General features: G+C 41.1%; 1 protein-coding gene, 2 long non-coding RNA genes and 1 pseudogene across 11 annotated transcripts; 3 read left to right on the top strand and 1 right to left on the bottom strand.

Moving 5' to 3' along the window:
- Positions 1-26,514: 26,514 nt before the first annotated feature.
- Positions 26,515-93,941, bottom strand: LONRF1 (LON peptidase N-terminal domain and ring finger 1). 9 transcript variants are annotated; one of them, XM_070253410.1, is made up of 13 exons: positions 93,116-93,941; positions 82,717-82,835; positions 81,324-81,446; positions 78,408-78,557; positions 77,377-77,617; positions 77,186-77,282; positions 75,567-75,681; positions 72,213-72,334; positions 69,555-69,713; positions 69,274-69,436; positions 66,185-66,337; positions 46,294-46,356; positions 26,515-26,697 (listed from the first exon to the last, which is right to left on the bottom strand). In XM_070253410.1, the coding sequence occupies exons 1-12, from the start codon at positions 93,837-93,839 to the stop codon at positions 46,339-46,341; spliced, it is 2,184 nt and encodes a 727-aa protein (XP_070109511.1). In that variant the 5' UTR covers positions 93,840-93,941; the 3' UTR covers positions 26,515-26,697; positions 46,294-46,338. The 9 variants fall into 9 exon arrangements, with proteins under 9 accessions (XP_070109511.1, XP_023486537.1, XP_070109510.1 ...); XM_023630769.2 differs by having other exon boundaries at positions 26,517-26,697; positions 77,186-77,285; XM_070253409.1 differs by lacking the exon at positions 26,515-26,697 and adding an exon at positions 39,678-40,201.
- Positions 64,419-77,153, top strand: LOC138921096 (uncharacterized). The gene is made up of 2 exons (XR_011433377.1): positions 64,419-64,865; positions 76,925-77,153. It is a non-coding gene; the product is annotated as an uncharacterized lncRNA (long non-coding RNA).
- On the top strand, positions 92,131-99,277 carry LOC138921095 (uncharacterized). The gene is made up of 2 exons (XR_011433376.1): positions 92,131-92,465; positions 98,511-99,277. It is a non-coding gene; the product is annotated as an uncharacterized lncRNA (long non-coding RNA).
- A 13,132-nt stretch (positions 99,278-112,409) lies between these two features.
- On the top strand, positions 112,410-115,080 carry LOC138921130 (WW domain-binding protein 11 pseudogene; annotated as a pseudogene).
- Positions 115,081-144,179: the final 29,099 nt, after the last annotated feature.

Raw genomic sequence — 144,179 nt, forward strand, 5'->3', positions numbered from 1 at the left:
TCAAGAATACAAAAAGAAAGTTCATGGCATTTAGGTCAAGATTTGCTATTCATCTCTTCCCCCGCCCCGATTTCGATTCGTTGTGGTCTTGGTGGCACGACCTTATCTGTTAATCTGAATGACATTCTGGTTTCTGAAAGGGCCATACTCTGAAGGGTAAATGATGAGACAAAAGTATTTCATCTCTTTAGTCCATCTGTATGCCTAGGTCACTTTATTGTAGAGGCTGTGCGTGTAGACAGTGTGCTCAGCTAACCCGATGATGTTTTACCTGGTTGTACCTAAGGCAAAAAATACTGTTCAACTTTAGCAAAATAAGAATTTCATACTGTCTGGCTTGTTCTTAATTCTTCCCTAAGGGCCTATTTGGTTTAGCATCAAATACAAGATTAAGAGACTCTAAACTTTAGCTGCACAGCCACTCAGGGGATTTAGAGATGATCTCTGTACACAAGAGAGAGTTAGCATAGACCTGACATCTTCCGCACAGAGAACACATGTTTACAGACCTTGCACACACCTCCACTTCCCGATGTTGATTGTTTATTCGAAAACAAAATGAAAAATAATATTACTATACTCCACCAAATCAACTTTAGCTGTGCAAAATTTGGGGCAACACAAATCTCTATGAATCTATACTGAAAAAAGCAAAAGAAGAAAATGAAGCTTGTAGTGACTATATGAGCACATAAAAATATGTATGTATATCTACATATGTGCATGTCTATGTGTCTACATTTGCATAATTCTTAAATTTGCATAACATGAATGAAATGGATAGGCATGGAAGGAATCCTCAGGAGGCTAAATGACTTGTCAAACCTAATAATACTCAACAGGAATTCAAACTTTGGTCCCTAGGACTGATTCTCTGGCTCCTTGCATTATCCTGTGCTGTAACTCAAATGGTGATAGAAACTTGCAGGGCAGAGGAGAAAAGACGAAGGGTAACATTTCTCACTCCCACCAGTTGGTTATTAATTAAATATTTTTGCATAAATAACAAACCATAATATGCACTTTGTCATGTATTTATGTAATAAAATTATTTTAACAGTGTTAAAGAGACAGCAAGGGGAGAGAAACGGAAGGAGAAAGAGATACATGGTAACAAAGATCAAAAGAATGAACGAAGAATATTTCTCTGTCTCTCTGTCTGTCTCTCTTTAGAGCAAATTTATCCAAAAAGATCATAGAACTATATAAAGAGTTGCAAGATTCCAAAATGGAACACTGTGAAGTTACAAACTAGAGAGGCAGGCTTAGAAACAGGACCCGGAATGGAGGAATGCAACAGGGAAGGTTTAGGAAGGCAGAGGAGCATCAAGCAACAGCTTGCCGCTTGGTCAGACCTGGCTCACTTGGAAAAGTTCTCATGTCACCATGCACAAGCAGAGCAGCCACTCTCCTAATTTACTTGCATATGAGAGGAAGTGTACATTTTAGTATTTGACTATATCGTTTTTGCAAGGTAAATACAAATATTTGTACACATACATTTAAGTGATGGCAATGTGAGTTACATTTTCTAGAATTAATTATTTCCATGTTCATCATGCTTGAGTGCATAGCAAATTGTTAGAAGGAGAGAGAGCATAGGGGCTCTACAGCCCCTTCACATACAGAGGAGGAAATGGATACGGATATCACATATGGTTTTCATATGCATAGCTTATGTAAAGTGATATTTTTAAATGTGAGGGTGTAACGAAGCATTCAAAAACTTTTTAGACTATCTTGGCTTTCTTTGATTCTCCAAAGTCCTAAGTTTTCGGCAAACACAATTATAATAGCAACCTTTGTTGAAACTTCACGTCCTCACAAATGTGTCAGCTTTTCCACTAGCCAACCTCTTGCCCTGGTAAGAAATGCGAACAGTATGGCAACAGCAACCAAATAAACAATTAGGCGCTGTTGAGGAAAGAGTATTACTCATAATTCGGTATACATCCTGTCAATTACCCTGCCTGATGAATCGTACGTGATGGAAAACCAGGAAGTGATAAAAGGCCTAACAACCCCCTCTCCTTGAAGGGGAAGGTGGAGTGCTGAGCGATTACATACCAGGCACCTTGCCACACGCACCTCAGCACAGGGGCTGGTTCATTCATCATCATGCTGCTGTAGGCAGCCTCGGCTCTGTTACAAAGTGCAGGTTTAAAAGGGTTTGAGATTCAGGTCTAAGGAGATCAGTCAGGAGGATAGAGTCCAAAATGAACATCTTGACCCAAACCAAAATATTAATTAAGAGTGAGGGGAGAAGAAGAATCATGTAAGGGAAAAGGGTAGCTTTGATTAGAAAATACATCTTTTATTCATTCTCTTTTTCCAGTTTATAAATCACATGATCTAATCAATGTACCATGATTGAAAAAATCTTTTTTTCACATCTCTGAGTATGAGAGTGGATAAGAAGTAACTTACGTTTAGAAAAGCAGACCCAGAATTGCAGGTATCTTGATGGCCTTGACATCAAAGTTCTCACTCAATGAAGGGACTCCTTCTATCATACCCAGGGGAATGAACCAGATCCTGCCACTCCTGGAATATGGCCAATATTAGGGGCAAATCATAATCTAAGCAGGCATGCCATTCAACTGTCAAACAGTTCTAATTATTAGGAAGTCCTTATGTGATATGATGGGGCTAGATTCCAGATACTTCTAGAAGTTTATATGTGCCTCACCAAGTATCTATGTGCATGAAGTGATATGATTGGGAACTTTGTTTAGAGCAAAAGAAGGAGGTTGAAATGGGAAACAAAGAGAACAGAGACTGCACAGAGTTTCCTATCAAGCCCTCTGGCCCGGTTGGGACCCCAATGGAAACAAGGATTACGGGCCAGAAAATGAAACACTCCGAGCTCAAGCATGCTACTGTGGGACCCAGGGACCAAGGGCGGCCATCCGAGAGCCCTTCCCTGCAGTTCTCCAGGAAGCGCTCCGCTGCAACCCCTTGAGGACCAGCAGCTTTGGGACACTGAGTGAGGGCACCTTTGCGCAGACATTGGGCTGTACTTGCAACTCAATCATCTGTAGCAAGAACGTGGCTCCTTCAAGTACATTTGTAGGCAGCTCATGTGGAAAAGGGAGAGACAGTAGGAAACGAAAATGTAGCAGATGTCTTGGGGTACTGATGTGGACAGTCTGGTTATTTGGAAAGTCCTAGAAATATTTTGGTTGAAAGGAAGGGGGGTAGGAGGTCTCAGTGCAGGGAACTGCCTGTGTGTGGCAGTGTGGGCAGAAGGGGTTCCCCGGGTTACGGATGTTAAAGTGTATCCAGGCTGGTGAGCATGGCAACATTTGGGCCACATTTATGTAGAGTCACTGTCGCTTCTTTTGCAACACAGCTAATTAAATTACTACTCATTTCCGGAGACTGTGAGGATCAAATGTGTCACTAATTCTCTGAACATTTTTTTTAAGTCCCAGATTGCTTTTGTCAATAGAAATAATGAATGACTTCTATTTTTTTCGTAATATAAAACATACTTTAATCGTCAGCAATACGAGCAGTGAGAAGCAGAGCAATGAACTTAGAAGCTGTCAGTCAAAGGAAGAGTGACCATATGATGTATCAGCCAAATGAGGACAGTTTTGAGAGTGCAAGAATGTGTTGTTACTTATCGTGCTGGGACAAGAGGCAATAATAAGGCCTGTTCTGGGTAAACTGGGCCATAAGGTTACCCTACCTAATGATGACTTGTAATTAGTAAGACCTCTGTGGGCACTGAAATCAAGTAACAATACTTGTATTTATCCACCTTCTCCACCAACAACAATAACAAAGGGGAAAAAAAGAAGACTGTTCCAGAAACTTCCAAGAGGAATATAGATATTTCTTACAGGTTTTCTTCAAAGGAGGGTTCAATGCTTTATATGAGTGCATCATGCACAGAGCCAAGCATGCTAAAATTCTTCCCCATCAACCTCCCCAAAATCTCCATGGCAGCAGCCTCCCCATCTCCTCGCACCATGTCCCTCCTCCATCCACACAATTCTCTCACAGCTGTTCTGCACTTTCTCCTTTTTGTCCTCCTCCCCTCAAACCTGTCTTCTTTCCTTCTGGCAGCCCCTCTCTGCCATTTAAAATGTGCAGTGGGGGAAAGAATGAGATTGTGAACATGCATGCATTAATTTATTGTGTGTGTCCATCACACCTTTTAGATTCTCATTACAATAAAAATAAAAATCTATGTTATAGAAATGGACAAGCCCAGCTGGAGACTCACTGAGGGACTGGAATTCAGGTGGAGGGAAGAGAAACACAGGAACTGATAATTATCGAGCACAGTCCCGGGACGGGTGCTTTATTCACACAATGGGAAAAGGGGCACTTTGTGTCTCGGTTTGTCTGAGGCATGAAGACAACAGACGCCATATTCCAGCTGAGTTGTGAGACCGACTCTTCAATGGAAATTTGAAAGGATGTCAGATGACTCACCTACAGTAAGGGTTAAAAGAGGTCGCATTGTTGGAAATCGAAGGGGATTTGTGAAGATTATTTACTTGTAGATTGTTGCTTACATGTTTCAAGTCCCACCCATGCCTGCTTCTTACCTCAAGGGGGTGGTTTCAAAGGACCGCTCAGAAAACTCCTGTCCCGGCATCTAGACGGATGGAGTAGACTTGGATTTGACTCATGGCTGAGGAATCTAAGGTCCAGAACTGCCTGGCTAGCTGTTTGGATGGCAGAGTCAAGTAGACTGACAGCTTGGGGCCTGGCTGCTCAGTTTTTTCGGGGAGCAAATAATTCATGAGTGTTTTTCATGCACCTGATCTGGTGCATCCACGACAAACAGAAGGAACGAAGACCTGCCTTAGAACCTATGCAAGAGGCTTCTAGAAAAGCACCGGCCTCAGGAGAGGAGAAGCTGGAGGTGCTCTGCTCTTTCCAAAGCCTGAGACTGGAGTGGGCAACCACAAAATAAATTCCATTTGCCCAGGCCGAGGGAACCATAAGTGAGAGCTGCCCAAGGTTGGAGAGATCAGGAATCAGCAAACTGTGGCCCGCAGGCTGGCTGCCTGTTTTTGTAACTACAGGTTTATTGGAGCACAGCCACACACATTCATTGACATACTTTCTATGGCATTATAATGGCAGAGCTGAGTAGTTGGCCAACAGAAACTGCATGGCCTGCAAAGCCTAAAATAGTTATTACCTGGCTTTTTATGGAAAACATTTTCTGATCCCTGGGAAAGATTCTCAGAAAAATCTCGGAAGTACCCCAGGAGAGAATGAGTTGGACTCAGAGAGAGTGAAACCATCTTAGGACAACCATTCAAGTGAAAACTTTCCACCACATTTTACTTCTTGCTGTCCCTGCATCAGCCCAATAGGGCCTAAACCATTCTGATCACCAGTTGCAATGGGGGGAGGGGAGTGTTCCATACCAACAAGCAATTCTCAGACACCAGCTGGGTGTCCCCCAGTTCAACTCAATTCTGGCAACGTCTACCTGGAGACAGCATCAGATTCCACAGGTTGAGGGCTCAGTCCCACAAGACTGCCCTGTCCTTTTCAAATGTCAATCACAAGTCCAGGTTGTTCTCTGTGCTTCTGACCAACTGGTTGTAGATTGGAGGTTCCAGCGCTCGCCCCCCACCACCCTGCTCCCCGCCTTGTGTTACCGAACCAAGTTTGTTTTTGCCCTCCACCCAGAAAGCCAAACACCAAGACAATGAGATTGCAGCATAGAGAGGGTTTACTCACCAGGCAGCCAGGTGAGGAAGCGAGAGCATGAGTTTCAAATCTACTTCTCTGAAAATAGGGACTCAGGGATATTTATGGGGTAGGGGGGCAAGGTGGTCTGAAATGTGGAGATAGGTGATTGGAGGTGAGGAGAGGAGAGGTGATTGATGATATGCGCAAGTGTAGTGACTTCAAGCCTCTTCATAGGAGGCATGGTCACAAAATGGTGGCATTAGCATGATTTGAGGGCAGAGTTTTTAGCCTCATGACATCAAAGTGTCACTTATCGGACATCTGTGCAGGCCCAGTTGATGGGTTGGTGGTCTCAACTGGGCTGAAGTGGACAAGGGGTTCTAATTCCTGAAAAACAGCTCACACACCCATTCCCATGGTGACCCAGGCTCCAGGGAGATGTTATCTATAGGACCCTAGTGGGAGCCGGATAACATATTGGCTAAACAGCACAGTTAACAATGGGTAAATTAAACAGCTAAAAGTTATAAGCAATAATTGTAAAAAGGAAAAAAACCTTTAGTTCCTTGCTACTTAATCACCAATGGCTAACTGTTTGCCCGTTTCACTTGTGTTTGATTAATTTGCTGGAGCAGCTCACAGAGCTCAGAGAACAATTTTGCTTGCTAGATTACCAGTTTATTATAGAAGGATATAACTCAGGCACAGCCAGATGGGAGCTATGCACAGAACAATGTGCAGGGCAAGGACACAGAACTTCCACGCCCTCTCCAGGTACACCTGTTCACCAACCTGGAAGCTCTCTGAACCCTGGCCTTTGGGGTTTTTATAGAGGCTTCATCACATCACATGATTGACTAAACCATTGGCCACTGGAAATTGAGTCAACTTCCAGCCCCTAGAAGTGAGGGGGTGGGAGTGAAAATTCCAACCCTCCAATCACATGGTTGGTTCTCCCCACAACCAGCCCTCATCCTTAAGTGCTTTCTGAAAGTCACCTTATTAACACAACAAAAGCCACATCACTTAGGAAATTCCAAGGGTTTTCAAGAGCTCTGCGCTAGAACCCCGGAAAGATCAGATCTATATTTCTTATTATAAACCACAACACCACAGTGTCATAAACTGCATGGGAGGAGGAGACAAAAGAGGAAATGACCACCTTGCCCGTTTCAAGGGGTCAGCCCTCAGCAGCCCCAGCCGGGTGTATGAGTGGGAGGAAGGACGAGGTGAGATTTTTACCCTAAGTCAAATTTGAACTTTTGCTTATTCGGCAGGCCTGGACACTATAAATTACTAACAGTAATAGAATCAATGTGAGCTGCAGGTATCTTTGCATCAAGAACTTCAAAACTTTTACAGAAGTTGGGCCAGTACAGTGCTGCTGTTCTATATAGGTATTTGTGGAGGACGTGTATTTATAAACCTAAATTCATATATATAAGAAATGCAACCATTTCTTTACTTTAACTTAAAGTAATTCTGATTTGGGATTCCCGTTCTGAGGGGACCAGCAGAAAATTCCATCTCTATCTTTACAAATGTCCCTCTCCCCTCTCTCAGACACCAAGAGCCCAGGAGGCCTGCATGGTACTCAGAAGGAAGGACACGCATGCTTTCCAGCCCCTACTGCTGCCCCTGATCACATAATCCTCTGAGCCTGTGGTCTCTGGAAGTGAGCTGCTCCTCACGCTGAGCCCAAGCAGAGCTTCCTTGTCCTTTTCTGAAGCCCAGGTGTCTAGTTATACCACAAGGATTTCCCCAGATGGGCTGCCGAAGATTAGGGGGAATTAGGATTATGCTTGGACCTCATGATCTCACTACAGAAAGAAAGAGAAAGGAGGAAGGAAGAGAGGGAGGAAAGGAAGGAAGGGAAGAAGGAAGAGAGGGAGGGAAGAAGAGAGGGAGGAAAGGAAGGAACGAAGGAGGACAGAAAGAACGATAGCAACAATAACAGCAGAGTCTCTTTCTTCCCTCTCTGGAACACAGAATATATTGTCTTCAGTGAACTCGAACTTTCATAAAAGTGAGGTAGAGATGTTGTCACCATTAGCTTCTGCTTTCCACCCTGCCCAGAGCACCTGAGACAAGGGGTCAGCATCCAGCCTCTATGAACACTGGGGGAAACAGAGTGAAAAAACATATTTTAGTGTTTAAGTGAATTATCCTGCCATGCATCAAGTACGTCAGATAAGAAACCAAGACCTACCCACAATAATTTCTTAACTTGATTTGAGGCAATTAAATTGCTAAAAATTCTTTCCTTAATGTCCTAGATTGAATATTAATTATAGCAGGCATGCGGTGGAATGACAACACAAACGAATCAACGGAGCGATACTGAATGACACTCGGAGAAAGATCGGCAAATTTCTTCTGAATAAAGTCATCCAAAGACAGGCACACTACAACATATGATTCAAGAAAGCGAGGAAAATGTAATAAATATTGCTTGGAAATGAAGACAGAGCTGTGCACATAGAATTATGTTTCTAAAAAGTAAGTGACATAATTAGCTTGATCAAAAGAAGACTCTGAGGTGGATTCTGAAGAAAGTGTGAAAATTAGAACAAACAGTAAGAAAATGAAGTAAGGAATGAAGAGTAAAGAATAAAGCTTTAATGTACCTCAAACAATTACTTCCTTAAAGAAACTATTGTTCTTATGCTTTAATTGCCATTGAATATGGGTCTCTGGGAGTTGAAGGATGTTTCCTTAATCAAGGGTGGGGCTCACTTAGGCAGAAGGTTCTTTCCATTATAAAAACTAGACATCAAATCACCTTACATTGAGTGTAACTTTAAAGTTATCTAATACTCATTATAAACAGTCATCAATGATCAATATCCTAGCGTCCTACAAGACCTAGGGATTTCTACTTTTTTAGGTTATTGACATATACTTGCCTTTTCTTTTCTTTTCCTGCCTTTATTTCTGTATTTGGCAGGCATTCATTGGTTGTATAATTATTAAATTTTTCAGCAGCCCAGAAATCCAGTGAAGCATGTGATTCTCATCTTATGTTTCCACTAGAAGATAGCTTCTGAATTCTTGCTACTAGATGTGACAAAAATGCAGTCAAATTCTTGCTACTGGATATGACAAAAATCCAGTCAAAGCAAAAATCTGTCTTAGAATGCTTTCAGGCTGTCAGGATAGAGTAGAAGAGGGGTACGCGGTCGAGGCAGCCCAGTTGGGACACTGAAATCATTCACGCAGCAAGGTAAGGCCCTGCGAAGGGTTAGACTTCCTTGAGCAAGGCAAAAAGTGTGCGCGCACACACACACAGACCAGTCCCATTTCTAGTAATAATGGCGGACAAGATATTCAGATAAACCTCTTTAAATATAACTCTCCTAAAAATGCTAGATGTGTATTCACATAAACCTATGTGTATGTATAGATAGATGATTGATTGCTAGATAGATGTATCTTACACTTGGCTTAGCTGGTGGAAAGTAAGGTAATATCCACAGTGTCCAGAAATGAAAAGAAATCTTGAATCCAAGGGGCAAGCACCGGCACTGAAGTTTGCCCTGGCGGTGTCTTGGTGGCCTGGTGACCTAGAACCTGGATTTAAGAGTCCACACACAGGAGCAGGAGACAAAGCCTAGAGCTTGAACATCCTGAGAGATCCCGTATGAGAGCTCCTTCATAAAGCTCCACGTCCATGAGTGACATGCTCAGTTTGAACCGAGAAAGAACTTGCCGGGGAGAGGAAGACAGTGAGCAGACCTGCCTGGATTGGTTTTGGTTGTCATTAGACTAAGAGAAGGCAGGAAAAAAACTCTCCTGTGAAAATGCCTAACCACAAGACCATACTAACAGATATTCAAGGCCAGAATTTCTACTATCTGTGTGGTCTGAAAAACCATAACTTTAAACTTAAAGTGATGCTGAACTGGTAGAGTGCCTAAGTGAGTAGTGTTCCCAGACCACTGTTAGAATGCTCACACTCTAAACCAGACCTTCCTCCCACAGATGAGACAGCAGGATGCAGGCTGTTATGAGCAGGATTCAGCAGAAACAAGAAACTATAGATTCAGATATGCAAACATGATAGATACGGGAATTGTCAAAGAGCATAAAATAAGTATGTTTAGTATGCTTAAAGGAAAAAAAGGCAAATTGAAAGAATGAAAATATCATGAGATTACGAAAATTGACCAGACTGAATTGAAAAAGAACCAAATGAATATGTTAAGATGAAAAACTGGAAATTAGTAACTCAATGATTGGATATATAATAGATAATGGGAAAATAGAGCTGGTGAAATTACCCAGATGATAGCACAAACAGGGAAATGGAAAATCTGAGCATTAAGAAATCTGGAGAGTAGAGTACAGTCAGTCAATGTTAAAATATGTTTAATGTTTCCTAAAGAACAGACTAGAGAGAAAGGAGGAAAGATAAGTATTTGGAAAGACAAGATTGAGAATTTTCTAGGACTGCTAGAAAAACCATGTCTTAGATTCTGGAAACCCAAGCAATCCTAAGTGGAGAAGGAAAAAAAAAGAAAGAAAGAAATTCAACACCATGATACGTAACAAAATTGCAGAGCACCACAGGTGAAAAAGGACATCTTAAAATTAGCCAGAAGGAAAGGCTAGATTGCCTGTTAGTTGGCTAACCATATAATTTATCATCCAAATCAGGAGTGACAGAGAGTGCTAACCAAAAATGAGACCAGTACAGCAAGCATAAACTGGGACTGTGCCAGGCAAATGAGAGCATTTGGTCACCAAATCTATACAAGAATAACAACTCGGTTGACAGCAAGCACAATGAGAGCCAGAAAGACGATGCATAATAGCTTCAAAGTGCTGAAAAAATTATTCAACTAGAATTGCATATCAGCAAAACTCTCTTTTGATAATAAGGAACAAAGACAGACATATTTAGATAAGCAAAAACTGAGGGGTCATGATGAACAGACCCTCTCTAAAGTAACTTCCTTATAAGAGAAGGAAAATGACTCCAGAAAGAGTCTAAGATACAAGAAATGAACAAAGAACATTTAAATTAACATTGACTGATAAAGTAATAGTAGTAATGCCTAAATTTCTCTACAAAAATTGCATACAAGTCAGGAGGGAAAGTAAATAAAAGAAAAGCTCTTATATTTTTTGGAAGAGGGTGAAGATATTGATTAACTTTACATTTTGTTAAATTAAATGTGCATGCTATATTTTCTAGGTCAAAACTAAAAATTGGAAACATTGTATCACTTAAAAATACTAGAAGGAAAATATTAAGGAATGGAACAAAAACTTAATCCAAAAGACAGCAAGAAAGGAGCAGGAGAGAGAGAAGCCTCGAGGGGGAGAAAAGGACAATTAGTACAAAATAACAAGCACATTATGTATAAATGGACTAATATCTCCAGTTCAAAGATAAAGATAGTCAGACCAGATCTTTTTAGAAATCCAGCTACATTCTGTTTATAAGAAAGAAGCTTAACACTTTAGAACACAGTAAGGTTGAACAAAAAAAGGTAGAAAAAGATATGCCAAGCAGATCCTACAAAGGCGAAAGGAGGATAGCTATTGTAGTAAGTGATAAAAGAGACTTTAAAGCTAAAAGCATTAATGACAATGAAGATATTGATAAAAGTCACAATTCACCAGGAAGATGTAGCAATTCTAAATTTGCATAGATTCAATAAAACAACTTCAAAATATATAAAACAAAATTTGGAAGAATTACATGAAGAAATTTACACATCAGTCATGATAGTAGAAGACTCCAATATATCTCTTTAGCAATTGACAGATCAAGCAGGCAAGAAAAAGTACGCTTGATCAAAAGGTCGTTACACCTAAAAATCATAGTTTGGGCAATAAAGCAAGTATCAACAAATACATATGTTTTTTATTTTATTGAGGTCATAATGGTTTATAACACTGAAATTTCAGTTATAAATTATTATTTGTCAGTCACCATACATATATACCCCTTTACCCCTTATGCCCTCTCCCCACCCCCTTCCCCTCTGGTAAACACTAACCTGTTCTCTTTGTCCATGTATTTGTTTATCGTCCACATGAGTGAAATCATATGGTGTTTGTCTTTTTCTGTCTGGCTTATTTCACTTAAGTTAATACCCTCAAGGTCCATCCATGTTGTTGCAAATGGCATGGTTTTGTCTTTATTTATGGCTGAGTAGTATTCCATTGTATATATACACCACATCTTCTTTATCCAGTCCTCAGTCAATGGGCCCTTGGGTTGCTTCCCTGTCTTGGCTATTGTGAATAATGTGGCAATGAACATAGGGGTGTGTAAGTCTCTTTGAATTGTTGATTTCAAGTTCTTTGGATATATACCCAGTAGCGGGATGGCTGGGTCATATGTTATTTCTAGTTTTAACTTTTTGAGAAATCTTTATACTGTTTTCCATAGTGGCTGCACCAGTTGGCATTCCCACCAGCAGTGTATGAGGGTTCCCTTTTCTCCACAACCTCTCCGACATCTGTTGGTTTTTGTCTTGGTAATTATAGCCATTCTAACAGGAGTAAGGTGAGATCTCATTGTAGTTTTGATTTGCATTTCCCTGATGATTAGTGATGTTGAAAATCTTTTCATGTGCCTATTGGCCATCTCATATCTTCTTTGGAAAAATGTCTGTTCATATCCTCTGCCCATTTTTTCATGGGGTTGTTTGGTTTTTTTTTGTTGTTGAGTTGTTCGTTATATATTTTGGAGATTAACTCTTTGTTGGTTATATGATTTTTAAATATTTTCTCTCAGTTGGTGGGTTTTTTTTTTTTTTTTTATCCTGGTTTCTTTCATCTTGCAGAGGCTCTTTAGTCTGATGAAGTCCCATTTGTTTATTTTTTCTTTTGTTTCCCTTGCCTGAGTAGACACAGTATTTGAAAAGATCCTTCTAGAACTGATGTCAAAGACCATACTGCCTATATATTCTTCCAGGTTTTTTATGGTTTCACATCTTCCCTTCAAGTCTTTAATCCATTTTGAGTTAATTTTTGTGTATGGTGAAAGATAATGGTCTACTTTCATTCTTTTGCCTGTGGCTATCCAGTTTTCCCAACACCATTTATTGAAGAGACTTTCCTTTCTCCATTGTATGTTCTTAGCTCCTTTGTTGAAGGTTAGCTTTCCACAGATGTGTGGTTTTATTTCTAGGCTTTCAATTCTGTTCCATTGATATGTGTGTCTGTTTTTGTACCAGTACCATGCTGTTTTGGTTACTGTAGCTTTGTAGTATGTTTTGAAGTCAGGGATTGTGATGCCTCCAGCTTTGTTCTTTTTTCTCAGGATTGCCTTAGCAATTCAGGGTCTTTTGTTGCCCCATATGAACTTTAGGATTCTTTGTTGTATTTCCATGAAGAATGTCATTGGGATTCTGATTGAGATTGCATTGAATCTGTAGGTTGCTTTAGGTAGTATGGATATTTTAACTATGTTTATTCTTCCAATCCATGTGCATGGAATGTCTTTCCATCTCTTTATGTCATCATTGTTTCTTTCAATAATGTCTTACAGTTTTCATTGTATAGATCTTTCACCTCCTTGGTTAAATTTATTCTTAATATTTTATTCTTTTTGTTGCAATTGTAAACGGGATTGTATTCCTTTTTTTTTTTTTTTTTAAGATTGGCACCTGAGCTAACAACATTGCCAATCTTTCTTTTTTCTGCTTTTTCTTCCAAAATCTCCCCAGTATATAGTTGTATATTTTATTTAGTTGTGAGTCCTTCTAGTTGTGGCATTTGGGATGTCTCTTCAACATGTCCCTATGAGCAGTGCCATGTCTGTGCCCAGGATCTGAACCAGTGAAACCCTGGGCTGCAGAAGCGGAGCGCATGAACTTAACCATTCAGCCATGGGGCCAGCCCCTGGATTATATTCCTGAGTTCCTTTTCTGTTAGTTTGCTATTAGAGTATAGGAATACAACTGATTTTTGTAAGTTGATTTTATATCCTGCAATTTTGCTGTAGTTGTTGATTATTTTAATAGCTTTCTGATGGATTCTTTAGGGTTTTCTATATATAAAATCAAGTCATCTGCAAACAAAGATAGTTTCACTTTTTCCTTTCCAATTTGGATACTTTTTATTTCTTTTTCTTGCCTAATTGCTCTGGCCAAAACTTTCAGTACTATGTTGAATAAGAGTGGCAAGAGTGGGCACCCTTGTCTTATTCCTGTTCTCAGAGGGATGGCTTTCAGTTTTCCCTTGTTGAGTATGATGTTGGCTGTGGGTCTGTCACATATGGCCTTTATTATGTTAAGGTGCTTTCCTTCTATACCTATTTTATTGAGAGTTTTTATCACAAATGGATGTTGGATCTTGTCAAATGCTTTCTCTGCATATATTGAGATGATCATATCATTTTTATTCCTCATTTTGTTAACATGATCTATCACATTGATTGATTTGTGGATGTTGAAGCATCCCTGCATCCCTGGTATAAATGCCACTTGATCATGGTGTATGATTCTTTTAATGTATTGCTGTATTCAGTTTGCCAATACTTTGTTGAGGATTTTTGCATCTATGTTCATCAGCCAATATTGGCCTTTAATTTTCCTTCTCTGTGCTGTCCTTGTTTAGCTTTGGATCAGGGTGATGTTGGCCTCTTAAAATGTGTTAGGAAGTGTTCCAACTTCTTCAATTTTTTGGAATAGTTTGAGAAGGATAGGTAGTAAATCTTCTTTTGAGTGTTTGGTAGAATTCTCCAGAGAAGCCATCTGGTCCTGGACTTTTATATTTTGGGAAGTTTTTGATTACTGTTTCAATGTCTTTACTGTTGTGATTGGTCTATTCAGATTCTCTATTTCTTCTCGATTCAGTTTTGGAAGGTTGTATGAGTCTAAGTATTTATCCATTTCTTATTGATAGTCCAATTTGTTGGTATATAGTTTTTCATAGTATTCTCTTATAATCCTTTGTATTTATCCATGGTATCCATTGTAATTTCTATTCTTTCATTTCTAATTTTATTTATTTGAGCCTTCTTTCTTTTTTTTCTCAGTGAGTCTGGCTAAGGGTTTGTCTATTTTATTTACCTTCTCAAAGAACCAGCTGTTAGTTTCATTGGTCCTTTCTACTGTTTTTTTGGTTTCAATTTCATTTATTTCTACTCTAACTTTTATTATTTCCCTCCTTCTGCTGACTTTGGCCTTTGTTTATTCTTCTTTTTCTAGTTCTGTTAGGTGTAGTTTAAGATGGTTTATTTAAGATTTTTCTTTTATATTATGGTGAGCTTGTATTGCTATTAATTTCCCTCTTAGGACTGCTTTTGCTGCATACCATATGATTTGGTATGGTGTATTTTCACTTGCATTTGTCTCCAGATATCTTTTGATTTCTTCTTTAATTTCTTCAACGATCCATTGGTTGTTTGGTAGCATGTTATTTAGTCACTACATCTTTGTGACTTTCCCAGCTGTTTTCTTGTAGTTTATTACTAGTTTCATAGCATTATGTTCAGAAAAGATGTTTGATATGAGCTCAACCTTCTTAAATTTATTTAGGCTTGCCTTGTTTCCCCTCATATGCTATATTTGAGAATGTTTCATGTGTACTTGAGAAGAATGTGTATTCTGCTGTTTTTGAATGGAGTGTTCTATATATATATATAATCCATATGTTCTAGTATTTCATTTAATTCCACTATTTCCTTGTTGACTTTCTGTCTGGATGATCTATCCATTGATGTAAGTGGGGTGGTATGGTCCCCTACTATTATTGTGTTACTATTAATATCTCCTTTTAGGTCTGTTAATAGTTGCCTTATGTAGTTTGGTGCTCCTGTGTTTGGTGCATATATATTTATAAGAGTTATGTCCTCTTGGTGGAATGTCACTTTTATCAATATACACTGCCCCTCTTTGTCTCTCTTTAACTGTTTTATCTTGAAGCCTACTTTGTCTCATATAAGTATGGCAACACTTGCTTTCTTTTGTTTGCCATTTGCTTGGAGTATCATCTTCTATCCCTTCACTCTGAGCCTGTGTTTGTCTTTAGAGCTGAGACGTGCTTCCTGGAGGCAGCATATTTTTTGGTCTTGTTTTTAATCCATCCTGCTACTCTCTGTCTTTGGATTTGAAAATTAAATCCATTTACATTTAGAGTGATTATTCATATATGAGGGCTTAATTCTGCCATTTTATCACTTGTTTTCTGGTTGTTCTGTATTTCCCTTGTTTCTCATCCTGTGTATTTTGGACCACCAATTCAGTTTGGTGATTCTCTATGATAGTTTTCTCAATTTTTTCTTTATTTATCATTTGTGTCTCTGTTCTGATTTTTTGTTTAGTGGTTACTGTGAGGTTTGTATAAAAGATCTCATAGATGAGATAGTCCAATTTCTGATAGCCTCTTATTTCCTTAGTCTAAGAAGTTTCCCTCCCTTTCCTCTTCTTCATCTAAGTTATTTTTGTCATGACTTATTCCATTTTGTGTTGTGAATTTGTGGCTAAAATGAAGTGATTTTAGCTATTCTTGATGTTTACCTTCCCTTTATCTTTAATATCATATTTTTTTAAAGTGTTTGCTAACCTATTCTGATAGAGAGATGCAATTTTCTGATTTTGTCTGCCTATCTCCTTGTTCCAGGCTTTGTAAACCCTTTCTTTCTTTTTTTTCTTTCAGGTATGAAGGCCTTCTTATTACTTCTTGTGTGTGTGTGTGTGGGGGGGCATCTTGTGGTGATGAACTCCCTCAGCTTTTGCTTATCTGAGAAAGTTTTTATTTCTCATCATATCTGAAGGATATTTTCATTGGATAGCCTATTCTTGGCTGAAAGTTTTCATCTTTCAGAACTTTGAATATATCATTCCACTCTCTCCCAGCCTGTAAGGTTTCTGCTGAAAAATCCACTGAAAGCCTGATAAGGGTTCCTTTGTAGGTTATTTTCCTCTCTCTTGCTGTTCTTAATATTTTTCCTTTGTCATTGACTTCTGCCAGTTTTAAGAATATATGCCTTGGAGAAGGTCTTTTTACATTGATGTAATTAGGAGTTCCATTAGCTTCTTTTACCATTCCAGCTTCTTCCCCAGGCTTGAGAAGTTCTCAGCTATTATTTGTATAAACAACCTCTCTGTTCCTTTCTCCCTCTCTTCTCTCCCTGGAATACCTATAATCCTTATGTTGCATTTCCTAATTGAGTTGGATATTTCTTGGAGAATTTATTCATTTCTTTTTAGTCGTAGTTCTCTCTCCTCCTTCATCTGAAGCATTTCTACATTTCTGTGCTCTAGATTGCTAATTCTGTCCTCCATAATATCAGCTCTGTTATTTAAGGACTCCAGATTTTTCTTTATCTTATTCATTCTGTTTTTCGTCTCCAAAATTTCTGATTGGTTTTTCTTTATAGTTTCAATCTCTTTTGTGAGGAATCCCCTCTGTTCATTAATTTATTCCTGATTCATTGAATTGCCTTTCTGAGTTTTCTTGTAACTCATTGAGTTTTTTATGACAGCTATTTTGAATTCTGGGTCATTAAGGTTGTAAATTTCTGTGCCTTCAGGATTTATTTTTGGGTGTTTGTCTTTTTCCTTCTTGTCTGGAGTATTAATATATTTTTTCATACTATTCAATGGGTTGGATTTGTGCCTTCACAGAGTGATAATATCTGGTTCCAGAGTCCACCTGTCACCACCGAGGGGTGGGGAGCAGGAGCTGTGTATTCTGAGCCCACTGCAATCCCTGGCATCTGTTCTTGTATGAGCCTGGGCCACTCCTTGGTACTGCGGCAGCACCGTGGGCTCTCCCACCAAATGGGAAAGTGATCACACAAGGGCTCAGGGCTGCCAGTGCCTACTCCCACTGTCCCACCAAGGTGTGCTCTCACCTTTGGAGCCACAGCAGTACTATGGGTGTTTGCAGCAGCTTGGAACTCGTTTTCTCGGGCACGCAGATCTGCCACCGCCTCTTCCTAGGTTACACCAGCCATTTTGCTTGGTGGCTGGGGCCTCCTCACTGGGTCCAAACCTGGGCCACTCCCTGGGACCATAGCAGCACTGTGGGCTCTCCCATCAGATGGGAAAGCAATCATGTGGGAGCTCAGGGCTGCCAGCACCTGTTCCCATGGTCACACTGAGGTGCATTCCCACCCTCAGGGCTGCAGTGGTAGTATGGGTGCTCTAGCCAGGAGAGCAGTCACACATGTGCACAGGGCTGCTGCGGGGCTGGAGAGTGCTCACCTATTTCCACCACCTCCCCAGAGATACTTCATCCACATTCAGATGTATAGCTTCACAGGTCTCTCAGAAGTCTTGTTGTACTGTGTGGGTATCCTCCATCTATCAATGAATGTCCATTTACTTGTAGTTTGAAAGGAGAGAGATAAAAGGAACAGCTCACTCTACCATGTTGCTGACATCACTCTCAACAAATATTGTTAAAATCTATTTCATATAGACAACAATCTCTGACTACAGCACAATTAAAATAGACACAAATACCAAAAAGTTAATCCCCCACCACACCTCTCAAAAAAAACATGGTTTTAGAAACTAAAAATAAATAATCCATGGGTCAAAAGAAGTCTCAACTTCTTAAAAAAATACTTAGAATTAAAAAGTAAGGAAAATTCTATACATCAATACTCGTGTATTGCAGCTGAAGCTATACTTAGCAAAAAACAAAAAAAAAAGCCTTAAATGCTTATATTTTTAAAAAGATGAAAATATATGAGCTAAAAATTAAATTTAAGAAGGTAAACAAAGAATGCTGTAATAAATCAAAATAATGCGGAAGAAAGGAAACACTAAATATTCCTTCACTGTTACCTTAGAGCTCTTACTTAACATGACAAACACGTACTTTTTCCTCTTTTTCCTTTCTTATTTTTGCTGGTGTGATGACGTTGCTATGCATTCCATTTTCATCTTGTTAATTTAGGAGTTCTACCATCATATGCCATTCAACTAATGACCTGGCTTTTTCATATTCTATAAATCAGACCAAATGCCTCTATTGCTCTATTATTTCAAAGCTGTTTCTCCCACTGAGACCCACTATTTCCTCCTTCTGATTTCTCCATGTTTTGCTTACGATCAACCAAATGGAATGGAATCTTTAGAATTCTTTCATTTTTACCCTTTCTTCCCTCCTCCAAAGCATCCCTCATTAAACTCTTGAATGATTTTACTTCCTCTTGCACTCTTAATTCAAGGTTTTGCTGAAATGGTTGAACACAGAATTTCACTTAATATTTGCTTCTTTGTTTATTTGTTTCTTTTCAGGGTCCACATGTGGGACTGACATCATATACTCTATCCTTATCCATTTATATATAATGACATATTTATAAGACCAATGCATTATTCAACTCTAATTCTTTCCTAACTTTACCTTTCCCCATCTTGAAGTCTCTGTTTCAGTTCACTTGGTCTTTGGAAAGGTCCTTTTCTCGAGTATTTACCTCAGATGGGGTACACAGTGATTTATTCTCTGAATTAATGTATGTCCTTGAATATCTTCCTTTTGCCTTAACAGCTAAACAATGGTAAATGCCTAGTATAGCATTCTTGGAGGTTTCTTTCAGTTGCCTAAAGATACAAGTCCACTGTCCTCTAGCTTCCTGTGTTGCAGATAAGAAGTCCAAAGACAGTCAAAAAGGGAAAAGCCTGGAAACTTGTTTTACCAGGATATGCTTAATTGTCTGTTTGTCTTATCAATCCAGCCAAGAATTCTGAGCTTTTTTACTCGGAAAACTCAGGTCTTTCTTTGGCTTAGGAAACTTTTCTCCTAAGTTATTTAAAATTGTTTCTTCTGCTTCATATGTTCCTTCTTCTTCTTTTAGAATGTCTGCTATTCCAGTGATAGGTATCCTGCATTCATTTTCCAAATCTCTCGTGATTTCTGTCTCTTTGTGTGTTTTCCTCTGTGATTTGTGATGCTGATCGTCATCAATCTTCCAGGCCACTAATACAAGTCTCATCAGTCACCATCCACCCTCTTGATTCATCTACTGAATTGCTAAGGTTTAAAAAAGCCCTACGAAGTCTTTTTATTTTATTTGTTCTTCTGCAGTTTTGTTCTTAAGCGCTCTTTTTAACATTTATTTAGGAACCCATTTGTCTGCTCCAGCAGGTCTGTTCCACTGGGTCTGATTATTGTATCTATTTGTACTCTCTTTGGGTCTGGACACCTTTAGATACATGATTATTTTTCTCTGTTGGCCAACTGGAGACCTATTTTCTTGTACCAATCTAAAAATCAGGAAACTCTCAGGCCAAGAGGTCTCCTCCCTGTAAGCTTGGTAGAGAGGCTGATCATAGCCCCACTGAGGCACCTAGAGGAAGCATCCCCGCTCTTATGTCACTCTGGGCTCTCCCAGTGCCCATGGCAAGGAAGACTTGTCCCTTTAGGAAATCTTGGCACTTTCAAGTAGGACGGAGTGGACACTCTACCTGCAGGCTTGTGCATGTGTTGATTGACAAGCCCTGCCCCTTTCTCTGAGCTCGCCCAGCTCAGCACCATTTTTTTCTTCAAAGAAAAAAGTGGGGAGGGAGGGTCCTTACCAAGAACCCAAGGCCTCGTTTATATCCACCATAGGTCCTGGTTCCTGAAAGGCAACTCTCTTGGATTTGGGAGTGGAGGGGAAGGGAGTCTCATTTAGATCATCATGTTCTGAAAATCCCCTGCCCAAGGGTTTCTTCTGTAAAATGAGAAGATTTAGGCTAGTGTTAGGTAATACTTAAGAACTTTTGGAGTTCCAAAAACCTATGTCAGAGATTAAATAAGGAAGATTCACAACTATAATTTATGGGATTAGAGTGTGTCCTGAAAGGAACACTGTAGGGCGAGTGCTTTTAAGGAGAGAATGGTTTTCAAGCTGTCATGCTTTTATGAAAAACCAACCAATCTCAAGACAGGAGATTGAGCTTCAAACTGGATGGCAAGATCCTCTGAGTTAAAATCTTTTAATTTTGATCATAAATAGAACATAAAATGTTTTCTCCCCATAACTTAGAACAGAGCTTCCAAAACTTTATTGTACCTACAACTCATCTGGGGATGTTGTAATGCAGGTTCTGATTCAATAGGTCTGAGGGAGGGCATATTTTCTACCAACAGGGACACTGATCCTCTGTGGCTCACATTTCAGTAGCGCGGCCTCGAATATTTGTAGTGGTGAGTAGACCTCTGGTGGCCGTTTAGAAATGTACAATCATTTTGTCATACAACTGTAAATTCGTTTTCTGAGAAAGTTAAAAACATATCCTCCAAACTGATATATCTCTGATATGTATAGGCAAAGCCAACACAGTTTATTAATTTGGACTCTACTAATCTGCAATTTGGTGTCATTCCAGATGGACCATATTGCCAGTGGTAATCAATGAAGGAACGTTTAGTCGCTGAGTGCTATGGCACATGCATTTTTTCCAAAAAAGGAAAAATTAGAAACCAATGTAGTAGTAGCTTTTATACAAATAACGAATGCCTTACAAATGTCTCTATTTTATTATATTTGATTTTGAAAAATTTTTAAATTTCATTCTCCTATCCTTGTCAAGGGCTGCCATAAATTACCTTTCTTATAAAGTGTTCTCTGACTCAGGCCCTTTTGTGAATCAGACTAGCCTACTCTTTAATTAGGAAAAAAGAGGGCAGTTTTATAGTTGTTTGTAATTTCTCAGTCTTTTGGCTCTTCTCAGTCTGTGCTTCTCAAACAGAAAATAAGAAGTGCTGTGCTGTTTGGCTAACTATTGTCAGTGGCTCAGATTAAACAAAGAATCTATAAACATTTGAAAGGTATTCAATTTCGGAAACTATTTTTTTCTATTGTTTTTTTTTTCTAGCTGCAAGTATGTTTCTTATTTTGAGTGTCAATAGACATATTTCCTGGTTTTGCCATGGTAAATAGATAAATGTTCCAGGAATCATCCATTTTTTTTTTTTTGAGACAACAAAATTAATATCACTCTAGGAAGGAAGATAAACATCCTATACCAACAATATGCTTATTCTCAAACTTAAAGCTCATCTAATTGAAACAAACTTGCAAATTGATATTAATATCAACTTGATATTGATATAAACCTCTGGCCTCATGTACAGCCCACTATCGCTAGTCCTGAGTAGTCACTGGAAAACAGTTCATTGGCTCATGGAAATTTTCTGGAGTTTGGTTATGTTCCAGTATCCTCGTATTTGGACACCAAATAGAACCCCAAAGCAGGCCTGTTTCCTTTGCAGGCTTCCATAGTATCATCATATCCTGAGTTATACAGGTCTTACATATTGCAGGAAGTTATATATGTTTATATATTCAAATCTTTTATTAATCAGTTTTATAAAAACATCTAGAGTTATTGTAACTAATGACTTGGTCTTGGCAGTGATTGAGAGAACTGTCTATTGTAGGGGAGGAAGACATTTCCTCTACCATCTCTGGGTTCTTCTGGCCAGAGAACGAATTAAATTCACATGAGACAGAATAACAGGGGAAAATTAAACAAAGCTTTATAACATGTATACATGGGAGAGGCTCAGGCAAGCTGAGCAACTGGCCAAAATGGCTGAAGCCCCCACCTTAAATATCATCTTCAGCTAAAGACAAAGGAGGATGTTGGGGATGGAGGGGGAGTGGATCATGGGAGATTACCACACAGGTACAGTAAACAAATGCAGATTTAAGTCCTTGCCTTTGGCATTGATTAAGAGTTTCTAGAGATAAGGTCATCCCCACTTCATCCTGGTACAGAGAGGGAAACACCTTTACAGATGGAGATTTCCTTTACAATGTAAATGTCTCTTAACAAAGGGTAAGTAAACTCTGCTTCTCAGAGTTACTTTCCTGTCTGCAGTTTATTAAAAGTAACCAGCCCCAAATAATCCTCAGGCCAAAGAGACATATCTTGGGGTGGCCAATTCCAGGCCCCCACACTATGTAGACATTTTAAAGGCTCCTGTTCTGGGATTTAGGGGTAAAAGAGGCTTTCTCAGTAAAGGTTTGGTGGTAAGTGCAAGTAAAGGGTTAATTACAGATATTTCTATATCCTTAGAGTCTCCAAAACCACACAAAATTTCATATGCATCTCTGACTCAGGGATCAACACGTGGTTCATACATATAACCGGACATCACTGGTAATGGCCCTGCTAACCTTTAGTTTACTAAATGAAAAGAAAAACTCTATTCCTCTACTCTCTACTCACAAAAGTCCTGACACCAGATTCATGTGTTTTTCCCACATCAGCCAATTCTCTGACAACAACTGAGTGTCCTGTAATTCAACTCAGTTCTCACACTGTCCACCTGGAGTTAGCATCAGATCCCACAGGTTAAGGGCTCAATCCCACAAGACTGACTCCACTTCAGAGGCTGATCTTAAGTATGGGTGCCCAGGTTATCCACACTTCTGTTCACCTTGAATACAAATTGGGGGTTCCAACGATCCCCTCCTCAGATTCAATAATTTGCTATAATATCTCACAGAACTCAGGGAAATGCTTACTTATTTTTATCAGTTTATAATATAATAAAGGATATGAAACAGGATAAAAATGAACAGGCAGATGAAGCAATATATAGAGCGAAGTCCAGAAGGGTCCCAGGCGCAGTGCTTCTGTTCCCATGGAATTGGGGTGTGCCACTCGTCCTACATGTGGATGTGTTCACTAAATCTGGAAGCTCTCCAACACTGTAGATGAGGAATTTTTACAGAGGCTTGATTGATTATTAACTCCATTTCTGGCTCCTCTCCCCTCCCTGGAGGATGGGGAGTGGAGCTGAAAGCTCTAAGCTTCTAATCGTGGCTTGGTCTTTCTGGTGACCAGCGCCAATCATGAAGCTATCCAGTAACCCACCAAGAGTTGCCTCATTAGAACAAAAGAGGCTCCTCTCATCCAGGAAATTCCAAGGGATTTAGGAGCTCTGTGTCGAGAACTGGGGTCAAAGGCCAAATAATAGGATGAAAGATGCTCTTAGTACCTTCCTCACTTAGGAAATTACAAAGCTTTTGGGAGCTCTGGCCAGGAGCTGAGAATGAAGACCAAAATATACATTTATTGTTATAACACAATAGCACACTAACCTTAACAGCGTCATTATATTTTAAAATATCTGCTACAGAAGTTAAGCAGGTGAAAGTTAATCACGCCAGCAGCAGGTCTTGCTTACCTGCAGTTCATAACATTCCATTACAACAAGGTAGAAGGAAGGAATAAAACCTCAATTGACGTCTACGAAAATTCAAGACATCGTTTATTTTACATTTTAAAACCTAGTTTATTTCTTTCTAAGTCTAATTTATTCTCCCTCTTGTCTTTCATTTCCCTTTTGTGGAGCTCTTCTATAGAGTGAGGCAGAAAACACAAAGTAATAATAATTGGAGTAAACGTTCAGGCAGAAATTGGACGCAGATAGTTCTGAACATCAGCCCTCTGCAATGAGCAAAGGAAAACAGTAAAGAATCAATATTGGGGGGCCGGCTCGGTGGCCCCTTCCAATTTGGCTGCTTGGGGTTTGCAGGTTTGGATCCTGGGCACAGACCTAGCCCCACTCATCAAGCCACACTGTGGCGGCATCCCACATAAAATAGAGGAAGACTGGCACAGATGTTAGCCCAGCGACCACCTTCCTCACACACACACACACACACACACACACACACACACACACACACACACAAAGTCAATATTGGCTAAAGCAAATGTGTTTTGCTACCAAAACAGCCGGATCCCACAAAAAAACTAAATATCTGTGTTCTCTCATACCTGTGATCCCCACTATGACAACCCCAGAAGTCATTTGAAAAATGGAAACTGTTATGGGACCTGTGAATTCAGGAGTAGGGTAACAAAAGAGGTGAAAAATAAGGTACAGCTGAGGGTAGACTTGGGGAGATCCCACCTCCCAGGACGGAGTGGCTTACACCACTGAGACTTCCTGGACTCCAAATATTCAATATTTCACTTTGTACTGTTACATTTATTTACCTCTAAAAACCAGAAACACATTTAAGATATAAGCTTAAGGCTTAAATGGGTATTATTAATTCACACATGAGATGGAATCAATTCAATCAGATCCCTTTCCTCCCACTTCTTCAGAACCTGGAAGGAATAGCATCCTTCGTAGGGCAGAGGGAAAGGAAGAATGAGATTCTCCACGATAGAATTCTCTTCTGCAACTGCCTTCCTGGGTCAGAGGGGTTGGGAAGGGGCAGAGGAATGGGGCTTCCAGTGCTGGAAATGGTGGTGCAGTGTACAGACAGGTGAACACTGAAAGGAGGTCCCCGAGGAATGCAAAGTCAGAGCCAAAACAAACATTCTAAACTGGGTCAGCAATCCCAGGGGCCAAGCAGTGAGTGGAAACTAAGGTAAGGTGCCAAACGGGCTAGAAAAACAAAATAAAAGAAGTGAACTGCCAAGTGAGAGTATCAGGCAGGAGCCAAGGAGGCAGCTTTTTGAGGTCAGGCTGACCGCATTTAGAAGAACTAAAACAGTTCAGAACTAACACCAACTCCACCACCATGGCTTTCTCCTGTAGAGTTTCCCTAGATTTGCCTGGTAGAAGGCTCTGAAGAAGTCCTGAGCTTGCATTTCTAAGATGAAGGGGCTTCCCCTTGTACAAGGATTCATTACTGGAGCTCTTGTTGGGATCCAATATTCGGGGTCAGTTGTTGGAGGATGGGGTGGTGTAGCAGGGATCTGTGGAGCATGGTGTGGATGTTTACAGAAGAGGGAAGCTGGAGACAGAAAGCCATGGTGATGATCGTCTCTGACAGCTTGAAGGGCCCAAGTGCACCTCCGGTGCGTGGTCTCTAAGATGCTGGAGGAGATCCAGGCATCTTCCATTGAGATGCCTGCCTTTAGGGATGAACACCTATCAGTTCATGACTTATTTTGACCTTAGCATACTACAGGGTTTTCTAGAGGTCTTTCCAGATGTCACAGCTCGTCCAGCTCCCAGGTACCTGTCAACTGCCAGCCCTGTTGTTATAGAACGGGATATAATATTTTGGGGGAAAGGAGTACAGTAGATTGTTATAGCAAATGCCACAGATTTGAGGTGAAGGCACCAGTTATTTTGGCTTCTGTAACACTGCAGAAACTTCCCCCATTGTCCTTTTGCCAAGTTAATGTTGATTAATTATTTATATTAGTAACAAGCAATTGACATGTGATTCTCACTGAATCCTTCCCGCACTCTATAGCGGGTCCTCCTCAGCATCCCTGATCCCTTTCTTCTATTCCACAGAACCCTAATTCTGTTCACTGATCCACCTCCCCAAGCCATGCGCTCCAGGAAACTCACCTCACGCTCAGGGTTAGGGTGGCCCCGATTTGTCTGAGGGTCCTCCCATTCCTTTCCCAGTTTCTATTTCAGGAATGTGCATATGACCAAATTTTGGCCAAAAAGACTTGGGAAGTGTGCCAGAGGTTCTGGGAAGTGTTTTCTCACTCCTAAGAGAGAGCCATGAGAAGAAGGAGTTTCTCTTCTTTCTCTATTCCACGTTGAACCTTAGTCTAATTCCTGGAATCTTGTTACTTGCCTGAGGTTGAAGCCTACATGGGGAGGAGGTGGGGGGTGATCAATAGACACAGAGAAATGCAACCAGAGTGCTGATATAGTGTCCCTGGGGCAGGCTGCCTTTTCTATGAGATAATAAATCTCCTTATTGTTTAAGCTGGTTTAAGTAGGGGTTTCTGCTTATTACAGTCAAATCATCCTACCGATACATAATACAAGACAGACATTCTTTCTCCCTGTTCTACAGATGAGGAAATTGAGGCTTAGGGAGGTTAAGATATGCTTCCAAAGTTACACAGCTCTTTAGGTAAGGTCAGGGTTTGAACCCAACGTGACCCAATGCCTAAGCCTGTTTTCTTGACACACACGACTCAGAGCCGCTGGTTCACATGGTCAATCTGACTCTTGAACAGAATGTCATAGGCTGTGGACATGGATGCAGAGGGCTTTGATTATCCTAGGGGCTCCCAATCCAGGGTAGCTGACACCCTGTCAGTGCACATGTCCTGGAGCTGGCCTGGGGAGGATGACGCTTTTGGAGACCCCGGGCAACAGGAAGCTGGAATTTACCTGAGAACAGAAGAGGAGTTGGAATAGAAGATTAGGAATCTCTCTACGTTACATAAAGACTCCTGTTCATCCTTCATGAGTCACCCTCACTGAGAGAGTGTTTCCTACATCCAAGGCTTGGCCGATCACTGTATTATATTCTCTCATCGCACCCTCAACTTCTTGTACTTATTTCAATTATACTTAAGTAATAGCTCACTGTCTGTCTTCCCTGCAGACTATGCATTCCTTACGTTTCCGAGCTTCCTTTCCTCTAAGCCCACCTCTGCCTCAGCCATTTATTTGGTTTTCACCCCAGGTGACATGAGTGCATCAGTCAAAACAGACAGGACATCTATGGGGAAGGGGACAGTCCTCAATGCAGTGCTGCATGTAGGCAGGGGAGTGGGTCCCAAGGTCACGCTGCTGGATGCCTGAGGGTCTAGAGAGAGCACACCACTATGAAAGAGAAAGAAAGTAAATGGAAGAATCAAAGATAAACCTCATCTATCTCAAAATTTGGGCTGAAAAATCCATATGTAGAAAAGAAGGAGAGGCACTATACAACCTCTTTCCATAATGACAGACAGACAGACACACGGAAAGGACTTGAGTCAGCTCTTTTGTTACTACCATCAAGTTACATATGATTTTCTGGACTGGTCTGAAAACTTAACTATCATTTATAATTTAGTTCTTACTGGAAAAGACTTTGAGAGTATCCGAAAATATGTACGACATATGGACTTTTAGTAAAACACAATTGTTACTTGTATTGAAGCGATTTTTCTTTTTGGGCGATTTTGGCTCCTTCTAAAGTCACGTGCATTGCATGGAAACTAGCAGGTGCTCAATAAATAATCATTGAATAAAGGAAAAAAATTGAACATTGCTTATACTTTATTTCTATGCAGAAAATAAATAGAAAAAAATTAGTTTATTTTAGTACAGAATGTATGTAACTAAGGCTATCGCTGCAGTGGAATTCCCTTCAACAAATATCAGTTGAAGAAGAAGAAAGAAAAGCTGAAGCTTTCCTTGAGCTTAAGGAACCTTGAAGTTGTTAGAAGCAAAAGGAGGGGATAAGAATGTAGCCTGCCCAAGGCCAGCTTAGGGCCTGCTTTTTCTCCCTTCCTTCATCATTAATAGGTATGTATTTAGCAAAGTACTTGAGTACTTTGCTAGGTATCACAAAGTATACCTAAAGAGGTATAATACACAGTTTCTGTAGGGAAGAAACACCAGAATCACACTGACTCTTAAAGTCAGAATACAATCACATTATTCTCCTGCTTAAAGACATCCCATTGGCCACGTGATAAAGAGAACAATCTTTAGCTTGCATGTCTACCGAACTCACTAGACTCTTCTCAAGTCGCTCTCCCCCCAACTTTCTGCCCTTCTGCCTGACTGGTCTTTCAGTCTTTGAATGCCTAATTTTCCTGTCAACACAGAGTGTTGTCCGCCTGAATTGACCTCCCTCTGTCCCTTTACTTTGCTAATGCACACTCATCCTTCAGAGTTCAGATCAAATCCGCTTATTCAGGAAGACCTTCCGGAATCCCACAGACTGGGTCCAGTTGCCCTGCCATGCCTCTCATGCAAGCTCTATGCCTTTTCCAAAGCACTTATCCAAAAAGTAATTGGGCAATTATATGTTTAATGTTTGTCTCCCCTCTAGAATTCAAACTTGAGGAAAGCAGCCATGATTTTCTTATCCCTGTTGAATTCCCACAGCCTAAAGTAGCGCTTTGTACATTTTTGTTGAATAGGTGAATGAATGAATGTTAAATACAGTTATCCACTCATCCTCTCCTATTTGTATCATCTTTCCTACTCAAATTTCCATTGTGGGTTTCTTATACTCCGTTTATCCCATAAAAGTCAGAGTTGTTTAGGGTTCTGCCCTGAGTCCTTACTTTTCTCTCTTTACATGGCCTTCCAGTGAGATCCCATGGCATCAATTACCATCCTTATGTTCATGACTCCAAAATATACATCTCCTGCCAAGATTTCTCTCTAGGATTCCCCATCCTCAGAACAAGTGTCTCCCAGACATCCTCCTGTTGACCTCATACAAGGACCTACACTTCCATCTTGATGCAAGCCGCTTTGTAAACACCTAGTCTAGTTACCTCCATAATTTTATTTCTTACTCTCTTCCCAGACTTTCCGAACAAATGGCAACTCCTGAATGCAGTCTCTTCTCCTTTGTCAATGGGCCTTTGCACAGCTGCATTCAAAAGCACGAAGAGGAGTTGTAGAAAAGATGGAATGCAGGCTTTTTCATAGGGAAGTAACATGAGGAAAGTACTTCAGGGAGATTTATTTCACTTTTCTGAAATCTCAAGTATTGTATTTCCACCGAAGACTTGGAGGATGAAGTAGAGTGCAATATTCATAAAGTTTGCAGAGACTATTCATAAGCTTTGAATTGAGGAGAAACAGTGAATCAGAAAAATAACAGAAGGCTAATTAAATTAAATAAGGGGAAAAGTAGAGTACTGCAAAAAGGGGAGAAACTTAAGATGAGAAAAAGAACACTGGCGATAAGTAAGCATGGCTATCAAACAACAAGAAAAAGAAAATGGAGTCCTAGTGGAAAATACCTTTAAATCAGCATTACAGAACAACACGTTCAAAGCGAATTTGCTTCTAATTGTTCAAACTCTGTAAAGGGAGCATGGAGGGGAAACTAATTGTTGTGGAAAGATCCCTGGAATAGGAGTTTGAAGACAGAGATTCGAGTCCCAGCGCTTCTGTATAAAACCTCAGTAGAATCGGAGACCTTTAGACTCGCGAGAAAGCTTAGAGATCATCCAACCCAAACTTCTCATCTAAGGACAAGGAATTTGAGCCCACAAATGATGGGACCTCCAAAGTCACACACCAGGATGTAGCAGAGAGAGCATCCTCCACACCTGGCTACCTCATAGACTTCTCAGACAAAATATGTGAGGTGCCATTTGTAAATAAACTTTCAAGAATGCCGTTTCAGTGGAAGTAGTCAAAGGAGCAGCTGCTGGTAATCCTCATTTAGGAAGCCACAATGATCAAGTTAGAAATAGCTATCATCATCAAAATAAACAATTTGATCTATTCTACTTGTAAAGAGCTGTTAGAGAGTTTAGACAGGGCCTAAAAGAGAGCCAGAAAACTGAGGAGTAAGTGGTGGAATATGAAACTCTGAGGAATAGCTAGGAACTCTTATTTCTTCAGTAGATATTTATTAGGCATTTATTAAGGCACTGAGGTAGGTGCTGCTAGGGATTCAAAAATGGCGGCCCTCAATGGCATGTCCAAGCTAGTAAGAGGAGGCAGACATGTAACAAATACATTCACTAATGCGGCATTCTGGTGTGACAGAAATATGTTGCAGGCCCAATGGGGACCCCAAGGAAGAAAGGGCAAAGTCTCCCAGGGGAGATGAGCTCACAGCAGTGATTGTTAAAGCAGAAATATGTGGTGCTGAGGAGAGGCTTTTTTAGAGTGAATACAGACCTAGTTACAATCAAAATGAGGAGAGAGAATGAGCTTACATTGTAGCATCAAAAGAGGTAGATAATAATTAGGGAAAAGGTCTTTACATTGAAATTTAATCTAGAAGTTATCTGCTGTAAATAATATGGAATCTTCTTTCTGCAAAAAAAAAAAAGGGGGAATGGATTATCATCTCACTGGGATGGTTTAACTATGTTAACTAAAGTTTTCAAGACTCATTCAACTCGTAAAATGCTGGTTTTACAAAAACACAATTACTTTAAAAATTGACTATAAGAGTGGCTACTTAAGCACTCTAAAAGTAGACATTTAGTGCTTATAAAACAGTGACTCATACTTCACGACGGCTCCTAGAACCTGACTCTTCTCCAGAGCTTTATGGTTATATATGGAAAGTCTTATACTGCCAAACTTGTAACTTACAAGCCGTCACAAATAGGAGCAAAACTATTTTCCAGAGCAAAAATGTATCAACTCTGCCTACGACCAACAGATGGCAGTAACAGTTATGCACCATCATTTTCATTTGAATATAGTTTTGCCCATGGTGTTAGTCATTTGTCTAGTGTGTATCTGCTATGTTTACATTTAGTAATGAGGTACTTTGACGAACATCATTTACTCCATTATCTTCAATAAACGCAAAAACAATAAGGCTGTTAAAAGTGCTTCTTTGAAGAAGCACACAATAACAATGGAAACAACAGTAGAAATAATAGAAAACTCACAAGAAAATTATTGATGCATAAGACATTGTTCTTTGGCTCATAGGAACAATTCTGTTTGACAAAACCACGTGTAAGAACTGCTCAAATCAGTCAATAATATTTAGCAAAAGATTAGGAAGAATACTGAATTAAAAAAAAAATTGAGCATGGCAAGTTTAAGACAAAGCCTAGGAGGTCACGCAAGGTTTCAGCATGGGAAAAGTAGCAAGCCACTATGGCTTGGTGACAAGCAATAGATGCCAGGCCTCTTCAGATCTGCACAATGTGAAAGTCAGTGGTGCCGTGTCCAATATGGGTGGAGCAGCTGTAGATTTCTACAGGGAGACTCTGTCCCACACAGGGGTACAAAGCTCCGTGAGAGGAGCAAAGGCTGGAATTCAGCTCCCTTTTGCCACCTCAGCTGAGTGACCAGCCTGCATAAACAAATCAATTGCTAGAAAACCCCCTATGACGTATGCGACAGTCATCCTGGAGAGGTTACCTGCCCAACAGATTTTCCTTATAGTTGAAACTGATCCTCTTTGGAAATAGGTACCGAGTAGAAGTTATACTAGTGAAGGGTGGCAGATATGCCACCCCAAAATATGCCACGAGCCATAAGGATTATTTTGAGCTAAAGATGCTTGAAAAACAGCAGGTGCAAGATAGATGCTCTGACCTCCCATTTCCTTCCTGAAAACAGGAGCTGGAACTCCTCTGTGAAAGATGTCCTCTCTATATCGGGGGAAAGAAATATTCTTATTACCAGAGGCAAGGAGTCGAGGCCGAAAGAATTCTGTAAAACAGATCTTGTGAAAATAATTCAAACCTGCCTTTAGCCTCCCCATATAAATATGTTTATATATACATGTAGTTACTTTTCCACAATTGCCTCTCTTTGTTCAACTTAGTATGAAAGCGTTTACCTTTTGCCACTTCTTTGCATTTTCATTTTCTTGTAGAGTCTTCCAAGTACATGTAAAAATAAAATTTGTATGCTTTTCTCCTGTTCATCTGTCTTATGTCTATTTAATTCTCGGTCCCAGGTGGAGACCCCCAAAGCATAAAGGTTTGCCCGATCCTATGTGATTTTAAAGCTCTTAGAAGAATAATTCCTTCTCCTGTTGGATGAAAATGCATTGAGGACCACAGGTATAAACCTCTCTTAGCCTTTAGAGCCTATGGGGGTCAATGTCTTATTAATAGCTTTTGGGGATGTGGTTGGTTATGCACAAATATGGCCCCCATCAGTTCCCTTCTTCACTGCTTGCACTTGCTGCTTCTTCCACTAAGAGGTGGAGTCTATTTCCTTTCCTCTCAAATCTGGCCTGGCCTTGTAACTTACTCCACTTGCTTTGACCTCTGTCCCTGTCAGCATGCAACAGGAGTGAGATTCTGAGATGTCTGAGCTTCTGCTTTCTCCCTCTTGGAAGCCAGCTGCCAAGTAAAAATTCCAGCTTCACTGAGATCAACATGCTGTGAAGCAGCCCAAGCCAGCAATGTGGAAAGACCATGTGGAGCGCACCAAGGCACCCTAGCTGATGCCCCCAGCCCATCAGCCAATTGAATGCGGTCACCCAGGTGAGACCATCAGGAAAACCACCCAGTCAACCCGCAGAATCATAAGATATAATCAATTTCTCTTGTTTTAAGCCTTTAAGTTTCAGGGTTGTTCATTTTGCAGAGCCTAACCAGATCAAAAAGAAGAGGAGCTTCTGTGATAAAAGGTATGTGAGACTAGAAACAGAACGAAAACAGATATCCCCATGAGATTCTGTGGAAATCAAAGTGAGTGGCAGGTCAACAAAAATCCAGATGTGAGGTAACAAAGGTGAACAGAAAAAATTTCTAGTAGAACTTCTGAAAATGGAACGGGCTGCATTGTCACTGGAGCGACGAGTCTGAGGACCACTGATATGTGCTGTGGGGAGGGGGTTCCTATACGCTGTAGGAGGTTAGCATAGATCAGGGGTTTCCAAACTACTTTAGCAATGAAACCCAATCTACAAAATTGATAAAATACTATTTTATTAGTAAATTACTTTAAAGTTTAAGGCATTATTTTCACTTGTTAAAAAGGCCATCCATGTGATCAATAAACGCATTTTAATGAAAACAAAGTGCAATGGTAGTTATGTTCCTATCCTCACTATCCACTTCATTTCTATATTTTGTTTTGAATGCACCATATCTAGAAAACTCCAATTAACCTGGAAGTAGACTAAGAGGAGCTCAAGTTCAAGACTTTGCTCCAGCACAAAGCAAAACCCCCAGGACATGGTAGGCACCCGATTAATACTTCCTGAACGTGTGAAAGAGGAGTAGGCTTCAGAAAAGGAGTTCCTGCTCAGGTGTTTTTTTTCCAGAAATAGCCACTTCCGTGGCAGCTAGCTGCGATGAAGACCCTGCCTGCTGGAACTGGCCCCAATCTGAGCATCTGCACTCAGTTGCTTAATTCTGGAGCCACTTACAGGAACATGTGTCTCCTTTATCTACTCAAGTATTAGGAGCTCTCAGCCTCTCTCTCCTGCTTCTTTTTTTTTTCACTAAGAAGGACGGCTTCTGTGGCCTCTTTAAATGTCTCCGGGATGCAGGCATTGGCACTTTATCTCCAGAATAGATCCAGCCTCCTCCCACTGTCCGTGCCAAATTAATCTATAACAACAGAAAGTAAATCAGCGATTGCCTGGTGTCTGGTTGGAGCGGAGGGAAGGCCTGAGAAAAAGTTTAGTGATGAATATGTTTGCTATCTTGATTACGCTGATAGTCTCGTGAGTGTATATATATGGCAACATTTATGAAATTCTACAATTTAAATATATGTAAGTTTTGTGCATCAATAAAAAGAGGTTTATTTGCACCTGCTCACATGGAAAGAGCTCCAACATATATTTCATGTGGAGAAATTGTAAGGCTTATAGAAGTATCTACAGTGTACTTTATTAGTGTGGGTTTATTTGTTTTGTTGAGATATACATATATAGTCTGGTCATGGAATGAAATTTCTGAGAGAATTCACAATATACTGCCAATAGCAGTTCCCTCTGGGTAAAGAGAACTGAGGGATTTTGAGGTGCAGAGGACAAAGACTTTTTCATTTTATACTGTTCTATAGATCATTTGAAAGTGTGCTGGCGTTGATATATTACCTTTATAAAAAAATTCTTTCTCACCAAAAAAGAGGTCTGGAGAGAATTGGGAAGAAAAAAAAAAAAAAAGAAAGATTTCAAGAGTGATTTCTGCCCAATGTAGGTGGCAGAGTGGTTAGCATTCGATATCTATATAGATATCTGTAAAGCCTGATGATCATGCGTCTTTTGGAATCTAACTTTGTATGTTGCTAAATCAAGAAAATTTGAACATTTATAAAAACTGCTACACTCCTACATACATACTGTGGTGAAGACGGCTATTTGTCCCCTAATACTTGTTCTCCTTTTTTGGTACAGCAATGGAATTCTTAATAGCTCAGGATAATTAAAAAGCTGCCTTTGCCAGTTTCTCTCTCCCTTGTCCCCTCCCACCCTCCTTCTTTCTCCCATCCCCGTCTCTATCTTCCTCTCTGCCCCTCTACTCTCCTTCCCCGCCTGGAGATTTCATGGTTGTCAGCCTTCTTACTGATGACTGAAGGCTCCCAGTGTGAATATCCCAAGAGAAATTGGCATAAATTTCATGTCTGTTTCTACCTACCTGAGAAATTACACAGCATCACGTTTGCCACTTTCTAAAGTTCTGGCCACATTTAAGGGGAGGGGACAATAAATATATGCCACCTCTTGATGGGAGTGTCATGGGATTTGTGGGTACGTTTTAGAACTATGACAAAGACCCTTTCTCTAAAGGCAGCGGAAGCACACACTCTTTTCCTCTTCCTCATCTTTCCCTCCATCCTGCTGCCTGGAATATGCTTTTACAGCCTGGACCACGAGGCCGAGGCCAGGTACTACAGAGCAACAAGATGCCGGGGCTCTGAGTTATGTGACCATCACACCAGCTCTTTACCACCTACTTGGACTCTTTCTTCCATCTTGTTTAAGAAAATGTTATTTCGAGTTTTCCATGGCTCACAGCCAAACCTAATCCATACCGATTAGTAAGGTCAGCAGGAGTAGGCAGTGAAAACCCTAAAAAGATTAAGTAGTTCCAATAATCCTATAAGAATGCAAGAAAAATAACATTCTACTTGCCTACAACTCTTGAAAATTTGAACTTATTTTTATGACTTTGTAGGGTGAAATCTTATAGTCTGCTTTCTACAGGTTGTCGTGGGGTCAGCCTTAAAGAACCGGGGTACACTTTTGGATTTGAATTGTACTGTGTCTGGGGTTTGGGGGGGGTGTGTACCATAAGGAAAGTGAAGCCGGGTGCCTGGTACACATGCTCATCTGGGTTATTTTATTAGATTCTTTGATCAAAACTCTCACAAATTCTCAAGTCAGAACACTTTCCTTCAAAGCCAAAAATCACCTCTTAACCCAAAGCAGTATTTAGCATCATAAATGAGATTTGGGACAGATTTTAAGGGCTGCTTAATATAAGAAATTATTCAACTGAGGGAATTACATGATAAGTAGTTATATAAATACATATATGAGTAACACACTGCAACCCACTCTCACTGGCATTAACATTTTCCTACGTAAAATATTCATGTAGTCACTTTTTTTGAGAAAAACTTTACAAAGTGCCTGTAAAATTATTTTGCAAATTGTCTGCCCTTTGACCATTTATCTATTGGGGTTTTCCTGTGTTTTACATCTTTTTGAATGAGTTCTTTCTAAATCAAGGATTCTGGCAGAATTAATGCTGTTGCATTTTAATGTCATTCTTCATTGCTAGTCATTTGCAGCAAATTATAAATATTCCATCTTGGATTGCCCAATGTTAGGCATCCTGGTTCCACATGAATAATCTTTTGCTGATAATTGCTAGTGAGGCTTATGGTCTACTGACTTGCTGGGGTTCACAGAGATTTTCTGACTTAGAGCTAATTAAATTGTTGTCTGCTGCTTTTGAAAGTCTGCCACAGACACACGCCTGTCAGTGGCGCAGCCTTTGTGCGGGAGGCCTGAGTTGGATGGAGACAGAAATTTTTCCTAAGTGCTTGCTGGGGGTGGGGGTAGGGAAGTGGGATGGCTTTACAGAGGTTAAGGTTGTGTACATGCAAAACTTAAACTTGAGCACTGATTTTTTTTTTTTTTTTTTTTTTGGTTTTCTGAGATTTTGAAACTACACATTTAAACTTGCTGCATTTCCCTTCCAGAATCTCTCTTTGAATACGGGTGCTATTTAATGATCATCCTGATTGCTTTTAACATATAACTTTGAGGGAAAATTTTAAAACCATATATTTTGCTGAAGGATGGTGAATACATCAATCATTTGGGATAATTTTACCAAAATAAAAAATAGGTTTTTCCATTTAGGATATGACTGAAGAAGCTTTAGAAGTAGAGCTAACTAACTATAATTTGTGTCACACTGAGTCTTTGGTGTCCCTTCACATCAAGCGTTTAGGATTAGAACCGATCAACAAGCCAAGCGGTGGTCTGCAGCCTAGCTGCCTTCTGCCACCAACCGTTTGCGTGGCTTCTTTGTCAGCGGCATGCCATTTAATGTCCTCTGCCTCAGTTTCCTCCTCTGGGAAATGCTGATAGTAATCGTACCATCCCATAGGGTTGTTGTGAAGATAAAGAGACCACATATTCACAGCCTTTACAAGAAAAAGTAAGTGGAAACTATAAGACATTACTGAAAGAAATTGATAACGATGTTAAGAGATGGAAAGAGATTCCATGCACATGGATTGGAAGAATAAACATAGTTCAAATGTCCAAACTACCCAAAGCAATCTACAGATTCAGTGCAATCCCAATCAGAATCCCAATGACATTCTTCATGGAAATAGAACAAAGAATCCTAAAATTCTTATGGGGCAACCAAAGACCCCGAATTGCTAAAGCAATCCTGAGAAAAAAGAACAAAGCTGGAGGCATCACAAGCCCTGACTTCAAAATGTACTGCAAAGCCATAGCGATCAAAATGGCATGGTACTGGTACCAAAACAGAGACACAGATCAACGGGACAGAACTGAAAGCCCAGAAATAAAACTGCACATCTACAGACAGCTAATCTTTGACAAAGGCGCCAAGAACATACAATGGAGAAAAGATAGTCTCTTCAATAAATGGTGCTAGGAAAACTGGACAGCCAGATGCAAAAGAATGAAGGTAGATCATTATCTCATGCCATACACAAAAGCAAACTCAAAATGGATCAAAGACTTGAAGATAAGTCCTGAAACCATAAAATTCCTGGAAGATAATATTGATAGTACACTCTTTGACATAAAACTTAAAAGGATCTTTTCGAATACCATGTCTTCTCAGACAAGGGAAACAAAAGAAAAAATAAACAAATGAGAGACCATCAGACTAAAGAGCTTCTACAAGGCAAAAGAAACGAGAATCAAAACAGAGACAACACACCAATTAGGAGAAAATATTAGCAAATCATTTTATCTGACAAGGGGTTAATCTCCATAATATATAAGGAACTCACACAACTGAAAAATAAAAAACCAAACAATCTGATCAAAAAATGGGCAGAGGATATGAACAGACATTTTTCCAAAGAAGATAGACAGATGGCCAATAAACAGATGAAAAGATGTTCAGCATCACTAATCATCAGGGAAATGCAAATCAAAACTGCACTAAGATACCACCTTATGCCTGTTAAAATGGCTATAATCACTAAGACTAAAAATAACAAATGTTGGAGAAGGTGTGGAGAAAAGGGAACCCTCATACACTGCTGGTGGGAATGCAAACTGCTGCAGCCACTGTGGAAAACAGTATGGAGATTCCTCAAAAAACTAAAAATAGAACTACCATATGACCCAGCTATCCCACTACTGGGTATCTACCCCAAAACTTGAAATCAACAATCCAAAATAACATACGCACCCCTATGTTCATTGTAGCACTATTCACAATAGCCATGGCATGGAAACAATCCAAGTGCCCATCTACCAATGATTGCATAAAGACGATGTGATATATATATACAATGGAATACTACTCAGCCAGAAAAAAAAATAAATTCATCCCATTTGCAATAACATGGAAAGACCTGGAGGGAATTATGCTTAGCAAAATAAGCCAGACTCAGAAAGACAAACACCAGATGATTTCACTCATATGTGGCATATAGACAAGCACATGGACAAAGACAACAGTTCAGTGGTTACCAGGGGAAGGGGGGTGGGGGGTGGGCACAAGGGGTGAAGGGGAGCACTTATGTGGTGACAGTCAAGAAATAATGTACAACACAAAATTTCACATTGATGTAAACCATTATGAACTCAATAAAACAAATGAACAAACAAACAAACAAACAAACCCCACAAGGTATTCCTTCACACTCAGAGGCTGGCTATCATCAAAAGTATGGAAAATAACTGTCATAAAAGACGTGGAGAAATTGCAACCCTTTATATTGCTGGTGGAAATGTAAAGTGGTTTAGTCACTGTAAAAAACAGTTTGGCGGTTTCTCAAAAAGTTCAACATAGAATTGCCCCATGACCCAGAAATTCCACTCCTAGGTATAGATGCACAAGAACTGAAAACAGGTCCTCAAATCCTTGTACATGAATGTTCATAGCAGCACTACTCATAACAGCTAAAAAGTGGAGACCCAAATGTGCGTCAATGGTTGAATAAACAAACTGTGATGCATATATATGCAATGGAATATTATTCAGCCATAAAAAGAGAGAAGGGAATGATGAATTGTTATTTAATGGGTACAAAGTTTCAGTTTTGCAAGATGAAAAGAGTTGTGGAGATCTGTTGCACAGCAATGTGATTGTACTTAACCGTACACTATAAACAGTTAAGATGGCAAATTTTATGCTGTGTATTTTGCCAAAATTAAGAAAAAAATTTTTTAAGGGAAAAAAAAAAGTAAGCGGAGCCAGCCCTGATGGCCTAGTGGTTAAAGTTCAGTGTGCTCTGCTTTGGTGGCCCAGGTTCAGTTCCCGGGCCCAGAACCACACCACCCATCTGTCAGTAGCCATGCTGTGGCGGCAGCTCTCACAGAAGAACCAGAAGGACTTATGACTAGAATGTACAACTATGTAATGGGAGTTTGGAGAGAAAAAAAAAAAAAGAGGAAGATTGGTAATGGATGTTAGCTCAGAGCAAATCTTTCCCAGAAAAAATAATAACAATAATAATAGTAAGTAAGTGTTGGTTGGTACTGTTCATTTTTACTCATCATCATAATTATAGTAATAAAACTCACCTTTATGCTGAGGTTTAGAGTTTGCGAAGTTTTTCACATCTGTTGTTTCATTTGACTTTAACCAATATAATTGTCTTGTATTATTTTTATGTTTTTGTTTTAAAGATGAGGAAACTGAGGTCAGAAAGGTTAAGAATTTTTCTCAAAGTCAAACAGCTATTAAGTGATGAAGCCAAAACTCATCTCGAGCTCTGCTGAATCCAATCTCCCATCTATTTACTACTTCACCCTGCTTTCCCTGTAGTCTCACTGAATGCAGAATTGGAGGAGATGTGAGAAAACATCTATTCCAAGCCCTTAATTATACAGATGGGAAAAATGAGGCCCCAAAAACGAAGACTTCCCCAAGACCACAGCCTTTGGAGAAGACCTATATTTCTTGATTACCACCTAAAATTCTTTTACCACTACCATTTATCAGATAATAGAAATTCCAGTAAGGCACTGAGGCAGTGCTGATAACATTCCAGCATGAAGAATAGGGTTTTCTTTTAGTACCTTGAGAATTTTAATATCATTACTCTTCTGCAAGCCAACTGTTGTGGAATTGCTATAAAAGGCAAATAACATTCTTGCCATCAATGAGTTATTGTCATACCCAGAGATCCCTTTAACTTCCCTTTTGTAGCAGACTTTGGTTTTGTCTCCTAGTCATTTCTCCCTTTCTCATGGGAAACAAGAGTCCCATGGTAGCTGTCCTGTCCCGCTGGCATTGTTTCCATGTTTAATGCTTTCATGAGCCGTGAGGTGTGGCTGAAGTACAATGAGGTCAGTTTTCACAGGTGGCTTCTGGAAGCAAAGAGGACCAAGGACGTGTTGCAGCTTGTAGCTTCCATGGAATTCCATTTCATCTTGTAGCTTCCATGGAATAAGCACATGTGGTTTAGTGGTGGCAATTTCCTTACACAGTCACAGCACAAACAAAGTGCAAAGAATGGGTCACAGCACCTACTCAGTACAAAGAACAGGTATTTCATTTCGTGTGAAATCAGCTCTTCAAGCGTGGCCCTGTGCATTAGGAAATTTAGAAAGGAAGTGGTTTAAAGACAGGAAATACATCTAGCACCTGAAAGCATGAGCTAATTGCTCATTGGAATGGACTCATTTCTGGAAAGGGCTTTTTTTTCCCAGCTCCTCACCAGACCACTCTCCTCTGACTCAGGGGAAGTGCATTTCTTCCGAAAGGCTCCTCCAGGCTCTCAAATATGGCGGCTCCTTGCCCACTCAGAGCCTTCACACACACACACACACACACACACACACACACACTGTCTTTTCACCTGTAACTCTCCTGCCACACCCGGCTGCTTCTCACGCTCATCAGAAGTGTTTTCCTTGACCACCGTGTCTAAAATAGGTCCCCTGGCCTTGTTCTTCATTCTATCCACATCCTATCTGATTCTTTCACAGAGGGTCACAATTGTAAATGGCTTATTTGTTGTGGTGGCAGGTGTTCTATTTCTCTAGTTAGACTTTAAGGTCCACGAATCTACGTAACATTCAGCTCTCAAATTCAGCGGCTAGAAGGTGCTCGATAAACACGTGCTGAATGAATATATTTGGTTTGGTTCATCAAAGGAATAACTGAGGATAACTAAGATCCTTACTAAAGAGTTCAATTGAAGAACATCTAGAAAAAAATTTAACCAGATGAAATTAAGGTGAGACATTAAAATAACGACTGATGGCTTTAAACCAGAAAGGTAATGTATGAACATTTGCCCTAGTCATGTAACTCCACTGTGAGAACCCACCTAACTTTTGAAATCAAAGAAATACTGATTTAAATCTACTCCACGTGCAGTGAGAGCTCCGAGTCCCTCCAGTTCTCTCCGGGTTTGGGGGAGGAGGTTGGTTTATAGTGATTTTTGGTCCCCTCTGGATCACCTTCTATTTCTGTAGAATGGTTTAGCTTGTGCATATCTGTCCTGCACATGCGAGCCCATCCTTTGCCCCCGGCTACCACAAACACTCACAGCCCTGCTCTTGCCACCCATTCCTTCTGCAGCAGTTCAGCTCTCTCCTGCCAAGTTAGGCCGTAGGAATTTTCCGTAAATTATAAGCTACTTGTCAAGGTATTTTTCTCAGCTCAAAATAATTCCATCCCTAAGAGAAGTTCTGGTGCCATTGAAATAATTTACTATTTCACTTTGTTGCATTAGTTAAGGTTCACTTGGTTCTGAGTCATAGAACCCAAATGAAGCTGAGGTAAGCAGGTTAAGGAATTTATCATAAGGATCCTGTGGATTCTAAGGGAACTCAAGGAAATGCTGAATAACCAGGCCTGGGGACAGTGTCTCACATAAAAACACAGTCTCCGAGGATCACAGATAATTCCCACAGAAGGAAAAGTCCACGAGAGCTGGCCAGACAACCCTAGGAATGTCTACGATGTGACGTCTGAGTGCACACGATGTGAGCCCATTTCCTCCAAGAGATAATAGTTCACATGGGTTGTTGACTCCAGAACACTTCAGAGCATACGAAAATCTTGTAAAAAGATAGCTGTTGCTTCAGTTCAAAAACAAATTCCTCTACCATTCAAGTGAGATATGGATGGCAGCGAGAAGAAATAATTCATTTCTAAGCCAATGATTCCAGGAATTATACTGGCCTTTAAAGTGATCACCTTAAAAGCCTAATGTTTCTCCTAACAATGTTGTTCTTTGCACTTTTTGTGCATCCACTATATGCCCCTGTGAGATATGTAATAAATATTTAACTCCTACAAAATTTGAGATAGTTATTATTTTCATTATTTTATAGACGAGAGAATTGAGGCTTGGAAAAGTTAATTTACTTGTCTAAGATTTCACATCTAGCAAATATTAAAATATTCATTCATCTTTCAGGCTTCAAAGACTATGGTTAAAAAGTGTTCTCTTTCTAATATGGAGGATATTTCTCTAAAATAGAAAAAAAACCTCTTGCAGAATCACTATGGCCTTATCCAAAAGCATATTTTTTTGTCTGAATGAGAGAAAAGTCTTTAAGACCGTGGAACCATCCAATTCCCTCTGTGGCTGAGGCGAGTGGCTCCTGTTTCATCTTCAGATGTGGCAGCACCATCTAGTGGCCAAAAAAGGCATAGACCTAGTGAGGGATTTTCTTTTTAAGGGTCACAGGGATTAATTTGGGGCTTCCAATTAATAATAAAATGACCAAATATATTTATCTCCAATCCTTGGAAAAATGTCTCAACAAATACTAAGAAGACAGAAAGAGGACAGAAGGTGGTGACTGACTTAGAACAGAAGAATTTCAGGCCACGCGCCTGCCTGAGGGGTTAGTGATGGAAGTCCTTCTGAAGACGGCCGGAGGGGCTCAGAACTCAGACGCACTCCGATCGTTGAACGGAGGCCTGAGGCGAAGGCCTGGAAACTGAAAAGTCTGTTCACCCTGCTACCCCATGGGAGTCAGGGGTTAAGGCTCGGGAAGATTTGATCCCAAGGTGGATCACGGAGACACCAGGCCCCGCATGGATCAGGTGGATAAAGAGAAGGGAAATGCAGGAAAATCCACACCCTGAATGAGGAGTCCTTAACCTCCTTCCCACTCGGCGCCCATGTTCCTTTCTGAAGAGCTGTGGAGGAAAACTCAGCCGTCCAGGAGCCCCTCAGGGAGAAGGCGGCTCTCTGTGGTCTTCTGCGAAGCCAGCCGTCAACAGACCCCGCCCTACGCGTTTCAGTGTCTCTCTATAATGTGAATGCATGGCCAAAGTCAGCACGCTTTCCAGGAAAACCACCGACAAGAAAACTGAAGACCAAAACCAGCAAAGGGGAAAAAAAAGACTTAGTGGAAACTCAAGATGCCAGGAGGGGGACAAATGCTATACTATTACGCTATACTTAATAGTATCAGTTAAAAAAAAGAAGAAAACAGAAAAAATAATTCTTTGATAAAAATGGTAACTGAAATAACAGTTCCTTCTTTTGAAGGCTAAAGTTGAGACAACTTCATGAACGTTGAACATTAAAAAAAAAGTGGATGGAAACTAGGAAACTAAAAAAATTAGAAGCTGAGAACAAATCAAAGTGGGGAAAATCTGTCTCATGGGATTTTCAGAAAGAGAGGAGAGAGAACAGCGGTTCTGTGTCATTTCACCATGATGTCCCTTGGTGGGGCCTTTCCCATTTATCACAGTGGGTATTTGGTGGGCCTTTCACTCAGGAAACGTGGGTTATCCCATTCTGAAAAATGTTCTTGCCGAGCTTTCCATGTCAGCAGAAACAAAGCTGATTCCTTTTGAATGCTTCATAATATTCTCTTGTCTACAAATAAATAGCAGATTCCACTACCCATTCTTCTACTCGTAAGCATTTGGCTGTTTCCTGCTTTTTGGCATTACCGATAATGCTGCAACAAACATCCTACAATCCTCCTTGCAGATGTTTGCGTATTTCTCTAAGAAATACACCTCATAATAAGATTTCTGGATCACGGAATCTGAACATTTTTAATTTAAAATTCAAAGGTTGCCCCTTCCTCATGACACATGAATTTATACTGCCACCAGCAGATCTTGAGGGAGCCATTTTCCTGCATCTTAGCCAACACTGGATGTTAATGCTCTTTGAAATTATTCTCCAACCTAATAGGTTAAAAAATGACATCTCATTATTATCTTAATTTGCATTTTCCTGACGATCACTGAGGTTGAACAATTTTCAGATGGTATTTGAGTTACTTCTCATCTAGGAGATTGGCAAAACCATCACAGGCTAACAGTTTTGTGCCCCAAAGGAAGAAGCATACCTGTCTTTCTTAGTAGTTACTGTCATTTATGGAAAAGAATTCTAGACTTTTGCCCATGCTGCTCCCTCTGTCAAGAGTTCATGCCCTCTCCTCTTCGCCCGATTAAACACTATTCATCCTTAAGCCCCAGCCTAGCGTCCATCGCTCCAGGAGTCCCACCTAACACTCCAGGGCCACCCAGCCCTCTCTCATGGATTAAGGGACCCTCTTTAGAGCCTACACAATACCCCATATGCCACCCACTGCACTTGGCTCTGGTTTTTAATCCCCTGTTTCTCCATCCATCTTCCCCACTATGAGAGCTCCCTGAGGGCAGGAACATGGTGTTATTGATTTTCGTTGCCAAGCATCTGGTGGGACACACAGCTGTTCATTGTGAGAATGAACACAAAGAAGTAACTGTGTCTGCAAAACTGACCTGGAAGGAACACTTACAGGTGGCTCAATAGCCAGAACTTTCCTGGGTTTGCGGTTTCTCAGATTGTGGCAGCCAGGACTGGCTTGAAGGTAAGATGTAACAGATGTCAGAGTGGGTCATAGGAATGACAGTGACATTCACTCACAATCGTTAAGAGACATAAAGACCAATAGCATGGTAAGAGATCGTTGAGGGAGCCTCCTCTGGTTATCTCCCTCAGCCTAAAACCAGGATCTAGGCCATAGGATCAACACAGTAAAAGGAGAGAAGTGTGTAGTTTGACTAGCTTACAGCGATGCATGTCTTTGGGACCAGACAACTGTTAAAAAGTTCCATTTGACCATCGACTCATTGTGACTTTTCATACTTTGACACCAGTGGCAATAAAGTCTCCACCAAGTGGGGAGAAAACTAGTAAAAGATTGTAGGGAGGGTGGAAATGTGCCACACGTAGTCTTAAGACGTCCCATTGTAATAGCATGAAGTTTGAGATTTCGCATTTATTCATATGTTAGTGTCAATTCTTACAAATTTTGGATCTTTGAAAGCTCGAGGGGGGAATTTTAGATTTATTAATTGAGACATTTCTACAGCTAAGGAAATGTGCCAGATGGTGCTTCCTACTACATTGTTTTTTCCAATTTTCTACCAATTCGGTGTGAAGAAACTTCCAGCAAGCCTCTTTTTGGTATCAAACCTGAAGTGAGTTTGCTCTCCCGTTGCACAACAGGCCAATCTCTGACACTGGGTGTAGTGGAGGAAAGTAGGAATTTTGTTATTGCACAGCGCTGAGCAAGGAGAGAGGGCAGCTAACGCTGAAATCCCAAACTCCCCGAAAAGCTGAAAAGAAGGGTTTGTATTTGGGGTTTTAAGTAGGGGAAGGGGAGCATATGGCCTTGCTGGTTGGAGCTTTCCCACCAGCTTGTCTTTGGCCTTGAGACACTTGCAGAGAGGAGGGAGCCTGTGACCTTGCTGGTCAGCAGCTTTCCCATCAGCCTGTTTCTCCTTGTGGGGAGAAGATGGTGAATCCAGGTGCTTGCCCTTGGCTGTGTCTGTCTCCATGCAGGATAGTGGATTCTGGAGCCAGGAAGCCAGGGAGTAAGCAGGGAATGAGTGCTTTGGTTTTAACCCCACATATGCTGGGTTCAATGTAGGGAAAGTGATATCAGGGCCAGTATCAATTTGTCTAAAAACATGTCCAAACAGTGAATGGAGCACTTACGAGGTTAGATAATCAGAAAGGTGGGGAGGAACCATGAGGAAATTTTGCTTTTTGATTTTCATATGTCTGTATTATTTAATTTTCTTTTAAAAATGTGCATTCTTTGTAAGTGTATTAAAACAAACCACTAAAGCAATCATCTTAATCAGTGTGTGGTGAACAGTCAGCCTAGCCCTCACTCTTTAGAGTTTGGGCAGTATTCTTCACTGCATTTGCAAGTCTTTCAATTACCAGTGGGAGGCAGGAAGGGAACAATGAGTGTAGATATTTACAAGCAATTCCCCCTATTTTCTCCAATTTTTTTCCAGGATTGTGTGCGAAAATAGGCTAGAATGAGACATTTCTAAAAGCTGGACCTTTCAGCCTGCAATTGATCTTTCTGGCCATCAGGTGACGCTGTGTGTCTCTACAGGGAAAAACAGATTTGCCTAACATTAATCTAGATTGAAATTTTGAGAAATTTGGGACATTTGAGAAATCACCAGATTAATCCATAGAGAAATGGAGCATAAGTGTTTCTGGACACATTTTTATGAGCAGATCAGAAAGTTTTATCTTGGTAGGAAATTCTATTCTCTCTTCAGTTAGGAAAAGATGACGTTCTGATTTCTGTCTGAAAATCCTCATATCTAAACTCTAAACTCATTTTTAAGACTATGGGCATTAAGTTAACAAGCAAATCATGCATCATGTATACATACTCACCTCACTCCAAATCTTAGGTTGACCGCCATGCAATAGTCAGACGTATCACGGTCTCACCCTTTCCTGCAGGGTAATTGAAAACATTGAATTCCTTCCTATCTTGGGTTACATTGAAAAACAATCTTTCCTTAATTTAACACACAAGGATGCCAACCTCGGGCCCTGTCAATTCCTGGATTTTGCCATTAGTTTAGAGTGATCCCACCACACTTAGATTGGAGGCCTTTTTTGACTTTCCTAATGTGTTTCTGTCCTCATTAAGACCCCCACACAAATGCATCACCCATAATAGCCAAAAAAAAGTGGAAGTAACCCACATACCTAGCAACAGTGGAAGAAATAAATAAACTTTGGTAGATTCATAAAATGGAATACTATACAGCCCGGAAAATGAACAAGCTATCATAATAACATTGACTGAAATAAGCTAGACACAAAAGAATATATATCATGCGGCTGCATTTTTATAAATTCAAAAACAAGCAGAATTAATCAATGGTTTTAGAAGTCAAGGTAGTACTTACATTTGGGAAGGTGAGGTTAGTAATTTGGTGTGGATACATGAGGGGCTGTTGGGCACTGGTTATGTTCTATTTCTTTACCTGGATATCTTCATTTCATGATAGTTCATTCAGCCGTACATTTGTGGTTTCTGCACTTTTCTACATGTATATTGTACTTTGAATTTTAAAGAATATTGGGGCTGGCCCTGTGGCCGAGTGGTTAAGTTCGCGTGCTCCACTGCAGGTGGCCCAGTGTTTCGTTGGTTCGAATCCTGGGCGCGGACATGGCACTGCTCATCAAACCACACTGAGGCAGCATCCCACATGCCACAACTAGAAGGACCCACAACGAAGAATATTCAACTATGTACCGGGGGGGTTTTGGGGAGAAAAAGGAAAAAAATGAAATCTTAAAAAAAAAAAAAGGTTAAAGAATATAAATAATTTGTATGCGTGTGTGTGAAGAAGATTGACCCTGAGCTAACATTCATTGCCAATCTTCCTCTTTTTGCTTGAGGAAGATTGTTGCTGAGCTAACATCTGTGCCAATCTTCCTCTATTTTATGTGGAATGATGCCAGAGTGTGGCTTGACGAGCAGTGCTAGGTCTGTACCCTGGATCCAAACCTGTGAACTCCAGGCTGTCAAAGCAGAGCAGGCAAACTTAACCACTATGCCAACAGGGTGGGCCCCAATAATTTTTTTCTTGACATCTGTGAAGAACTCAGAGATTTAAAATCACAGGCATGAGATTTGAGTGTCTATCTAAATGCTTTATACAGAGCAAAAGCTCAATATATAGTGGATTGGTTGATTGATTTCATCTACTAATTAAAGCTTTTGTGATATCAAACCAACTCTGAATTTTTTTTCTGGCTATGAATATTTTGTTATAAACTTTTGAATGCAGGAATGACATTGGTTAGGTGTAATATGAGGTAGCTTTTTGTGATCTGTCATGGATGTAAAAAATATGAGTGAAATGAATATTTGCTCAGGAATGACAAGGACATCCTATCCTGCAGAAAGGATGAAGTCCTAGCCCTTTCTATGGCCTTTGTAATTGCTCTAGGTCTGTGTCTTCCCTCGCCTGCTCTCCTTTTGCCCACACTGTGAGCAATACAAAACTCCCCGTGCTTCCCTGATACCCGGCTCATTCCTTTACATGGACCACTCCCCACCCGCCTCGTTTCACGTGTTCAACCCTAGTCATTTATCAATGCTCCATTTAGCTTCACTGCTTCGTCTACTTCACAGCTGCCACCTACTTCCCAGCTAGCACAGCCCATCCTGGAACATGGATCATGCCTTTAACACATTTGTGGACATACCTGTTCTCCCTAAGAGACTGTAAGTTTCTAAAGGACTGATACGAGTATCCCAAATACCTATCCAGGTGCTGGGCACATGGTAGATGCTAATAAATGTTTTTGGAACCAAAGATCTAACTGTGAAAATAGTAGTCCTTAAAGAGATCTAGATTTTCTCCATTTGGCACTCCTCACCTTCATATATTGTCAACAATATGGTGCCGAAGTAGCATGAGAATCTGTAAAATTAAGAATGAAAATAACTTAAGGACAGACAGCATTGTCCCAATAAATACAGAGACACCTTTGACTTCAGGAAATTTCTGTTTCCCTGTAGACCCCACTGACCTTTTAATTTTGAAAATCTTACCACGTTGGTGGTAACCTGAAATCATTTGCTCCTATTTATATCCAATAGGCAGTCATTCTATAGGTATTTATTGAGCAACTACTGCAGGTATGAGGTGCTAGAATCATCCAGATACCTCGGCTTGGGATGGAGGATGGGTTTTCTTGTCTACGTGTCTTGTATTTACCAGCTGGTCTGATGAATTTATGAAGAGATGTTTCTGGGGCCAAAGTCATGATTATTTTGAGTCTGATCTGTGGATTTGTCCCTAAGTCCCTTCCTTTCCTCATTCTTGGCAACTTCACATCTACCTACAACTTCTCCAACTCCAGTTACTAGAATCAATTATAATATGAAAAAAAAGTTTTCAACCAGCTTCAGCTCTGCTTCCACACGGCCTTTGCATCATAATCCTTGATGGTCAGCATCACTGACCTTATTTGCAAATAAGCTCATGTTCTGAGATTCTGGTGGTTAGGACTTCAACATATGTTTGCGGGGGACACGATGCAACCCATAAAAAATGTCATGGGAAGTTCTGAAAACAGAATTCTGGCCTCATTGCAGAGCCTCAATTTTCTGAGTGCTCCAGTTCTTATTATTTGGCTCTGCTTTTACTTCTGGTTTCTGAGTTTCTGCTCTGAGAGTTGCCTACTGCGTAGGCCTTACCTTGCTCTTAACAATCACCCTGCTGGTGGCTGAAACACACAAGATAGTAGGATTTGTGAAGCCACATGCGCAGCACTGTGCTAAGCTCTTTTTGCTTTTATTCTGTAGTCTTTTTAATCCTAATTTTACCAATTGACCCTAAAACAAAGTCATACATCTAATGAAAGTCAGGTTGGTAGATCCAAATCCAGGTCTGCCTGACTCTACAGATGAAGGTGTTTCCCCTCCGTTAGCTTCCTGACTATTCTAGGAGCTCCTAGGCCAAATTAGATGTTATAGACCTGATCTGTGCTGTCACTCACATCCATTTATTGAGATGATTCCCTCTCAGAAAGAAGATGAAATAACCCATTTTGACTTCTCCCTGCTACTCTAGATAAGCCACATCGAGATCTAAGCATAACTTTCGCAAAAGATAAATTTCCCACCATGGCAATGAATAGAACATGTGATGTTTGCAAAGATCCTTTGAAATCTTTATGAAAAAGTTGTGCCAAGAGGCTTCTAAAGCTTCTGCAGGAGAATGACAGCCACCTAAATCCAAGTTTCTCTGTACATTCTCCCAAAACCATACAGATCACAGAGAAAAGCAAATAAAGCCACGCATGATCCATGCCTCCAACATAACCTGAATACTACAAACTCTGATTTACATGAAAATGGGAAGACATATACTAAACCAGCTGAGCCAGCTTCAAACTTCATGCTGGAATGGAGAGTCTACAACCGAGGTAGGATGAAGATAAGAAAGAAACCCCATTATCTACCTGGCTAGCAAGCATTGAAGAATTATCAAGTGCTATGAGGCACAGGTAACAGGTAAAACATACTGAATATAGAACACCAATATGGAAAAAACCTCAGGCAAACTGTTGCGATTTTGTAAATTAACATTTGTTAAGTAGTGCGCCAGGTAAGGAATCAGATGGTGAGCCACGGTTTAACACAAACTGAAAGAGAAAGTGAAATAAAGAAGTTTATTGCTCACAGGTCCTAGAGGAGGTTCATGGTAGCCTTGAGGGGTCACACAGGGAGGTCAAGGCATGATGCTGGCAGAGTTTGAGCAGCAGGACCAGGGGCACAGGCTTTTATTGGGGTCTGCAGGTAGAATGTTCCTGGAGTTCCAGGCTAAGACTGGATTGGTCAATTCAAATCAAAAAGAGAGAGGGTTTTGGTAAGCTCCATGAGGGTCTTATCTAAGTGGCACACAGGGGAAGGATCCAGGAGGAAGAGGAGACTGTTTATCACCAGGGGCGTTGGGGAAGTCATATCAGGAACTTACACTTACTTGTGACTCTTCAGGCTGTTGTGAAGGGTGTGCACTCATGGGAGGGGCTAGTGTCAGTTCAAGGCTCTGGCAGCCCACTTAGCCACATAAAAGGGATGCTGTGGCAGCAATATTATGGAGTAGTTTAGCTAAACTCTCAACACAAACCAATCCCCAAACTTCAAGACAGATCAATGTAAACTACCCAAACTGAAACACAAAGAGGAAAAAAAGGGAAAACAATAGAACAGAGCGTCAAAGACCTGTGAGAGAATATCAAATGGGCTAAGAGACATGTAATCGTAAAGCAGAAGAGAAAAAGAAAATGGAAAATTTGAAGAATAATGGTCAAGAATTCTCCCCAAATAATAAATACATGAAACTATACATCCAAACAGCTCAGAAAATGCCAAGCAGGATAAATATCAAGAAGGATAAATTCCAAAACAATATAAAAAACATTTAGATATTTCATATTCGAACTGCTGAAAACAAAAGATAAAGAGGAAAGCTTGAAGTCACTCGTGGAAAAAACGATGCATTACAAACTGAAGAACAAAGATAAAAATTAAAGCAGACTTCTCATTGGAAACTATACAAGCCAGAAGATAATGGACTGGCATCTTTAATGTGCTTAAAGAAAGAAACTGTCAGCCCAGACTTCTATAGCTAACAAAATACCTTTTAAAAATGAAGGTGAAATTGGGGCTGGCCCCGTGGCCGAGTGGTTAAGTTTGCGCGCTCCGCTGCAGGCGGCCCAGTGTTTCGTCAGTTCGAATCCTGGGCGCGGACATGGCACTGCTCATCAGACCACGCTGAAGCAGCGTCCCACATGCCACAACTAGAAGAACCCACAACGAAGAATACACAACTATGTACCGGGGGGCTTTGGGGAGAAAAAGGAAAAAATAAAATCTTTAAAAAAAAAAAAATGAAGCTGAAATAAAGACATTTTAAGACAAACAATAGCAGAGAATTTTCTAACATCAGATCTGCACTTCAAGAAAGGCCAAAGAAGTTCTTCAGTCAGGGGGAATATGATACCTGAAAGAATGTTTGGTCTAAACAAAGAAATTAAGATCTCTGGAAATGGTCAAAATGAAGTTAAATATAAAAGACATTTATTTTTCTTATTTGAATTATTCTTAAGATAACTGAATTTTAAAGCAAAAATAGTAGCCATGTATTCTGGGTTTATATCATCCATAAGAGGAAAATATGTCAACAATAGCACAAAGGATGGGAGGAATGAATTACTATTGTGAGTTCTTACATAACATGTGGATCATTATAGTATTATATGAGTGGGATTGTGATTACTCAAGATGTATACTGTGAACATAAGGAAGCGACTTCAGTTTTTTAAAAGAACTATAAATAATAAGCCATCATCGCGATAAAATGGAATCATAAATACACTCAATTTAAAAGCAAGCAGAAAAAAGAACAGATGGGACAAATAGAAAGCCATTAGCAAGATGATTGATTTTAATCTAACCATATCAACAGTTACATCAAATATGAATGGTATAAACAAACCAATAAAAGTTGAAAATTGTGAATTTGGATTAGGAAAAGCAACACCCCACTATATGCTGTCTACTAGAAGTCTACTTTAAGTGTAAAGCTATAGATAGGTTAAAAGTATAGAAAAGGACACACTATGAAAACACTAATAAAAAAATGCTGGAATAGCTGTAGGAACATCAGAAAAGTAGTCTTCAGTATAAGGAATATTACCAGGGATAAAGAGGGATATAACAGAATTATAAAGGGGTCAATTAACCAAGAAGACATAACAATCCTAAATGTGTATATATTGAACAACAAAGCTTCAAAATATATGAAGAAAATACTGGTAGAAAGACTGGTAGACATGAAAGGAGACAAATTCTCAATTATAGGTGGAGACATCAACACTCTTGTCTAAATAATCAGTAGAGCAGGTAGACAGAAAATCAGTGTGTATACAGAAGACTTGAATAGCATTATCAACCAACTTGACCTAATGGAGCTTTATAAAACAGTCCACCCATATGAGGAGAATGCACATTCTGTTCAAGTGGACATGGAGCATTCACCAAGATAGACCATATTCTGTGCTATAAAACAAACCTTAATGAACTTAAAAGAATTGAAATTATACAAAATATGTTCTCTGATAAGAGATTTAAATGAGAAGTCAATAACAGAACGATATCTGGAAAATCCCAAATATTTGAAAAATTAAACAATACATTTATAAATAATCCATGACTTAACCAAAGAAAAAGGCACAAGTGAAATTAGAAAATAACTTTATCAACATCATTAACTATCAGGGAAATGCAAATCAAAACTACAATGAGATATGATCTCACTCCAATCAGAATGGCTATAATTAACAAGACAGGAAACAACAAGTGTTAGAGAGGATGTGGGGAGAAGGGAGCCCTCGTACACTGCTGGTGTGAGTGCAAACTGGTGCAGCCACTATGGAAAACAGTATGGAGTATCCTCAGAAAATCAAGAATAGAACTACATACAATCCAGCTATTCCACTGCTGGGTATTTATCCAAAGAACTTGAAAACAAAAATGCATAAAGATCCATGCATCCCTATGTTCATCGCAGCATTAGTCACAATAGCCAAGGCTTGGGAGCAACCTAGGCACTCATCAAGGGATGAATGGATAAAGAAGATGTGGTATATATACACAATGGAATACTACTCAGCCATAAGAAATGATGAAATCCAGCCATTTGTGACAACATGGATGGAACTTGAGGGTATTCTGCTAAGTGAAATAAGTCAGAGGGAGAGAGTAAAATACCATATGATCTCACTCATAAGTAGAAGATAAAAACAATGACAAACACATAGCAACAGAGACTGGATTGATGGTTACCAGAGGCGAAGGGGGAAGGGAGGAGGATGAAAGGGGTAATTAGGCACATGTGTGTGGTGATGGATTATAATTAGTCTTTGGGTGGTGAACATGATATAATAATCTACACAGAATTGAAAATATATTATGATGTACATCTGAAAGTTATATGTTATAACACAATGTTACTGCTATAAAAATTAAAATTAAAGAAAAAAAGAAAAAGAAACAATAAAATAAAATATTTGATGATGCAGCTCAACCAGTGCTTAGGTGAAAATTTACGTCATTGCAGCAAATGTTTATATTAGAAAGGAGGAAAGGCCTCAAACCAAAGATCTAAGTTTTCAGCTTAAGAAATTAGAAAAAGAAAAGCAAATTAAACCTGCAGCAAGCAGGAGTAAGAAAATGACAAAGGTAAGATCAAAAAGCAATGAAATTGGAAATTGAAAAACAGTACTAAAAATCAAAGTAAACACAATCTCATTCTTTGAAAAGAATGATAAAATTGATAAACTTATAGCCAGATTGCAAAAAAAGAAAAAAAGAGAGAATACACAAACTACCAATGTCAAGAATGGAAAAAAAAGGAGCATGACTACAGATCCTACAGACATTGGAAGAAGGGTAAAGAAATATTACAAACAACTCCATGCCCACAAATCAACAACTTAGATGAAATGAACAAATTCCTTGAAAGATGCAAACTGCCAAAGTTTACTCAAGTATAAATAAATAATCTGAGTAGTCCTATATTTATTAAAGAAATAGAACATGTAGTTAAAATCTTCCAGCAAAGAAAACTCCAGGTTCAGAGGGCATCTGTGGAAAATTCTACCAAACATTTAAGGCAGAAATAAAAAGTAAAATTAAAGGCTAAATAACCTTCAGTTGTGTGGATATGTCACATTTTGTTCATCCATTCATCAGTCGATGGCCATTTGGGTTGTTCCTATTCTTTAGCTTCAATACGAACAATGCTGCTATGAATATTTGTGTACAAGTTTTTGTGTAAACATAAGTTTTGAATTCTTTTAGGTATATAGCTAGGAGTGGAATTGGTGGATCATATAGCATCTCTATATTTAACCTTATGAGGAACTTCTAGACTCTTTTCCAAAGTAATTGCACCATTTTGCTTTCTCAGCAGCAGTGTATAAGAGTTCCAATTTCTCCACATTCTCATCAACAGTTGCTATTTTCTGATTTTTTAATTACAGCTATCCTAGTGGGTGTGAAGTGGTATCTCACTGTGGTTTTGATTTGCATTTTCCTGATAACTAAGGGTGTTGAGCATCTTTTTATATGCTTAGAGGCCAACTGTATATCTTCTTTGGAGAAATGACTATTCAAATCCTTTGCCCATTTTTAACTGAGTTATTTTCCTTTTTTATTGTTGAGTTGTAAGAATTCTCTGTATAGGGGCCGGCCTGGTGGCACAGCGGTTAAGTGTACACGTTCCGCTTCTCGGCAGCCCAGGGTTTGCCAGTTCGAATCCCAGGTGCAGACATGGCACCGCTTGGCACGCCATGCTGTGGTAGGCGTCCCACGTATAAAGTAGAGGAAGATGGGCATGGATGTTAGCTCAGGGCCAGTCTTCCTCAGCAAAAAAGAAGAGGACTGGCAGTAGTTAGCTCAGGGCTAATCTTCCTCAAAAAGAAAAAAAGAATTCTCTGTATATTCTGGACACTAGACCCTTGTCAGTTATATGATTTAAAAATATTTCCTCCCATTCTGTGGGTTTTCCTTTCACTTTCTCAATAGTGTTCTTTGACACACACCAGTTTTTAATTTTGATGAATTCCAACTTACCTATTTTTCCTTTGATTGCTTGTACTTCTAGTTTTACATCTAAGAAATGGTTACCTAGTTCAAGAGCATAAAGATTTACACCTGTGTTTTCTTCCAAGAGCTTTAGAATTTTTGCTCTTTCATTTGGACTTTTGATCCATTTGAGTTAGTTTTTGTATATAGTGTGAGCCCAAGTTTATTCTTTTGTATGTGGATATACAATTGTTTCATCACCATTTGCTGAAAAAGATTATTCTTTCCCATTGAACAGTCTTGAACCCTTGTTGAAAATCAATTGACCATAGGTGTTTGGGTTTAATTATGGACCCTCAGTTCTATTCTATTTATCTATATGCCTATTCTTATCTCAGGATCACCCAGTTTTACTTACTGTGCTTTGTAGTAAGTTTTGAAATCAGGAAGTGTGAGTCCTCCAACTTTGTCCCTTTTCTATGATTGTTTTAGCATTTCCATTAATTTTAGGCTCTCTTTGTCTAATTCTGCAGAAAAGGGGCATCTGTATTCATAAGCAATATTGGTCTTTAGTTTTCTTGGGTTATCTTTGTTCAGTTTTGGTATTAGGGAATAAAAGTTGATTTTTAAGAAACCTATGAAATAGAAGAAAATTGTGACAATATTCTGACATGAATTTAATATTATTAGAGCAGCATTTGAAGAGATTAAAAAACACTTCAAATCAAAACATTAAAAATCAGAATTAACCTTATTTATGATATAAAGGAAAATAAAATTGTTTTAGAAATGAAGACTTCATCACATGATGCTCAAAGAAGAATAGATTTAAGTTAACGTACAGTAAAGGACTTCGGGGCAGATAATGAAAACAGCCTGGAGAATGAAAAGAAAATCAAGAAAGAGGTAAAAAGGATGAGAGAAAGTGACAGTCATAGAAGATAGGGAAAGAAAAGCCAATAGAAGAGAATTAAAGAATTATTTTTAAAAATTATATTCAAGAGGGGGCTGGCCCCGTGGCCGAGTGGTTAAGTTCGCGTGCTCCGCTGCAGGCGGCCCAGTGTTTCGTTGGTTCGAATCCTGGGCGCGGACATGGCACTGCTCATCAAACCACGCTGAGGCAGCGTCCCACATACCACAACTAGAAGAATCCACAACGAAGAATATACAACTATGTACCGGGGGGCGTTGGGGAGAAAAAGGAAATAATAAAATCTTTAAAAAAAAAAAAATTATATTCAAGAGAATGTTTTCAGAAATAAAAGAAGGCCTGCATCTACACATTAAAAGGGTCCGCCATGTACCTAGGAAAACTGAACTATAATGTTCAACTCTGAGGCTTGGCCAAGCAAGCAATTAGACTTGAAAGATGTTTGGTTTTTTTCTGAGGTATGCTTTTTGGTGAGGAAGATTGGCCCTGAGCTAACATCTGTTGCCAATCTTCCTCTTTTCTTTCTCCCCGAAGCCCCAGTACATAGTTGTATATCCTAGTTGTAGGTCATTCTAGTTCTTCTGTGTGGGACGCCGCCACAACATGGCTTGATGAGCGGTGCTAGGTCTGTGTCCAGGATACGAACCAGTGAACCCTGGGCCGCCAAAATGGAGCATGCAAACTTAACTACTATGCCATGGGGCTGGCCCCTGAAAGATTTTTTTTTAACTGGGGCCTCCAAAAAGACAAGAAATTAGAAGGGTTGGTGAGGATGTGGAGAAAAGGGAACCTGTGTGTACTGTTAGTGGGAATGTAAAGTGATGCAACCATTATGGAAAACCATACGGAGGTTCCCCCCAAAACTAAAAATAACATACTATATGATCCAGCAATTTCACTTCTTGGTTTTCATCTGAAGAAAACAAAAACACTAATTCAAAGAGATATATGCACCCCTATGTTCACTGTAGCATTATTTACAATAGCCATAACATGGAAACAGCCTAATTGTCCACCAACAGATAAATGAATAAAGAAAATGTGCATATATATATACATTTATATATATATATATATAATGGAATATTATTCAGCCATAAAAACAAATGAAATCTTGCCATTTGCAACTACATGGATGGAACTCAAGGGGCATTATACTAAGTGAAATAAGTCAGACAGAGAAAGACAAATACTGTATCATCTCACTTATATATGGAATCTAAAAAAAAAACAAGCTCATAGATACGGGAAACAGACTGGTGGTTGCCAGAGGCAGGGATTGTGGGTGGAACAAATGGATGAAGGGTGTCAAAAGGTACAAATTCCCCATTATAAAATAAATAGGTCATGGGGATGTAACGTACAGCATGGTGACTACAGTTAATAATATTGCATTGTCGACTACAGTTAATAATATTGTGTTGTCTATTTGCAAGTTGCTAAAAGAGTACTTAGTTCTCATCACAAGCAAAAAACCCTGTAATTAAGTATGGTGACGCATGCTAACTAGACTTACTATGGTGATCATTTCACAAGATAGATACAGTCACATGCCACATAATGATGTTTGGGTCAACGATGAACCACATATATGATGGTGGTGCCATAGGATTAGTACCATATAGCCTAGGTGTGTAGTAGGCTAGACCATCTAGGTTTGTGTAGGTACCCTCTATGATGTTCACACAACGACAAAATTGCCTAATGATGCATTTCTCAGAACTTATACCCGTTGTTAAGCAACATATAACTATATACAAATATCATTATGTTGTACACCTGAAACTAATACAATGTTATAAGCCAATTATACCTTAATAAAAATTTTTTAAAAAAGAAATCTTTTATATCTATGAAGATATATGTATATATACCATTTAAAAAAAGAGGGGCCTCCAGATAAAAATCTAGGTCACAGAACAAAAGAACAAAAATCAGATTGGCATTAGACTCAGCAGCGACATAATATATATGCACCTAGTATGGTGTCTGGTACTCAGGAGGGGCTCAATTAATGGCAACTCTTGCATCCCGAGAGACCTGGTTTATTGCACGACTATTTTCACTTGCCACTTACCACCCTGTGTGGGGGTTGCGCATTTGAGTAGAAGAGGTAATTTATAGGTCTGTTCTAACTCCATATTCTTTGGAACCAAAGATATATTTTTCTTTCACTCCCTGGCTTGCATAAGGAATTCTTAAAACCTTTCACCTTGCCATTTTGTTTTCTTCTATTGTCCTCGCTTAGACGTGTTCTAGCACGTTACGCTGTTCAACCACGACTTGTTCTGTAGGTTGTTCCATCCCTATTTCTTCACCTTTGCATTCAATTTGTCGGTGGTGGTAAAATTCAATTCAGGAACCCCACACGGACACCCCTCGCTTCCTCCCTCCCACTCTCCTTTCCTCTGCCTTTTGGAAGTGTCTGATCTGTTTCACTTCCTTGGACTACCTTGACCAATTCCAGTGACATTGGTTTATAATTCAATCAAGTGGATTAATGTTTGGGAATCATTCATTAAGTACTCAGCAATAAAGGCATTTCAAATAATACAGAAGATAAATGTGGGGCACATAGGCATATGAGATTTTCCTGATTCAAATGTTATATATCATTGTTCTGCTACTTTTTGTTGTTGTTGTTTTTTGCTGCAGAAGATTCACCGGGAGCTAACATTTGTGCCAATCTTCCTCTCTTTTTTAGTATGTGGGCTGCCAGCACAGCATGGCTGCTAACAGAGCAGTGTAGATCCGCGCCCAGGAACTGAACCCAGGCCGCCGAAGCGGAGGAGCTGAACTTAATGGCTGGGCCACTCAAGTTGGCCCCGTTTTTATTTTGCTTTAATTTGGATCTCTGCTAGTTGAACCTACATGGAGGGATAAGAACATCCTACAGTAAGAGATTGGGTCAAGGAGTATGAACATTTTACTAATCCTTGACACATATACTGTAAGATTACTTTCTAAAAAGATGGTTAGCAATTTATACTGCTCCCAGAAATATAGGGCTGAGCAGAACTTGGCCATCTCACAATCTTGGCGAGGTGGTTGAGGACAAGTTCTAATTTCACAGCTGAAAACGCACCCCCCGCCCTTGTGTAGAGTCTGCTATGTCAGAGGCAAGCCAATCATTTCCATCCCCTTCACACATGGACCTCTTTGATCTTTCATAACTCGATGCGGCAGTAAGGTGGAGCCAGACTGTCTCGAATCAGTCAGTTCCACCACATTAGCTGTGTCATCTTTTGACAAATGACTTAACTACCGAGTGTCACAGTTTTCTCATCTGTACAAGAAGAATATCTACTTGACAGGATTTTTCTGAGGATTAAATGTGGCACTTACCACATTTGGAAATTCAGCCTATACCCTTTTCAATATCCTATTGTAACAACAACAACAAAAATCTTTCAGGATACATTGAATTTTGGTGAAGAGCCAAAAGCTATTTGGAGGCAGGTCTGCAAGAGAGCTCGTTTATTAAGCCAGGTCATAAATGTGTTCTCTATAAAAAATGTTTAACATTTTTAAATGTTGGCCTTTAAACATTGGCTTCGGAAGAAATATCCTATCATTGGGCCAGTTATCTCATTGCAGATCAATACCAGGCAACTGAGTTATTGCAATTTTGCTTGTCCTCAGTCCATCTGTGTAAGTTTGCCTGATTGTTTCCCTTTAAATGGATGAATTTGGTCCCTAAGAAAGCAAGTAGATTATTTTACTAGTCTTGAGCTCTGGGAAAATTACTTGCATTATTTGTTTCTTCTCTTCTACTCTCCTTAAGAAACTTCTATTAGATGGACATTACGACTTTAACCTCCATGTCCCCATTTTTCCCTCATACTCTATTGACCTCAGCATTGCATTCTGGAAAACGCCCCAACTCAACCCTCCACCTCACTCGTTCATTTTTTGTCTGCATCCATTCTTCTGTTTAGCTCATCTATTTAGTTTATTTTTATGATTCATTCCCCTACTCAGCAAACTTTTATTGAATGCTTCCATGGTCCCAGGGACCCTTTGAGGAACACTGTTTCCACTCCTGTATCTTTTTTGGAATGCACATCCTCAAACCTAAGGATATTGAGTTTGTTGTCTGAGTGTTTTTCCTCAAATTCTATGATTTGCTTGTTTACTCATCTCTGTCATTTGGGATCCCTGTTCCTTCCTGTGGGGTTGCTGACTCAGTCCCTGTTGGCGTGCCTCTGTTGACTGTGGAACTCTAGAACTCACTGCCACATGAGTAGCTTGACGTCTGTGGAGGAGAGCTCTCATCCCATTGGGGACGTGAAGCTGGCTAAGGTTTTGTGGGTCTTCTCTGGGCCAGTGCCCACGTTCAGTGCTTTGGTGTGAGAACAGCTGCTGTTGCTGCCTGCTGCCCGGCCCAAGTTGGGGAGAGGGCCAAATGATCCAGCTATGCAGCCTCAAGGAATCTTCTTGGGTCTTCCAAGGCTCTCCTAGTTTGGGGCTCCCCTGTAGTCCTCTACTTCTGTAAGGCTATGCTCTCCTCTGGTCTTCCATATTGGACCCCGTTTCCATATCTCAGAAATTCCTAAAAAGCATTGGTCAACTCATGGACTTTTGGTTTCACAAAGCCATTAGATTTCACTTTCTTTACTGTCATTTTTTTGGCTTGGGGGAGGAAGGGAAGGCAAAGGTATTTGCTCAGTCTAACCATCTTTATCCAATTTTCCTTCTTACTTGGCATTTATTTCAGTTCTGTTCAGTGATGAGCCTAGGTCTTGGAGATTAAATCTGTCTAAAGTGCTAGATACCACTCATAGTCCTCAGGAAAGGGATTATGTCTATAATTCAGCTATTATCTCCAAGAAGTGCTTAGGCAAAGTGCAAGTGTTATGGAGTTCAGAATCCCAGCTGAGTGGAGTCATCCAAGTGGGACCTTGAAGAACAGAAAGAATTGGACGTGTAGAGACAGGTGTGTAAGAGCAACAACTAGCTACTTTGGCTTGAAATGTTGAATTCATGACATAACTTAGTCACTTAAAGTGATGAGGGGAAAAAATCTGTCAGATTTGCTTTTTTTTCTTTTTATAAACCATAGAAAAGTGCAGTAGGAAAAGAATTTCCAGAGATTTTTAAAAAATCTACAGACAGAAAAACTATAAGAGATCATTTATAACAAAATTAGGGTCAAACCATAAAACCCCTGAATTATCCAGAATTCCTATTTCTGTGTGTAGATATATAGAGACCATTTAATGACCGTGTGTGTGTGTGTGTGTGTGTGTGTGCGTGTACACGTGTGCATGCACACATGTACACATACACATCACAGATGTGGATTCAGCACCAGTAACTTCTACGGCCATCTGATACATATTTTGACAACTATATAGGTAAATTCTTCATTTATACTACCCAGACACTATTTAACAGGCATTTAATAGTTTTTTATTACAAGAAAGTTTAATCTAACACTTCAGAAACTAGTGACAAGGTACCTAGGGGGAACGTTTTCTGCAGAACTGATTCTCAGATAGCATAATTACAGGGGCAAAGGGTGGTCCTCTAGGCAGTCTTTTCCGAATGCATTTAAAAACATTCAATATTAAAAGTGATTTATTTATATTTGGAAAATCCTCGCTGGGAAACTGGGGACTGAAATGGTCAAGGCTGCTTAACCAAGAGGAGTCCCAATTGGGGGTACCGTGTATGTAAGAGTTTTATCTTTATCCTAAAAGGACTTGGGGTTTTTTTAATATATATATATTTTTTTCCTTTTTCTCCCCAAAGCCCCCCAGTACATAGTTGTATATTCTTCGTTGTGGGTCCTTCTAGTTGTGGCATGTGGGACGCCGCCTCAGAGTGGTTTGATGAGCAGTGCCATGTCCGCGCCCAGGATTCGAACCAACGAAACACTGGGCCGCCTGCAGCGGAGGGCGCAAACTTAACCACTCGGCCACGGGGCCAGCCCCGGGACTTGGGGTTTTTAAAAGGATGAAAATAGTTCTTAGAGCACAGTTCTAGGGCCTAAAGCCTCCTTAAGACACTGCATTGTTTGGTCAAAAAAACGACCAAAAAATGTATTTTGAAAGCTATAGCTTGTCTCATGGCACAAAACAGATAAGCAAAACTCATCCGTTCTTACTGCATGTGGTTTGATTCCCCCACTGATCTTATTTTGACACTGACCTAAAATGTAAGAAAAAAATTCTTATGAATTTAGCTTTTATTCAAAATTAAATAAGCAAAAGCAAAATTTTTAAGAAACTTTTACAAATTACGTACATAAAAGAAAGTTACTAGGGACAGTCACAAGTTTGCAACAAATAATTACAAAAGTATCTAGGGCAGCATGAATATTAACCATGTCACAGCATGGCGATCTAACTGTGATATGAATAAGGCATAACTAACATCGGCACCGAGACCAGAATTAAAAAAGAAAACATACTTTAAAAGCTTAGTTCTACGTTAGGCTTCTTCTCTTCCCCCAGATCCTTAATGAGTTTATACTACGTAATTTGTTTAAACAAACACATCCTGTCAAACTATAAATTACATAGATGGGCAGTTAATGTGAAAAGCCCCCTAAGATATACAAACTAACTGGTACTGAATTGAGCGCTCCATTTACCTTTATGTACAATTAAATGTAAACCATTTTTTCACAGTTTTAAGTGTTTTATGAATAGATGCACAGTACCATGTCAGGTTTGCAATTGTTCCTGAAAACTGGCTCTAGGTTCTGCATCCAGTGCCTGTCGGCCACCAGGATGCAAATATTTACATAAATAAGAAACTGTGTCATAGTCAATGGTCAAGACAGTTCAGCAAGAGCAGTATTCCAACAGAGAGTGATACTCAACATCATAGTTTACATACTTGTGCAAATATAAGCATTAGGACAGATAAATCTGAGGCAAATTCAATTTGCAAAAACTTGTATCGCTACTGTTGTAAACGTGGGCAATAAATGACCCTCGGTAAGTTCTGCTCTCTATGGCTTTTTTTTTCTTTTAAAATTTTAAAGCCAGAGAAAATGCACACGCACAACCCACACGCACGCGCACGCGCACACACACGCCCCACACACATACACAGAGTTCTCATTTCATTATAGAATATGGTACATAGTGCAACTCCATCACAATGCAGAGGTTTAACACACAGTCAGTGCGTGTTTTTCTGTGCAAGTTCTTAGTGGTCTCAGTCCTAGTTGAAGGTATTCATTTGCAGAACCACGTGAATCAGGAGGTTGGAGGAAAAAAAACACAACAGAACAGTTTCATTACATTTCTCAAACCAGCACTGGGTGTGCAAAGGCAGCGGACAACCTGGCCGTCCACACAGCCAGGTTAGGGCAACTTCAAGGGAGGATCCAAGCAGTTAGTTATTTAGATTGGTCTCTAGAAAAATAGGTCAGTATATGCTGTATCTTTGTCAATCGTTCTTTCAAAGACTTCATCGACAAAACCGACAGCTGATAGCGGGGATCTACGGGGAGGACAGCAAGGAGCCACCAGCACCACGCAGGTCCGTTAGGGGTTGCCTAAAAATAATCAACATTTTATAGAATTAATAAGACAAAGATTGATGTCATAACAACAGTAACAAACCGCCAACAAGCCAGTCTCGATCGCGCACTTCACTGTGTCAGGTCCTATCTCAAATTCTTTTAACGATCATGGAACGAAGGCTATTATTATGCCCATATAAAATGGGGAAACTCAAGCTCAGAAATGTAATGCGAATTGTTTAAGATCTCTCAGCTCGTAAGTGGCAGGGCCAAGATTCGAATCCAGACATGACTCCACAGCCAACACTCTTTCCTTAAAGCAGGGTTTCTCAACCTAAGGATTTGGGGCCAGATAATTCTTTGTTGTGGGGACTGTTCTGTGTAGCACATTCAGCAGCATCTCTGACCTCTATCTACCAGCTGCCAGGAGCACCTCCCCAGCTGCGACAGTCAAAAATGTCTCCAGACATTGCCAAATGTCCCATGGGGGCAAAATTGTCCCTAGTTGAGAACTGTTTTCTTAAAATATATATTTAAAACATTATGCTAATTGATATTTTAAAATTTCTTCAAAGAACTGTGGGATCCTAGGAAATATAAAAAAAAATAAAGGTCTCAGCTTCTACTTTCATTTGAGAAATGTACGTATCTCCAGCAAAGAAGTCCCTCTGATGTTGTAAGCGCTGACTATTGGCCATTGAAAGAACCAGGAATTTATATAAAAGAATTTTTAAGCCACCTTTAGTACACATTGATTGCTTTTTATTGAACCCGAAACAAGAAGTTTCAGAAGGACAAAAGGAGCTATCATGACATCAGTGTTGATCTCCATAAGCTCCTTCTAGAATCCAACTAGAGTTCTCTATTTGCGTACTGTCTGTTCTCAATTCAGCATCACCACCACCTCCCTCAGCATTTCAGATGTCAGAAACTACATTTCCCAGAATCCCCTCCCCCATATGGTTCCAGGTTAGACTTGGCCAATCAGAGGCACTCCTGTGAGATGTGGAAGTTGGAAGAGAGGAAGCCACTCTTCTCTGGAGACTGTTGCTGAGTGTGGGCAGATGTGAGATTCGCAGAGACTTTCCAGAGAATTCTTGAAAACCACTCGCTGCCCTGCTGCAGACGGAGATACTGGTGGGGATTTCCCTGGGACTCCTAAGAATGAGAGCAGCTTCCCACAAGTTCTTGAGCAGCACCGTGCTTCCCTGTGCCTGGTGGAGGTTTGTGGCTGTGGGGCGATTCCCTGACCCCCACTGAGGATGACCCTGATCGTCAGTCCTCTGGCTCCCCCAATGGCTGGGTCAACTCTACATCCTATAGTAAACCCTTCGCTCCTGGAATATATGGAGTGGCTGCTTTTGTGTTCTGACCCAATCCTGACTTGCACAATATGACTAAGAAAGCAGTGGACCAGGCCTGTGTAATTAAAGGTGAGTGTGGCAAAGTTGATGGGAAAGTAGTGTTGAATTTTTCTATACGTTGGTTTGTTAAGATTTAAAATTTACTTGCTCAATTTTGCACTTATCAAAAGCTATTTCTATCAAGTTCAATGGGATTTAGTTACCCAAGATAAAACCAACATGTGGCAACTGGTAATATGTGAGACACAGAATGAGTACTCAATTTGGAGATGGTCTGATGTTGAAATTTCAAGTTCAGCTGAGGAATTCAATTGGGATTCAGGTAGACTTAGGCCAACCTTTGAAAACCAGAATGAGAGGCGGTGTGCATCCCAGTCGGATCTATTCTCTCTCCGTCTTCATGGATCTATTTACAGCCATTCCTTTATGAGATCTATTACCTTCTGACCACAAACATTTTATTCAATTCAAAATGCTTATGCCTAAAAGTAAGTGCTTTGCTGAGTCTAGAATCAGATTTTCCAGGATGGACACTCTTGTTCTTCTTCATTTTTTGGGGGGAGGGGTGAGGAAGATTGGCCTGAGCTAACATCTGTGCCAATCTTCCTCTATTTTACGTGGGACGCCACCACAATGTGGCTTGACGAGCAGTGCAAGGTCCATGCCAGGGATCCGAACCCACAAACCCTGGCCCACCAAAGCAGAGTGTGAGAACTTCACCACCACACCACCAGGCCGGCCTCTGGGACCCTTCTTTGAGGCCTCTTGCAGTGCCCACTGCACAGAGCTCCTTGCACAGAAGGTGCCGGCTGTACATTAACAGCTGTAACGTACATGTATGTTACACGTAAGCTTAAAGGTAAACCCTAAGTTCCTGAGCAAGACCGTAAGAGCATAAGAACAACAGTTTCAACAAGGAGTGATGTATTAAACATCACGAGACAAAAATGGATTTAAGTGGCAGGGTAAAAGTTGGAGATAAAAGGAGAAACGAGAAAAGATTTTTACAAGTATAGAAAATGATATATCTTTCCACTGTCAAAGAATAATAGCAAAGGCTGACGGGCTGGAAGGCATAGCTGTCTCCTGGATGGCACCACGTCCCATTTTTAATTCCTCACCCCTCCTTCTGGAAAACCCTCACTTAAGGGCTTTCTCCTTCTCTGGCACTCACTCCTACAGGCATCTCAGCTGACACCGATTTCCACGCCCTTCCTATATAAAATGTAGTGGACACCGCTGCTCTGGAGAATATGGTCATGAGGCTAAAGACAGAGGGACAAAGGAAATGCTGTACAAAAGGAAAATGAAAGAAGAAACTTAAAAATCTATTAATTTGGGTTTACAAACAAGTGAGACTTTTGGAAGCAACATCAAAGCCATCGTACCTGAAGGTTTTCCTCCCTCCCGGGCATCGATCCAAAGTGCTGAAGAATCTGGCTTCGAAATCTGTCTCTTAAATTCTGAAACCAGCTGCAGGCTTGAGAGTAGACCAAATCATGAAGCTGTCTGAGATTCTCTATCTCGTCTTCCTTCTCAACCTAGAAATACAACAGTCAGTAAGACTTCTGTGTCTAATCTCCCTCCACATCACCAACCCTACAGAGATGGGAAAAGACGTCAAAAAATGGGGAGTACATATTTCAGAGCTGGATCAGAGGCTATTATGCTTATGCAATATACAGCACACATTTCTGCCTCACATAGTGCCAATGGGCCAGACTAAGACAGCGAGGCCTGACCTCCACCTGGCCTTGCTGAGTTAGCAATGCAATACTGCAGAACCCTACTAACAGCCCCTAATTGGGAGTGGTAAGAGAGAGAGTCATTGGATAAAGGTCTATACGAATTTGGAATTCATTTTGTCTTTAAGGATCAATGGCTTTTGAAAGCAGTGGAACAAAAAAAGCTGAAGAATACAGTTGCTACAATGAAAGGAGACTGGGGGTGGTTTAAGGTACAGATGACATGGCAGAAAGCAGTAACGGGATGGAGGACAAGCATTAATTACATCTTTTACCAGAGAGCTGGGTCAAAAACAAAAACAAAAAAAACCGCAACAAGTAACTTAGCATATAAAGCCAATACATCAAAAGACAGAGAACAAATGATGCAATGATGAACTCCTCCTGCTGTATAGGCCCAAGGCTGTGGACACCTCCATCACCCCTCCATACACCTTTCAGACTACTGGATCATCAAATTGCAGATGTGAAATTAAATGCATTGGTCTTCCAGCCTAAGACCCAGAGGAAGAAGCTCACAGAGTGCAGGTGGGAAGATACCACGTTAACTCATCCATCTCAGTCTGATTTCTGAAATGCACTTATATCCCACTCACTACGTGCCAGGGAGCGTTCTGTTTCATATACATTAACCAGAACAAATATGAGACCTGACTCAGACTTTCATGCTTCGAGGATGACTCAACATGAAAACAACAAAGGGAGTCTCAAACATTCCGAAATAGAAAAGGCAAGACTATAGCACACAAGAGAGAAAAGAACACACTTTGTATTTGTGAAAGATTTGAAATGAAAAATAAAACTAAAGTTTAAAAAGCATCTGCTTTTTGCACAATAATGTGAATGTACTTAATGCCACTGAACTGTACATTTAAAAATGGTTAAAATGGTAAATTTTATGTTATATATATTTTACCACATTAAAAATAAATTTTAAAAAAAAGGTAGAGGAGCCATATGATTGAAGAATTCTAGTTTTGGAAAGACCATACAAGATTCAGCCCCCTGCTAACACACATTGGTCTTGATCTGAGCAAGAAATAAACTTGCGACTTGTTAAAACTATCAAAAAAGAAAAAAGCCTCTGCTTTGTACCCTTACAAAATTCAAGGAGACAAACCATGGGCTCTAATAAACAAGTAATGATAAACATAAGAGTCTGAGATGGAAAAAGGAGCTGGCTAAGAAGCAGGCAGAAGTTTTAAAAGCAAGCTTATAAAGTTAAGAAACTTTATTGCAATAATAGAATTTAAAATTTCAATAGAAATCACAGAAAACAGAATTGCTACACTAAGGGAAAAAAAGACTGATATCAAAACAACAAATGTGAGAAGCTTTTCCAGAAGGGACAAGAAATCATTACATAGATGAGGCACTGAGATGAGGAAAAATTATTAGACACTACTAAGACCACAAAGACCTAGAGAACTCAATTTTCTAAAGATCAAATCCATAACGCTTTCAATATGCTATTCTACTGTCATATGTTTATATTTATATATAGTCATGTGTTCAGCCACATACTCAAGGGGTTTTGGCATCAAATCCAATATATGAAGATAAAAGTTTACGTAAAACTAATAGAGTTCTTAGTTTTACGAAGAAGGTTGCCTTTAGCAAATGATTCTATTAACCAAGGATGCCTGAGGCACAGACTATACCAATCAACTCAAAATTTGAACTCCCACTATACTTTTGGCCTAGCGCACAAAGCACACTATCCCACAGCATCTTTATAATAAGACAGGAGAGGCAATATCAGCCTAACCAAGTTTATCAGCAGAGAGGCAATATGGTATCATGAGAAATCACAGCATCGGGAGCCAGAGGGCTGGCGTTAAGTCATTTTTATTACACTTCCTATAAGATTTTAAGCAAACTAATTAACACTTCTGAATCGTACTTTCCTCGTCTGCAACTACCATCAAGTTCTGAAAATTCAATGGGCTAATGTTCATAAAATGCCGACGCTCAATAAATGCTGTTTGAGACAAGGGCCCAAACAGATCAATGAACAAGTGATAGTAAAAGATCTACATTTTTATAATGCCTTTCCAAAGGAAACTGCCTTTAATTTGATATTTGTAGCATCACCAATCATTTTTCAGATCCCTAAACTAATCGCAGACGGTAAATTAGATACCAGAAGTGTCAGAAGGGTCACATTCACCCTCCCCAGATAAGATGTCACCAACAAGTATACAGACAGTGCTTTATCTGTGATGCCCTAGAGTTGAACACAGCACCCAACTGTGCCTGTTTTAGCATTAAGATTATCTTAGGCATATCTTCATATACAGAACAATTCTTAAAGGATTTTATGTGTTTACATCAAATTTCAATCTACTGATTACCTCAGCTTTGACTACTAATAAATTCAATAAAAAAGGGCAGGGATTAGCAGCTCTCATAACTTAGAAGGGTTGGAAGTCCAATTCAATCAACCACTATCGTTAAGCTCCCACCATGCAAATGTACACATACAGTCTGGGCATTGCGCTCATTGTTGAGCCTGTAGAAATGAAGAGGATCTGGGTTCTGGTCTCTCAAGTTCTCGTGGAACTCATAATGATTAAGAGCAAGATAAGAAAACGGTAACCTGGAGCTAGTTTGCATAAGGATTGAGGAGGTCTCTGATAAAAAGAACTGTTTTATGTGCCTAGAAGATATCAGCCTGTACAATGCAGGACAGAGTCTACCAAAGTGTGCTGAAAAAGAGTATTTTTTAATACCTTAACATCTTCCAAATATTCAATGTCCGCAGTGCAATATCCATCTTTCATTCCTCTTTTTAAAACCCTAAACCGCTTTCCTCCGACTGTATCAACTACAGACCGTCCATCAGGTAAGAAATGTACATTTCTAATTTGTAACATACAGCCATAATCTGCAAAACTAAAAGAAAAACTCTGATTAATATGAAAGTTCAAGCAACAAGCACGCAAGTTCTCAACAATGTTCAAAGGAAGTTCCAAGATAAAAATAAAAATATTTAAGTACATGAAAAGCATACCTATTTTGGGTATCACTCACACACATCCCAAACTGTTTCGTTCCAGTTTGTATACTTCTCCGAATCATCAGCCTGTATCTTGGCTCAAATACATGAAGAGGACAAGGCACAGTGGGGTAGGCCATAGTGCAGACGAATATCGGAACATTCTTGGTCAAGCTGAAGAAGGAAAGAGTTTCATTATTATGTAGCAGAACACATGACAAAAATGAGCGAAGCTTGCAAATTAATATAAAGCAAAAAGAAATCGGCTCTAAACAAGGTGAATAAGAATCAGCATCCCCTTGATTAAGTTCATGCTGATACAATATTAATCCTAAAAATCTGTTTGTGCTCTTCTTATGTATACAAGTAAATTTGATTTTGAGATACCGGGTTATCATATAGAGTTAAGTATTTTGATGAATCAAAAAGCAATTGATTATAACTACTATTTTATATTAAAAATCTGTTTAAAATATTTGTACCATGACAGGGTTACTATCTTTTATCCATAAAACACTCTAGGTTACTCTTAGAAAACAGTAAGGAAACATGAGCTCCCACAAAGACAAAAGGCAAATCATTAAAAATTCCTAGGCATTAAAATATTTTCAAACACACTACCAAAAGCAGATAATTCGATAACATTTTTTCCAGAAAATTAAAATGACACAACCTTTTTCACTGCTAGATTGGTAGGAAACAAGAGGGATGAAGGTGATGCCCAGCTGGACAAGAGATGGAAAAAACTAGTGGTGCAGGGGGCAGTCTGTAACAGTGCAACTTGGCTGAAAAAGAATCTCGCTGACGAATCAAAAACTTTAAAAATGTTCAGATCCTTTGAACCAACAGGCTCACTTTTTTTTCCTACAAGTACTCTAAGAGTGTTCAGTGTAGCACTGTGCATAGTAGCACAAACTTAGAAGCAAAGAGAGAGGATGAGTAAACTAAACTATGACATAACCACAAAACGGGATCCTATGTTTAAATGTTTATACTGATGAGAAAAAAAAGTTAGAGAATAATCTAAGTAAAATGATCCTTTGTTTAAAATGTATTTATAGATATTAAAATCTGGAAGGACATACACCAAAATGCCAGTGGGTAATTCCTTTTGGATTACAGATTATGTTGTTTTCTCCTGGGTCATTTATGTTTCCTAGTTTTTCTTCAAAAAGACGTGAAATTACTTATGTGAAAGTAATATTTAATAAAATCCTACTTAGTATATAAAAACATATTTAATACACAATTTCCTCTACTTTTAAAACTGTGTATTCTACCATCACTGAGTACTCTCTCGTTTCGAATGTAAGAACTGAAAAAAAAACCAGTAAACCTATTAATTAGCAAAACTTTTAAGTACTGGGGATGAGCTAGCTACCCCTTAAAAAAAGCCCCATTAGTAAGCAGCAGGATTCCCGCAAGGTTCTCTCCATCGCACTCAGCGCCCCTCACGTTACTATTCCATCTGTCATGCACGGATTCCACTCTTCTGAGGGGGGTCTGGTTGTGTCACTAGGTTTAAGATTTCAAAGGACTACCTGTGGCTTTCTTATATCCAGGTTTCTACAGTGTTGATCAAAAGCTTCATAATCCTCACATCAGAATATTTTCTATCATAAAACCACACAACAAAATATCAGTTCCTTGGGAAGATGAATCAGTAACAATTTCTATGAAGAAAAGACTAGAAATCTCTCTTCTACTGAAGGCCACTGCCCAGTGAAGACATGTGATGGATACATATGGAAAAAGAACACTCTGCAAGCACAATTAATTTATCCTTAGAAAATCAGAAATACAAAATGTTTGATTTATACTTTGAAAAATAATGAAACAGTATATAAAAATTACAATTTTACTCTTTATTGTGTCCACTTGAAGTAAAAGAAAAAGAGTTAAGAAATTAAAAACCTATGAAAGAAGTTTAAAGAGGCTCAAATGACTGGTGAAAGAGGGAAATACATGAAGGGAAAAGAAGGGGAGAATTAAAGTACAAGAAAGATACTATACAGAGCCACAAAACCAGGTCCAACCTATTCAACCCCAACTAGACACTGTGTTCTCTTAACAACGGTCTCTATCACTGAAGCCCAAGGTCACCTCCAGGTTTTTCACCCGCCTGATACTAACTCAATTCGGCTAGCAGTCAGTATCTTCACTAATTGAGAATTTGGCTTCTAAGTCACCTCTTTCAATTTCAGTCTCAGGCCTCTCAAGGTCCCAACCCCTTCCAAACCTCTAACTGGCTACACCCCCTGCCAATCCAGGCCACCTATCCTCACCCTTCCTCCTGCCCAGCCTGATACCTGAGGTCTGCTGTGCCCAGCAACCACTGTTCCCAGCTCCACCTCTCCATTCCCAATTCCACTTCCTAATGTCACTGCAGGAAATCCCCCCCCCCCCCCACCCCACCTAAGTACTGCTTCTATGCAAAGAACTGAGCCAGGCATTCCTCATAGAACATCTGGAAGTTACCAAATGAACTTTAAAATGATTCTGTCTGTTGAGGACAGGGGAAGCTGACCAATACTCGTTTAAAATATGCTTTTGACTAGACTGGGCTGAACTTAAAGACAGGATCCAGCTTGCTGTGAGAAGGTTCCTCCTGACCGTTTTCAAGGGTAGTAGCTCGTAATTTGATTACGTTAACTTTTATGAGAAGAAACTTACTGTGAGAGTTCAGCAGTTTCTTCATCATATATTTTTTTCCTCTCAGACAGCTCATCAGGCAGATACTTCACCATCAATTCTTCCAACAGCTGTGTGACACAGTACCTCCTATCTGCTAGATACTAAAAGACAATATTATTTTACATTCCAGTACTTTTTTTTCCTATAGTATACAACAGGCAAAACAGTTTAACTGATATATTAGAGCCTTTATTACATATTTATGCAGTCAATTCTGAATAAATTTAATTAGTGAGGGGGAACGTTACAAGGGATGATGTCAAACAGGTACACTGGTCTGTGGGTTTGCTCAAGAGCATTAAAGATACATGGCTGCAACTTGACCCAAGCACTGTGTATAAGACCCATGTCTTGCTATGAGCACAAATCCTTTATTAGTAGCAGCCAGCACTGCCCCTGCCATCTCCCACATCAATTTCCATCTGACACCTCATAGGTATGCAAAACTAGCATTTTAACTGAGAAACAAAAATAAGGTAAAGAATAAAGAAATTAATGAATTTGCCTTATTTAAGAAAAGCAAAACCACTGCCCTTTTTTTTGTTCCCAATTTCAGTGGCAGAGTTTCCAGATAATTTTTCTTTCAGATTCTCCTTCCATGGTCAACCCACGATCACTCAGACCCTTATCAAGAGGCTGTTTTTCCTACAGGATGCACCTGCCAACTCTGGCTCTATATGCAATGGTACATCTGGACTGCTCCCATAACACTCTGCAAAAGTTGCCACCCTTATGCATTTTTGTGTCATTCTCTTTTCCATCTGCTAAAAGTCATCTCTTTCATTCCTGCCTATGAAAAGCCAATCTATCCTTCAAGGTCTTGCTCCAATTTTACCTTTTTCATAAAGTCTGCCTTAATTATTTTTCTGTCTCCCAAGAACCCCATATTTTACTGCCTTTACCACATAAAAGGCAGTTACCATGTTACCATCTCCTGCATTGTATTACATGGACAGGAATTCATCATGTTTCCGTAACTCAAGGAAAAACTGCATAGGCCCGGTGACCAGGTCAGAGTACATGCACTGAATTTTGGACAAAGAAAATGCCCAATGCAAATTAATTTACTAAAAGCAGTGAGGAAAAACTCTTGGGAGACAATCACAAGACAAAATAAAGAGAAGCCATCCTTTAATCTGTAGATCCAGCAAAAACAAGGGTTTTGTCATTATCCAATGAAAAATAGAGTAGGAAAAATGAGAGGTCAGGAAATGGATTATAGCAATGGTTTTCGAACTTTAGCGTGAATCAGGGCTTGTTAAAATGCAGATTGCTGAGCCCCACCCCCGAGTTTCTGATTTAGTGGCTCTGGAGTGGAGTCTGGGAATTCATATTTTTAATAAGTTCCCAGGTGATACAGATGCGGCTGGTTAGAAGAACACACTGAGAATCACTCGTCTGGAGAGGGGTACTCTGGATCAGACGATAGAGAAGCAAACAACTGACGAGTTCATTATAAAATTAATCAAATTACAGACATTATAAAAGTAACTTTATCATTATTTTCTATTAAATTAATAAAGATGTTTTAAATTGTAAGATTCATGTAGCAAATTGGGGGAAATATAGCCTCTCTTACATTACTGATAGGAATCTAAATTTGTACAACATTTCTGTAGGCCTAGGCAATTTGGGAATTGGTTTTAAGAGTCCTATAAACATAGGGCCTTTGATCCAGTAATTCTCCTCCCAGGAAATTACCTTAAGGAAACAGTCAGAGACACAGAGCACGGTATTAAAAAAAGAAAGGACAAAACAAGTTACATACCCAACAATAGGGAAATGTTAAATCATTGGACTATTATACTGCTATAAAAAGCATGTCTTTAAAATATATTCAAATGAAAAGATGGGCAAAATAAAACTACAAGTAGGAAAAGCATAAAACTATAGAGTATATCAATTTTATTTTTTTAAATATCCATTTGGAGTTTATAAATTAAATTACACAGGATGTCTTCAAAGTCAGGACACAGGATAAAGTTATTTTTAAATAGTATCTTAGTTATATTTTTAAATAATATGCTTATTTTGTTTTCCTGCAAACTCCAGACATTTTTTAAGGTGAGATATCTCTAAATTTAAAGCAACGTATCTAACTGTTAATCTGAAAAAAGCATAATAAATACACTGGAGAGTATCTAAAAACTCTAGAAACACAGGAAAAATAGCATGTTAAGAGTATTTCACCTGAACACATTGAGCATATTAGTTGAAAATGTAAATGACAAACTCTTTAAGAATAAGTTTATCGTTTGTTTCCTGAGTTTGCGAATATTCTGTATTGGTTTTGTGTTTTACATATCAGCTCGTTATGTAAGACAGATATCAAATGTAACAATACGCACAAGCTATTATGACATCAGTACAGAGCTGTATTTTCTATATAGGAAATAACTATGTATATTCAATAGCAAAATAGTTTTATCAGTTTTTTCATTCATATTTGGAAGATCCTTCTTTTTCTTTAAACAATCCTGTCAGCCATCAGGGATAGAATCACTCTCCTGATCAATGCTACCATTGTACTGGGAGCTCGAATGAGAAGGCTGTGGCCTCACCTTAGGGGATCTCCAATCACTCAAGCACAACGGAGAGGATGCTGTCCTCCCATGGTCCCAGAAGACGCCACCTCAGATCTCGGTGCTTTCCTGATACAGGTTATTAGTGCTGATCACTGACTACGTAAGAGGGGGTGTGGAAAGCCATGCCTCCCTCTCTTCTTCCCAGTCTACCACTTTCTAGAGCTGCGCTGTCCAATGTGGTAGCCACTAGTCATATGCGCCTAGTTAAATGTAAATCAATTAAAATTAAACAAAGTGTAAGAAATAGTTCCTCAGTCACATTAGCCACATTTCAAGTGCTTAATCACCACAAGTAGCTAGTGGCTACCATGTTGGACAGCAAAGAAATTGAGCATTTCTATCAAAGCAGAAAGTTCTACTGGACAGAGTTGTTCCAGATGTTGAGGGGGCTAGGCTAGGCCTGAAATCTAGCCTATTACTGGGGGTGGGAGGCAGAGCAGTTGGGTTTCCCCAATACGGTCATCATTAAAATTGAACCTACTCCTGACAAGGTACCTGATCACACCCAAAAAAGTAAGCACCGGGGTCTTGGTCGCAAGGACCTCTCTGTTTTCCCCTACCCTCTCCTAACTCACTTTTCTCCAACACTAACATACGGGTAATGAAACATTACCCTTTTCGGTCACTCAGGATATATAATGTAATTCATTCTGAACATGATCATTACTTTTTCTATGGCTGAATAGAAATGAAACTATGTTACCAAACTTAAGACCAATAAACAGATAAATATACAAATGTTTATTACCTCTTTTAAGCTTTCTTTGCAAAGGGGACAATATGGTGTGTGATCTAAACAACGCTCAAGACAATTCTTACAGAATGAATGTCCACAAGGGGTTGTCACTGGCTCAAAAAACAACCTGAAATCAACCAAAATACACGTTAGTTTTCACATTAAACTATCCATTGGAAAAGCTGAACAAACTAATGACGGAACATGACACTAATCTCTATTTGGAGGAGAAAGAGGAGGGTTTGGTGGGCAGGAGAGGAGGGAAGGGGCAGTCAACGCAACTGTACCCTTCTGAACCTTTTAAAAGTTCAGCTTCAACAGAGGTACCCTGTGGGGGGCCCAGAGCCGTACTGACTAACAGAACAGCCACTCGCCACATGTCGCTACTAAGTGCTTGACATGTAGCTGGTCCAAACTGAGGTGTATGGTAAATGTAAAATACACACCAGATTCACAGGCTTAGTGCAAGATAAATAAGGTAAAATATATCATTAATAGCTATTAATTAGTTTTTAGACAGATTCTTATTTTATCATTTAAAAATTAATTTTCTTAATAAGCTTATAAAAGCCTTACTATATAAAATTCATTAAAAAGAATAAGTCAATAAATATTACATTTGAATCCTAAAGAAATATTATGCTTCACACCAGATATAATACTCAAACCCTATGGAGAAGCTAATTTTACTTACGAAAACATGATACTTCTGAAGTTGCTAGAAGCATCGTTAGATGCACAAGTGCTTCAGAAACTGGCTGGTCTGATGCCCTCTCCTCATAAAGAAGCCCAGGCTCAGAAAGGACAGTTAGTTAGTGCCAGCCTGTGTCACCAGCACTGGGTCTCCTGACTCTTCACGCACTGTTCCTTAGACTCTACCACAATTGACGTCAACGGAAACGTTCTTTCACAACGATCAATCTTTTAGAATTATAAGCACAATGGAAATCCCTACCCAATGCTACTTTAACAGGATTTTATAGTTAAGGTATATAAACAAGATAGAATCACGCACATACAAATACAATCAGAATTCTTACCCTAATCTAAAACTATGTATCTAAACTTCAATAGTAAACATCTAACTTTTACAATAGTTTACAACTTCCCAGATACTTTTTATACTCAAGCCATTTGGTTCTCACAACACTACGAGAGAGGCGAATACTGACCCCACTTTCTAAATAAGGAAAACCGAGCTTCAGAGATGAACTTATTTGCCCAAAGTGTGAAAGGTAGATTAAGACTAAAATTCATCTTTTGATTTTCAGTTCAGTGTTCTGTGACTTACATTGCCTCCCATTACAGAGTATATTACAGTTATCTACTCTGTATTTTATTTAGATTAATATAAAATATTCATCTTTTAGGGGCTGGCCCCGTGGCCGAGTGGTTAAGTTCGTGCTCTCCGCTGCAGGCGGCCCAGTGTTTCGTTGGTTCGAATCCTGGGCGCGGACATGACACTGCTCATCAGACCACGCTGAGGCTGCGTCCCACATGCCACAACTAGAAGGACCCACAGCGGAGAATATACAACTATGTACCGGGGGGGCTTTGGGGAGAAAAAGGAAAAAATAAAATCTTTAAAAAAAAAAAAAATATTCATCTTTTATAAAATTTTATATACTTACCTCATGCAGAGAGAACACTCAAAATCTGAGACATCGATTAATTCCTCTGGGATGTCACCATAAGTTAAGGAAAATGTACAGACTTCATTGGGAGTTTCTACTAAAACAGAGACAAGGTTATCTTCTTTAGGAAAAAGTTGAAAGGCCATTCTAAATAAAGATGTTTTATAGGAGTATAGCAAAATTTTTACCTCCTTGTTTTTTGAGCTTATTTCTTCCATCTTCATTTACAATCACATCCTGGTCTAAAAGAGACAACTTTCTTTTCAGCAGAGCACCTTTTTCTTGAACAGAGAGGAAAGGTTCTAAGGACACTCTTTTTAAACAATCTTCTCTGGCAGGCATTTCTGTGGAATTTACTGCCTGTGCCGAGCGAGCATGGTTTAAGCTTCCTTTGACAGGCTCTGAGGTGACCTGTGGTATTTCTTCACTCTAGAAAAATACAATAAACCAGGGGGACTGTATTTCTTTACTTTCTACTGCTCTCACCAAGAATTAAACCAAAGTGAAACTCCAGTGCCTTATAATGTTCATTTTACTGTTCATTCAACAGTACCAACTTCTAATTCCAAAACCCTCGGCAGTAAATGATTTTTGCCAGTACTTACATAGCCTCAAATGTCAAACTGATTTACATTATAATGAGGTTTAAGAAGTTATGTAAATATAGTCATTCCTACCCTCAGGAAATTAAAATAAATACAATGCTCTATGTTTTCCAAGAAACGGAGTTTTCTGGCATTCAGGTAACCTAAAATTGTGATTAATGAACAAATACATCACATAAAAGTTTCTAGTGTAGGGGCTGGCTCTGTGGCCAAGTGGTTAAGTTCACGCGCTCCGCTGGGGCGGCCCTGGGTTGGGGTCCTGGGCGTGGACGTGGCACTGCTCATCAGGCCACGTTGAGGCGGCGTCCCACATCCCACAACTAGAAGGACATGCAACTCAGATATATACAACTGTGTGCAGGGGAGATAAAGCAGAAAAAAAAAAAAAAAAAACAGATTGGCAAAAGTTGCTAGCCCAGGTGCCAATCTTTAAAAAAAAAAAAAGTTTCTAGTATAAAATAAAAGGCTACAGATGAAGTCCTATTAAGACAATGCTTAACAGGTTGAAAGTACTACCTAAAGAGATTCTAGTACTAGAAACTAAGAAAGTGAAGATCTTAACTTGTAAAGAAACAGATAGACCAAGCCCACGACAATCTTTTCCCAGCACTTACCTGCTCGGGGCTAAGCTCACTGGCAGAGAGAGGCTCTTCCATTACCGAAGGAAAACCAAAAGGTTTGTTTTTAATACACGGTAACGGACCCCAGGAAGAGTCCTTCAGGCCTTCTTTTAAGTTTTCTGGTGATAATAAATCACATAAAATCTGTAAGAGAAATATTATAAAAGTAACGGCAAATATAAAATACTTGGTTAAAATAACACAAATTCACCTAATATTTAAGAATTTTTAGAATATTTGTAGCAGACGTTATTTTTAATGAACAGGGAAGGAAGAGGTTAAGTAATGTAATAAACAGACTCGCCAAATCGACTAAGAAGTCTTACAAAACCAAAGCGTGCCTCCACGTGGTCAAATCACCTCCAAGAGATGATTCAAAAGGAAGCCATGGGACAGGTTAGACTGGTAGCCCTTAGAAGGTACCCAAGGATAAGGTGGCCTATAAAGATTTAATACAAGGAAGAGATCTTAACAGCAGTAGACAATAATTTACGTCCAGACATTAATGAGTCTTCTCCGGTGAACGGGTTCATGGTTCACCCCAATGTGTATTTTAAGGCTGGACTCAGAGTGTTTATCTGAACTAAAGAACTTGAACCTCTAACTATAAAACCCTACAATTCCATGTATTTACACCGAATTTAGCTTCTCACTGAACTACAGCCCAGCTCTTGGTTGGGAGCACCAAATCGCAGCAGTCCCATAACAGCCAGGAGTTAACCCGGGAGGCAGGCAGCTGCACTATCAGAATTTCTGGGTGCTTCTATCAGGAACACATCTAAAACTTGCAAAGAAACAGGGTAGGTTAAAGCAGGGGAAGAACCTGGCTAGAAGGAAATCAAATTTTGGGGGTTGTCAAATAAGCTATGTTTATATGTACAGCAGTGCATTTCTTAAAAGTCTAAATTTGGAGGTTTGGTCTTTCAGCTGTACTCTCTCTCAAATGCACAACAATCAGAGATATTCATGAATCACTGCAATGTAAATAAGAGGGAAATATACACAGTGTAAATAAAAGTGTGTATATCTGGTAGGTGCTCAAGCAATGCCCCATTTAATACAAAAATATTTAAAAATCTGTAGATGTTTCTACATTTCCCCTGATTTAAAAAAAAAATGTATTAACTACACACCTACCCTTGTACCCAGCAACTCCACTCCTAGGTATTTAGCCAGGAGCTATAAAAACCCAGGTCCACAAAATGACTTGTGCAAGAATGTGCACAGCAGCAACTGGAAACAACCCAAATGAAAATCACTACTAACTGTGAATACCACAAACTGTGCTACCTTCACACAATGGAACACTTAGTGAACAATAAAAAAGAAAAAACTTACTGGGTGTATCTCAAAACTATTATGTTGAACAAAAAAAGCCAGACACAAAAGAGTACATGCTGTATGATTCCATTATCCATTATCCATTCAACTTTAACAGAAGTTCTTGAATGGGCCAAACTGCTCTATGGTGGTAGAAATCTGAACAGTAGCTGCCTCTGGGAGCAGGTAGAGAGGGGACTTACCAGAAAGGGGATGAGGGAAATTTCCAGGGTGCTGGAAATTCTATTTTGATTGGGGTTCTGTTACAGGGGTGCATAATTTCTCAAAACTCATTGAACTGTAAAATCTATGCATTTTATTATACATGTAAATTATACCACAATATACAAAGCATATAGAGGAAAACCGAATATTTCAAAGCATCAGCTCTTTTGCGTTCATCTGACTTTTTTAACCAACAAATATTTACAGAAATATAAGGGCCTCCAACGGCATGGAAAACGCCATATTGTAAGTCCTTAAGAAGACTGCAATCTCACCGAGGCAACATGAACAAATATAGAACCATCAGAAAACACACAACAGTAAACAGTTTTTTGTTAAATCAGAGGCCTCGGATGTATATGCAAACAAACCTCATAGAGGATATTCCAGTGTTAGCTGGATTCATTAAGGCGTTTGGGATCTGAGAACAATTTCAGAGTTCTCACACTTCAGGGTCCTTCAGCATCTCCCAGGCTGCTAGTTACACGATGCCCCAGCTCTCAAGATTCTAATTCCAAAGGTCTGTGGTGGGGCCCAAGAATCTTTACGTTTACCATGCACTGAGGCGGTGCTGACAAAAAGCCACCCTTAAGAAACACCACAAAGGGGATAAACACTGGCATGTTTTGAGGACACTGAGGAGAGCATCAGGACTGGGCACCGAAATTGTATGAGGGTAGATTTTCCCAAAAAATGTTTCAAAGACTCTAGTCTTTCCAGATGTTCGATGAGTAAGTTTGACAAAAGCCGAATGCTGTTGTCATGCTGGCATAGCAAAAACTCTGAGAAGTTCTGAAGAAACCTGTTTAACTTGGTTTAACTCAATCTTTCAAGTCATTTGATCAGAGACCCCCCCCCCTTTTCTGTTTTAAATAACACCTCTTAACACACCACAGAATAAACTTTAAAAAGTGATATGGATTACTGAGAAAAAGAGGGCAAAAAAAAAAAAAGAAAGGAAAACATTGACTGGGGCAATACTATTGGTAACCATGGAAAGTAAGCAAAGTTGAGACATGAAATGAAAGGCAAAAGGCAGGCCAATAAAAATTCCTGAGCAGGAACATCATGACAACAATGTTTAATTAAGGATGATTAGTCTGGCTCAGATGGAACAAATTATTAGGGAATGTCTAAATTTAACTAAGCACAAATAACGCATTTAAATATCTGTGAATGAAATGTTCTGATTTCACTAACAACTCAATACACAAAAGTATAGGAACCTGAAAACCACCTGCCAAATTGCTACTAAATTGGACTTATGGACTCCTTATGTTGTTATCCCAACTTTCTAATCAGCATTTTTAGGAAGACCTGTGTGTCAGCCCTGCCTGGAACTATTATAGTTGGTAAACTAATTACCTTTTCTACTTCTAGCTTTGCAGGTGCAAAATCTTCATCCAGGGCTAAGCACTGAAGAAAGAGTTGTAAGGCATCACCGAAAAAACCAGCGTCGTGGAGTACTTTTCCTTTCCTGAAGTAGACCTGCAGTCAAAGCAGAAACGCAACTTTTACTGAGAGACTTGCTTTTAAAAAATCAGTATCAAGTAAAGAAAAAAAACAGTCAGCTCGGAAACGCTCATTCTGAATCTCTGAATGACTCTGAGGAGCCCAAGGCGTTTAAAGGTATATTTACATACTAGCTGGAGAAGCACTTAGGTAGGAGGGACGGAGGCCCAGAAAGTGGCTTCAAAACCACATTTCCAATTACCTCACTTCAGCGCTAAGTCCAGAGGAATCATTTTTTTTTTCCAACAGTTTTACAGTTGCCCATACAGATAATTTTCCCTTTTGTTCTTTTTGTCTGAGGAAGATTAGCCCCGAGCTAACATGCTGCCAATTCTCCTCCTTCTTTTGCTTGAGGAAGGTTAGCTCTGAGCTAACATCTGTGCCAATCTCCCCCCTCTCCACCCCGGCAACTTTATATGTGGGTCACCACCAAAGCATGGCTGATGAGCAGTGTAGGTCCACGCCAGAGATCTGAATCCGTGAACACAGGCCACCCAAGAGGAGTGCGCCAAACTTAACAACTATGCCACAGGGCCAGCCCCTTCCATCTTATTCTTAATCAATATTTGTCTTCTACTAATAGGTCACACCATCATGGCAGTTAGTAGAATTTTCCCTAATTTATAATTTTCACAGCTTTCTCACCATACTATCCTCAAAGGCAGTTTTGAATGGAGGAAAAAGTCACATAAAAGAGTAATTTCTAGCTTAAAGAACTTGGCAATTTGATAGAAAGGAGATTTAGTAAACTGATGATATATTTTATATTTACGCCTCAAGCCTTTTTTAAAACCACATAGGCAGGGCAACCTCCTTTGCCCCATCTACTGTATGAAATCACTGTCTAATCATCTAGTTCCCATTATAATGCCTCAATCGACTGTCCATGCTCAAAGACTTCTTCTCTTTCCAGTAATAAACCTCCTCCATCCATGTCCAGTTTGGATCTACTTTGACAATATGGCCAGTTGTATCTCTTTGAGGAAATTTTGTCTACTGAAATCTCTAATTTTTTCCATGCCTTGAATTCACGTTGTTCTTTAATAAGGAAATAAGTTTCTTATAATTTAAAAAACTGTCAGATAATATTTATTTACTCAAAATATTGACCTTAGATTTCTGGAACTCTATATATTTTATTTAGAGTCAACCAATCCATTCTGTTAAAACTTATAACTGTAATTGAATGCATGTTCCCTACAGCTGAAATTTTAAAATTCATGCAAATGTAAAACAGTAACTTTACCTCAGGCCAATTTGGCAGTTGACAGAGAATTGCATTTAAATCTTCTATGGCTGCTTTAAATTCTTGGAGACCAGCATATGATTCAGCTCTGTAAATTTTTAGAGTCAAGTCGCTGGGCTCTGAAACAAATATTTTATAAAGATTTGATTATTTTTAAAAGATTATTGCGTAATCCACAAAATACATCCTACTAGATTAAGAACTGACTTAGTGATTCCAGTCAATAACCAGCAAATAAAGGTAGTGAATGAGCACAGTATGGGTGCAACCCGCTTACATGTCGAATTTTGTCTAAAGTTCTATCAAATCATTATATGTAGATTAAGTTAATGGAGGAAACTACGGTTTTTAAGAATAGTGGAAATATTTTTAAAACATGAATAATCACCTCTAAAAAACGAATGTTTTCTTAAAACAGGGCATTCTATACAGATTTAAAAGACATCTTAGATGTCTAAAGATTTGCCTTTTTATGGTAAATCTTAATTTTTTGTACCCTAATTTCTAACTCTTCATTTATAAATGACCCTATGTGTAACTACTGCACATAGAATTTCCATAGTAACAAAGAGTGACCACGGCTCAATCTTGGGAGGGTATACAATGGTCCTGATTCTGGAGGAGAGGGGTTGATAAGAGTTAGGGTTTTTAAGAGGTTAAAACTTTAATTCCTGCCATTAGCCGGAATGGTATCAGACTGTTCCAAAACAGATTTAATTTCAAATATTAAGTTTTGTTGACAATTTCACTATCTTCTATGTCTCTACTTGCAAAACCAAATTAGTGTCCAATGGCATTCAGAATGTCAGACAGTTCACCTATGAGACTATAAGCGATTATTACAGGTACACAGATTCTAAAACTGAAGAGTAAGCAAGACACTCATTCCCAGTACATCTACAGACGAAATGAGCTTGACTCTTCTTTAAAAGCTATTCATCTCTGAAGCCTTCAATAATGTATGCTTATGAAATAAAGCCTTCAGTGCGAGATAGGCATAAAGACCCATAAAGCCTCATTTAAAAAGAAAAAAAAAAAACTATAATAAAACTTCTCAAGAGCTCCCCGGTTTACACTAGTTTTTAAATGATTGCTTTTCTACAGATAACTTTCGATTTAACAATTAAATGAGACACAACTTTTTCGGTTGCTGGTGAACTCTTGATTTAATGATTAAATTAGACAAAAATTTTTCAGTTGCTGGTGCTTGAGAATAGAAATTATATCATTCCCTCAAGCTTATACTAATGAAAATTTTTAAAGAAGAATGAAATTAATATTTCATGAAAATATTTCTTACTTCCCAAATAAAAAACGACACGTCTAGAATATTTTGTCTTTTGTTTCATAAAGCAATATAATTGGAAATCATTATCTCTGAACAAAAATGCGTAGCAATTGAAAGCTCAGTCTGATTAACCAATCAAGAATGAAGAGGCCCAGCACAAAGCTGGGAGCTGTAGGTGTTCAACAGATTTTAATTTACCCCTGTCTTCCAAGAGCTTACAATCTAACGAGGAAACTTTATTTTCTTCTGCAGCGGCTTCATGTAATCTGATTTGACAAGCACAAGTGGAGTTCAGAAAATGGAGAGCAGTGCAGGCCAAAACAGTCCAAGAATGAGTGGTCCACTGACCAGCATCAAAAAACTCTTAAGGGGGAAAGGACTGGGGCCCGGGATGTGCAGTTTTCCCCCCTCAGCTGGGCTGCTCCCAAGAGCATCCTTGAGACCCCGCCTCTACTCCAGCACCTCCAGACAGAGAGAGCTCACTGTCACAACAGGCAGCCCACCCCACGCCTGGAGCCATTACTGGGCTCTTTTGTAATTCCAATTTTTTCTTTTACAGCAAGTTCCTATTGCACCATCCTTGACGCAGTGCACACTCAGAATGATGGAATATAAGACCCTTTTCTCAAGGCCTTCGCTGCTCAGCAGTCACCTTTATGCAGCCTCCTTAGGTCAGCCCTGAAGGAAGGGACTGAGAAGATCTCTGTCTTTGAGAAAGCCCACTCAACACATCACACTTCTGCACTGTGACCAAAGTGATGAAAGACTGTGTCCCCTCCCTACTCCACACAAAACACTTCGACTACTGATACTCCCTTAGGGGGAGAGGGAGGGTCCTAAAAAGTTAGTGTATACTGTGATAAGAAGAGAAGTACACCCTAAGAAGAGATGACAAAGAGGGTCGGATTTTAAAACTCTTGCTCCCCAATTCCTCCTAGGTAATGTTTTTACTGAGAACTTCAAACGTTAATGGAATAATTCTTTTGAATGATTCTATCCAAGAAAAAAAAAACAAAAACACCTCATCAGGTGAGTTCAAACTCCCAATACAGAGATTAGGGCCACCCATAATTCCAAAAAGGGGCAAATGCACTAACTGAGGCCCTCCAAGAAGTCAAAGCATACAGAAGGTGTGCCCTCCATGCAAACTTCTGCAAAAGGCCAACTGTGAAAAAAAGCAATCGGCCCCAACTGTGTCATTAACTCAAGTTTGAAAGAGGCAACAAATATTTACTCTATGCTCTCGACATGGCCTGAGAACACCAGAGCAAACAGTCACCTCTCTGCACAGGCCAGCAGGGTGGGCCTGTCAGTCCACTCCTGCAGGAGCCACGGTACCCAGCCAGCACCTGGCACATTAGAGACTCAATTTTTCGGAGAAGTGAATATAAAGAAAGATGCAGTTGGGCTAATCGTACTGAGCATGATCTAACTCCCAAATCTTTATCTTCGGGCCTGATTTTTTCACCCTACTTTCAGATTCATCAAATTTCCAACTGCCTGCTTGCTGTACCTTTCCTCAAATTCAGTGTTTCCCACCAAAAAAAAAAAAGTGTCTTTTCACTGTATTCTTAGTAACACCACTGACTTCTCAAATCAAATTCTTAACTTTGTCAATTTTATCTCCCATAATATTTCTCAAATCTGTCCCTGGTCTTTTCCAACCCTACTACTAATAGCCTTGGCTTAGGCTCCCAAAATCTGTTTAAGACTACTGCAATAGCTTGCTGACAGCTCTCACTGCCTCCCAGTTTTACCCTACCTATATCCGCATCAGCCACAAGATGAAGCGGGTTGGTACGACATACAAGTTCCTTCATGCCTGGCTCCTGCCCACCTCTCCAGCCTTACTTCCTGTCACTATCAACCTCCCACTTCAAGTCCCAATGATACCGAACTGCTCGCTCTGCCCCGAGGATCCACTCTATTTCCTGCCTCCCTCGTTTGCTCACAGAGCTCTCTCCTAGTCCTATCACTCCTTGTCAGACCACTCTCCTCCCCCTGGTCTGGATAACTGTCTCGTCTAGCAGAACAGCTCACCAATCTCTTCTCAAGAAGCTTGCCCTTGAGTCCACTTCCACTCAGCCTCTCAGAAGGATCAAGAGCATGAGCCTTAAGGTCAGACTGCCTGGGGTCAATTCCGGGCTCCTCCACTTACCTGGAGAATATTACCAAACACCTCTGTACCTCAGCCTCCTCAGCTGTCAAATTGAGGGTGTTTCTAAAATTTATTTTTATTTAAGAACCACTACTTACTATGTACTGTTCTAAATGATTTACAACCTTCAGAACAATCTTACATGGGTCTAACATTGCGTTTTTACAGATAGGGAAACTGAGCACAGAGTTGAAGTGACTTGCTCAAGATCAAACAGCTAGTAAGTGGTGGATTCTAGATTCTACCTCCAGCAGTCTGGCTCCGGAGCTCTGGCTGTTCACCTGCATGCTAATAACAGTATCTGCTTCACAAGGTTACTCAAGAGCCGAGTTAATATATGTAAAGTACTGGGAACAGAGCTTGCTACATTGTAAGCACTACTTAGTGTTTGCTACTATGACTCCATTCCTTCACTCCATGTGCATAGTATTAATTTTCAAATCTATTTCTGAGCTCCCTCCATTATTTCCCGTCTTTGTATCCTCAAATCCTGGCTTTGCTACATGTTTGCTGAGCCAGGGGAAATTCATTAAAATCTGTCCCCTTAAGCTCCGCAGCTCATGCTCTCATTTTCTCTTCTCTCAGATCCAGGAATATGGTGACTCGTTAGACAAATAAAAAGACTGAAATAAAATTCTGCTACACATCTGAGGGAACCAGTCTTTGTCCAAGACCGTTCATGGGCTGACAGGGGAAAGTGCTCCAGACTCGTGATTCCTCATCTTTGTTCCAATGCTGAGGGACAGGGGATCAAGAATAGGAGTCTACCCATTGTTAATTTAATTCACCCTCAAGACACTTTTCTGGGGCCAGCCCGGTGGCCCAGAGGTTAAGTGCACACGTTCTGCTTCTCGGCTGCCCAGCGCTCGCCAGTTTGGATCCTGGGTGCAGACATGGCACCACTTGGCACGTCATGCTGTAGCAGGCGTCCCACATATAAAGTAGAGGAAGATGGGCACGGATGTTAGCTCAGGGCCAGTCTTCCTGAGCAAAAAGAGGAGGACTGGCAGCAGTTAGCTCAGGGCTAATCTTCCTCAAAAGAAAAAAAAAAAGACACTTTTCTTTGGAGTATGAAAGTGATGACATTTTTAATGTACAGTTTTAGGAAATATACCATATATATTGTTTTAACTTGCTTTTTTTGGTCCATGTAATTAACTACTAGTCCACATGATTTTTAATGGCTTCAAAGTTTTCTACTATATACACAATCTATTTTAAAATTCCCTCCTCTGCAATTATTACTCCCAATTTTTGCTAATATAAAAAATACTACATGAGCATCTATCTACATGCCCTTACATATCTGCTTATTTCCTTAGTCAACTATCAAGTTGAATGACTGTGTAGAAAGTTATAGAGACATACAAAGTTTTCAATACATTCTGCTAGCCCTTTTATAAAACTTTACTTATTTTATAGTCTCACAGCTGTTTATGTTGTTCACTAGAAAAATACAAGTGAAAAATAGCACCATTATTTTAACAGACCTCTCTTCTGTGAGTGTGACCTTTAAAACTATATATTTATAGGCTATTTGGGTTGTTTACATGTAAGTGTAAAACTTCCTGTTCACATCCTTTTTCTCATTCTGAGTATCTTTATCTTAGATTTACACGTTGAGCTAGTTCAAGAATGTCAATGGCCAACCAAAACACCAAATTTCTTTGCATCTATTACTTTATCAAGTCCAGTATGGTAGGACTGGGTTATAACATTTAAATTCAAAGCTGCCAAGTGACAAGTGATTAATGATTGATTAATAAAGCCCAGGAATAGTAATCTGGCACAGTAATTAAGATCACAACCACTGGATTCAGAAGATCTGGGTTCAGATTCACTTTGGGGAGTACCTCAGTCTGTCCCTTACACATTGCTGATGATACCTACATCTTAAGACTGTTGCGAGGACTAAATAAGATAATGCATGTTAATAGTTAACACACTGCCTGGCGCACAAGTGTTCAATAAATAACAGTTACTGTTAATATTACAAAACATTTCAAAACAAGTTGATAAAGAAATGAGATTAGCTTTTGATACAGGTATTAGAAGAGTATTTTCTATCTCTTCTTTTATGCAAATAAACCTTAGCCCAAATGAGAAATATCTTTAGGGAGTATAGTGCAGACTAGAGAATGGGACAACGGTGAGCTAAAGAAGGTGGGGAAGCAAAAAACTGATCCTATCCTACAAAAGAAAAAGGAAAAAATTGAACCAAGCTTCTGTCTTGCATTTTAGTTCTCTTAAGGCATTCACCCTCTATACAAAACATGACAATTTTGAAAAATACCTTTCCAACAAAGAGGCAGAATGCTATACAAATTCATTTAAAATTGTACTTGAATATATCCAAGCCTCTTAGAATTGTTCCAGGAAATAGAAAAACAGTTCTGAATAAACAGAAGGCTAATATACAAATAACTAGAAATCTAAGATCAGTGAGTTTTGGTAAATTTTGAATTATTTGTTTGATGAAGAAAAAACAGGTAAAAACGCAGAAATTATTTATACAAGACAGGACACTATTAAGTGTATATAAACCCTTTTGTTAATCTACTATATCAATAAGAATATGCCATTATAACATTTTTATAGTGAACCGGAGGCACTGAAAAACCCTTAAAGTGACTTCTGAATTAAAGACAAGATGAATCAGAGATATAGTGCATATAGGCTCAATTAATTAGAAGTCAATTAAGCAATAAGCACTTTTTCTAGTGATTTTTAATAAATATTTGCTTCCATTTTAAAAGAAACAAAAAAAACCAAACTCTATAACGACAGGGACTTAATTTTGTTCACTTCTGTATATCCAGCACCTAAAATGATGCTTGGTATACAGTAGGTACTCAATAAATACTTGTTGAATGAATAGGAAGAATATTTAAGATGTATGTTTTATATGCTCATTTTTTAATCACCTTTATATTTAGAAGCAATATCCTGCACACCCGGTTTCTGCTTTCAATTCTAACGTGGTCACTTCTTCCCTTAAAAAAGTCACTTAAAATTCTTGGAGCTCTTTTCTTCAATTGGTGAATTAGGAATATGAACACTTGCCTTCCTACCTCACACAATCTTCTGTAAGGATCGGTTAAGATAATGGAAGTGAAAATACTTTGTGAACTATGAAACACCACATAAATGTCAATGTTTATTGTTTCAGGTCCTTTGCAGAATAAGTTAGGGCACAAATAAGTTTATTGATTAATTAAATTCAAATCTCTTCACATTGACCCAGTTGAGTTGCATAAGATATTAAAAACCCTTTACATTTTCTTTAAACGTATTCATTATTCACCTATAATTTGACTAATCTCTTTTCAACTAAAGTGTTGGAGTATCTATATTTTATTGATGTACGCTAAAATGTTAACATGAATTAACATACATAGGATAGAATCAGGATTTAACCCTCACTCTGGTAATATTATTAATGTGGTAGAGAGAAAAAAATAGGACTTGATATCACATGGTTTAGATTTCAATTCTAGCTAAATCATCTTTTAGCTGTAGCACAACTCTTACATTTTTAAAATATTTTAATTAATATTTATTCTGTCAGGCACCATTCAAAAGCACTTTACATGTTTTGACTCAATTCTCGTAAGAGCCCTAGGCGGTTGTTATTACTGGTATCTCTCTATGAAGTGGATACTATTCGCACTTTTCAGATAAGGAAACCAAAACAGGGAGGTTAGACAACAGGCCCAAGGTCAGAATGCAAGTGGAGGGCTGCAGTGGGATTCAACCCAGGTAGTCAGCTCCCAGCATGTACAGCTTTAACCACTAGGCCACACTGCACCTCCATCTCCAGGGGCCTCAATTTCCTTCTGAGGATAAGAGCACTCCACAGGATTCTTTGTGAAGATCAAATGATATAAAGAATTTTAAAACACTTGGTAATAGTCAAGGACTATGTAATTAGTATTAAAGACAAAAATTTCCTTCCAAGTATTTCAAATAAAATGTTCTCCCTCTTCTGACCTTTATTTTTTTAAAAACCAGTTCAAACTATAAACCACACTCTCCTGTTGTTTTCTTTTGGGGGAGAGGGGTGTATATGGGGAGGAGGCAAGTGTAAAAATTCACTAAAAATAAAAGGAAGACAGCAAAGTGGGATCATTTCAATAGACTCTTAAGTGCAATGATTCAATGCAGAAAAGACTGTTACATAACATCCTTGAACTCTAAAAAGACAAAGTTATGAAACATCTGAGAGTTAATATCAAAAGATCAATGGATTAAATGTTACCTAAATATATTTCAATTCAACAGAAACTTATGTAATCTCAATGGGAAACTTCTGATTTTGGCAAAGGTTTTCAAGCTTTCCTTTCTTGTTGACAGGGATAAATTTGGATGTGTGTGGGCTAACTGTAGACTAGATTATTTTTTTCTAATTAATAGTATTTACTTGTTTCATTATAAGCATTATATGAAGAAATTACAGTGAAAGTCTTTTTTCACTGGCAACAAGAATGAATCATTAGTAACTACAACCGGACAGTTACATAAATACATTTCAAATGCCTAGCCAACTCTCAAAAAGTTAAAAGCTTAACTGTTCAAATAGATTTATGACTTGACCAGTTAACTTTTTTATTTATGCCGCTGAACTGTTGAATACATAATACGTGTACTTTACCAACTATAATTTGTTAGCTTTAAGATCCTTTTCTCCTGCTTCACACTAAAAATTCAGAGGATGAAAAAAGTTATCCCCGTTAGTACCATTCAGACACATTTTCGAGTATGGGAATTAATGATTTTCGAAAGATCTACAAATGGGGGGAAAATGGGCCAACGATGTGGAAGTCAGGAAACTTGGGTTCTAGTCCCGCAAAAGTAGGATTAAGCAGCTGAATGCGGAAATTGCCATATGCTGCCCATGCAAACTGAAAAAGGGAAAAAGTAGACCTTTCAGAGTCTTTTTCTGTTAAAAATAAAATCCTCAATCCACGGCCCAGAATCTTCATTAAAAGATTATTGGTCATAGAACATTAAGCTAGACCTTAATTACTAAATGTGCTCACTGTTCTCCCATGGATTAGGACCTGAATTCTTATGGAGGGCCTAATTGAAGAGATCAAACCACTAAATTAGCAACAGTTAAGACTGAATAGGCTGTCCTTAAATTTCAGCCTTTATTTGACACTAGCGACAAAATAACTTCCCTGGAAATTTACTTTAAACATTTTCGTTGGGTGAGCTACAAAGGCAGGATGAACCCTGGTCCAACATTTAGGAGCACTGGAGGATACCCTGTTGCCTCTACAACCAGCAAACAGTGAGACGGTGGACAAGTCATTGCACTGTCCTAGCTTCTGCTTCATTAATAAATTGAGGACCACGGCCCAGATGGTCTGTACTCCCTACTCCTACGCTATTGACCCAGAGGGACAGAGTCGCCTATATCAGAATTTTATATTTCAAATAGTTCTTTTTTGTACTGGGTCAACCTCTCTAATTTATTTTATAACCGCCTACACCCCATAACGATACCGAAAGAATATGAAAATATGCAGGGTTTGTGCTTTATGGTTTAAAGGTATTAAACAACAATCTATTGTCATTAGTTCAAAATGACTAAGCATCTACAGGAAAAGATCCACAAGATACTTTCAGTTACATAGTTTATAAATTTACCTCATACCTATCATCAGTTTATATTTTAGATGTTTGTTTTCTTGGGGATTATCCCCCGAGTATTATTTCATGCCAACATAGACACTAATCTTGAAATACGCTTACTGAACACAAGGCTTAAGTGACACCACTGACATTTTATAATTGTGTGGGAGGCCCTCCTGTGCACTGTAGGATGTTTAGCAGCATCCCTGGTCTCTACCCACTAGAGGGACCAGAACCACCACTCCCACGAGGGGTGGCAACCAAAAATATCTCCCGATATGTCCCCTGGGGGGGTGACACCCCTCTGGGGAGAAAAGCACCGATTTAAAGAACAACTCTTCATTTTACTTAGATAAGTCTGGCCACGTCCCCTGCCACAGCCTAAAACCACCTTAAGAAAAGTGCTAACCTAGGTCAGGAGGCCGAAGCTGCTGCTCAGAGGGAAAGAAATAGACAAAAGATCGACAGGGTCTTTCTGCACAGCTTGATCAAGAGTGAAGAGGCCAACAGAAGCCTGGCAAAGAACTCCATCAGACACTACCCCTTTATCTCTACCGTGAACGAGGTGTGTTCGAAACTAAGCACAGCGCTGTTTATGAAACAACCATGATTTGAAACAGGCAGGCTGAAACCATCAAGAAGAACCAACTCCGCCAGCCTTTTCAGGTAGGATCGAACGGCCCGGGCAGCTCCGAGCCCGCCCGCAGCCCGGCGGCCCGGGGGCCTCCCGGTGCTGGGTGCGGGCGCCGAGCTCCCGCCACGCCCACCGGACGTCACCCGTTACACAACGCTCCCACCCAGCTTATGCAATTCTGCCCTCCCGCGGCTTCCAATTGCCCCGGTGACTTTTGTGCGAGACGAAGGTAAACGTTGCACGCCTCGCCGCCGCCGGGGATCCTCTCCCGTCCGGGCTGTCCTGGCGCCGCGCTCCCCCGGCCCGGCCCGGCCCGGCCCGATCGGTCAATCACCGGAAAGCGCGCGGCAGGAAGCGAGCGGCCGCCGGGCTCGCCCAGCTCCCCGCCATCCCGCGCTCGGCTCGGGACGCGCCCGCCCGCCCGCCAGGCCGCGGCCGAGGGAACCCCGCGCCGGGCGCCCCTCCCGGCGCCGCGTCACAGGCGGCTCCGAGGGCGATCCCCATTGTGACCGAAGCACCCCGGGGCGCCGCCCCCTCCCACCCCCTCGAGGACCCGGAGCCCCGACACGCGGGGTCAGGCGGCCTCCGGGAGGCACAGCCGCCTCCCCGGGGCGCAGACGAGCAGCCCGTCGGGGAAGGAGGGTGGGGTCGGCCGGGCCGCGCCGCATCCCCGCGCGGTCACCTGCTCGCAGCGCCTCGCAGGCGGCGGCCAGGGCCTCCCGGTAGCGCCCCTGGCACAGCAGCTCCCCGAGCCGGCCGGCCGCCCGCGCTCGCTCCCGCTGGCCCGGGAACCACTTCTCGGCCAGGTGGTTGAGGACGACGCTGGTCCTGAAGTCCGAGGAGGCGATGGCGGCGGCCAGAGGCGGCGGCCGCGGGCCGGCGCCCGGAGCATCCGTGGCAGCGGCGGGGGCGGGCGGCAGCCGGTCCCGGCAGAGGCGGCAGCGGGCGCGGAGCTCTCTCCGCAGGCAGCGGCGGCAGTAGCTGTGGCCACAGGGCACGGTCACCGGCTCGCTCAGGAAGCCCCGGCAGCCCAGGCAGCTGAGCAGCCCGCCGGCGCCCGGCTCCGCGCCCGCCGCCGGGGTCGCGCTGCAGCGCAGCCCGTGGCGGAGCCGGTAGTTGAGCACCAGGCAGTCCACCAGCGTGCCGAGGCACTCGGGCCTGGCCGGGGCCCCGCGGCGCAGCGCCGCCGCGTACGCCTCCAGCGCTCCCTTCAGGTGGCCGCCCAGCGCCAGCAGCTCGCCGCGGCGGAGCAGCAGCTCCCAGCGCTCCGGCTCCGCGGCCGCGCGCTCCAGCCCGTCGCCGCCGCCGCCGCCGCCCACTTCCCAGAAGCGGCCCCGGCTCCGCGGCCCGGGGCCCGTCTCCCGGCTCCCTGCTGCCGAGCTCCTCGCCACCGCCGGAGAAGACATGGCCCGCGGAGGGCTGCGCCGCCGCCGCCGCCCGCCGCCACGGTCCCGGAGGCTCCGGGGCGCGCGGCTCCGCACGCGGCCCGCGAGCAGGGGGGCGTGGCGCGCGGACACGGCGGGGCGGCGCGCGCCCGGGAAGCCCCGGGGGCGGGGCCTGGCGGGCGCGGGGCGGGGCCGGGCTCGGCGGCGGCTGCGGCGCCCGGGACTCCCCCGCACCGCCCGCGGCCGGGTCCCGGAGGAGCCGCCCGGCCGACCCCGCCCCTGCCGAAGCCCCTCCTGGCGGGGACGCGAGGTCAGATGATGCCCCAGCGGGGATCTAATTGGCTTCTCCGGAAGAAGGGCCCGGCTGTTAACTAACAAAGCCCGTGGGTGACTCCGTCCCCCTCGCGTCGCCGCCGGCCGCCCCCCACCTGCCGTGGCCTCGCCCCTTCTCCCGCGGCTTGTGGGCGCTCTCTTGCCAGGCGGGCGGCCGGCCTCTCAGGACTGGGGCCCAAATCGCTAACCGTCTCCTGACACACCCGCCGCCAGAGTGGGGATCCGCCCCGTGTAGCCTGTCGGTTGTCAAGTGCACGTGTGCATGTTCATTAATTCATGCCCAAGTTACAGATGGGTATGTAGAGGCAGAGGGCCTAGGAATGCGCAAAGTCAGTCTGATGATTCTTCAAGGCTAGAGTCGCCAGCTTTAGAAACAAAAAAAGAGCCCTACCTGGGTTCCTGAGGCCACTCCTTCCAGAGGGGACCCCCCTGGTGCCAAGTTTCTGCTGCCTTTCCAGTTTAAAAGTCACCCTCCACCTCGAGGGAGGAAGCCCACAGGTTCCCAAGGTGTCAGCGGCACTCTTCACATCTCACTCCCTGCCCCACAGCTGCCTAAGGCCTATATTTGGCATTTTTAAAGAAAAAATCCCAGGGTGAATGCTTTTCACATGGCACTCACCCACTGCACCCCCAGCAAAAGCAGGGGCTCCTGTTCCAACAGGATGTGGAGGCAAGCAAGTTCATTTATCTTGCACATTGCGCCTGAAGCAAATTACAGCTAAGACCCAAGCAGCAACTCCTAATCACTCGGAGTGGGGAATCCTGGAATTAATTCACGAGCGTAACCTTGAATCTAATCCTACCCTCCTCAGTCACCACCTTCCCTCAATAAGCAGAATGACTTAAGTCAGATGCCCACATACTCATTTGAGACCTGAAACCTAAGTGGTCAAACAAAAATCCATCTACACATGGACATTTACTTTTGCGATGCATTCCTGTCCTGTCCTGCACAGCAGCTTGCAAAATGTGCAACAGTAAATACTGAATACGTGTGTACATGATTACACAAGAAGAATAAATTGATAAACATGTTTATATTCCTTATCAAATATGGTTCAAAGCAGGTTTTATTATGGAATTTCCCCTAAAAGTAACATGTATGGTTCAGAAAAATAATATGAGGGATCATTTGGCCTTTGGAGTTTCTTTCCCTAATAGATGTGACAAATAACCACATCTGATTCTGGTGTGAAATAAAATGGTACAATTATGATAATAGGAGAGGAAAAAAAATGGGACTGTAGGAGGAATCTTGCCGTGTTCTCTTTGGCATTTGTGAATGGTTATAATTCATGTTTGCTGGTTTATACATTTACATAACTGGTTCTCATTTATGTAACTTATTTATGTAAGAGGCTGTCCTGCCACTGTATCCTTTGTGTATGCACAATTTCCCTCTGAATCAGGAAGTCTGGGGCAGAACCACCACCGACTCTATGACAGGTCGCTCTGCTGTCATTCTGTGCCCCCAAAAGAAGATCTGCGCTTGGATGAGACTGCTTTTCAAATTCAGAGGAGAGATAAATTAGTCTGTCTCTTCATTCATTTTCTAAAATTCGGACTTTGGTCTCTGACTCACCCAGCAGGCTGCCATGGAGAAGAGAGAATCCTACGAACCAACCCCCGGCCAGGAGGGCTACCATGGGGTGAATCTCTCCTCTTTTCCTTCTAGCATTACTTGCTGGTGTCTTTGCTAACCAAGTAGTAAAATCATGAGATTTGTATTTCATTTCGGTTTTTTCGTGTTGTCTTCTAAAATAGATCGGTTATGTAAGAGAGTAAGAAGAAAAGCATATCTGTTTCCTAATTTGGAAAATGCTTATCACTATCATTCCCCACCACGCCAGAAGGAGCCTTTCCTGATATAGTTAGGTAAACTCCTATTTAAGAATCACGTAACGCAGTGCTTTTCTTGTACGGGAGTCAGCTGAAGATGTGTATTTGAACCTCCTTTTTGTGCCGTGGGTGAATTTACCATTTGTTTCTTCACATTGTTACCATTAAAAAAGAAAGACTGAGTTTAAGCTTTAAAGAGCCAAGCACAGTTATGTCCTCTTCCCGATTCATAGCAGTTGGTAACATTCTAGTCAATACATTGAAACAGTAAACTCTAAAGTGTGATTTAATTAGCACATACCCAATAGCATATCTAGGCACAATGCACAGAAGGAAGGGAATTTAGAGACGACCTCTCATAGCCCTCATTGTGCATACATGGGAATACTGAGAACTGAAAAGCTGCCAGTTTAATAGAAGTCATCCTGGAGAGGGAATCCAGAGACCCAGTGTTGACCCTATTTATGCCTCTGTACCTGCAAGGAAGTCACCTGGCCTCCCTGAGCCTCATTTGGCATCTGTACAATGAGGGAACTGGAACTCTCTCTCAGGTGCCTTCTGCCTCTGGAGTGGAGCCCTAGGGGTTTGTTTGAACACAATGAGAGGAGGCAGAGAGTCTCCCAGCCTCAGGAACACAGCAACATGACACCTGATGGAAATGAAACAGCTGAAGATGAAGGCTGAGGACAGAAGAGGAGGGTACTGGAAGCAGGCTTCGTTGGGGCACACCCAGCCCTCTCCAGAGCAGGGGACCCAATCTCCAGGGCATGAACGTTTTCGGTCACTGGACAGGGATCCCCCACCGCACACCTCCTCGCCTCTACTGTAAATCTGCGAGAGGCTGGAAGAGAGCCTGTGGGGGGGCTGGTTATATAACTTGGGCATTTGTGGGGAAGTTTATATAAGATGCTAAAAATACAGTATGTGATTGCTCTACTGGTGTTCTTGTGAAACGCCCTAATGAGGACAACCTGAGTAGGTTAGATAGAGATGATGCTCAGTAGGTGTCCAAAGCCAGTCGTGCGCAGTGAGTACTGTCTAACCAAGGACAGTTCACTACTTGTTGCTAAGTGTTCCCTGGTAGCTCAGTGGGGAGCACTGTCAGAATGCTCAAAGGACACTACCCTTACCAAGGGCACCATTCTTCATTCTTCTTTTCTAATACCCTGAAGAAATATGTCACCCATATTCTCTTTTATTGGTAGTCAAATTGATATTCCCAGTACCAAGCTGTTAAAAAGAAAGACATTGGAATAAACCTTATACATTATTTAACAAGTTCTAAGAATTAACTGCACATGAATTCCCCTGGTACTCTCCATCCTCTTTCCTTGGCCACCTTCCCCTGCCTTAGCACTTAGCATCATGTGACACGTAATGTACATCCACAATATTTGTCGCCTCCCTCTGGAATGTAAGCTCCTTGAGAGCCGGGATTTCTGATGTCTTGTTCTTGCACCCAGGGCACTGAGAAAACACTAAATCATCACTGTTGAATGAGTCACACACAAATTAATGATGTCACCTAATAGTCTTCATTCTTGTTAGTGACAAAAATACATTTACCATTAACACAGTAGGACAATCTATTTTCTTCATTTCTCCTCTGTTTCTCTCACAGTTCCCATCCGGTCTTCCAGAAAATCCTTTGGGTTCTGCCTTGAGCAGATATCCAGAATGTGACCCCTTCTCACTGTTCCTCCATCCCCCAACCCCATCTTCACCCCAGCCCAAGCCCCCAGCATCCCTCCTCCTACAACAACACAACCAGTTTTGGTATTCTTTAGGTAAGAGAAATAATCTTGCAAGTGGAAACAGATATAACAAAAGTTATATTCAGGGGCCAGCTCCATGGCCTAGTGGTTAAGTTTGGCATGCTCCACTTCCGCAGCCTGGGTTCATGGGTTCAGATCCCTGGTGAGGACCTGGTCAGCCATTCTGTGACAGCGACCCACATATAAAATAGAGGAAGATTGGCATAGACATTAGTTGAGGGCTAATCTTCCTCAAGCAAAAAAGGAGGAGGATTGGCAACAGATGTTAGCTCAGGGCCAATCTTCCTCAGCAAAAAAAAAAACAAAAAACAAGAAGAAATTTATGGGGGCCGGCTCCGTGGCTGAGTGGTTAATTTCGCATGCTCCACTTTGGCGGCCCAGGGTTTCACCTGTTTGGATCCTGGGCATGGACACAGCACTGCTTATCAGGCCACGCTGAGGTGGTCTCCCACATAGCACAGCCAGAGGCACTCACAACTGGAATATGCAACTATGTGCTGGGGGGCTTTGGGAAGAAAAAAGAAGAAGAAGAAGATTGGCAACAGTTCTTAGCTCAGGTGCCAATCTTTAGGAAAAAAAAAAGTTATGTTCAGCAAAAAATATATATATGTATATATAAATCAAGAAAACAAATCTACAAGAAAACAAAACAGTCTAACAGCAAATAATGCTTTAATAATTTGAAAATTATAAAGCACTAATAACGTGGATAGAATCTAACATTATTATTACTATTATTATTTAGAAATGCTTGCTAAACTCCTGGGAATATGAGACAGTCTTTGAAGATTTGAGAAGATTTGGTGGGATGCCTATATGGATCCAAAACATGTTGGCGTCATCCTCAACTCCTCTCTTTCCCACATCCTTCGCATCTGGTGGACCACCGAGTCCTCAGAACATATCCAGAATCTGACCCCATCTCACTCCTCCCCTGCCACCACCCTCATCCAAGCCACCAGCAGCATCTCTCACCTGGATTACTGCAACAGCCTTCTAACTGACCTCTGCTTTTGTCGTTACACCCTATCGTTCTGTTATCAGCACAGCAACCAAGTAATCACCTTAAAACATAAACAGTACACTCCTCGAAATACAGTATTTACTTCTCGTTTTAACTCAAGAGAATCCAGAGTCCTGACCGTGAGCCAGAAGTCAGTACTCCGTCTACCCCACCCTCCAGCCTTTCTGATCTGGTATCCTGCTGGTCTCCCCGCTGTCACTCCACTCCTGACACTCTGGCCTCATCAGGGCCTTGTTCTTTCCTGGTATCCTAGGCTGGGAAGCTTTTCTGATAGATGTCCTCAAGGCTGCCTTCCTCTCTTCCTTTAGACTTTTGTGCAAATGGCATCCTCTCTCTGATGACTTGCCTGGTCTCCCTGTCTCTCTCTTGTTTTTATCTTTAGCATTTATTCCTAATATACTGTATATTTTATTTATCTTATGTATTGTTTGTCACCCCAAAAGAATGTAAATTCTAGGGAAACTTTATATAATAAACTGCTTTATTCACTGTTGGATTTTCAGTGCCTAGAACACATAATAGGTCCTCAATAAAAAACTGTCGAATGAAGGAATGAGAAAGAGGCATTGGTGCTGCACACAGAAACGTACTAGCTCTAATGCTCAACTCCTGCTTGTGACAGCTATGGTCTGTTACACCCCAGCCAGGGGGAGAGGAAACCTATGGAATGAAAGATGTGGAATGAAGCTCTGCCATGGCTTTGCATGACAGGATCTAACAAAATAATAATTACATTTAAGAAAGACAAGTGGAAGTTGTAATATCAGCTTACTTGCAAAGGAATCTCTAGCCCGAGTGAACGATATTGAGTGAATTTACCCCTTTGGAAAGTTCACGTGTATGTTGGCAATCTGGTCAACTTCCCATGCCCAGCAAATATGGAGAAGACCCTACCACTGTCCCCTTACCACGTGGTTTTATTTTATTTGTACATTCCCAGGATTATACAACTTGGTTGGGCTGTCACCTGATTTAGAGGAAAAAGGCATATGATGCAATTTTGCCTGGTTCATTTTCAGCTCCTGTGTGACTTTTTTAGAATCTGAGTTATTAGATAAATCGTAAGGACTCAAGATTGCAATTCATAAAATGAGTGATGTCGATAAAGTGAATATTTGTATAATTTCATCTGAAAGACTGCAGTAGGCTAGTTGGGGGAGGAGGGCATCTGAGCCAGTGGAGGAGATCGAGCATGTCAGGTTTGAAGACACTTGTGACTAGGTTAGGTCAGATGATCTGTGTCCGAAAATGGTACACCAGTTCAGTGCCAAAAAAGGAGAGATGACGACTTCAGATGATGGAAGCATAACCAGGAGATGCAAATACATACATCAGAGAGTCAAGATAAGGACATATGGTAGAATAAACCACCGGGTTAGTGGCTGAGGAAGTTAAGAGAAACAAAAGGAGGAGGAAGAATTGGAAAACATCAGGCTGATATACATCACAGATCATCTTTATTCAGTGTCCACAACATGTGATAGGCCAGGCCGGTTTAGGGCCTTGGGCCAAAGAGACGGATCTCTTCTCCAATTCTGAAGAAGCCAATGAAGGGACACTCTCTCAAACTTGAGTGAAATAAATTAAGCAAATAACATGAAGGATTCTTTTATCCAGCATGGAACACTAATTATCACAAAAATTAACAATACGTATGTATATTAAAGAGTTTTGAACAAGTTTAAGAACGACAGCTATGTTAAAATACTACTAAGGGAAGTCAGACTCCACTGAACTTCTAGGTTAGTCAAGAAAGACAAGGATACTTTCCCACGATCCATCCTTTGATATTTCTGTCAATCAGAGAACACTAGGCTGGATGGCCGAGGGATCTAACCCAGTAGGATGGTTCCCATTTTCTTATGTCACTACTGAATTCATCCCATCAACTCCCTTAGGAAACCAAATCACAAACACATAACTTTGACTATAATGCCTTGCAATCAGAAATGTCTTGACCAGAGTTCCAACTAAAATGTGAAGCACAGGTAAATGTGCCAGTACATGTGTCGCTTCATAATGACCCTTCCCACTCCTAGCTGGCTAGCTCATACGAACCCCCAGCATTCTGGCCACTAATTTAATCTGATTCCGACCCTGGTCTTTGTGACGATTCAGGACCTAAGATCTCTGACTCTGATTTATTTCTTAGGTGACAACACTTCTTTCTAATCCAGCATGGAGGGAACTAAGGCTTCCCACAAGCACATTTATTACTGAGGTAACTTTGCTACAAGTACCTTTAGCCTTAGAGAATTTATTAATCCAGGTAACACTACCTCATTCTCCCCTATTACATCAATTCAGGCCTAAAAGAATTAAGGCCTGTCCCATAGAAAGTGCTTCTCCAGATTTAGATCAAACTTCTCTGAGCAGAAGTGGCATTTTGAGTAACAGTTCCATTCTTGTTTCCCCTAAATTTGATGTAGTTATCTGGTTCCAAATATAACTAGGCAGCTCGAATGCAGCCAGCTGAGTTTACTAAGCTTTCTTTTATCTCTATCTGTTTACACAAACATCTTGCTTCGGAGAACGTTTTGGAATTGTTTATATGATAAATCAAACCTGTTTTGAGTTCATCTGAAAAAAATAAAGCCACTTATAGGCATAGAAAGAATTGGCAACTCCCTAAGATGGTGTGAATTGAAGGACACGCTGTTGCATGCCACAATACTCAAAACCGTCTTACGCAGAGGGTAAGCCACCTTGACCTTCGATATCCATGGGCAAAGTTTCTCCAAATCTACCTATGACGATAAGGGGGTGGAAATAGATCATTTCTAAAGTCCCTTCCAGCACAGACAAGCTGTAATTTCTGAACAAATACATCCCTGCCTTTTGATAATATTGCAGTGGAAAACAAAGCAGTTTGGGCCCACATGTGACATCTTTAATTTTGTAATTAAAAAACCCCATCTGAGCACGGGCGGTGTTCACACATGCGCACCGCGCTTCCGGCGGGGCCTCGGCGGAGTCGCGGTGTTTGGGGGCCGTGGGGGGTGGACGGTGTCCCCACCTTAAGGGAACGGTGTTGCAGGACGAGCACAAAGGGCAGGGTGACGGCGCTAGGTCACCATGGGCAGGAGCGGGTTAAAGGCGGCCCCGCGGGATGGTTTAGGTGGCGGCCCCGGAGGAAGGCGGGCGGTGGCGGCTCGCGGCTCAGGCTGAGGGATGGAGGCGGAGGCGGCGGTGACGGGCGTGTCGCGATGGGGAGGCCGTTCCCCGAGCGCGTCGTCACGTCTCGCTGCCCTCGGATGGGCGCAGTCCTGATCCACACGCCAGGCCCGTCCCCAGCTGGCAGCCAGGAGCTGAGTGGTGGGTCCTCAGCGCCGCCATCCCTTCCTGGCTGTCCCCGCGGGGTCGTCTAGACCAGGAAGGGGGCTGCGCGGACCGCAGCTCAGCCACCTGCCAGCCAGGCCTGGGCAGCGCCGGCGGCCTGCGAGGTGTGGAGGGAGGTGCGGCGGGGCCACGGAGAGCTGTCTGGCTGAAGGAGAACCTTGAGCAGCGCATCCACACACCGCGGAAAGCAGCTTGCAGTGAGCGTGTTTAATCCTCCATGGGGAACTGCAGCCACAGCTGTACAAGGGACAGTGTACGCACAGATCTTTGAGCGCCTTTATCCAGATCAGCAACAGAGGAGAGCTGATCAAGGCACACATCGTGCGCAAATAGTGACCTTGAGCCTGGTATCCGCCAGCCCCAGCCTCGCAAAACCTGGTACTACGCTGCTGGCCCAACCCGCTGCATGCTGTGAGGAGCATCAGGGAGGTGGCGAGACACCAGCGAAGAGGCCATGGGCCTGCGAAGACCTTGGAGCTCACCAGGCAGCCTCCCTTGAAGTTTGTAAAGATAGCCATCCGCAGTCATGAGGAACAACAGCCCCACCTGAAGCTTGCCACTGGCCGCTCTGCTTACCTTAAGCTGTGTTCCCTTCAGATGCAAGAGATCTTTTTTGCTCACTGGAAAAACCTTGTTTGCCCCCAAGACCACCACTGGAGGCTTACAGCTGTGCCTAAGCCATTCCAGCTGAGGACACAATGGACGTACTTGTGTTTGAAGCAGAGCCGGGTGGCCACGGAGCTCCGTGGAGACGGGGATCACAGTCAGGCCAGCATCAGGAGCCTTCCCATGGTCTCTGAGGTGTTTGGGGCCACCTCCTCTCCTTATGCTGAGGGGGAAGGAATCCAACATGCCTTGTGCACATACTGTGTTCGTGGAAGCACACTCTTCCTCCTATCACAACACCAACAGTGCCCGATAAAGAGGCAGCCGTGGTAATGACAGGCACCATCACAGGTGCTGTGCACATGGAGGTAACCAGGTCTGCAGACCTGGCACACAAATACAGCACCGGCAGGAGCGCCTTCATGGATCCAGCAGGAAGTGGAACCGGCATGTCCACGGCAAGTGCCTCTGATGCATCCTCAGAGGTCTTACTTAGTTGGAGCAAGAGCTTTCTTCCAGTGCACACTTCTAGCACGTCAGCAGGAGCTGCTGGTCTCTCCCCAGAGCGCAGCACGTGTGTGGTGATTGCAAGACCAGAGACGACCGGCAAGCCTGTTGCAGAAACAGTTAAAGGTCCCGTGGCAGGACCCCTTGTCTCAGCCTTGCAGAGGGCCGGCTACACATTGGACAGGGCGGAAGGCAGAGAGTCTCCCAACCCAAGACTGAAGCCCAAAGGGAAAGAAAGGGAAGGACAGAATTCCCTCTAGAAGTCATTCCCAACACTGTAGGACTGGGGGTCACCCAAGATCATGCTTGCTCTGCTCCTTAGCCTGCCGCCCTCAGTGGTCCAGGGGGCCTTAGCCCCACCATAAAGGAGTCTAGGTGGTCTTAAAAAATGGGAGGAGCTGACCTACGACTAGTTCAAGGTCTTCAAGCAGAAATGGCTCTTCATGAGCTTCATTCAGAGCCTGCCTTACTGCACGTAGTGGAGAGGCAGGCATCAAATCCAAGACATTGGAGGAGAGCAGCCTGGAGGCCAGCAGGCAGTCAACAGAGTGTGGCAGGCCCTGCAGATGACTGGGTCCGTATCTGAGACCAGGGAGACAATAATTTTGAAGCCCACAAAAAAGGAGAGCGTAGAGACCCTAGGTGTTTCCAGTTCAGCTTGCCTTAGATGTAAGTAAATAACTAAAAATAAATGAATAAAATGCATTCTAAGAATGAAAAAAACCCGTAAGGCACAATCCAAAGGCACATCTCCTTTCGTCATGAAATTCATAAACATGTGTTGGTGAGAAGGGTGTGGTAGGTTAAGGGAGAAATGAGAACACACCTGCATTCCCACCTAGAGGGAGACGGTAACCTGGTGGGCCTATGCTGGGCAGAAGAGGAGTCCCTTACTTTCTTTCTTACTCTGTTTGGGCTTCCCTAACAAAAATACTATAAACTGAGTGGCTTATAAACAATACAGTTTTATTTCTCACAGTTCTGGAGGCTGCGAAACCCAAGATCATGGCTCCGGCGGATTCAGTGTCTGAGAGGTCACTTCCTCATTGATGGTCATCTTCTCACTGTAATCTCAAATGGCGAAAGGGACAAGGGAACTCTCTGGGCCTCTTTTACAAAGGGCACTAATCCCATTCCTGAGGGCTCCACCCTTATGACCTAATCACCTCTCAACGATCCTCCCTCCTAATACCATTCCTTTGGGGGGTTGGGATTTCAATGTATGAATTGTAGGGGGACACAAACATTCAATCTATAACATCTTCCTTTTCTTCAAACTGCACATATTTCATTATTTAGCCTAGTGATTCTCAAACTGCAGTGGACTTAAGAATCATCTCTTAAGTGCTCTCTGAAATGCTGATTCTTGGCCTTAGACTGAACCAACCTTTCTTTGGGTGAGGCCATGTTGAGTGATTCTGATGGAGGTGATCCAAGATCTGTGCTCGGAAGAATACTAGTCCATGGTCCACTTTAAGAATCAACCTTGACAGTCAGCAAGTAGGCCCTGTAGGTTTTTCACATAGATGTGCTCATCTTTTCGAACTCTGTGCTGGCTCATTTTAATCATACCTACTGTAGAGATTCACTTCTTAAAAATGGTGGAATGAGAGCTTACTATATGCTAGGCGCTCCTTTGTGTGTTCTACCAGTTAAACCTTTTCATTTCTTGAAGACCTGTCTTTTATGATGCTATGCACAGTCTGCCTTATTTTTTCGACTGCTGCCTAGTATGCTGCCGTACAGCGGAGTGATATGTAATCATTCCTCGAAGAGAGGGGATGGGATGGAGAAGAGAGACAATGGCCATCCTTATTCTGATAATTACTTTTGCAATGTATAGGGCGTGCACTGACCTTCCAAGGCTTTATAATGTTGCCAAAAATATAAATATAAATATGCCAGAAAACAAAATCATTTTTCAATGGGTTGAGGGGTGGAGAGGTTGTGAAGCAATGGCTGCATAATACAAAAAGGAATCTTTCTGTTGTTTTGAGAAGGTATCAAAATTGGGAAACCATAAACTTATCTTCCACTCCTCTTAATCAATGACTGGAAACTAGATTGAAGGCAAAGTAGAATAGCATGTATATTTTAGGAAAGGAAATAAAATGCCTTATTCCCTCAAGATACCAAATAATTGCTTCTTTCTCACAATATTACCTTGTCCCAGCCTTGTGTCATATGTAGGAAAAAATAGTCTTTTAGCAAATTATAGTCACTGTTAGAAAATTCATTTACTTTGGTTTTCTATATCAAGAGAATGAGAGGTTTACAACGTTGACATGTCTGGTGTCAGACCTAGAATTAAGGCCCCATATTATGTATGGCTGTGACATCTGGTGAAATTGGAAGGGCCTTAGAGGAAACCATGAACAAAGAAAAAAGACAACCCACCAACTGGGAGAAAATATTTGCAGATCATATTTATCTGACAAGGGTTTAATTTCCAAAACATATAAAGAACTTATACAACTCAACAACAAAAAACAAACAGCCCGATCACAAAACAGAACAGACATTTTTCCAAAGAAGATAGACAGATGGCCAACGGGCACATTAAAAGGTATTTAACTTCACTAATTACTGGGCAAATGCAAATCAAAACTACAATGAGATATCACCTTACACCGATTAGAATGGCTTTAATTACAAGACAGAAAGCAACAAGTGTCAAGAGGATGTGGAGAAAAGGGAACCCTCATGCACTGCTGGTAGGAATGCAAACTGGTGCAGCCACTATGGAAAACAGTATAGAGATTCCTCAAAAAATTGAAAATAGAAATATCATACGATCCAGCTGTCCGACTACTGGATATTTATCCAAAGAATGTGAAACCAATGATTCAAAGAGACTTAACGCACCCCTATGTTCACTGCAGCATTATTCACAGTAGCCAAGAAGTGGAAGCAACCCTAGTGCCCCTCAACTGATGAATGGATAAAGCAGGTGTGATATATATATTCCAAGGAATACTACTCAGCCATAAAAAAGACAAAATCATGCCATTGGCAACAACATGGATGGACCTTGAGGGCATTATGTTAAGCGAAATAAGCCAGACGAAGAAAGAAAAACACTGTACAATTTCACTCATATGTGGAAGATGAACAAACACATAGATAAGGAGAACAGATTAGGGATTACCAGAGGGGAAGCAGGTAAGAGAGGAGGAGAAGGGGGTAAAGGGGCACATACGTATGGTGATGGATTAAAAAGACAGACTATTGGGGGTGAACATGATGCAGTCTCTATAGAAAGTGATATATAATATTGTACATCTGAAATTACGCAATGTTATAAACCAATGTGGCCTCAATAAAATAATTTAAAAAAAGGAATTGGGAGGATCTTGAATGTCCTAACAGCAGCTTCCCCTCCTCATGGATAAGGTCCCTAGCCACATGACCCTCCTTATCAAGGAAACCACGGGCAGTTCCTAACTATCGTGGAGTAGTCAGTTTCAGTTCCCTGCCAGCAAGCAGAATTACTCAAACAAGCCCGTCATGTCCTCCTAGAGAACCAGATGTCACCTCTCTCTCTTGATACAACAAAGTCTGCCTCCCACAGGCCCTGGTTGTTCACTCTCTTCCTGTGTGGCCCTGGGAGACATGCAGTGTCCCCTGGGCTGTGAGTAGCGTGTGACTAATAACCTGCTGTGGATCTCATCTGTCCAGTGTCACAGGTCTTGTGTTCAGCCATCTCTGTAACCCTACAGCAGGAATCCCTCCATCACCAATGAGATGAATAGGAGGTGATTATAACATATTTTATCCACCAAAATAGGATCTTTGTTAAAATAAACTTTTTTTTTTAAAGATTGGCACCTGAGCTAACACCTGTTGCCAATCTTCTTTTTCTTCTTTTCTTTTTCTTCTTCTCCGCAAAGCTCCCCAGTACATCGTTGTGGCACTAGGGGTCTTTCTAGTTCTGCTATATGGGATGCTGCCTCAGCATCACTTGATGAGTGGTGCTAGGTCCTCTCCCAGGATCCGAACCGGTGAAACCCTGGGCCCCTGAAGTGGAGCACACAGGCTTAACCACTTGGCCATGGGGCTGGCCCCTAAAATAAACTTCTATGTGTTTAAGTAAAATAAACTTCTGTGTGCTTTTAGAAGGCATTAGAAATCAAGCATCTTTTCACCAACAACAAGACAGTCAGAAAAAGCCATCTACTTGGGTATTTTCTTTCTAGCAAAGCCTGTCTTTGTGATGAACCAGTGGTAGAAATATAAATGGTTGGCCAGCAGCACAGTGTCTGCATCATGGCCAATGCAAGTCCAGAAATTAGTCAATACTGGGTGAGAGAGGGAGTCATCATTTCTCAGGAAGAAAACTAGACAAATCCAAGAAACAAGGGCTCCCATAAATTTATTTATGTGTGGGTCAGGAGTGTGATTAACACCTATTGTTTACTTGACCAAAAATAAGAGCTAAGCTCCCAAGGGTCATGCAGGCCAGTAGACTCAGGGCCCCAGAAGAAAGGTGTGAATGGGAAAGACGGGCAGAGAGGGGAGCTCTTAGCATCATCCAGTCAGTGTTCTGACCCAACTGCACATGCCAAACAGGGGCACAGGGACCCTTCACGATTTCTACCCAGGGGTTATTTCCACCCACTCGTGTCAGATGGCAAGGCAATGAAGGCCCACGCAAGCTGTGCAAAGACTGTGTTTTGTAAAGGGTGACCTGGGGGGTGAGGATCAGCAAGTAACAGGGAAGAGGCCTTTGGCAGCAGTGTGGTAGGGTGGCTGCCTCTGCTCGTGTTTGTGATGGTACCTTCAGAGGGCTCCCCGAACTGGACTGTAAAGCATTCTCTGCCCATCATCAAATGCAACTGGGTGCTCTATTCTCAAAGCAGCTTCCATTTATTAGCTACCATGTGCCACTCACTGGTACATTACCTCTTTTAATCTGCGTAACGATTTTTTGAGATAGGTACTATGATCCACATTTTGCTAGTGAGGAAATTGCATTAAGTAACTTATTCAAAGTTGCACAGTTAATAAAAAGTGAAGCCTAAATTCTAAAGCAGAGCCAAGCTTCTTAATAGCAACCAGAATGTGTCTGGGCATTTCGGGAGAGAAGGGACTAAAGAAGAGGCTGCTTAGGACAATCAACTCCAAGTGCAATGCTAATAAAGAGATAGGTCATGGCTTTCATACAAACATAGACAATTTTTCTTTAGAGAAAAAAATCTACTAGGTGTCCCATTAAGTATGTACCTAGTGGGAATACAGATGGATCCAAGTCACAAGACATGATAATTCAGTGAAAGAAGATGAAATAGATGTATATCCACCTTATGTATTTTGGTGCCACCTTCCAAATAGCTTGCAACTTATTGTACAAACTTATTGAAGTAGCATTTTGTGCTGTATGTAAAGCAGAATCCAAGACATGAGTACTCTGAAGGGCATTGCTCAGCAGCCTGCACTACATTGGCTGTGTGTTTATTTCTCCTTTCCTTACGTAAGCATGTTTACACAACGTCAATACCCAGAGCAGTAGTCAAATGATGTTATGGTACCAGATGGGAACAGAGCAGTCCTGAGCACTGCAGGACAGCGTGGCCTTCTGCTGGCTCCAGCAATAAGAAACTGCTCACCTTGAGAACACCCCACCTGGAGAGCTGTAGTCAGTTCATTTACTTTTACTGCTTCTTTTGGGTTGACTGTAGCCTTTCTATAATTTCCATTTATTAGCTAATTTGATTTAAGGAAATATATTATAAAATCCTTCAAAGCTTAAAAAACTGACCTTGCTGAATACCTGGTCACCTTCACAAAGGTCTCTTGTAAGAATTCATTGTTATCAGCTATTTTAGACATAATGATTTATAATGGAATTTACAGACCTTAATGTCAGGTCTGACCTTACAGCCAACTGTGCTGGGGCTCCCCATGCCTGATAAAGTGACTGAAGGGACCATAGCAGCTGCACAGAGCTGAGCATTACAACCAGCCAGCCAGGGGGACAGCCTAGCCTCCCTGGACACCTGTAGCAAGAGTAACCCTGCCACAACAGGAGGGCACATGTAGCCCACGCAGGGGACACCCTGGAACATTTGGAACTGGTGATGAAAGGGAAGCACACTGCTGGGCCTCATTAGGCATCTCTTACATAAGGCCACCTCTCCAAGCTTGAGAGACATAGCTGACCCACCTAACACCTAGGTATAAGCACAGAGAAAGAGGCAAAATGAGGAGACAAAGGAATACGTTCCAAATAAGGGAACAGGACAAAATCACAGAAAAAATAACCCTAAAGGAAACAGAGATAAACCATCTATCTGACAAAGAGTTCAAACAAAATTCATAAGGATGCTCACTGGTCTTGGGAAAAGAATAGATCAAACTCAGCAAGAACTTCAACAAAGAATTGGAAAATATAAAAAAGAACCAATTGGAAATGATGACTATTGGGGCCAGCCCCGTGGCCGAGTGGTTAAGCTTGCATGCTCTGCTTCGGCCGCCCAGGGTTTGGATCCTGGGCGCGGACATGGCACCACTCATTAGGCCATGTTGAGGCAGTGTCCCACATGCCACAATTAGAAGGACCCACAACTAAAATATACAACTATGTACTGGGGGAATTTGGGGAGAAAAAAAAAAAAAAGAAGATCGGCAACAGTTGTTAGCTCAGGTGCCAATCTTTAAAAAATAAAAAATAAAAAGAGATGATGAATACAATAAGGGAAATAAGAAACTCACTAGAGGCACTCAATGGCGGGATAGATGATACAGAAGAAAGGATCAGTGAGCTGGATGAAGGACCAGAGGAAATCACCCAAGCTGAACAGATAAAAGAAAAGACAACCAAAAAGAACGAGGACAGTCTAAGGGACCTCTGGGACAACATCAAGTGCACTAACATCCGCATTATAGATGTCCCAGAAGGAGAAGAAAGACAGGGGGCAGAGAATCTATCTGAAGAATTAACAGCTGAAAACTTTCCTAACCTAAGGAAGGAAACAGACATGCAGGTTCAGGAAGCACAGAGAGCACCAGACAAGATGAACCCAAAGAGGCCCACACCAGGACACATTATAATTAAAATGTCAAGAGCTAAAGATAAAGAGAGAATCCTAAAAGCTGCAAGAGAGAGGCAACAAGTTACATACAAAGGAAACCCCATAAGGCTATCAGCTGACTTCCCAGCGTAAACATTACAGGCTAGAAGGGAGTGCTACAGTATATTTAAAGTGCTGAAAGGAAAAAACCTACAGCCAAGAATACTCTACTCAGCAAAGTTATCATTCACAATGGAAGGAGAGATAGTTTTCCAGACAAGCAAAAGCTAAAGTTTATTACCAATAAAGCAGTCTTACAAGAAATGCTAAAGGGATTTTTTTTCCCCCTGAGGAAGATTAGCCCTGAGCTAACATCTGCCAATCCTCTTTTTTCTGAGGAAGGCTGGCCCTGAGCTAACATCCATGCCCATCTTCCTCTACTTTATATGTGGGATGCCTACCACAGCATGGCTTGCCAAGCAGTGCCACGTTTGCACCCGGGATCCGGGTGGCAAACCCTGGGCCGCCGAAGCGGAACGTGCGCACTTAACCACTGTGCCACTGGGCGGTCCCCACTAAAGGGATTTTTAAGTGGAAAAGAAAAGACCACAAGTGGGAAAAGAAAATTATCGAAAAAAAAAAAAAGCAAACACGAATGTTGGGTCTGAAAGTTTCACTTGTAAATTATATAGATTCGAGTTACATTCGTGCTAATTGTGTTAGTTCAGAAAAGTGTTTATATCGACATTAAATCATTGTGTTTTGGAGACACTGTCTTCCATTAACCTGCCCATAGTTAGATCAGATCACTTTAGTCTCCCCCACCACTTCAGCCCTTATTTTAATTGGTATTTATATATTCTATAAATATATAATTATCTGTATGTATCTGCTAAACAGCCTCTAATCTGCTTTGACTCCTTTTCATTACATTGAAAGGTTTTTCTTAGGATGGATTTATGTCTTCTTCTTCTCCAAGCCTCAAAACTCCTAGCAGAATACTCTGAACATTGTGAACACACACACACAAACTAGGATTTTGTCTGGCAGTAAGAGTTTCAAGTCAATTAACAATCTTGCAGCTTTGGAAGTATCTCGTAGGAATTAAACTCAAGTGACTCCTCCCAGATACAAGTCATCTCTTAGGGAGTCTCTTGTTTTGAGTAAAACACTTCGATTACTTGCGTATGTGATCAAATGGCCAGGCACTCCTCTGAGAGCCCATGTTAGAAGGAAATTCAACATCTAAATAAGCATTCATTTGTAAAAGATCTTACTGTATCTAGAGGCTAAAGATAGTTTAAATGTATATCCCATTTCTAGGTTATTTACCCACTAATTTACTTACTTTCTTATTTACTTTTTTTGGTAGCTTTTTCACTCAGATCTATCAGTAACACTTCATTGTCCCAGCCCGTGTCTACACGTATTTCTAGAGCTCTTCTGCATCTGTCAGAAGATAGGTGTTTCTTATTTAAGAAAATCATGTGTATTAAAATCTGAACTTCTCTAATGGTTAAATTGGGATGGATATTGTCTTACCCTGGATTCTTCCGTTTGCAAAAGGAACCAGGGACCTCTTATCTCTTCTTTCTAGAAATATTATTGAGTGCATTTGCAAGATGAAAAGAGTTCTGTGGATGGATGATGATGATGATAATATAACAATATGGAAGTAGTTATGCCGCTGAATGCTACTCTGAAAAATGGTTAAAGTGGTCAATTTTTTGTTAGGTGTATTTAACCACAATTTAGAATATATATATTACTGAGCGTCTACTGTGAGCCTGCACTGTGCAGTGAGTGAGACACATACTGTCACTGCCCACACGGCATTTCCAGTCTACTGGGACAGTCTAGTCTACTGACCAAATGATGCTGCAGATGTGGCATGGTGCCATGAAAGATACATCGAAAATGGAAAATCTGGCAGTGGGGACCTAATTTACATAGAGGGGCTCAGAGAAAGCCCAACATCAGGAGGTAACGTTAACGTGAGATGGGTTTAGCCGCTTGAAGAATGCAGGGAAGAGCTTCAGGGTCGAGGAATCAGCATGGGTGAAGTATAAGAGGTGGGAAAAGAATTCAGTGTGTTTGAGGAACTGAAGGAAGGCCTGGTGTGGCTGAGGAAGTCTTGGGGGTGGGCAAAAATGTGGAATAAAAAGAAGTTGGAGGTAGGGATGGCGGAGGAGCGCGAGGTTTCAAGATGGCGGTGGCTCAATGGCTGACCAGGAGGCAGAGGTGAAGGCCCCTACGAAGTCACAGAGGCCGAGAATCGTCCCCTCCCCGCTTCTCGCAGTCCCAGGAGTCCAGCAGAAGTGTTTTTATTTTTAACGAACAAGTAAACCATACAGATTGTCAACATGGGACGGAGATCTACATCATCCACCAAGAGTGGAAAATTTATGAACCCCACAGACCAAGCCCGAAAAGAAGCCCGGAAGAGAGAATTAAAGAAGAACAAAAAACAGCGCATGATGGTACGAGCTGCGGTTTTAAAGATGAAGGATCCCAAACAGATTATCCGGGACATGGAGAAATTGGATGAAATGGAGTTTAACCCAGTTCAACAGCCACAGTTAAATGAGAAGGTGCTAAAAGACAAGCGTAAAAAGCTACGTGAAACCTTTGAACGTATTCTACGGCTCTATGAAAAAGAGAATCCAGATATTTACAAAGAATTGAGAAAGCTAGAAGTAGAATATGAACAGAAAAGGGCTCAACTTAGCCAATATTTTGATGCTGTAAAGAATGCTCAGCACGTGGAAGTGGAGAGCATCCCTTTACTAGATATGCCGCATGCTCCTTCCAACATCTTAATCCAGGACATTCCACTTCCTGGTGCCCAGCCACCCTCCATCCTTAAGAAGACCTCAGCCTATGGACCTCCAACTCGGGCAGTTTCTATACTTCCTCTTCTTGGACATGGTGTTCCACGTTTGCCCCCTGGCAGAAAACCTCCTGGTCCTCCCCCTGGTCCGCCTCCTCCTCAGGTCTTGCAAATGTATGGCCGTAAAGTGGGCTTTGCCCTAGATCTTCCTGCTCGTAGGCGAGATGAAGACATGTTGTACAGTCCTGAACTTGCTCAACGGGGTCACCATGATGATGTTTCCAGCACCAGTGAAGATGACGGCTATCCTGAGGACATGGATCAAGATAAGCATGGTGACAGTACCGATGACAGCGACACTGACAGATCAGATGGAGAGAGTGAAGGGGATGACTTTGTGCACCGTGATGATAATGAGAGAGACACCACTGAAGAAAAAAAGTCAGGTCTGAGCGTACGATTTGCAGATATGCCTGGGAAATCAAGGAAGAAGAAGAAGAATATGAAGGAGCTAACTCCTCTTCAAGCCATGATGCTTCGGATGGCAGGTCAGGAAATCCCTGAGGAGGGCCGCGAAGTAGAGGAATTTTCAGAGGACGATGATGAAGATGATTCCGATGATTCTGAAGCAGAAAAGCAATCACAAAAACAGCATAAAGAGGAATCTCTCTCTGATGGCACATCTACTGCTTCTTCACAGCAGCAAGCTCCCCGCAGTCTGTTCCCCCATCTCAGATACAAGCACCTCCCATGCCAGGACCACCTCCTCTCGGACCACCACCTGCTCCACCTTTACGGCCACCTGGCCCACCCACAGGCCTTCCTCCTGGACCACCTCCAGGAGCTCCTCCATTCCTGAGACCACCTGGAATGCCAGGACTCCGAGGGCCTTTACCCCGACTTTTACCTCCAGGTCCACCACGAGGCCGACCCCCTGGCCCTCCCCCAGGTCCACCTCCGGGTCTGCCTCCTGGCCCTCCTCCTCGGGGACCCCCACCAAGGCTACCTCCCCCTGCACCTCCAGGTATCCCTCCACCTCGTCCTGGCATGATGCGCCCACCTTTGGTGCCTCCACTTGGACCTGCCCCACCTGGGCTTTTCCCGCCAGCTCCCTTGCCGAACCCCGGGGTTTTAAGTGCTCCACCCAATTTGATTCAGCGACCCAAGGCGGATGATACAAGCGCGGCCACCATTGAGAAGAAAGCCACAGCAACCATCAGTGCCAAGCCACAGATCACTAATCCCAAGGCAGAGATTACTCGATTCGTGCCCACTGCACTGAGGGTACGTCAGGAGAATAAAGGGGCGACTGCTACTCCCCAAAGAAAGTCAGAGGATGATTCTGCTGTACCTCTTGCCAAAGCAGCCCCCAAGTCTGGTCCATCTGTTCCCGTCTCAGTACAAACTAAGGATGATGTTTATGAAGCTTTCATGAAAGAGATGGAAGGGCTACTGTGACAGCCTTCGATGGCAGAACGGGCTTCTGTTCACATCAGCGGTTCATGGAGAAAGAGGCTCTTGTTATACTTAGGTGAAAGAGCTGCTTTCGCTGTCAGGGTATTTTATAATTTCTGTTTAAGGAATATCCTAAAGTTTAGCCTTGTTCAGCATTTACTGCATATGAGAGAGGGTATTTCATTCAGAATAGATTGGTCATTGAAGCAGTGCTGCTAACATCCGGTCCCTTTCACACCGCCATTCTCATCCCGTTCCTTCCTCTTCTCCCGCTCTTTGGAAACTTGCGATCAGGGGCTTCTTTGTTACTTATTTGTTTTGATTCTCTTCTTGTGTGCTGTGGGCACTAGAGTAGAGATTTCTGAAAACCAGTTTATTTCACCCCATCTTGCCTTTCGTGTTTGAGTTATTTTTAATATTTTCTTGTAAATATTTTGTAATATTGTAGTGAAATGAATCTCAATGTCATTTCCTATTACAAAGCAAGATACGTGGGAAGAAAATGTACAATTCTTTGATTAAAATTATTTCCCACTGACCTAAACTTTGAGTGTTTCATGGAATAAATAAATAAATGTTCTACACCAAAAAAAAAAAAAAAAAAAAAGAAGTTGGAGAGGAGTCAGAATCCAGACCATTCAGGTCAGCGGGATTTGAATTTTACTCCAAGTAAAAGGAAAGACACTGAAAGGTTTTAAACAGAGGATTGACATGATCTTATTTATATTTTAAAAGACCACTCTGACTGCAACACAGAGGATGGGATGATGGGGGAAGAGCAGAAGCAGAGAGAATAAATAAGAAGCTCTATAAGCACTTTCCCCGACTGCATCTAAAAAGATAATTTGACTTAAAAACATGATGAACATTATATTTTTAAGGAGACTATTTAAGGTGAAATAAATGCAAAATATATCTATTGGCACTTGTTTGTTTTGTTATATAAATCTAAATTTTTCCTTTGACTTTTTTCTAGGCCACTACACTTTAATTTGCTTTCCTTTGTATTTTCCCTGAATATACAGTGGTTGTTTTTTGACCAATGAGATAATTTATGGTAAAGCTATTGTAACCTGTTCAACATTACTCGTACGTTAGATATTATTATTGCTGTTATTTAAATATCAGATGACAAAAATACTCTAAACTATATTTCAGTGTCTGAAAAGACGTTCCTAAATTATTGACTGTTATATTACCACGAAAGGTTGATATTGTCCTTACCCTTCTCCTTCTTATTTGAAACATCCACTTCTTCCCTGGCTGATGAGTGTGACTCCTGGAGATCAAAGAGGAGGTTCCTAAAAAAGGGGCCTCGTACTATGGAATAGGCCACATACTCTGAGACGTGTCTGTTCTGCCATCAAAAAAATTAAAACACTTGAATCACCAAAAAACCAAGGACTGGCAGGGAACAGACACAGAATGAGCTCAGAATTCCCATTACCAACAGTGAAGATAAAGTTGCATTGATAAAATGTACCAAGGCATTCTTTGCCTCATTGCACCCTCAATCTTCACTTCAAGAATCAGAAACTGTCTAAAGTCAAAAACATACTTCATAATGGTGCATAACTCAAAACACCCAGGGGCTGTACAAACTAGAAGATGGGACTTTGTGTCCTTACTCTCGGGTTAGTGATTTGGGATGCAGCCTACACACTGTCATCCTACCTACAAACTTCCCACCTTCTCCCTCATGTCTGTCTATGTCTATCCAGATCCAGCAACTCTTGGAAAGTAACTGAGAAGGAAGGATGTAGAAGAAGAAAGTGTATAGTGGGCTAAGTATGTTCACTGCTGAAACAAATAAACCTGGACATTCAGTTGACACAGTAAGTGTGTTTTCCTCCCTCACACAATGGTGCAAATTGAGTCAGAAGATGGCGATGAGGAGGTGGGGCAGGGTCTGCTCCCCACAGTCGATCAGGGATCCAAGTTCCCAGAGGCTCCACCCTCTCAAACATGCGACTTCTTAGAGAGGGAAGTAAAAGAAATGGAGAATAGTTGTTCAATGGGAATAAAGTTATAGTCATACAAGATGAATAAGTTCTAGAGATCTGCTGGACAACACGGTGCCCTAGTTAACAATCTGGTACTGAGCACTTCGAAATGTATCAAGAAGGGAGATCCCGAGTCAACTGTTCTTATGACAAAGAAAAGAGCAAAGAAATACAAGGAAACTTTTGGAGGTGATGGATATGTTTATTGCCTTGATTGTGGTGATGCTATCACAAGTATATACATATGTCCAAGGTCATCAAATTGTATACATGAAATATGCATAGTTTTTTGTATACCTCAGTGAAGCTGTACAAAAGAAACAGAAATCAAACGTGTGGCTTCTGAAGTTGCCCTGAGCATCAACATCCAGCAAACGAATGTGGGAAAAGAGATAGTCTGCTCATGGCAACTTTTGCTTGGTCAGATGTAGAAGTGGTGTACATCACCTCCACTTATGTTCCTCTCACTAGAATCCTAACTGGGAGAGAACTGAGATATGTAGTCTGGCCCTGTGACCAGGAAGAAGAAACAGGTTTGATGATCCACCTCAGTCACTTTAAGGTTGCTGTGGTTCTCATACGTAAAGAGCTATAAGAGTAGAAGTGGAGAGCAGACTGCTGGAAATTGTGTTTTATTTACTGCTTTGCTTACAATTACATAGAATCGGCAATGGGGAGTGAAAAAATAATAATTTATTGTTCTGCTGTAGATGAATATGTGTTAGAAATTTGGAATAAAGTCAACTTACTTCAACTAAGGATCTGAGGAGGGAATTCAGTCACCACCTACATTCAGGGAGGCAAGCAACAGTGACTCATGCACAGTCTGTGCTGGCAAACAGTGAATGAGTTTCCACTTATTACAATACAAGTACAGACAAAAAAGAAATTGGACTCATAAAAATTTTCTTAGAAAAAATGAAAGGAAATATCACATGAAGACAAATTAAAAACACATCACTGAATGTGATTTATTACAGAAACCAGAAGAAAAACACTTTGAGTAGAATGGAAGACAGCAAAGCTTCCAGGAAATGGAAGCTGGAAGCATAAGGAATGAACAGTCTAAGATGAGAGAACGGTACAATAGGGAAGAAGGGGGAGAGGGTTATCGGTGACATAGGGAAGCACTGAAAGGACACTAAAAATGCAATAGGACAATTAAAATCATCATTGGAAGCATGTAGGCCACCATTGGAGTGGAGGAAAATGAATTAGGAAGGAAACAAACCAGAAGTCTCACAGAATGAAAATAAAGTGGGTAGATGTAAAAGGATGAAAGAAAAGAAGACAGCTATGAAGAGAGAGCTGAGATCATCATCCAGGTAAACTGGGTTTTGGAGAAAAGGCCGGAAAATGACTTTGTCAAGGTGGTTAATTACCTGGATATGGAGATGGAGAGGCGTTTAATTCCAGGTCAAAATCAACTAGAGGAGATACAAAGAGACAGATCCTTGCACATATTTTGAATTGTAAGGATGAAAAATTTAAATCCTCTCCAGATCAAAGACCCAAACTACTTACAAACGAAAGAAAAACAGGGAGATTCACCTGCCTCTGCAGCTCTTGAGCTCAGGAGACGAGGAGAAACTTCTGTATAATATTAAGGCAAAATCAGTTGAAATCTGGCTCTTCGTAGGCAGCCAGATTGTCTTTCAGGCAAAATAAAGATACGTCCAGAAATGCAATAATTTAGAAAAATGTGTCATTAATGTACTTTTTTGGAAAAAATATTACTTGACAATATAATCAAACTGACAAAGAATGAAGCAAAATTCAGAGCTCAGGAATGGAAAGTGGTGGCCACAAGAGCACTGGGGGTGAGCACCAAAAGCAGTTGGAGGTAGCATGAAATCTCAGTAACCCTCCTAAATCCAGCTGCAAGTGAAATAATATCAAAATATTTCTTTGAAGACAAACTATCTAACGTAAAATAATAATTTAAAACTAACATTAATCTATATTCTCAGTTTATATTAATAAAAAGCCAAAGGGATTGTGAGTGTGTTAAATTCCTTATCTTAGCTAGGAAAAGACTCAAAAATATATTTGGATTCAAATAATTAGGAAAATAAAAATTAAAGGCTATCAAATCTTAAAGCAAGTCATAAATAGCTTAACATAGGTTTATTTTAAGATTGGCCCTAAGCTAATATCTGTTGCCAATCTTCTCTTTTTCTTTTTCTTCTTCTCCCCAAAGCCCCCCAGTACATAGTTGTATATTCTAGTTGTAGGTCCTTCTGGTTGTGCTATGGGGGATGCCACCTCAGCATGGCCTGATGAACCATGCTAGATCCACTCCCTGGATCTGAACCAGGGAAACCCGGGGCCACTGAAGCAGAGGGTGTGAACTTAGCCACTCAGCCAAAGCCCAGCCCCTTACATAGATTTATACCTTCAAAAATCAATAGAGAAGATAAAAATAAAAAAATACATATTTATATGTATTTTTAACAGCAGGAAACAAAAAAAAAAATCACTGTGAAAAAGCATAAAACGAGATGACAGAAGCAACACCATATAATAAGGCATAAGAAAAGATGTCAGAAGTTAGGCCAATCTTATAAATTATAGCAATAAATGGAAATATATAAAGACAAAAATAACAAAAGCAAAGACCTTCAATTAGGTCCAACTCTGCAATGTAACATATTTATGAGAGGTGCTCCTTAAACAAAGTGATAAAAACAAAAAAGAGTGAAAAAAAAAAAAAACGAAGAACAGAGACATATCAGACAATGTTAAAAAATAAGAGGTAAATGTTACAATAACAGTATAAGATAGTGTAGAATTACAAGATAATGAGCAAAATGCACTAAATGAGACACACACAAAGAAGATGCAGAACTGGTGAATCTTCTTAAACTGAATTATATCACACTTTGTATAACACTTCAAAGATGTTTTTTAAAAAATTGGTAAATACGAGAAAGAAGCAGAAACATCATAGCAGTGAGTGGCAATATTCTTCTTTAGTTTTTGTTACATCAAGTAGAAAAAAATGAGAGACTAGGTAATCTAATTAATAAGATTTAATATATGTGTCACATATATTTGTGTATTTGTATGTGTATGTATAACTTTGTACGCTATATAGAGAGACGATAACTCCTTGTTCAGCATTAGAAAATTTATGAAAATTGAGCCTGTATTAGAACATTAAGAAATTCTATTATCTATTGATCAATCAGTTAATTGATCTACTATCTTTCCAATGCAAATAACACAGAACACAGTCTGTAATCCCAAACAATAGAACTAGAAATTAGAAAGAACAGATTAAATGTTAATACATATGTGTGTGTGGTATGTCTGTGCATAATTTATACATGTACACATTTAATTTTTAATTGCCCATAGAAACTCTTGGGCTAAAAAGGAAATCAAAACTGTAGTTATATTTTTATGTTAAAAATAGTGACAATGCATGGGGCTGGCCCCGTGGCGGAGTGGTTAAGTTCGCGCGCTCCGCTGCAGGCGGCCCAGTGTTTCGTTGGTTCGAATCCTGGGCGCGGACATGGCACTGCTCATCAGACCACGCTGAGGCAGCGTCCCACATGCCACAACTAGAAGGATCCACAACGAAGAATATACAACTATGTACTGGGGGGCTTTGGGGAGAAAAAGGAAAAAAATAAAATCTTTAAAAAAAAAAAAATAGTGACAATGCAGATACTGCTCATTAAATGTTACAGCATGTGGCCAAACTGAACTTAGAGAGCTCTAACTTCTTAGACTTATTTAACAATAAATAAACATAGATGAGTGAAGGAAATATTCAAATAAAGGAATGTAAAAGAGATGAAGAATAAAACTAGGAAACTAAGGCAAACACAAGAAGAAATTCATAAATTAGATAGAAATACATCGTGTCTTAAACTTTTTTCATAACCCTTGTGTTAAGACAAGTAGTCCCTAGACACAAGGTCTCAGAAACTAGGAAATATTTATCTAAATCCATATCAACCAATGTTACATTCACTTGTAGTGTTAAGATTTGCTAACAATAATGCATTACAGCATCCATTTGTTGTTGAAATGGCTTACCATCATCTCCTGTGCAAGCCCAAACTGGCTCTTAGCATTCAGAAATTCATTACTGCAGACATGTGAGGAGATTTGCCTAGGAGGATGTCCCTCATAACATTGTTATTTATTGTGAAAAATTGGAAACAACCTAAATTTCCAAAAAGAAAGAGAGTTATAATTTAATAAATACTCCATCCTTATGGCGTAATACTATTTAGTCAATAAACTGGTACTATAGAAGAATATCAAATAACATGGGGAAATGTTTCCAATACATTAAGATCCCAAAAGTGCAACTCACAAAATGGGCTGTAATCTCATTCATTTAAATACAGAGAGACAGAGAGAGGGAAGGAGGGAGAGGTGAAGTGGGGGAGAGAAGGAAACACTGGAAATTATAGGTGAAAATGTATAGTGAGATTTCTAATGATCTTGACTTTTTTCTTTGTGCTTCCTCAAATTTTTTCAGTTTTAACAGGAACTGATTACTTTTATATTCAGTAATATACTTATCACTTTTATATTCATAAATGTCACATTTTTTAAAATAATGCTTTCACCAATATTTCATAGGATGAACAAGCCAGGTAAAGCAACACCACAATTAATCATTCTTTTACTTAAGAAATATGTACAGGGTGTGTACTAAGTGCCAGGTGCTCTTCTAGGCACAAGATAGAACGGTATCAAAGCAAAACAAGTTTTAGAGATTGCCCTTTAAAGAGCAAGAGAGAGAATAAGCAAATATAACTATATATGAGATCATGTGATAATAGAGTCCTGAGGAAAATTGAAGCAGGTAAGGGACAAGGAGAGATGGAAGGAGGAGGTGCTGTATAATAGGATGGCATTGTTTCATTTTTTTTGTTTTTAATTCTACATCCTTGCTTTTTTTTTGGTGAGGAAGATTGGCCCTGAGCTCACATCTGTTGCCAATCTTCCTCTTTTTTTTTTTTTTTTTTCTCCCCAAAGCTGCAGTACATAGTTGTATATCCTGGTTGTAAGTCATTCTGGTTCTATGTGGGATGCCACCACAGCATGGCCTGATGACCCGGCCGCTGAAGCAGAGTGTGTGAACTTAACCACTTGGCCCCAGGGCGGCCCCCTGCTTTGCTTTTTATATTTTTGCAGAGAAGTGCATCTAAATATATATAAAACAGAACATTTGCAGCTCAATTACTCTCCCATACTCCTTTGACTCAACAGGAATTGGTGATAATCTAAGATCTACAAACTCAAAATAGACTTTTAGTCCTTGATGCTTATCTGACACCTGTATTTTAATTTTAATACCATGACTAAAATGAGGGTGAACAGGAGGAATCCCCCGATGGAGCAGACGAAACTTGAGTGTTTGGGAAAAAAAAAAAAAAGCTCTGATTCTTTTGGGTTCTTTCATAATGATTTTAAATCACTTTTATTTGTGCTGCTGTCAAGTTCCCCTGCCTAGAGCCGGGAGCCCCACCCAGGCCTACTGAATTAGAAATCTTGTTTCAACAAGCCATGCAGGTGATTTTGACGAATGCCAAGACTGAAGACCGCTGCCAAAGAGACCGGCTGAGTGAGTGTCCTCGGAGGCCAGTGATGTGGATCGAGGCTGCCCCAGGGAGAGAAGCCCAGGGCGTCCTGGCCTACATGCCGATCTATATGACCTGTTTCATATCTAAAGTTATACGACCACACAGCAACCAGACCCCATCTGCACTGAAACCATTTTAATGACTTTTTATGTCATCCTTCCTTTGTCTGGTAAAAATAAGTCACATACCCATGCCTTATAAATGTAGCCCTAACCCTCAACACATTGCAGCTCTTCAGTGTCCTTGGGTCTTGTCCCCATGCTTTTCTCTGAATAAAGGAGCACTGCTGCCAGACCTTGAAAGTCCAGGAAATCTTTCTTTCAGCTCTTTGGCTTGCCGAGCCCGCATCATTTCTTCTGGTGGCACGTATGGGGATCTTGCTTCACCGGCTCGTGAGCTTAAGTTCTGGTAAGTGCCCTTTCCTTCCTTGTGCCTGCCTCTTTTTCAAGGGTGGATATAAGTTCACTTATTCATCGCGAACCTTCTCTGACAGCTGTATGAATCCATGTTTGCTGCCCATGGCTACTCTATGGGGCAAACCGTGGCATTCAGCCAGAAGAGAATCAGTACCTTGCGCCTGTAGGTGATGAAGAAACAATTAATCCATTCCTTCCTAATTCTAACTCTAATATATACATTTTACACGGGCGCGGGTCAACCACTTAAGTGGTTAGGATGGTCGCCAATCTCCAAGACTCTCGTGGCAGCTTTCTTTTCCCAAGGCTGGATTGGGATCCCTCCCTATGGCTCCTGACCACGCTCCAAACTATGGAAAAGTCCTCATTGAGACTCTAGTTCAAGGAAAGTACCAAACTCTAACCTTTGGTTGAGTATGGGAACCCCTTTTTTGGAGAATGGCTCCAGGATGCAATTGGGTAGAATGTCCCCCAGACCGGCAGAAAATTCTTCACTGTTTTTCTCTATTCTTCTTTTATCTCTGGGACCATTCATCGGGCTCCTATTATTGCCTGGCATAATAGGGAAGCTATACAAGGGATGCAATGTGGGGGGACGCCCCCATCACCCCTTGCTATAGGAACCCCATAGGAGGAAAAATGGGTAGGACAGCTGCCCTAGGTTCAGGAGGGATATCAAGGTAATGGACCCTTTTCTTTCATCTCTCTTAAAGTTACAGTGACCATTTTTGGCTCCTCTTGAGTTTTGCAACCGAGAAACAGAGAAATCTTTAAAGAGTCAAAGGCTCCCCCTCTGGAAGCCCCCACTCTGGTGTCTGGGCCTGACCTCCCCGCCCCCACCCCCGCCGGCGACCACAAGTGGGATGCCCTCTCTTGGTGGTTGACTCTTTGAGTGTTTTAGGCACCTGCTGAGTCAGTTGTAAGCACAGGAGATCTGTGATTTATTCTGTGAACTGTCCTGCTGAGGTTGTGTGCCTGGCACAGGAACTGTTGCGTGACACTTATTTTGACAACCTTTGGGAAGAGGCTGTGTGAGTGTGAGGCCCGATCTCTTCTTTTCTGTTCTTTGTCTGTTTCGTTCATCTCCTCCTCTGTTGTCACCAAGTCGAGGTTAAATTTCGGCTGGACCTGAGCAGAACCTGGACCTTCTGTAAAATCGAAAACTTGAAAACTTTTTGCCAGGAACTTAACTCTCAACCCCGGCACTGGGAGCCCTGGCCCCAGCCCGCTCCAGGCCTTTGCCTCTTGCCTCTCTGGCTTGCCTTGTGCTGGCTCAGGGACTAGATGCCCAGGCTGAGTGGGACTTGACTAAATCTTATAACTATATTCACACCCGCAGTTGATTTCTGCACCTTTCTCCAGCCCACTGTCAGTCAGACGCTGGTGGTCTTTACCGCCACGAGGAACTGATGAGTAAGACGCTGATGGTCTTAACGGCCATGGGGAATGCCCCAAGCATCCCCAGAGACTCACCCCTCGGGTGCATTTTAACTAATTGGAAACACTTTCAGTTGGATGAGTTTTTCTCCAGAAACTCCAGTTTGGAGAAAACTTGAGGGGTTTCTCTGTGCCTTTATGATGCAGTTGGACAGGTCGATCAACGTATAATGTCATTTGAGTTACGACAGCATTTCTGGAAAATCAAGAGTGACTGGGCTTAGAAAATCCTTGTGAGACTGGGAAAGCAGCTCTAGAGGCAGTTCAGATTCCACTCTGTTCCTTTATCTCAAAAAGGGTTATCATCTCCCCTCTCCAGGAACTGTGATCCAGCCTATCACTAATTCCTAAAACTGAAAAAAAAAAAAAAGGAAAAAAGGGCCATCAGCATACCCTTGCCCAAAAAGCTAGAATCTTAAATGTCTTCTCCATAAATATTAGTAAAGAGGCTCAAAAGAAAATTTGGATTCATAACTGGTGAGCTTTGTCTTACTGTACCTGATTCATAGTGGTAATTTTTAAAACAATAGCTGTGGAGACTCTGTGCTTGTGTGCCTATACAAAGCCAGTCAATTTTGACAAACTCCAGGAAATAACTCAGGGAACAGATGAAAAATCTGCCCTTTTTCAAGGGAGATAAGCTGAAGCCATTCGAAAATACACTAGTCTAGCCCCTACTTCTCCGGAAGGGATGACTATTCTAAACATGCACTTCATTAGTCAATCTGCCCCAGACATATGCCAAAAATTGGCTAAATTGGCCTTGGGTCCTCAAACACCTGTACCTGTACACCAAAAGTCTCTACTTTTGGAGATTGCTACTCAGGTATTTAATGATCGAGAATTGACTCTTAAACAGGATAAGGACAGAAGGACAAAATTACAGGGTAAGGTACAGGCTCACATTTTAGCAGCTGCCACTGCAGATATGTCACAGAAACAGGCTAACCAGGGGCCCAAGTCTCACACTACCAATGCCGGAGGCCTGGGTAAGTCCCCTTATTACCGTTGCGGTCAATCTGGACACTGGAGCAAGCAGTGCCCAAGAAGGAGCTTCCTCCTGGGTCTTGTCCTCTGCAAGCTAGAGGGACATTGGAAGCGTGATTGTCCTTGCCTCCAGAGTGAGGAGGGGCCAAGAACACACTTCCCTGCCCGGAGATGCAATCCTGAAGACTCAGTTGAAGGGGCCCAGAGGCCAGTCCGGTTCCCATCACCATCGAACAGACTGAGCCCTGGGTGACTCTGGATGTGGAAGGGAAACAAATCAATTTTCTTATTGATGTGGGAGCCATTTACTCTGTACCTATTTGCCACTCTGGCCCAACTCATAAGTTCCATCAAAAAATTGTCGGAATAGAGGGCGACTCCAAGTTTTGTTATCAAACTCTTCCTTTATCTTGCCAATATTGGACTCAGGTGATTTCCCATACTCTCCTAGTCCTACCTACTTATCCTATTCCATTATTTGGGCGAGACTTAATGAGAAAATTAGGAAGCCAATTTATTCTAACACGTGAGGAGGACGGCTTGTTTGTTGCTCTCTCTCCAAGCGCTGTTGTTTCCCAGATACCGTCTAATATTCCACCCCATATATGGGAAGCAGTTGATCCCCAGGTTTGGGACTGCTCCCTTCCAGGAAGAGCTATAACAGCACAGCCAGTCTCTATTAACCTGCAAGACTCTTCTCTTGTCACCATAAGAAGCAATACCCTTTAAAACCAGAGGCAATTGAAGGATTACAATGCCTCATATTAAAATTCCTCAGTCACAGCCTCCTTAAACGATGTCAATCTCCCTATAAGACTCTTATCTTGCCCGTAAAGAAGCCAAATGGACATTATCATTTGGCCCAGGACCTTGACATAATTAATCAGGCATTCCTATTCACCCATGTGCCTAACCCATATACTATTCTTCCCCAAATCCCAGAGAACTCTAATTGGTTTACAGTCCTGGACTTAAAGGATGCTTTCTTTTGTATTCCTCTGGATGAAACTTCCCAGCTTTTATTCTCCTTCGAATGGAAGTTTCCTAATGGAGCTCTTCCTACTCAGTTGACGTGGACAGCCCTTCAAGGTTTTTGGGATTGTCCTCGTTTGTTTGGAAGTGCCCTAGGAAAGGATCTACGGGATGTCAAACTTCCTGTTGGTGGTTTAATACAATATGTTGAGGATATTCTTATTTATAGTCCCACAAAGGAGGATTCTGATCACAATACTGTCCTTGTCCTTAATTTCTTAGACCAATGGGGATATCGAGTGTCCCCACAAAAGGCACAAATTTCACAACAACAGGTGTCCTATTTGGGCTATGATTTAACAGGACACCGGGCACTTTCTATAAATAGGAAAAAGGCTATCCCCTAACTCGGACCACCAAAGACAAAAAGACAGCTTGGCACTTTTCTGGATATGGCAGGATTCTGTCATTTACGGCTTCCTCCGGTCTGGGTAATAGCAAAGCCTTTATATGAAGCAACCAGAGGCCCTGATTCGGAACCTCTGGAATGGACACAAAAGGAGGAAAAGGGCTTTTAATCGATTCAACAGCAATTGTCTTCTGCCCCAACCCTGCCTCTGCCTAATGTCAACAAGCCTTTTACTCTTCATGTTGCTGAAAAGCAGGGCCAGGCCCTCGGTACCCTCATGCAAAGACTAGGCCCAGAGACCCGGAATTGTTGGATATTTCTCAACAACTCTAGACTTGGTGGCTTTGGGATGGCCAGCCTGCTTACAGGCTGTAGCAGTTGTAGTTCTATTAGTCGAGGAGGCCTCTAAATTAACTGTAGGACAACCTTTAACAGTCATGGCTCCCCATCAGGTACAAGCCATGTTACAAACTAAGGGACATCAATGGGTGACTGGAGGACGTCTAACTAAATATCGGGCCATCCTCCTAGACACCCCTGAGGTCGTCCTTAACGTTTGTCAAACAATTAATCCAGCAGACCTTATGCCTGGTCCTGACTACCGAGTCCAGGATCTGGAGCATACGTGTTCTGAAATCACAGAATAAGTGTACTCAACAGGCCTGACCTGCTGGATTCCTGCATAGATAATATGGATGACACCTGGTTTATAGATGGCAGTAGCTTCATGGAACAGGGGATATGCAAGGCAGGCTATGCCATAGTAAACGCCTCCCACGTCATCAAGGCACAAGCCCTTCCAGCCACCACGTCCACCCAAAAGGCTGAACTCGGCGCTCTTACCCAAGCTCTTCACCTGGCGAAGGATACGGTTATTAATATTTACACTGACTCAAAATATGCCTTCTTGGTCCTACATGCACATGGGGCCATATGGAAAGACAGGGAATTACTCAATACAAAGAACTCCCCTATCAAACACGGAACAGAGGTTTTTTTAAACTCTGTGCTTCTTCCAAAGCAAGTGGCTGTGGTCCATTGCCAGGGACATCAGGAAGATTTATCCCTTGAGAGCAAGGGCAATAATTTTGCTGACTGGGAAGCTAAACAGGCAGCTCAACAAAGTCATACTTTTAAGCTTACTCCCCACTCCCCCTGCTTTAGGCCTTATTAGTCCTATTTATTTGAATCAAGAAATAACCCTGGCTATACCACATTTGGGACGAATATATTTGCCTCGCTCCTACTAGTGGTCAGCTCAGTCAAAAAGCCTCTCTATGTTGGGAACAAAACAATCATACTTGTGATTTGTGGCCCGATAGCACCCAACCTGTGGGACAAATTCCCCCTTATATGTGATCTCATATCATAGCCTTGAAAAATACTGATTGGATTGGGACTGACTGGGATAGATGGCCCAGCACATGTTGGTTAGCCCCTAACGGCACTCAGTGGTTATGTGGCTCCAACTTATGGCCTTGGCTGCTGCCTGGATGGATTGGGCGATGCACCCTAGGCTTCATCTGGATACAGGGTAGAACTACATTTATTATATCTCCTCCTGCTAAGCTACCTAACCTACAACAACGCTGGACCCATTCTGTCTTCCACTGGTGTGATCACTTTGCCTCAATTTTCCTTCCCCAATTAGGAATCAAAAGTGTCATCTGGCACATGGAAGCCCTAAACAAATTTCCTATCCAATATGAGTCAGCAAATTAAATCCATGTCTGACCCTATCCTAACCCTAAATGATTGGTTGGACTCCTGGTCAGGTCCTGATCTCTGAACTACTATCAAAGCTTTATTCATTGGGTTAATCATATTGCTTGTATTTCTTATTATAATGTGTTGTCTATTTCATTGTTTGTCTTACACATGTCAACAAAGTTTTGCCTTCCGGACCACTTCTTGTCAAATGGTTCTCTCATCTCCAGCGGACCTGGATACCTTGTCAGCTTTTGACTCCACGGGCACAACCTCCTGGTCCACTGAACTTCCTGCCTGTACCCCTATGGCCCCATTTAGGGACAACTCTACGACCTTGTACAGCTGGAAGTAGTTACAGAAGATTGACCATTGTCCATATCCCCAAAAGATTTCGGGGCCAAATGGGTTCAGGGGGGATTTTATGATGCGGATCAAGGCTGTCCCAGGGAGAGAAGGCCAAGGCATCCTGGCCTACATACCGACCTGTATGACCTGATTCATATCTACAGTTATATGACCACACAACAACCAGACCCCATCTGCACTGACACCATTTTAACGACTTGTTACATCAGCTTTCCTTCGTCTGGTAAAAATAAGTCACATACCCATGCCTTATAAATTTAGCCCTAACCCTCAACACGTTTCAGGTCTTCACTGCCCGTGGGTCCTGTCCGCATGCTATTCTCTGAATGAAGGAACACTACTACCAGACCTTGAGAGTCCAAGAAATCTTTCTTTCAACCCTTTGGCTCGTCCAGCCCACATCACCAGTATTACATTTTTGTCACAACATTGTGACATTTAAATCTTTGGATTGAATAGTTTTATATTTACTGTGCTGATATTAAAAGTCATACCTTTGGAAACCGTTCTTTCAAATTCAATCAGTTCAAACAATAAAAGAACTTCATAGAATAGATTAAATGAATACATTATTCTTTAAACAAAGCATGCAAAATGCCAACATAAGAAATGTATGAAGGTGAAATGTCTTGGTCGAGATTAAAGGGTAACGGCAGTGGACCTTAAACCTCACTTCTTGGACTCCTCCAGCCCTAACTCCTGCCGCTTCTCCATCCTGGCAGCAGCCCCTGAGCACCTCTCTGGAGATTCTGCAGGATAGGCTTTGAAAATCATTGGCTTTTTGACTAGTCATTTGGCCCTTAACTACATACTGCCTTGGCCTTGCCTGGGATGTTTTTACTCATCTTTCAAAGGTGTGGGTCTTTTCTACACCAACAACCAGTTCTCCCACTCTGGACACCAACTGGGTGTCCTACAATTCAATTCAACTCGGACACTAACTACCTGGAGTTAGTATTAGGCTCCGTGGTTTAAGGGCTCAGTCCAAGACTGCCCTCGGATGCCAGTATCAAGTCCCAGGTTGCCACCTGTACTTCTGACCAACTAGGTGTAAATCAGGGGTTCCCACAACCCCTTCTTCAAGTTCAATAATATGCTAGAACTGCTCACAGCCTTGGAGGACGTTTGGTCCTGTCCAAAACATCCGTAAGACATTTGGTCCATGCCAAAAGGTCCTTGATATTTGGTCTTGTCCAAAACCATTTGGCATGGACCAAAAAATGCTCATGGGCATTTTGGACAGGACCAAATGCCAATGACCTTTTGATGTGGACCAAATGTCTTATGGACAATTTGGACAGGACTAAATGTCTGCTAATTGCTCACAGAACTCAGGAAAACACTTTGCTTACATTTACCAGCTTGTTATAAAGGAGACAACACAGGAACAGCCAGATGGAAGAGATTCATAGGGCAAGGTATGGCAGTGAGGGGGGAGATGCATGGAGCTTTCATGCCCTCTCTGGACCTGCCATCCTTCCAGCACCTTGACGCATTCACCAACGTGGAAGCTCTCCCAACTCTATCATTTAAGGGTTTTTCTGGACGTCCCACTCTGTAGGATGGAATCATTGAACTCAATCTCCAGCTCCTTTCCTCTCTCCTGGTGTCCAGGGGCGAGGCTGAATGTGCCAACCCTCTAATCACATAATTGGTTCCTCTAGCAATCAGCCCCCATCCTGAAGCTATCTGGGGAGCCACCAAGAGTCACTTTATTAGCATAAGCTCAAGTATGGTTGAAAGGGGTTTCCTATGAATAACAGAAGATGCTCCTATCACTTCTGTCACTCAGGAAATCCCAAGGATTTTAGAAGCTCTGTGTCAGGAAACATTGACAAAGACTAAATATATAGTTCTTATTGTATCACACTTCTCATAGTTTCCTTGTGCGTTATTTCATTATTACTTTTTGTTTGTTTAACTTTGGCATGCTTGTGGTCTGAGCCCCTTCATGAATGAGGCAGGAGAAAATATCATAGAGCATAGAATAATGTAAAGAGTGCGTGTAGAGAGAGATACAATGAAAACCAATATAGCCACTGGGCTAGCCTGGAAACTAAAGGCAGAGGCTCCGTGTGCAGTATGTTTCCTGTATTTTCCGTAGTTTGCCAACTACGTAGAAGAAGGAATCCAGCTGGTTCGTAGAAGACATTGACCGGCAAGGTGACAGTCAGAGTGAGCAGCTACTCACTCGGTTCTCACCTTTTTTTAAAAAATCAAATAGGACCATTATTTTTCTCCTATGAACCCCATATTTAGGAAGATTTTATCTATTAGACTAACTGCAGTATTTTAAGTAGGAAATTAGTTTTCCCAATTTTAGTCAATGTAGAGATTGATCATGCCTTCTCAATGGGGACAAAATTTGTCCTTTTGGAGCAGGTGAAAAGATTCCACTCTTTTTATGTATAAAGCACAGATATAGAGATATATAGAGAACATATGTAATATATCTATGGTATTAAAATTTCATGGGGGTGATTAGGAAAAAAAATATGTCTAAAAAGACTGCTTGGGGCATGACGATACAAAAAAAGGTAATGGGGCCTGTCTGGTGGTGCAGCAGTTAAGTGCGCACGTTCCACTTCGGCAGCCTGGGGTTCTCCGGTTCAGATCCCAGGTGCGGACATGGCACTGCTTGGCAAAAGCCATGCTGTGGTAGGCGTCCAACATATAAAGTAGAGGAAGATGGGCATGGATGTTAGCTCACAGTCAGTCTTCCTCAGCAAAAAGAGGAGGATTGGCAGTAATTAGCTCAGGGCTAATCTTCCTCCAAAAAAAAAAAAAAAAAAGTAATGAAGCGCTCATATAAATGACTTCCAGTCAGAACTTTTGATCATATGAGCTTACCAGTATTATCACACACAGTTGGAATTTCAGTCAAAAGCAAATAAATGTCAGATCTCAGCTTGTAGGTAAATGTGTTTCTCCATTCAAGAGCGAGCACTTTGCAGGCAATGTTCTAGATGCTGGAAATACAAAAGGACAAAAACAGTCCTGTCTTTATGGAGCTTATATTCCAATTGGGGGAGATAGTAAATAAAGGAATAAAAATACGTGTAATATATTAAATGATGATAAGGTATTAGATGAAAAATAAAGCAAGGATGGAGATTGACAGAGAGAAAGTGAGAGCTGTTCATATAAGATGAGCAGTTAGAGAAAGTTCTCCTTGGTATAGTGACATTTGAGTAGAGTCCTGAAGGTTTTGAGGCAGGAACTATAGGGATAACTGGGGGAACAAGGCTCCAGGTAGAAAGAACAGAAGTTCCAAGAGTGGGCTCAGCATGTCAGAAGTATAATAAAGAGGCTAAAGGAGCAGGAACAGAGTGAACAAAAGGAAGGATGCGGAGACAAGGTCAGTCTAGCAGGTAGGAGGGGAAGGTCATGGGAGGTAACAAAGTCACATCACTTAGTAAGGTGGGAAGTCGAAGTCTTTGAAGGGTCTGAACAGAGGAGTTCATGACGTGATTTCCATCCTCAGAGGCTACGTTCTCTGCCTTGTGGAGATTAGACCTTACAGTGGTGAGTGTGGAAGAAACAAGACCAGTTGGAAAGCTACTGCAATAGTCCAAGTAAGAAATGGTGGGGACTGGACTAGGATATCCAAATTTGGGATATATTTTAAAATAGGCTCTTCTGAAAGATCCAAAACAGCTTAAGGCCCCAAAAGACTCCAAACTGGGAAATGCAATATTATCCTAAAGTTCTAGATCTTATTTGGGGGGAATCTTTGCCTCTTTGTGTACATATTAAAAAAAAAAAAAAAAAAAAGAATTCTTCCTGGCATGGTAATTCTTCAGGGTGACAAAAACAAATCAGCAAATCTCACATTTTCTTTCATAGGAAAATTTTGTTTGTAGCTGGACTGAATTTTTATTTGGGCAAGGAGCAGCTCTTTTTACAAGACAAGCTTTGTGTATTTTGTTACGAGTGTCCTTTATTTCTGAAGCTGTCAACCACATTTCCAGAATCGCAAGTGGTCTGGATTGATGTAACCTGCTATATTATGCAGCTTTTGGAGTGCATTTGTGTTTTGAGAGCTCAGAAAGTACATAATGAGCATTAATGAGTCTTCCCATGCAATTTCTAGCTCACTCCTGGCATTGATCCACTCTTAGGCTTAGTGTGATAAAACTTTCTTCCAGATAAAACCTGACTTTGGCCCTGAAGTGTGTTTTTCCAATAGCTATTAGTCAATTTTGCAAGCTACCTCAACTTCTTTTGGAAGATAGGATGTCATAAATAAGTAAAAATAGTTATTGGTTTGTCCGGAAATGGAAAAGTGCAAGCTGGTGTACGTGCAAAGCAGCATGGCTGGGGCATATTTATGCAGATGGGAAAGACTGATTCTTCTCTGTTGTTCCATGGGTCATATGGCTTGTATATCACCCTCCTCTCAGTCTAACAAAGGGTCATAAACAGCATGCAAGCCAAGGGTCTACAATCAAAACAAAGACATTTCATGAGTTGTGAGCTGTCGCTTCACTTTAGCAATGATTTGAGATCATTGGTTAGGGTTTGTATGGAATGTTTTCATAATGGGGCTGGATCTCTCATAAAGAATAAGATTTACAGGAAAAAAATTAACAAGGCTTTTCAAATTTTGTAAACTGGCCTTTCATTCCTGCAGTAAAAATGAATTTATATGACCAAGTAATAAGTATGCAAATATATATTGAGAAAACACTTGTATTCTATGTTAAAGGTATTATTTGTTGTGTGTGCTCAAAATATATATATATACTTTTTTTTTTGAGGATGGTTAGCCCTGAGCTAACATCCACCGCCAACTTCCTCTTTTTTTTGCTGAAGAAGATTGGCCCTAAGCTAACATCCATTCCCATCTTCCTCTATATATGGGATGCCTGCCACAGCATGGCTTGATGAGTGGTGCATAGGACCATGCCCGGGATCTAAACCGGGGAACCTGGGCCGCTGAAGCAGAGCATGCAAACCCAACCGTGATGCCACTGGGCCAGCCCCCAAATATATTGTTAATTGTTTATAAGAGGAAAAATAATTTGGCTTATCTTACACCTCAGATAAAGAGAAAAAAGAACTGGTAGGCCTAAGATTGGGAAAAGGTCATAAAATGTTTAATGATCGTGGACCAGAAGGAGAGGGCTAAGATCAAACTCACATTAAATGCAGGGCAGCCAGCAAGCCACCAAAAGACAGCAGGGTCTCTCCAGTCCTGATTGGGAGTGTAGGGGGCTGGAGGTTTGGGGACCTATTTTTCAAGGAAGGAACTCATTGAATGGATGCTGCTGGAAAGAGAAGCATGAAAAGAAGCCAGCAAGACAGTCACCCCCGCATGTCAGAAGTTCAGGTGGATGTCATTAAGTCACGTGAGCACACAAAGGCATGAAGGAAGGGGGATCGTCCCAGGTTCTGGTATAATCCTGCTATGGCCACCAAGAGCAGAAGGCCACAAAATCAGTGAATCTCTACACCTAAGTGCTGTGTGAGTATCTATTCCACACCAACTATAAGTAACAAATCAGGTGAGGGGTTTTAAGTAGAATAGCTCTAGAATCAATGGCCTGTAACTATTTTATCCATGAGCAAAGTATTTCAATTTGAAAACAATCACCATAATGTTTCACATACAGATTGACAATATATATATCCACGTATATACGTTATAATTAAAAAATTTCACATGAATATGTTAATAAGTAATTAAACCACCTCATGTTCAGACTTGGTCTTGTCTTTAAAAAATATTATTTTCAAAACCTAAATAGAAGGGGCCGGCCTGGTGGCATAGTGGTTAAGTTCACACACTCTGCTTTGGTGGCCCGGGGTTCACAGGTTCAGATCCTGGGCGTGGACCTACACACCACTCATCAAGCCATGCTGTGGTGGTGTCCCACAGACGAAATAGAGGAGGATTGGTACAGATGTTAGCTCAGGGCCAATCTTCCTCACTAAAAAAAAAAGTTAAGAAAAAACTAAAAAGAAAATAAATCACTTTTAAAACAGCATGTGGGAGGTAGAAAACAAAATAATAAAAATGCCATTAAGGTGAAAGGGGCATAAGCAAGCCCCAATATTTATATTTTTACAGGCCCCGGAGGGCTCAAGACTTTTTGAAGCTCTCTAACACCAAAACTTCTAGTGTCTTAGGGAGTCAGCTCTGCCGTGCACAGACCGAAACCTGGAGCCCACTTACAATATGTGAAAACTTTAATGTAAGTTCCAAGTTTGCAGCTGTAAAGATCAACAAGTACAGTAAAAGCAGTTTCAAAGTCAGCAGGGCCCTTCATGTCCTTAGGGATCTTCTTTCTAACTCGTGCTCTTAAGGAAATCTCTGTAACTATTTGTGGTTGTTTACATCCTTATATGGAAAAAGAATGCATTTTGCTGAGGAAAAACAAAAATAATGAACTGGATTTATGGCTAGTTTCTCTCAATTATCTTCTTCCTCCAGACCTTAATCCAAGGATATTCAGTGAAATAATGTTCCAGTTTTAGATACAGTTACTAGAATTGCAATACTGCCTAGGAAACACATATTTCATTTTTAGGTTACATACTGTAACATTTGAAACTGCCTTCTTTCCACCAAGAGCTGGGCACTAAACTTCTTCCTGAATGAGGAGGTGACAGAACCAGTAACGGGATCGTGGTAATGTTGTATCATTGTTGATTTCCGGAGTTGGTGGCTGTCCTGTGGTTATGTAAGAGTGCCTTGTTTTTGGGAAATGCACACTAAAGTGTTTATAGTTAATGAGCAACATGACTACAAGTTACTCAAATGGCTCAGGAAAAAGAAAAAAACAGCAAACAGAGAGAGAATGATGGATCAAATGTTGTAAAATGTTAATGATTGCATGATGAAATGAGAAAGCTTTTTGTGTTATTCTTGCAACTTTTCTGTAAGCTTGAAATTATTGCAAAATAGAAAGCAAAACAAATTTAAAAAAGACACAGTTTGAAGGGCCTCCAACTGGCCAAATTTTAGAGTATCTGAAGTTCAAAAAAAATAATGGCTGTAATTGTAATCCAATGAGTAAATAAGACTTCTCGAGTCCTCAATGATACTTAATAAAACAGAAAGAAGGAAGAAAGAAAAGAGAGGAGGGAGGGAGAGAAGGAGGGAGGGAAGGAGGAGGAATGGAAAGGAAGCAGGGAGGGAGGGTGGAAGGAAGGGAGGAAGGAAGGAAGGGAGGAAGGAAAAGAAGTACTTATCACCATTGTTGGCTACTATCATGCCAATATCTTACTCTGAAATTTTTTAATGAAAAATTAAGCATTCACCTTATCTTTTTGAGAGGAGTTATGATCATCACCAGTTGCAGAGTGAAAGAAAGGTTTTCTTTTCAGAAGAATGGCAGCTCATATATGTTGAAGAAATGACAGACTAAAAATCACCATTTAAAAATCACCATTTAAAAACCACCAATGAAATAATCAGGTATGCAAGGATTAGCAATGCATGCTGGAAAAACAAAGTGTGTGTGTGTGTGTAAATACATAAAGATAAAGGGAGTAAAATGTAAGTGATATTAATATTGATCTATGATGTGAGTGTACAGATATTCCCTGTATTGCTCCTTCGATTTCTTTGTATGTTTGAAAACACATAAACATACAACGGCTTCTCCAATTTCAGTGTCGCTCCATGTTTTGCAGCATATAGAAACTCAGTCCTAACGAGATAATCCATCCCATCGGTGGTTAAAAAACTGTGGCATATCTATTACTTTGTCCCCTCAACCACAAAATACACATAATGGAGGGGATTTTCTCCCAGCTGCTGAATTTCACTAAAGAGTTTAATTCCTGAGAGCTGCAAGATGATTTGCTTTCCAGTTAGGCACAAGAGTTCATGACATTAGGAAAGCGGCATAGGAGGTTTCACCCTCAAGTTTCCCAGATGATGGGTACTACTTGCCACAAAGTACCAGACTGACTGATCTTCTGAAACCAGAAATTAAGCATCCCACTGCTCTTAGGACCTAAGGTCTTAGAGTTGTCATTATTCACACACTAAAGGATAGTTGAATTCCTCCTTATTCTCTATTCTTATTAATACACACTTGTCTCAAGAAAAGTTTGAGGACATATTAACATTAGATTGAGTCTTGTATTCATGGATAGCCATTCTGGTATTCTCTTCAGCTAGGAACTGTCTCCATGGTGGTACGGCTCAGAAAGAAGGCTCATTGGTCTTAGCGTAACTTTAGTGCCGTCCTCAAATCAACAAATCCTCTCATAGTTCACCTTTATTTTTATTTATTTATTTATTTTTGTGAAGAAGATTTGCCCTGAGCTAACATCCATTGCCTATCCTCTTCTTTTTTTGCTTGAGGAAGATTAGCCCTGAGCTAATCTCTGTGCCAATCTTCCTCTACTTTGTATGTGGGATGCTGCCACGTGATGGCTGATGAGTGGAGTAGGTCCACACCCGGGATCCGAACCCGTGAACCCCAGGCCGCTGAAGTTGAGTGCACGGGACTTTAACCCCTTGGCCATGGGTCCGGCCCCTCATGGCTCATCTTTAAAGAAAATGTCCACTGTTTCTAGAGCCATACAATAAAAACCACTTACAGTAAAAAATTTTTGCATAGACATGACAGAGTGATTTAATGTTTCTATTCTTACCACAAAATATATTTCACATTATCTTAATCATACCTAAATATCTTAATCATATCATATCTAAGTGTGACACGAGACGACTGATCTTTGCGTGTAAAACCAGATCTGACCTACAACTGCACTGTTCTTGTGGTCACATATCCCACTGCTCCCTGGGGACCAGAGGCCCACTTGAGAGACAGTATTTAGCAAACTGAAATATATTGCTATTATATGCTAGAATTGGTCCATCCCTCATGGGCGCGCCACAAATGCTCAGATGGAATAAGCCCACTCTGCAATCTTGTGCAGCAAAACTACCAAATGGTGTAGGGGGAAAGCAATGGCCAAAAACCAACATTGCATTAAATTGTAACTTCCAGGGAGGGTTTGTTAGGGAGGCAGAATAAACAACTCTGGGAAATCTTTCAAGGACCCTTGCTTTATAGATGTCAATCCTTAAAATAATGGGTTTGGAGGAGCTCTATTTTTAGAGTTGGGTGACTCTTTAATTATGTCATAAGGGAGGGGTGGTGTGCAAAGTAGGGTGCACACTCCTCTGGGTGCGCACAAGAAGATTCACTGGGGAACTTTTATTTCTGTTTGTTTTTCGTCTAAAAACAGGACGGGAAGTAAGCTTTACTAATATTTATGATCCAGGTTGGCATTGGTGCTGTCCCTCTGGCTACACGTCAGCCGTTCACTGTGGCCACTGGGCACCAGGAAGAACCCGACGGGGGAGTGGGGATCCCACTACACACGTGCCAACACACACCTTCGGCTTTCAGTCTATTGGGATATAGTTCCACCCCGTTGAGTTGGGTCACGCGTTACAAATTGATGTGCTTGGGCCTTTGGAAAGAGAGTTAACACTAAAACAAACGTAAAAATACTTCACCTACGCAGACTGCACTGAGCAGTGACTTCACGATTAGATGTCACTTTCAAGCCAATCAGATCTAAAGAAACCCAAGGGGATAGAACTATTTCTCAGTGGGGCTGAGTAACATTTATTTCGCTAATCTGCGAGCAAAGCTATAATCGTTTGGGTTATAATAGTTTTAAATTGTACGTGATTCACCATACTTGGGCAGATTTCTATAGTGAAGGCACACAGCCATGATAATTAATGATAAGGACCAAGGGAGTCTGTGCCGCCGAGGTAGCTGAGTCATGAAACAGAGGGAACCCTGGAATTGTGGTTCTCCCCGCAAGAGGTTGTAGGGAAGCCAATGGTTTGAGAACAGCTCGAGGCTGGTCCAGCTGCCTTGGGAATCCTCAATCGCATTTCAGGGGCACCGAGCAGCTTTTTGGTTTTGATTTGGGGTGAGACACTGAAATCAGTGCAGTTTACCCTAAACTTCCCTCTCATCTAGAAATACTTAGGGAAAGGCACATTTCTTATTCCAACCATAGGTTCTCAAAAGTTTACATACTGTGGGATAGAATGCAGTAGTAAAACAATTATAAATGACCTGATGTTTGCTCTAGGTATGGCTCTGTGGTTAGCATACATGGATTATCTACCTCATTACACAATGTTTCTAATGTTTTATGACTCTGACCACACTTCGTCTTTAAACATCTATGACTTCATGTCTTAATTCACAGAAGCCAAACATATGCGCACTTTCTTTTCCCTGATAACTACTATAAAGCATGGATTTTCTCTATGCAGATATTCCAAGTTGGTTTTAATTATTCCACCTTTCAATAGATCGCTAAATCTGCTTTCAATGCCTTCTACCTCAGGCATTTCAAAATATGGTGCACGGAAGACCCAGTCCCCAGCACCGCCATCCTTCTACTTGAAACCCAGCCCAGGGATCGGGTGAGGCTTGTAGTAATTCTCAGAGCCTGGGCCCTGCTGGGATTGCTTGGAAAGGCAGCTGGAAACAAGTGGTAAATGCCAGCTAAGCGTATGTCCTGGCTCAATAGGGACACTAGAGAGTCATGGACCATACATTCCCTCATCGCAATATTTCTTCTCTGGAAAGAGGAGAGGTAAACGTAATGACCATTCAGGAGAATATGGGCCCTGGGGTTCTCTAAGCACTAATGTATTTGTTTTCTCACACACTTGCAAGTTCTATAGTCACATGACCTCAGTCCCAATCCTGTTACCCCACTTACAAACTGGGTGACTTGAGCTTCAGTTTCCTCATCGAGAAAGGAAGGATAATAATACCTACCTCATAGGATTGCTATGAGGATTCAATGAATTATTTTTTCTGGATAAAGTGCTGAGAACATGCCACTTACATAATAGGCTGTCTGGGAAAAACACTCCTGTGTTTCTCTTCTACTTGACTATGACACTCTATACTTCTGTACTCTGGTCACCAAATACGAGGGAGAGTTCCCCACCCCAAGCAATTCTGCCATACCAGCTGGGTGTCCTACAGTCCAGTTCTGACACCATCCACCTGCAGCTGGAGTCAGATCCCACAGGTTAAGGACTCAGTCCTGAAAGACTGTCTGTCCCCTTTCCCCACCCGATCATTTGGACAATGATCACAAGTCCAGGTTGTCAGCTGTGCTTCGGACCAACTGTCTATAAATTATAGATTCTCATGACCTCCTCTTTAGGTTTGATTTATCTGCCAGAGCAGCTCACAGAACTTAGGAAAACAGTTTACTTACTAGATTACCAGTTTTGATGAAAAGATATAACTCAGGAACAGTCAGATTGAAGAGATGCATAAGGCAAGGTATATGGGAAGGGGCTGAAGCTTCCATGCCCTCTCTGGGTGTGTCACCCTAATAGTACCTCCTCTTGTTTGATAACCTGGAAGCTGTCAGAACTTTGCCCTTTTGGGGTCTTTATGGAGCCTTCATGACATAGACTGGTTGATTAAACCATTGGCCGTTGGTGATGGATTCAACCTCCAGCCCCTTTCCCCTCTCTGGAGAGCCAATCCTTAATCACTGGGTTGGTCCCCCTAGCTATGGGTACCCATCCTAAGGAGCTTTCCAAAAGTCGCCTCATTAACATAAACTCTGGGGTGGTTGAAAGGGGCTTGCTATGACAAAAGACATCTTTACCACTCTTACTGCTTAGGAAATTCCAAGGGTTTTAGGAGCTCTGTGTCAGGGACTGGGACAGAAGACCAAAAATGTGTTTCTTATTACAAGTCACAATACCACATAAGCACTCAACAAATGTTGGTTATTTTAGTCTAAATCCTTATAACAACCCTAAGAGGTAGACATTATTATTCTCATTTTACAATTGAGAAAATAAGCTCAGAGTAATGAAGCAATTTTCTTGGGTCATAAAGCAAGTAAGTCATGATGCTTGTATTTGTACCTAAGCTGGTTGTTTTGACGCTAATATTCAAGTTGTTTTCTCTACACTACACAGCTCCATGAGAAAAATATATATGTTATAAATGAGAACTAAGCAGAACCTTATAGTAGTGTTAAAAGAGAAACAACAGGCCCAAAATGGAGTCACTTGTGCTAAGCCCCACGTCAGCAAACCAGACTAAATACCTAACCTGATTGTAGTTTCAGCCTTTCCTAGGAATGTGACCTTTAACCAGTCAATCTGGAATTACCTGGTCAGCATGAGTGAGGTAATCTGCCTGATAGACCCCACTTCCCCCAAAGGAAGAGGACCTTGCCTGAAACAATCCACTCCTTTCTGGAAACTTCCTTTTTCCACCCACTTCTGCCTATAAAAGACTTTCATTTTGTACAGCTCCATGGAGCTCCTTTCTAACTGCTAAGATGGGATGCTGCCCAATTCATGAATCATTAAATAAAGCCAATTAGATCTTCACATTTACTCAGTTGAATTTTGTTTTTTAACGGTACAGAGAAGGCTATCTGAGTCATGGCTGACCTTCATTTCTATTTTGGTCAAAATATCTGGAAATCAGATTTGATCTAAATCCTTTTCAGAATATAATGATTATGACAACAAATTGCGAGCTCTCAATTTTGAGAAGCTATTTTATGAGATGTGGGAAAATCGAATTCTTTCTTCAGTGCTATGTAATAGCTATGTGTGGAATGCGGCCTTGGAGTTTCAAGTTTCAGTGTAAAACTGCTATTCTTGTTATTATTTCTATATGAACAAATTTAAATATCTACCCAATTTCTAAATTACTTACTGCCTGCACCATAGCTTTGTTTTTTGGTTTACTTTTACATACTTTTGTGTGACAAACACTAGAAAAACTTTTTTTAAAAAAAGAATTGGAGATGCTTTACTTCCAGAAGCAAAAAATCCCTTGAAATTGAGAGAGCTTTGGGGGCCCAGGGCAGGCCACCCAAAATATCCCACAATAGCATACTGTTTTTTATTAAAGCTACTTGAGAAGCAAGAAAGGCTTTCTGACCCTCCTGTCTCTGTTGCCTCTGAAAGCAGGAGGTTCAGCTCCCATTTGAGAGGGGCTCTCCGGCATCCTGATCACCAGAGCTGGGGGACTCAGGCCTGCATAAAGAAACCTTGCTCATTTACTGCTGCCAAGTCTAGACTCTGCTTAAATTTCTCTCTGTTTACATACCCCAAAACTAAGTTCTTTGTCGCGTCAATTCTTCACACATTTATCGTTTCTTTTTGTAAAAGATAGATATACTGTTTGCTTTGTTCACTCTACGAGCATCATTTCTTTATGATCTCCAATACTTACGTATTAAACCGGGTTTTTCTCCTGTTAATCTGGTCTTGCATCAATTTTATTACTAGTCCAGCCATAAGGACACAAGAAGGGAAGAAAAGGGATTTCCCCCACCCGGACAGAGCTAAGCAAGTAACAACAATGTAGCCTACTTTTCTTCTTCCTCATGCTGTAGATAACTGGAATAGTTCAGGCACCGCATCTAATCTCTTACATAAGTCTTATGCAAGAGACGGGAGCCAGTTCTTTCCTGAAACAGTGCCACAGCTAATTCAGATATTGAAGGGCTTTTGCTTCCTAATATTCCTGGTGAGCATGGCATACACTGACTTTACTCAGTTCACTTAAGTTATTTTTAAATCACTTGGGTAAACATACCTACACACACACGCTCACATTTATAAACATCCTTGTCAACCCAGTGAAAGCTCACATTGTATTTGTGCAAGTATGCTTAGCCTGGGCAGGAAGGGGAGAGAGAAAGAAAGGTTTGGATGATTAATGCTACTTCTTTGATCTTTTGTAGAAACATATACTATAACTGAAGACATTTTTAAGACAAGCTCTTATGATTCATCAGGGCTTTTGTAGGACGTACCTCCAGCAGAGAAGGCTGGTGACCCCGTTAACTGGCTCAGGAATTTGATTTTCCTTATTTTAAGAGTGAGGACTGTGAGGCAGCTAAAAGGGGAGTGACTGCGCTCAAGCACAAAGAGGAAATCGGAAACAGACGGATTAGGTCTCAGAGATCCTGTTTGGACCACGAGGGCAGAGTAGCAAAGAGGGAACGTGGAGAAAAGCAAAAGATACCGTTCAAGGTGACTCCTAACCCCTTCATCCAGAGCACAGTCTTCTAAGACAAGCCGCTGAGTCTTGGTCTTAGTCCACTAACGCAGAACAATTGTAACTGATCTTTTGGCTTCTCCGGTGAAGATAGTAGCTGCTGTCTGCCACTGCTCTCGGGGTATTAATTAACTCAACATCGCCTTAGGCCAGCTGTTGTTCCCGTGGCAGGGAACACAGCACTGAACTCCTCTTGGTTCTTGACTAGGAGGATATGGTCCGGTCAATGGTTCTCAATCCTGACTGCACTTAGAATCAACCAGAACCTGTTATTAAACATCATGCGTGTGTGTCACTCCCCTGGGGGATACTTATTCACTTGGCCTGGAATGGAGCCAGGGTGCAGCGGTGGTTGACAACTACTGGTCCAGTGGGATATTGCTGTGGTACAGGCAACTGCTAACAGGACGTTCTGTTATCATGTTCTTTATTCCTTTATTTCTTTATTTTTGGTGAGGAAATTTCACGCTGAGCTAACATCCATTGCCAATCTTCCTCTTTTTTTTTTTTTTTTTTGCTTGAGGAAGATTAGCCCTGAGCTAATATCTGTGACAGTCTTCCTCTCTTTTGTATGTAGGAAGCCTCCACAGAGTGGCTGATGAGTGGGGTAGGTCTGCGCCTGAGATCTGAACCCTCGAACTCAGGCTGCTGAAGTGGAGCACATGAAACTTTAACAACTCGGCCACACGGTGGCCCCTCTTCATTCCTTTATTCAAACTGTTTTCCCAGAGTGTGTATTCATATCTCTAATGATATGTGAGGTGAGTTTAGGTGGTTCAGAGATGAAGATTTTTTATTCAAATAGTTGTATCTTTTTTACGTGTACTTAACATATAACTGGCATGTCAAACTGATGAATTCAGAGATATTTGCTCTGTAAAATAGTATTAAAGTTACCTTGAAAATGAATGAATTAAAATTTAAAAATGAGTCAGGTTAAGTAAAAAAAATAAACAAAAAAACTAAACATAGTGGGTGTACTATGATGATATGGCGAAAATCATGGAGTTGGTATGAGAATGAGGCAAAATTAGGAAACTAACTTAAACATCATGAGAAGATCACCGTGCAGGTCCGAGCATGTCATAGATTGTCTAAATTCTTGTTAGTGGCTCCCATGCGTACATCACCTTCAAGATGAAAAAGACGTGAAGCTGACTCCGTTCAGCCCTAAATGATCATTTAACATTAATGACCACTTCACTGGATGACCCAGTTGCTAAAAGCCAATTTACTGAATGACCACCTAAGCAATTAACGGAGGGAATGCTGAGAGACAAATACCTTAAACCAGGCCTTTTGGTGTTTTGCTCTGGGAAGCAGAAGTAAATGTATGGGAAAGAACTGGGGTAGGACATAAGTCCTCAAAAATAGAGAAGAGAGTTAAGTTGCACTGAAGCGAAGCTCACTCTTTCCCATTACACATTCGAGAAGTATTCTCATATCTGAAATTTGAAACACACTTGAGATTCGCATTCAACTGAGCCGGGCTTGGAAATTCCTGGGGAGATGACTGCTGTGACACTGAGGAGGAGCTAAAATTAAAAAATAAAAAACCCTCAGGAATGTAAGTGGATCACAGTGAACCCATTTTTGCTGAAACGGCTTTTAGTGAATTAGTCGCTTGACCAAGTGGCTTCCACAAAACAGATTTGCTAAAGAGAAACAGTTACC

This window comes from Equus caballus, chromosome 27, assembly GCF_041296265.1.
Source record: "Equus caballus isolate H_3958 breed thoroughbred chromosome 27, TB-T2T, whole genome shotgun sequence".
Lineage (NCBI taxonomy): Eukaryota > Metazoa > Chordata > Mammalia > Perissodactyla > Equidae > Equus > Equus caballus.

Coding starts and splice junctions, on each gene's coding strand:
- LONRF1 (XM_023630764.2), bottom strand. CDS start 93,839: ATGTCTTCTCCGGCGGTGGCGAGGAGCTCGGCAGCAGGGAGCCGGGAG. Junction 82,836..93,115: donor CTGCGAGGCGCTGCGAGCAG/GTGACCGCGCGG, acceptor TATTTGTTTCAG/AGCCCAGCGACTTGACTCTA. Junction 77,618..78,407: donor GTGAGCTTAGCCCCGAGCAG/GTAAGTGCTGGG, acceptor GTATTTTTCTAG/AGTGAAGAAATACCACAGGT.